This window comes from Rhinatrema bivittatum, chromosome 7, assembly GCF_901001135.1.
Source record: "Rhinatrema bivittatum chromosome 7, aRhiBiv1.1, whole genome shotgun sequence".
NCBI lineage: Eukaryota > Metazoa > Chordata > Amphibia > Gymnophiona > Rhinatrematidae > Rhinatrema > Rhinatrema bivittatum.
In genome coordinates this window covers 11,855,409-11,999,587 of record NC_042621.1, presented here as the reverse complement: position 1 = coordinate 11,999,587, position 144,179 = coordinate 11,855,409, and the positions used below count along the sequence as shown (strand labels likewise).

At 43.9% G+C, this 144,179-nt stretch overlaps 1 long non-coding RNA gene across 1 annotated transcript; it reads right to left on the bottom strand.

The window, feature by feature from the left end:
- Positions 1-36,433: 36,433 nt before the first annotated feature.
- On the bottom strand, positions 36,434-93,320 carry LOC115096114. The gene is made up of 3 exons (XR_003857973.1): positions 93,279-93,320; positions 75,532-75,609; positions 36,434-36,558 (listed from the first exon to the last, which is right to left on the bottom strand). It is a non-coding gene; the product is annotated as an uncharacterized LOC115096114 (long non-coding RNA).
- Positions 93,321-144,179: the final 50,859 nt, after the last annotated feature.

Below are 144,179 nucleotides of genomic sequence, written 5' to 3'. Positions count from 1 at the left end.
TTAAGCTCATCACTTCAGAGTGGGCATCTGGTTTCTTCCAAATCTCTATTTTTAGGAGAGAACCCACTTTATCTACAAAACGTGAATACGTGAAGTCCTCTAGAGGTAGAGTGGTCTGGTGTTTCCTCTGGTAGGTTAGAAGGAATGCCTTTCAAACTACCCTGAGCTCCCCTGGGGACAGTAGCATAGGACTCTCTGATCTTGGGGATAACAGTGAAAGATCCCTAAAAGGTTGAGATGGAGGAAGGAGCTCTTCCCTGTGATATTTGAGAGAGTCAGGTCTTGGTGACTGGGGCATCAACTGTTCCGATAATATGGTCTCCTTTGGATGTATGCGGTACACTAGGGGAAATGTGGCAGGCGCAGCTTGTGAAAATGGAGATGAGAAAAAATTGTGGATAATGTCGGTGATTTGCACCACCATTTGTTGAGAACCTCTGTTAGGAGAATGGTGAATAGAATCTCCTTGTTCTATGCCTTGCTTATTTCATGTATAGACCAGTGTAAGAGGACGGATAGAGAAGATGGTCTGAGGAGTAGGCAACCCGAACTCTTGCTGCCATAAAGTAGGCAGTAACAATGGAACCTGGGTTCATGACGGCAGTTGAAGCACAGTGATGGGACGATAGAAAATACTTGGAATTTTAGGTGGTGGAATAGCCGCCGCTAATATGTCCAGTAGACTGGGAGGATCAAAGGGTGAGATGGGTCCTCGCCAATCTTCATGAACAGGCTCTGGATAAGTGGGCGTGAAAAAGAAATCCATTGATGAGCTTGAGGTTGAAGGAGAATGGGCTGGGGACTGATCCTCCTCTGTAGGAGAAGGATTCGTCTCCTCCTCTTTAAAGAAGAGTTACCAAAGTGGTAATTTCAGGGTCTTGGATTTGTGTTGCGCCATGTGTGCTGTCTTTTGTGCTGCTTGCACAGTTTTATGTACCATGTGTGATGTCTTGTGCATCCTTTGCACCATTTTCTCTGTTGCATGTGTTGTGTGTCGTCTTAAGCGTCGTCGTTGGTGCCGTGTATGTTGTGTTCTGGGCCATGCGCGTCATGTGCACCATTGCTTCCACCTTGCACCATATGTTTAATCTTCAGCATCGTGTGCACTGTCGGTGCCTGATAAGTGGTTCTCTGTGCAGAGCATGCCTTCAGCGCCTTATGCGTCGGCTTTGGCATTGGGGTCAGCTTCAACACATGTGGATTAATTGCCTGATGCATTGTCTTGTGACCTGTGTGTCATGCCCTAAATCGGGAAGCATCCCTGCAGAGGCCAGCCAACGGTCCTGCTGGTGAGGACAGCAAGGCTATGCTAGAAAGGACTGGACAGAGCAAGGAGGCTCCCTTCCCTGTCCTGATGGTGTTGAAGGAGAGGCTGATGACTGTCCGGAGGCTTCTCCTGTTGGATCCTTGCTATTTTTTGCCCTTGCTGCCTCCGTGCCCTGGGGGACATTCTGCCACAGTTGTCTTGGTCATGGTCCGGGCTCAAGCACAAGTAGCAATAGTTGTGGCCGTCTGTTATGGACATTGAATGGCTACAACTACAGTACTTGAACCCGGCAGTTTTCCTCTTGAGACATTATAGCATTGAAAAGTGCTGTTTTGGGGTCGCTGAAGTGAGAAGGAATTGAAAAAGTTGAGAAGGAATGATAAAGAGAAAGATTCCGCATCCAAGCAAAGCGTGGATGAAAAAATACTGAGAGAATTTCTGGAAGGTTCGTTTGCGTGGTAACTACCACGCATGCCCAGCAGGGCAAAAAAGTTTTTGGCTCCGCCTAGTGCCACCCTGATGATGTCACCCATACAGCATGGCTAATTCAGCCTGCTTATTGATGGAAAACTGCTGAGTTAGCTGGCTAAATGGCCTAGGGTGAAACCTGTACACTGTGCAGCTGTTAAAAATAAAATATGGCCTTTCACAATGTGCAGATTTTTTAGCTGAACTATAAAGTAGGGATGTGCAGAGCAAAAGTTTAAGTTCATATGTCCATATGTCCAAAGGGGGTCCCATTTGCGGTCAATATGGACATAAACAGAATTCAATGAGTTGAGTATATGTCCATATGTGCAAATAAAGATTTAAACCCCTCACCCTCCTTAATCCCCCCCCCCCCCCCCAAGACTTACCACAACTCCCTGGTGGTCCAGCGGGATCAGGACGCCATTTCTGACCAACTTTGCAAGGAGCACGTGACGTCGGCGTCACGTCGCAGTGACGCGGCGTCACGTGATTCCCCGCGGGTTCGCACCGGAACATCCTGGCCCCCCCAAGCTGGCCAAAAGTTCCTTTTGGGCCGAACGAGGGTGCCGGAGGGAACTCGCGGGGAATCACGTGACGCCGCGTCACTGCGACGTGGCGCCGACGTCACGTGATTCCCCGCGGGGTCGCTTCCGGGATCCTCGTTCGGCCCAAAAGGAACTTTTGGCCAGCTTGGGGGGGCCTCCTGACACCCCCAAGCTGGCCAAAAGTTCCTTTTGGGCCGAACGAGGATCCCGGAAGCGACCCCGCGGGGAATCACGTGACGTCGGCGTGACGCGGCGTCACGTGATTCCCCGCGAGTTCCCTCCGGCACCCTCGTTCGGCCCAAAAGGAACTTTTGGCCAGCTTGGGGGGGCCTCCTGACCCCCCCAAGCTGGCCAAAAGTTCCTTTTGGGCCGAACGAGCGTTCCGGCGCGAACCTGCGGGGAATCACGTGACGCCGCGTCACTCCGATGTGGCGCCGACGTCACGTGCTCCTCGGAAAGGCTTTCAGAAATGGCGTCCTCACTCCTCGCTGGATCACCAGGGAGTTGTGGTAAGTCTTTGGGGGGGGGGGATTAAGGAAGGTGAGGGGTTTAAATTTTTATTTTGGATCAACAATCGCGATTTCCAACTTATCCAACATAGCTATGTTGAATGTTGGAAATCCGATCGTTTATGTCTTATTACTTTTTTAAGTTAAAAAAAAAAAAAAAGTAGCGTTTTACATTTATGTTCAATACGAATGCACACCCCTACTAAAAAGCGACATTCTTGGGAGGGGCATTTTAGGTTGGAGGAGTAAACTATGCAAGTAAAATTGCAGCTTTCAGAAGTGCATGTTAAGCGAATTTATGAAGAAAAAAGACTCAGGTAATTTCTCTTTGAAACTGCACCAACATTTACGCAGGTACAAAAGCATGCACATACATTGCACCTAGCTGGCTTACCCTTGCTTTATCTGCTATAGTGGGGGGAGTAGGTTTTTCTTATGGATTTTCATTAGGAATATTCCAGCAATGGGAGGTTCCTCAAGGAGTGACAGGTGGGTCTTCCCTCCGAAAGATTGGGTCAGGGAGGAACAGTACAAATGTTGACTCAGTGAGTCACTAGGGAGTAGTCCTTGGGAGATCTTGGAGTTAACTAATTGGGGGGGGGGGGGGAATGAGAAAGAGAGACGTCTTGAAGGGACCCAAGGAGAGCAGATAAGGGGGCTGGGCCCTGCTCTGGGATCTCTTGGTTTTGCAAGAGAGGGAGCTCTCTGTGTGTTTGGTGAAAAGTGAAATAAAGAGGATTCTCACACAGAAACTGGGGAGAATGCTTTTTACCAGTCTGCCTTTTTGGGAAGACACCGGGATCGTAGTGTGTGGAATTGTACTTAAGCAGAATAAGGAATTGTGCTTATACTTTTGTGCCTGTGTGAACTTGAAGAACTGATTCCTGTTTTTATCATTTTTGAACTCTGGACTGTCTTTGGTTTTTGTATCTGCTGAATATTTTATTCAGGAAAAGCAGTTGGAGCACAGTGCTTAGAGTGTGGACGCTCTTTTTTTTTAAGAATGATTCCCTTTAGGGCCCTACAGATTTATGCTGTCCCCATCACAGAATCTTTGTCCCCCAAACCCTGCAATGAGTGTATCAGGGCTCTGCAGAGGCTGGAAATGTGACCCCTTTGTAAGGGGCGGGGGGAGGGGTGTTGTTCCACTATCAATACAGTAATATCTAAGACAGACAAATCTCCTCCCTGAAAATATCAGATTTGGTCACTTTTCAGTATTTTTTTCAGTGTATTACAGAGTCAACGATCTCTAAAAGACAATGCATAATGGTCTCTAATAGGTCTAAAATCAAATGAAAACTCAATTATTTTTACTCCTTGATTTTTGTGAAAGCCAATAGGATGACTGGACGATAATGGAGAGAGATGCTAGCTTTTAGGAGAACAGAAACATTCAATGGGGAGGGACCGTGATCCCTGGCTTGGATTTGGACATGAGCATTTTATGCTCGTTCCTTTGAAAAGAAAGGTTATTTTAAAATATACAAATGAGGCTAGGTAATCTTGAAACAATAAAGGCTTAATTCACAGGGATGATAACTTTCAAACGGGCACACAGACGCACGTATACGCGTGTGCATCGGTGCGTGCCTAGAGATGTGGCAATTTTATAACATGCACGCATGTATGCATGAATGTAATAAAATAACCTAAGCACAGGTACCTGTGCACTTAATTTTAAGCTCCTGCATACCCAGCAGCATAAGTCAGCTTAAGGATGCGCATCTGCTTGTATTTTATAACCGATGCGCATTCAGCCGAGGACCAGTTTCGTCAGTTTGCCCACCAGCTAGCTCATGTCTACAGCTAAGTCCTCCATATCCACCCTCAAGTTCTTTTGTCTGTACTCTCCCCAGTTAACCCAGACTCCTCAAACGTCTCACGGATGCCTGTAACTTGTTTGTTTTTTAATTTACACCTCCTCCATAGCAGAAGTACAGTTATGTGGCGCTGGACCTGGGAGCATGCTCAGGCGTTTAGGTACTTGTGTGCACATCTCTTGGCCTCATCCCAGAATGCCCACGGTCCGCCCACACCCCACCCACATCACCCCCTTTTTTGGCCGATGCCAGGTATTCATGCATCAGCGTTCATCTGCCCGCCTTATAAAATCAGGTGGACACATGCAAGTGCCAGATGCACACCCATCACTCGAGGTTGGCGTGCGTCTAGCTTTTAAAATTCACTTTTCAGGTTTTTCTCCTATTTTGCGGCTCTAGTGAATCAGGTCCTTTAGAGCCTTTCACATTCCCAGACTAAAGAACACTCATCATTTCAGTGGAGAAACCAGATGGAGACAAACATATTTGTGACACCTACAAGTTCAGGATCAATAAAGCTCTTAAAACACAGCCATAAAAAATAAAAAGGGCAACAGGAAAAGAAGGAAACTGAAAAGCCACCCCATATTTATTCTTTTTATCACATCCTTTGTAGATACAGTCATTGTCTGAAAGCGCAAAGCAAAACTAAGTTGTGATGTGTCTCATTTAGTCATTTTAAACTAAATATAGTGTACTTCAAGGCAAGGAAAACAGCAATCGCTAATTAAATGACGGTTAATGAGAGTCACACAGCTTAACAATGCCATAATCTGAATTTTTAACAAAAGTAGCTCTTCATACAGGAGTAGTTGACATTCAGTTAATTGTTCAATTTTCAGTATGCATCAACACAGCAATGACAGATTGTAATGCGATAAACATACAAATTCCAGATGGAATACTCATTTTAGCAAACAAAGTTAAATCACTGAACATGATCTCCTTTCCCCACACATTCCTTATGAAAAGGAGTATGTGTGGCCCCAGTAGATTATTACTTGCTACTGAAATGACTATTGATATCACCCAGGGTTGAATGCCTCAGCCTGCCCTTTAAGAAACACTGGAAAATTCGTTTCAAATGCACCATTCATGCTAAGATGGAATATACGGTAGTTTTTCAACAGTTAAGATGTCTGAACCATTTAAGAGCTGATGATGGAAAACTTGTTTTTCCCACCACTAATCTGCTGTGTTTTGGAGAAATTAATATTCTTCAATATATATTTTTAAAACCTAATTTGTGGTCATACAAAAAGTTACAATTGAATTCAACATCCTTCTTTTAAGTTTAAGCTTATTCAGTAAATGAAATTCTTGATAATGCTTACAGTACGCAGAAGGCCCAGCCAGCAAAATTTAAAGATTGTTTTAAGGTTGGTTTCATTACAATAGTTCTATGATATTCAATTTACATATATAGAACAGATAGTATTGAAAAGATGAAAAAAAATCACAATAAGAACATAAGATTGGGTCAGACCAAAGGATAATGAAGCCCAGTATCCTGTTTTCAACAGTGGCCAATCCAAGTCACAAGTACCTGGCAGGATCCCATAAGGTCAATAGATACCATTCTGATATCACAGGGATAAGCAGTGGATTTCCCCAAGTTTACTTAATAATAGTTATGGACTTTTCTTCCAAGAAATTGTCCAAACCATTTTTAAACCCAGTTGCACTAACAGCTTTCATCACATCCTCTGGCAATGAATTCAGAGTTTAATTGTGCATTGAGTAAAGAAAAAATAACATTTTTTCCTATTTGTCTTAAATGTATCACCTAATAACTTCATTGATTATCCTCTAGTCTTTGTATCTTTTGAAAGAATAAACAACCAATTCATGTTTACCCATGCTGCTCCACTCATTTTACAGACCTCAATCATATCTCCACTCAGCCGTCTCTTCTCCAAGCTAAAGAGTCCTATTTTTATCCTTTCTTCATAGGGAAATTGTTCCATTCCCTTTATCATTTTGGTTGCCCTTCTCTGTACTTCTTCTAATTCTGCTTAGAGATGTGAATCGTGTGCCTGATCGTCTTAACGATCGAAATCGTCTGGCAGGAGAAGAAAATCGTGTTTGGCACGATTTTTTAGTAAAAAAATCGTTTTTTCCGATTAGTGTGCACTAACAGGAAGTTAGCGTGCACTAACCATTGTTAGTGCGCGCTAACAGAAAATGATACAATTTGACACTTTTCAGGTCAGTTAAGGTCAGTTTAGGAATGAATATGTATTCCTATTGGCTGCCCTCTTACTTATTCATGTTACCAAGGTTCCCACTGACAATATATGGGGGATGGGAAATGGAAACGGTTGGTAGCTTGACAAAAAAAGTAATGTGATCAGTCAATGTGACTAGAACTTGTGCCCTATCCCTGATACCGGGAGTGTTGTGATCTTCCTGCATGCAGTGCCGTATTCCTGATACCGGGGGTGTTGTAATCTTCCTGCACTCAGTGCCCTATCCCTGATACCGGGAGTGTTGTGATCTTCCTGCATGCAGTGCTGTATCCCTGATACCGGGAGTGTCGTGATCTTCCTGCATGCAGTGCCCTATCCCTGATACCAGGGGTGTTGTGATCTTCCTGCACTCAGTGCCATATCCCTGATACCGGGAATGTTGTGATCTTCCTGCACACAGTGCCCTAACCCTGATACCGGGAGTGTTGTGATTCATTAGATGTTTCGAAATATTTTATTGGTGTTTGGGAAATTTTGCATATGCTATTCATTAACTGTGAAATATGTATTATTTTTATGAATATGATTTTATTATGATTGTTTTATATTTCTTGATTTGATTATTTAATGTTTTATGAAAAATGGTAATCTGTTTTTCCATTATTGCTTTGCATGTAGAGGCCGGCTTTTTGTGGGTTCCAATTCAGTTCTTCTCAGCACGTTGCTATTTATACTTTCTGATATCTTTATTCTGTATTGGTGAGGGTCTGTCTGTGTTCTGAGGTGAGATATTTTGCTGGCACCTGTATACGGGTCTATAGCAGCCTGATTTCATAATTAGAGATGTGCTTCAGCCGAACCTTTCGGGTCGGCCTTCTTATTGGCCCACCGCAGGAAATTTCATTTTCCCACAGTTTGGGATGATTTTTTTCAGCTGCCCCAAACCCCCCCCCATCCCAACCTTTCAAATTAAATTACCTACAATCCCCGCACCCTCCTGACCCCCAAAAAACTTGCCAAAAATACCTGGTGGTCCAGCGAGAGTCCCGGTAGCGAACTCCCCCTCTCGGGTTGTCGGCTGCCACTAATCAAAATGGTGCCGGTGGCTCTTTGCCCTTATCATGTGACAGGTGCTACCGGTGCCATTGGTCGGCCCCTGTCACATGGTAGGAGCAATGGATAGCCTGCGCCATTTTTTAAGATGGTGCCAACCATCCATTGCTCCTATTATGTGACAGAGGACAGCCAATGGCATCGATAGCCTCTGTCATATGGTAAGGGCAAAGGGCTATGGCACCATTTTGATTATTTATTTATTTATTTACTTATTTACTTATTTAAAGTTTTTATCTACCGACATTCGTGAGAACATCATGCCGGTTTACATCGAAAAATGTTAACAAAAGAGATGAAGTTACATAAAACTAGGTCGGGGAAACAGGGGAGGAAAAGAGAAACTGGCATATCAATATGTCAGTAAGTAGAAAATACAATAACGATAATTCAATAAGTAGTATTTTTAGAGTTTTCAACCAGTAAATGCAACAAACAATAAGTAGATTAGTGGCAGCCGACGGCCCGAGAGGGGGAGATCGCTCCCGGGACTCCTGCTGAACCATCAGGGACTTTCGGCAAGTTTTTTTTTTTTTTGCGGGGGGGGGGGGGGGTTATAGTTAAGTGAATTTGAAGGGTTGGGGGTTTTTTTTAGCTGCCCTTTCTCACCCCCCCCCCAAGGAACAATAAGAAAACCACACAAAATTTTGTGGGTTTTCCTATCGGTACGTCAGGCCCCCGAAACGCAACAAACTAGTAAATATCATCTTTATTTCCTATTTCGTTGCAAACGAATGCACATTCCTAGTCATAATAAGAGTTTTATTGGTGTTCTAAGGCCACATGTAATATATGTAGTGTTACCTTTTCCTACATAAGGTTGTTAGGGTTGTTTTGGAATGGAAGGTTTACTATATTGTAATTATAATTCCATTTATTCATGGCTTTCTGAGGGCCAAGCTCACACCCAATATGCATTACAAAAAGTCTAATTCCATAGGAGTTCCAAGTGTGTTTTTTTAGAGTTTTCTGGTTGGCACAACAGGAGTGCATGAAAATATAATATGCATGTTGTAATTGTCATTTTTGCCTCAGTAGACTGTAATTTTGAATGTTCTTTTTCATGTAAAATGTATTATTAATTTACATGAATATAATTTAATTGTGTGTGTCTGTAAAGGATGTGGGGGGTGTGTTGGGTGGCGTGTGTGCAAGACTGTAAGGTTTGCCCATGGCAGTCCCGCAGTGCGGCCCTTTCACCTCTCTACACAAGCTTCAGACTCCAGCTCCTCGTCGCTGGCGGCTGTGGGCCGCCAGTCCCGACCTCGGACTTCCGCCAGCACCTCCAGCCCTGCTCCACTTCCCGGGACCTTCAGCCAGGATGCTTCTGTAACATACCTCTAGGAACTAGGGCAGAGAAATGTTGAATCATCATTGTGACATGAAAAGACTGACAATAGAGTGCTGTCTCTTTAAGAGCTGAGGGGGGGGGAAAGGAGATTCAAAATTGGATTGTCTGAGCATGTGCGAACAGATCACTGCTCAGCCTGAACAGAGTTCCTGCCCTGCTCTGAACTAATAAATATTATCTGTGCTGATTAAGGTGAGCAGCCCTCTATAATTGTATTCATGTGTAATGTATTTATGTTAGTTAACATTGTTTTGAGATGTATTGAAGTTGTTTTTTACTTTACCTAAAGAGATTTATAAAAATTGGATTGTATTGAGCATGTGCGAACAGATCACTGCTCAGCCTGAACAGAGTTCCTGCCCTGCTCTGAACTAATAAATATTATCTGTGCTGATTAAGGTTCTCTTTTCTGGAACCCTGCTGTGGACGACTTGGGAGTAGTTGAACTGTGCCCTGTCAGGATTTGAAGCTCTTCTTTCGGATAGAGGCTGCTGTATTGTGGATTTGACAGTTGAAGCAAAGAGCAGTACTGACGCCCTCTTCAGCTCTAAATTCAAATGGACACACAGTAGGATACAATCTGGGACTTTGCTTGTTCAGAGACTGCTTAAGGTCGGGTGATATATCACATGCTGATTCTGGTTGAAATACTTAACATGAGTTTATGACAAAGTTGAGTTTTCTCTTGTACTATATACATGTGTTTATATGACAAATGCAGATGCTTAGGAAGTGAACAGATTTATTTCAGTCATTCATTCCAGTAAAGATAAAACTGTTACTCACTAAAGAGCGTGTGGATTCATTTCTGATACTGGGTTGGGAATCAAAGTGCAGGTTTCAGACACAAGGAGTCATAAAGAAAATTGAACTTCAAGGGTTACACTTCCATCCGTTGGGCCTCTCCATGGGTTTCGCGGAGAGACGCCGATGGCAGCGCCGCACCCCTCCCTAGGCACGCATGCGCACACCAATTAAACCTTTAGAGGGCCCACGGCGGGAACCTGGCCGCAGACCCAGATGCTGACGTCAGTTCCCTCAGTGCTTAAATGCTCAGGCCTCGCACTGAAACATTGCCTTTGCAACATGTCTCCTTGGTCTCCTGTTCCAGGTTTCCTCTTACTCGTTGCTTCTCCATGAGCCTTGCTTCGTGTTCCTGTTTCTTCAAGTTCCTGGATCCTGTTCCGTGTTCGTCTCGTCTGTGTGTTGATTGACTTCCTGGTTCTGACCATCGCTATGCCTACCTTGCCTGCCTTCTCCAAGCCTGACCACTGCTACGCCTGACCTTGCCTGCCTTCTCCAAGCCTGACCACTGCTACACCTGACCATGCCTGCCTTTTCTGTGCCTTGACCATTGCTACATCTGACCACACCTGTCTCCTCCGTGCCTTGACCATTGCTACGAATGACTTCGCCTCAGACTTTCTTCAGTCCAGAGTTCCACGTTGCTTGCTACACCTTCCAAGTGCCACCAGCTTCCATTCAAGCTTGACAGTGACGCCTCTGTCCCTATCCTCTGGACACGGACTATTAAGGCTTCGGCCTCCCTTTGCTCAGGCACCTTCAATTCCTTCTTGTTCCTTGGTGCTTGAGTTCCTGTTTCATATCCCGTCCAGGATAGGACCACGCCATCTGCTGGCTGCTGACTCTGGGCTGAACCACCTACTACCTGTACTTAACCTTGAGGCTCACCTAAGTCCTGCTGGCCCCGGCACCTGAAGGATCAACCTGAGGGGAATGTGGGCTGGTATAGGTGAAGCTCCAGTGGCCTCCAGCTTCAGCCCACTCTGCCTGCAGATGGTGGGGACCCATAGGCCCTTGCCTATGGGTTGCATCAAACCCACCTCAGCCCAAGGATCCACCTCCTATGCAACACCTAGGGTACCTATAGGCCCTTCCCTATCCATGGGTTCTGGGGTGGGGAGGGCAATGTCAGTTTTTTAAAATATAGATTTCAAGACGGAGCTGGGCTTTAGATGATGGGTCCGGGATAGACACTGAATGAATCGGGGATGGGGAGGCAGCACAGTACTTTTTCGCTCAGGGAAGCAAAAAAGCTAGCACCAGCCCTGGCACTACCACCACCAGCCAGTGTGCCATTTGCACAGTATACACTCCCAGAGTCCTTTGTTGGCTCCGAGTTCAAATTCCATGATGAAGCTTTTTTGGACTAGCTGGAGGACATCAAGCTAGTCCAAAAGGGATCACATCACCCCCATACTAAAGGACCTACATTGGTTGCCAATATCCTACCGCTCTCAATACAAAACACTCACCATCCTTCACAACTCCCTACACAAACACAATCACATCTGGCTCGATGAAATGCCTCGTTACCGCTCCTCCGATCGCCCCACAAGAACAACCCATACAGGCACCCTCCACATCCCACCCCTCAAAGCAGCGCACTCTACTCACACCAGAGGGAGAGCTTTCTCCGTTGCTGGTCCCACCCTCTGGAACTCCCTCCCCCCCCCCTCTTACGCCAAGAGACATCTTTTCACAACTTCAAGAAAGGAGTCAAGACATGGCTCTTCCGACAGGCCTACCCCGACACAAACCAAACCTAACTTCCCCCCCCTCAGCTCCCCCTGCTCGACCTTTTTCCCCCCCTGCCCCCCTTCTCAACTCCTCCCTACTCGGCCTCCCTCCTTTCACCCTACCCCTCCGCCCGACCTTTCTCTTTTCTCCTCCCCCTCAGCCTCTCCCCTATTCCTTGTCACCTAGCCGACTCTCCACCCTTAGCAGTCCCCCCCCCCGCTACTCCCTTTATATCATCTAAAAACGTATTTCCTTGTGATTCCCAGTGATTACCGACTCTCTACCCCTACGTATCTCTACGTAGTTAAAGAGATCCTTGTATAGTTTAAACCTCTGTACCCCCTCCCCGCCCTACTCACCCTGCCCCTCCACTACCCCTTTTGCTAAACCTTTTGACCCCGTTTCCCTTCTATGCCGCCCATCAATTCCTCCCAACCCCCATCTTATTTCATATTTAAGTGAATACTTTTAAGTAAATGTCTCCCAATACCTCCTTAGTTCTACAATTTGATAGTGACTGTACCTATCATCAACTGTATATAGTTGCATCTATTCATGTTCTCTCACTCCTATCAGTCCAACCTTTGCCCTTCCCCTTAGCCCCCCCCCCTCCCACTCTTCCGTTTTCCTCCCTTCCCACTCCCCTCCCCTGTATTATTTCTCTATTGTTCTATTGTTTTATCTATTTACCATTTTTACTGTTTTATTGTTATATTGTAACTTTCCTCCTTTGAGTTTTTTGTAAACCGGCATGATGTGTTTCACGAATGTCGGTAAATAAAAGTTAATAAATAAATAAAATAAATAAATAAATAAATAAATAAATAAGTGCTGGTTCTTCTGTTCCTAGCTGTGAGTGCTTCCTGGTGGCTGGTGTCTTCTTTATAGAACCACCCTCTGGGCTCTCCATGGTCTCCTCCTCCAGAATTTCCACAGCACCTCCTTGTAGGGTCTCCACAGAACATCCTGCTGGAGTCTTCACTGTACCTCCCTCTGGGGTCCCTGCAGCATCTCCTACTGGGTTCTTCACCATATCTTCCTCTAGGGTCACAATGGTACCTCCCTCTGGGGTCTCAGCTGCAGTAGCTCCATCAGGATTCCCTGCTGTGTCTACCCTAGGCCAATTGGTGCTGCATCCCAAAGGCCATTCTATGCCGCCCCCTTCTGGGCACTTTGGGTTGCTGCTTCCTGGTATGGCAACAAAGCTGCACCGTGAGCTCTCTGTTATTTCCAGCACAGTCATTGCAGGCTCCAGGCCTTGGCACTTCTCCTGCCAGCTTGAGCCGCAGTCAGGTGCGTCCCTCAGCTGCTGGACTCCAACCAAGTACTCTGCAGTAGCTTTCTCAGGATAATTGCCAGTGCTTTGCTCTGATCTCAGGCAACATAAGCTCTTCTTTGTAAGGGTGGCAAGAAGAGCATTGTTTGGTTCTAAGATCTTTTTAACCTTATCCCAGGACATCAGGCTCTGTCTGAAGCTCTCCTGATACTCCCTTTCTCTTTCCCGGAGGATGGCTGCATTCTGGTGCTGCTCTCTCTCTCTCTCTTTTTTCTCTTCAGGGCCTGAGCTTATTAGGGCCAGGTCCTGTGCACACACATGGATTTCTTCAAGAGGGACCCTGCCTTGTTTCAGGCCTATACACAACTGTGGGATATTTTTTCTCTCTCTCTACATTTTTTGTTTTAAAAAAAGAAAAAATAAGTAAAATGAAACCTGCCTCACTGGCTCTTACTATTCTTGGATACCGACCCTCACTTTAGCCAGAGCTTTTCTCTTTAGTCCACAGAAAAGCTAAACTCATTCTTCTCCAGGCCCCACCGACCGCTATCTGCTTTAAAGGCATTTTCACTCATCTTTTTTTTTTTTCTCTGTACTCTGCGGTCCTAGCAGCGCTGCTTGGCTTCAGTGTTCTCTGGGAGCCATACCCTTTTGTCTTCAACTGCTACTGGCAGGCCAGACAACAAACAAACTCTTCCCCTCTTCTTTCTGGAGACTGAGCTTTTCTTTCTACCAGGTTTAAAGAAAAAATACCATGAATTATACCATATGTTGAGGACTGACAGTGCAAAATCCTCTGGATTAGAGCAGTAAACACTCTGGCTCCATCCTTTTCTCTTGCAATTTCACTTTATTAACTTCAGACAGCAAAATAAATTTTACAAAACTGCCTATCTTCTGTACCCACAACTTCCCAGAGTGCTTCAGGAGCTCCTACTCCTGAAGGGATGGGGCCTCTCTATCCTAGCTGGACTTCCACTCTTATTTCCCTCTAGTTGATCTCACCCTTTGAGCTCTCCTACCCTGCAGGGTCCTGCCTATAGATCCTTCTCCCTTTTGGGGATTTAAGGTGGACCAGGCATCTAGCCTGGTCCTGCACAGGTTTATAGGGGAAAACTAGGGGTACTCTCTCACATTCTTTTGTAATCTCCTTCACCTTGTTTAAATTAGATTATTTTTTTATTTCAGTTCTGACTTGAATTGATGCATATTTCTTTTTACGATATATACATTTGAAACAAAAAGATCTATAACAATTTCACCTTTAAGTTGATTAATGCTGATTTTAAGTTGTACTTTCATAATGTCTTCTATACCTACAGTACCTGAATGCAAACCGATGTAATATCTCAGATCAAATGTCGGTATATAAAAAAAAAATAATAATAATAAATAAATAAATAAATATCTTCTTTGTAGTTTCAAAGATTAACAATTTAAGATCTAGAAAATAATCATTATTTGATTTATATTCTTTTTTTCGGCACTTCAGTGCAGATTACAGATTACATTCAGGTCTTGTAAGCATTTCCTTGCCCCCAGAGTTTATTATCTGGGCAGGCACAAGTTGTGTGCACCAGCAGGCTGCCGGCATGCGATCCTCTGACACAGAGGCAATGACCAATCTGTCGGAGGCCTCTGGCCCCGCCCCCACCCCGGACCACCTAGCCCCACCCCTCCCCACCCCTTTTGTAAAGCCCCGGGACTTACACGCGTCCCGGGGCTTTACGCGTGTCGCCGAGCCTTTTTAAAATAGGCCCGGCACGTATAAACCCGGTTACACGTGTAAAATCCGGCCCTAAGTGTTTTTCCCGTTGACAAAGAATGGGAGAATGGGAGAAAAGCCTTAGTAAATCACCCGGCGATGTGATCAAGCCTTTGCCCTTTGACCTAAGGCAATGGAAGGTGTCATCATTTGACAAGGTGAAAAGGAGCAGCAGAAGGATTTGAATGCTGGCTTCTCTAGTTTGAAGCCTACTGCTCTAACCATTAGGTTACTGCTCTACCCTAAGAGAAGAGGATCATTTATTTAAAAAATTCCCATCTTCACAATATAATTTGGGTTCCTTGAGTGACCTCAATCCCTTAGGAATTCATTTCTGCTTTCAATATTCTATCGGAGTTGCACTTTACCCTCTGAATTCATCTTAAATATAAAATTACAATTCAATACAATTATATTAAACACAATATAAAAGACTACTCCAAAAAAACCCCAAAAATAAAACTCACAAAACTAAAATGAAGACGGGGGAGAGGAAATGAGGGAAACAAAACTGTAAACCAGGCCAATCTCATCATCATATCTCCCCTTATATTCCTTAATGAGCCAGTGCCGCAGTGATGTAATGGCTAGGAGGGATAATGAAATGTCTGGAACATCCAATACTGGATTCAGGTTTACTTTTTGTGTGGGTTTTTTTTTTCTTTTTTTTTTTTCCTTTTGTTAATCTTTTGTATATTGTACAATACGCAATAAAAACAAAATTTGAACATGAGAGGTATATCTAATTGCCAATGATACTAGAAATGAGCCTTGAAAAAGGTGCCAAGAGGCTTCTGCCATTTGAAGTCTATGGAAATGTAAATTCTGCATTACATAAGTAAATCATTTTTACATTCATCACACAGAAGATTGCTGCAAACTAACACACCTAGAGCATACCACTACACTAAATGCTGACAGGCATCCATGCTCTCTTCTCCTTCATGCTAAATCCCTGATGAATCCTCTAAAGAGAGCACAGATCATTAAGTGCTTAGTTTCTTTTTTTGTTTCTGTGGGAAATATTACTTAGTACATCTGGCACAGACAGCCCTGGTGCATGAAATTCCTAGTCTAGACATTTCTTTGTGAATCATTCTCCTGCTCCACCCCCACCCTTCCCCCACTCAGTTTACCTTGTTTTCTTTAAAATATTTTTTGCAACATATGCTAATATCTGAAAAGCCTTATGTAGACAAAATGCGAGTTAATTCCAACTGAATTGTTTAATTGGGTTTCATAAATAAATGTTTTAACAAGACAGATTCCCCTCTTTTTTTTTCCAGATGTTGCTCACTGATCTCTCGGCTTAGTGGCACTGTGTGGCAGCCAGATGTTTCTCATTGTATCTGATGGATCTAATTTATTCTCTTTGTCTTTCATTTCCAAGGACATTTGCATTGTGATAACATGTTCCATAGACAAGCACGATATTGCATTACCGCACCCGCCAAAACAATCCTATGATAGAAACATTCTAAAAATAGTATTTTATTAATTAACATTACAACACAGCTGCATGGGATCTAAACTGCAATCCATCTAGAGTTTAAGCCCTCATTCCCTCTTCCACAACACATTTGAGTTTATTTTCAAAGGGGTTACGTGCAAACAAAATTAGCATATATGCTCACAAGTAGCCTGTATTTGCACATATGCTATTTTATCAATTTCAAAAGTGCATGCATATTTTGGGTTTCGCATGCACATTTTCTGGCACAAAAAAGAGGTATTCTAGGGGCAGGGTGAAGAGAAACGTGCAGAAATAATTTTGTAAGAGAATTATTCAAATACATTACCCAACTTATTTGCACATTTTTACATCTAATTGGCTAGCACAAGTGAAATTGGACACATCTACTGTCCGCTGTTTTATGATGGGAGACTTGGGTGGAGGGGGGAGTTCAGGGTTAATTACCAGGAGGGTCTAGGTGAACTGGAGACAGACTGGGTGAAGTGGGGGAGGTATTGGCAAACATGATTTCAATACATGCAAATATTTTAAAATATACTGCCTACATGTATAAATCAGGGTTTTTAAGTGTATATGGGGTTTTTTTGCATATAAAATATACTGTATGCATGTATGCTTATAAAATAGTAGAGAAGGTACTCACTTTCAAGGCATTGCAAATATTTGCACACACTGAAACATACGCATGTACTTTCAGAGCCGAACTAAGCTAAATTTTACAAACTGTGCGGCTCTCCCTGCACGATTTATAAAATACTTGGGTAAATCTCCACAATGCGCTTAGGGGTAAATTTTAAAAAGACTGCGCGGGCGTCCATGCGTGCGCAGTTCCCAGCATGCGAACATGGACGCACCGATTTTATAACATGCGCGCGTCGCCGCGCACATATTATAAAATCCGATACCTGCACACATATGCTCACCCGATTATATATTGGTGCGCGCATGTGCACGCGGGTTCCGATTCGCGCGTGCAAGGGGGTATTTTGTAAAACTGTGCGGCCATGTGATCAAGCCTTTGCCTGATTCCCTCCCAGTCCGCTCCTTTATTGGAGCTCCCTTTTCACCTCTCCACCCTCCCTGCACAGTTTATAAAATACTTGGGTAAATCTCCACAATGCGCTCAGGGGTAAATTTTAAAAAGACTGCGCGGACGTGGCTGGGCTGAGAGCATCTTGAAAATGCGCTCGGCCCGGCCACGCATGTATCTGCCATTATTGGCGTGCGCCGGCGTATTAAAATTCCCCCGTTAGTCCGCAAATGCAGTAATGTGATTAGGTTTGAAAATTATCCTCTTACAGTGTTACCCTCCTATTCTATTCCATTTTTTTTTTAACGAAAACATTACCATAATATATGAAACAATGCAGTTTCTCAGGGATGTGCTTTCTCCACCAATCATTGTCAAAATCAGAGCAGAAGAACAGCCTTCTACTACCATAGATAAGGTTCCTGTATGTACACTGCTACCAATTCAATCTTCTTTCTGTAAATGTGATTTTACTTTTCTGATTTTACTTACGAGTGTTGCCCCGGGATTTGGCAATATCACGTTACCATATGGCTTTTTTTTTTTTCTCCACTGAGATACATTCAAAGGAGACAGAACTTCAGGAACTGTTCAAAACATCTGGTACTTCACATTTCTCTCCCTCCTCCTCGGCTTGTGAAAATCAGCTTTCTGGTAGCCACAGATTTTCTTATGAATGAGTCAGATAAAAGAAAAAGAATTCCCCCCCCCCATACACATACACAAAGCAGTCTGATAATTCGATGATGCACCTCATCTCCAATTTCAAACCCCCTCTCGTCTGCAAAAAAAACCCAATTATTATTGGACAGGCTAATTAATAGCTTTCTGTTCCTAATTAAAAAATAAAAACTCTATAAAATGAGCACTGAGCTTCCACGGGAGTCTGCATGACTAACAGGAAAATTAGAATATCTGAATAATGCTGGCGGACCAAAACATGCCCTCCAGATTAGATTAGCATGACGCGAGCAGCCAGTCAGATGCTCGTTGATCATTTTTTCCTGCAGCATGGTAACAATTTTCGAAATCGCCTCCCTTTACTAGTACAAATATTAAAATAGACAGAAAACACAGTCACGATATCATTATTAAGTAAATGCTGTGCTGAGCATCCTGAACCATTACACCAGTCTTATGGTCCTCATTTTTTATCTTTGCTAGTGGGTAGGAAATGCTTACACTGAACTGACCACTGCCTGCCTCTGACCATTGTCTGGACATCCGCTATGCCTGATTGCAGCCTGCCTACGACCCAGCTTACTATGGACCTCTCCATCCACAGAGACCCCACCTAAGTTCTGTGGGGCCCGGCACCCAAAGGTTCAACCTGAAGGGAATGAGGGCTGGTGTAGGTGAAGGTCCTGACAGATCTCTACGCTGCCTGGGTCCGCCTGCTGATGGTGGGCTCCTGCAGGGAGAGCTAATCCTTCCTCAGCCCAAGAGTCCAGAAAGATCAGAAACTTTTTCAAGAAAAGCCTACCCATGAGGGGATGGGGGTACGGGGGGAGAGAAACCAGGTTCCACTCATAGGGGTAGATTTTAAAAGGGTTACGCTCATAGCGCGTAACCCTTTAAACCCGCCCCCCCCCCCCCCCGGGATGCGCGTAAGTCCCGGGGCTTTCCGGGGGGGGGGCGTTCCGGGGGGCGTGTCAGGGGGGGCATGGTGCTGGCCCGGGGGCGTTTCTGGGGCGTGGCCAAGGCCTCTGAAATGGGTCCTGGGCCGGGGAATCGCGCGCCAGCAGCCCGCTGGCGCGCGCGAGTTATGCCTGCTTCTGGCAGGCGTAACTTTTAAAACACAGGTGGGGGGGGGTAGATAGGGCCGGGGGGGTGGGTTAGGTAGGGGAAGGGAGGGGAAGGGGCGGGGGGGGGGGGGGGGGGAAGAAAAGTTCCCTCCGAGGCCGCTCCAATTTCGGAGCGGCCTCGGAGGGAACGGGCAGCGCGCGCAGGGCTCGGCGCGCGCAAGTTGCACAAATGTGCACCCCCTTGTGCGCGCCTGGTGCGGGCGCACTTTTAGAAAATCTACCCCTTACTTTGTACTTGAGCAGGTCTCAAAGCAAAATAAGCACACACACACACACACACACACACTTTCATGCTGAGAATCAGTACAAAGGCCTTGCGAACCAATGCTCACAGTTTCACAATTGTTCCCTAAAAGAACATTGAAGCCTTTTTTTTCAGTAGATACAATAGCTACCCCATACAATACACAAATACTTTAGTTGAAAAAGAACTCAACAACAACAAAAACCCAACATTTCGGTGACAAATGTAATTGTACAGTACTGATGGAAATAACAATACCTGATCAGTACAAATAAAAACATTTGCCAGGCGTTAAATTCACCCAATTGCTTCTGGCCAGCCCTGGATTGACCATTAAGCAAAATAAGCATGTGGGTAGGACACCAAGGGACGTTGAAAATGTGCATTTTATTTCTGTTGCCCTCTGGATATAAGTAATTTGCTTATATTGCTTACTGCTATTTAGTATTAAATACATAACATTTTTAAAAGATTATATTTCATAAAGTTGTGGGGGTCTGCCCTGGAAGAAAACTGAATCTTTAATCTCCTATTTCACTTTTAGCATGTCTCGTCAGTTAAGCAATGAAAGGGCCGAGAGGGCACCATTGTTAGGCTGTGCTTAGGGCAACAGTCGGCCTTAATCCGGCCCTGTTCTGGCCTGTGAAGGAAAAATGCTAGGCAAAAAAAAAAATAACAAATAGCAAATGACAATTAAGAGACATTTGCAAAAAAATAAAAAGCGTTCTTCCCTGCCCAAGAAGATATTTGAAGGGGTTCCAGTAATACACATTTTCTGTGGAGTCAACAAACCAGCTCACATGCTCACAATCACTGAAAGACAAAATTGCCTTTGCCAGTCCTCAGATCCAAACATACTTTACTTCAGTTTAAGGCTGGCATAAATCCAGTTTAGGCCATTGCTGTCACTGCGGGGCTCCCACCAGCACCAATGGGAGTGATTTTCAAACTTTTTTATGTTTTTACAATAAACAGAAAAGCGAGCAGTCAGGAACCCATTTCATTCTTGCTGTCACAGGACTGCCAACAAACTAACCTGCCTGACTAAAGTTCTGCATGCATAGATTGCTTTTATAAGGCAAAGGCTACTTTTCCCACTGATGATCACAACACTCACCTCTTATAAACCACATTGGCATACCTATATTAGCCTCAGAGGCATTCCTAGAGTATTTGGCACCTGGGGCGGATACTTCTTTGGCAATCCTCCCCCCAAATATATAATATTAAAGTTTCCTAAACATCAATAAAATATTTCAAAACAGCAGACACATCAAATAACACCCAATAATTAAAATTAATAAGGATTTTAAAAATCCCCTGCTCTCCATATCTGTCATCCTAAGATTGTTGCACATAATATGCTCCCTTTCTCTCTCATACACAAATACATGTTTGGTGAGAGACAGAGGGAGCATGTACACACACACACTTTCTCTGTATCTCTCTTGCACTCTAACACACACACACACACACACACACACACACATACGCTTCCTTTCTCTCTCTCTTTCTCTCTCACGCACACATGCAGACAAAAACTGAACTGGAAACCACAAGCCAGATTCTGTATGCAGTGCAACAATGGAAAAGCAGAAAAATCACTATTTCTCAAAACATTGCAATCAAGAAATATAAATCAATCAGAATAGTAAAATCATACTAAATAATATACATTTCAAAACAGCTGATGAATAGAATGATATTCAATAATTAGAAGCTCCTGTACACATTTTAAAAAATTTCCTAAACATTTATAAAATATTTCAAAACAGAAGACATCAAATAACATCCAGTAATTAAAACTAATAAGGATTTTAAAATTTCACCACTCTCCATACCTGTTACCCTGAGATTGTTGTGAACTGGGGGTACACACACACAGAGAGACACAAAATATGCTCCCTCTGTGTCTCACACACATACACGCTTAGGGGTAGATCTTTAAAAAATACGCGATCGTGTACTTTTGTTCGCGCACCAGGCGCGAACAAAAGTATGCTGGATTTTATAAGATACGCGCTTAACCGCGCGTATCTTATAAAATCTGGGGTCGGCGCGCGCAAGGGGGTGCACATTTGTGCAACCTGCGCGCGCCGAGCCCAGCGGCGCTGCCTGTTCCCTCCGAGGCCGCTCTGATTTCGGAGCGGCCTCGGAGGGAACTTTCCTTCCCCTACCTAACCCACCCCCCCGGCCCTATCTAAACCCCCCCCCCCTTTGTCGGCCTCGACCACGCCCCCAGGCCGGCACCACGCCCCCGGGCCCGCCCCCGAAATGCTGCATCGTTTCAGGAACGCCCCCAGACACGCCCCCTCCCGCCCCTTTTCGAAAGCCCCGGGACTTACGCGCATCCCGGGGCTTTACGCGCGCCGGCGGCCTATGCAAAATAGGTGCGCCGGCGCGCGAGGGCCCTGCGCGCGTAAATCCGGAAGGATTTACACGCGCAGGGCTTTTAAAATCCGCCCCTCAGTGAGAGCAGAGGGAGCTTGAGTGTGTGTGTGTGTGTGTGTGTGTGTGTGTGTGTGTGTGTGTGTGTGTGTGTGTGAAAGAGCCAGACACACGTTTCCTCCGTCTCTCTCTCACACATACATGCTTCCTCTTTATCTCTCACGCACAATTCCTCTTACCCCCACACACACACATGCTTCCTCTCTCATCCCCACCCCCAAGCACAGGCACCCTCTCACACATACGCACCGATAGGCACACACACACCCTCATACACACATACACCTTCATACACACCCTCACATATACACTCAAACACACCCACACACTCTCATACAGACACACACATACACATACACACACACACACACCCATACACCCTCATACACTTGCACTTACTCTCACAGGGCGAGTCTCTTATTTCTTCGGCCGCTGGTGGCTACGCTGGGCCTGTTCTTCTGCTGCCGGCTGCATGAGCGTCACCATGCCGGCTCCAGGAAATGCCAGCAGCACCACTGGCCTCTGCCACTGCAGCTCCTTGCTTTTGCTGGCGGGGTTTCCCCCACCACATCACTGGTTCGTGCTATCACAGGACCTTCCTGCCATTGGCAATGGCACCCCTCCCCCTGTTGCCATGGGGGGGGGGGGAAACCACCCCTTGCCCCCCCTTAGTACGCCTCTGATTATTTGTACATCTAATATATGGTATCAGATCCTGATGTCCTAATTTGTGCTGCCATAAAAGGTATGGCTGGCTTACTGTAAGTTTAGTTGAGCAATGCTTGTGTCGTGAAGAAGCAGTGAGATTGATGTCTGCATACATTAGCTTGTGATTTCTGTATAGTAATGCTGTATAGTGCTTTAAGTTGTCATTGTCAGAGATTCATGCTTGCTGAAGTAGCTTTGCTTAATACCATTACAATCATTGTCTTCTGACCTCCCTACTGTCCCATGAATTTGTGCTTTGTATTTGAGAAGACGAGAAAAGTGTGCACTTAGAAAGTGTGTGAAGGCTTTAATGAGTATCAGCAAGAATGGAAAGGAAAGAAGTATAGACTAGGCTAATCAGAGGTGTGCTAAGTGAGGGATGGGGGAGGGGGGGGCAGTCCACCCTGGGTGGCAACAGGGGAGGGGTGTCATTGCCGCTGGCAGGAAGATCCAGTGGTGGCACGGAACAGTGACTGGCAGGGGAAACCCCACCAGCAAAAGCAAGGAGCTGCAGTGGCACAGGCCAGCGACGCTGCCAGCATTTCCTGGAGCTGGCGCAGCTGTGCTCCAGGAGCCAGCGGCAGAAGAACAGGCCCAGGGTTGCTGCCGCCAGCCGAAGAAGGGAGAGACTGGCCCTGTGAGAGTAAGTACCAGTGTATGAGGGGATGTGTGGGTGTGGGTATGAGGGTATGTGGGTATATGAGGTTGTGTGGGAGTGTGTGTGTGTGTGTGTGTGTGTATGAAGGTAGGTGTGAGTGTAGGAGGGTGTGTGGGTGGGTGTGTTTGAGAGTGTGTGTGTATGAGGGTGTGGAGGTGTGCCTGTGGGTGCATATGGTGAGAGGGTGCCTTTGTGCGGGGGTGAGAGGAATCATGTATGAGAGATAAAGAGGAATCGTGTATGTGTGAGAGAGAGAAATGGAGGAAACGTGTGCTTCTGTCTCTTTCACACACAAGCTCCCTCTGTCTCTCACCAAGCGTGTATGTGTGTGTGAGAGACAGAGGGAGCATATTTTGTTTGTGTCTGTGTATGTGTGTGTATCCCCAGTTCACAACAATCTCAGGGTAACAGGTATGGAGAGTGGGGGACTTTTAAAATCCTTATTAGTTTTAATTACTGGATGTTATTTGATGTCTGCGGTTTTGAAATATTTTATCAATGTTTAGGAAATTTTTAAAAATTTGTACAGGAGCTTCTAATTATTGAATATTAATCTATTCATCAGCTATTTTGAAATGTATATTTTTTAGTATGGTTTTACTATTATGATTGATTTATATTTCTTGATTGTATTGTTTTGAGGAATAGTTATTTTCTGCTTTTCCACTGTTGCACTGCATACAGAATCTGGCTTGTGGTTTCCAGTTCAGTTTTTGTCTGCATGTATGCACATGAGAGAGACAGAGATAGTGGAAGTGTGTGTGTGTGTGTGTGTGTGTGTGTTAGGGTATGAGAGAGACACAGAGGAAGTGTGTATGTGAGAGAGGTACAGAGAAAGTGTGTGTGTGTGTTTCTCACATACACACATGTTCTCTCTGTCTCTCATCAAGCATGTATGTGTGTGTATGAGAGAGAGAGAGCATATTGTGTGCCACAATCTTAGGATGACAGATATGGAGAGCAGGGGATTTTTTAAATCCTTATTAATTTTAATTATTGGGTGTTATTTGATGTGTCTGCTGTTTTGAAATATTTTATCGATGTTTAGGAAATTTTAAAATTATATATTTATTTATTTATTTATAACTTTTATATACCGACATTCAAATGAATATCACATCGGTTCACATATAACTGGGGAGCCAAAAAACTAGTTGGGAGAAAAGAAGGATAAAGTTACATTTAACAGGGATTCGTATTGGGGTGGGGTTGCCAAAGAAGTAACCGTCCCAGGTGCCAAATACTCTAGGAATGCCTCTGCAAATAATATAAAACCTACAGTAAAACATACATACATAAATATCAAATGAGACACCCCCCCCCCCCCCCCCCCCGCCGAGTTACTTCCTGAACAACTGAAGTGATAGCAATGAGGGTGTGGGGTAGCTAAGCCTTTCTCCCCTCTTCTGAGCCTGCTGGTACTGGAAACACCGATGGCCCACCCAGGGAAGTCACTGGACAAAATGCACTTTCAGTTTCCCCCTTCCCTTCCAGGTGGGTGCGCTTGAAGACTCACAGACTAACTCACAAAGATGATGGACCGTTGGACCCTCACCCACCCACCCACCCACCCCCTCCGACTTGGCACTCAGAGCGATCATCCTTCTTGCCCACCCAATGCAAGATCCCTAGGTGTGCCCCTCATTCTCTTCCTGCATCTTATTAATTTGTACAGTATTCCTCTCTAGTACCTACAAGTCAGTATAATAGAAAGCTTTCAGATAATTCCACCATTCACAACATGCATTTTTGGCAGGGGAACATTTGCAAATCGTATCGTACATGAGCTCTGTAGACTGCATAGGCCCCTTCGAGACTGCATAGGTTTTTGAAACCATGCAAGTCAACAATGAATAACAATCATCATTGAGTAATGGATACTTCTTGTGCTGCTCCAATAAAAAGTGCCACAACCTGCAAAGAATTCAGTTTTCTCCAGGGCCAACAGTACTTTACATAACTTGCAGTAAATCCCTGGATTCCACTTGCATGACACCCATATCTTTTGCCAGAAGACTCTTCACTATTTATATTTATCATGGTGTGACAGGGGTACTACAGGGCATATAGCATGTTTCCCATTGCACAAGGGATAGATAGAACTTTGCAAAGGCACTGAATGGATTCTGGAATTTTTCAGGGAATTTTTTTTTTATTGTCATCCATTACCTTCCCATTAGTGAATAAACTTCTTCAATCAAAAATAACTGCATGCTGCACCTCTGACCACTCTGACTGAAATTTCCCAGGATGCATTAGCCTCGCCATCCTCTAATATCATTTGGCTTGGACTGCAGGAAGGAGTCACCTGTCTGTTCTGAAACAGAGTGATTACAAAGCACACAGGGAAACCAGGCTCTTTAATCTCTCGGTTGCTCATCTTCTCCCGAGTGGGTGCAAAGCTGATGAACACCCCAGGAGCACAGCACAGCACTTTGATTTCTAAGTTAAAGACCAAGAACAATCTACATAGCTAAAAAAACGTACAGCAGTTTATCTTCAGTTTCCTGGAAGTCACACGCTAAATTGCCATAGCCCCTCACACAAAAGATAACACGTAGTGATGGAAATACCATCAGCTAAGTTCTTATATTATTTTACAATCAAGCTCCTTCGCAAACTGTGGTATCTGATCAGCACCATATTCTGTCAGAGCACTGACATTGCATTTCTAAATAATTTTCAGCATGTCAAACTGAATAGACATGCAGAATCAGAGAGTTAATTATCTTTGACAACTTTGCCAGTTAATTTTCTATTTATATGTACCAAACTAGGGGCTTCTTGCCTCTACTCTTGTCACACAGGATTTATCAATCAAATCAAGGCCTAAAATTGGCTGCCAAAGCATTCTGGCATCCCAAAGAGGGGTTTAGCCATTTGAGATCTTTCTGACTATTTAATGATAGCAGCACTGACATGACACATAATAGGCAATGTTTGTGTGTGTGTGTTTGTTTGCTTTTAAGAACATCTCCTCCTTGAGATAGGAAGAAGCTCTGATTGGTATCTGTCCCATCTCCTTCCCTCATATCTGTGTCTCAGCACAGCTGTCAGGACCCGACTTCAGATGCACAAATTTCACCTCTGTATTTCAGCTGACAAGGCCTGCCAGCATCTACTCTATCACTGTCTCTGCCGTTCCCCCTTCCATTCACTCAGGAACATCAACCAGGCTGAACTGAAGGCTCCCCGATGACAGACATTTTGATGGTGGAGGTTTTGGCTTGGGCTGTCACTGCGCCTCTCTGATAGGCATTCGTGTTTTACATGAACAGCCATATTCTCTCTCCTTTCTCTAACCTCTCTCTCTCTCTTTCTAGCTCTCTTTAGCAGCGCTGAATTTTTACAAGGATACCACAAGGCAGTCACTTGCTTTTTCTGTAACTTTACTCTTTCTAATTCTTGACCAGTCTTAGGCTACCTACTGCCTGTAACAGTGCAGCTCCCTGAATTCCTAGCCAGACTTGCTCACTTGACTGGCAGAAGAGGAGCAAAGAATGAATAAATAAATATATATATATATATTTTATTTTTTTTTTTTATAAATGGCTAGAATTTTCCATTTTACTTTAAGGGGAATTTCATGAGATTTTAGGTTAAGTGAAGCCTGGCTGCTGAAACCAATTTGGCAGCTTCTCCAAGGGAATAATCAAATCGGGAAGAATCTCTTACAGGGTCCAATGTTGCAGCCTTTTCTTTCCAAAAAGGAAAAAGCAGCAGAACCATCATCAACCTTTATGAATTAGAAGATGTCTTTTAAAGGGTGAGTTGCATTATGAACGTGGTGGGCTTTGCAAACACGTATCTAAACCAGCCTGAAATGAAAGTGCCCCTAGCGTTCCCATAATCACACAGTGCTATACATAAAACCATATGTGCTTATAAAGCCACTGCTGCTTAGCAAGATACTTTACTGTACAGGCTTAGGCTGCAAGGAATTAAGGGGGGGGGGAGGGTTTCTAATTAAAATCGCAAATGCACAAATTAGTGAAATCGCTAGGCATTCTCCCAGGGACAATGACCGCTGCCTCCAGCAAGGGATGGAAGCACCTGAGCCGAGAGTCAAACACAAGTCCCGCTGTAGGGCCCTGTACAGCACAGCCACCGACCCTCCCCCCTCCCCCTGTGATATTTTTAGTCTCATGCGCATTTACTTGCACCGACAGATATTTGGGGCTTTTCAGAGCAGTCCTGTGACCCTAAAAAGCAGAGGCTCTCAACGTGTACAGCAAGCAGACCTGATGCTTTGGCTGTCCAAAACGAATGTCCCTCAATCTTTCATGTATAATTGGTCCAAGACCCGAGCTGATTTGCATATTTGGGCAACTCTGAAAACCAGACCTGTCTGTGGCTCTTGAGGAGTGGAATTGAGAATCCCCGTGCGAGAGACAAGACAGAGGGATGGCCATTTTCAAAGGTACCTCTGTGAGGAAAACAGTGTTTTGTATTTCAGTAAAAGTCCTTTACAAAATCGCCCGCCCAATACACAGGTAAATTTATGTGCCGATGTCCCGTTGGCTGATTTGTTACCTAGACTGAGTGGACCTGTTCCCAGGGACGGAGTCAAATGTGTGCATGTAAATTTTCCCGAAAATCTTCCACACACATAATAGTGAGTGTGTAATTGCATGCGGGGAGATTTGGTGCAGTAATTATCAAAGCAAATTTCTACATATCCGTCCACTATGAAATCTAACGTAACCTGCACATGTTTTTTTTCTGCCTGTTTAAATATGATCCCCTTGGGGGGAAGGATTTCCAGCTGGGACACATCCTCCTTCCCCAAACTCTCACTGACCCCTCCCACTTAAATTGGCTCCCTAAGATAAATAGGCTTGCCCACCCCAATCTGCACCGTCACAGGTAACTCAAGGGGTATTCAGCAGACTGCACCGTTTTACCCGCAGTTGTGCATGTCACTCCTGATGCATGTTTTATTTGTGCAAATGTTCTTCCCAATGCAGCAAGGAGATTTTTGCACAAACAATGTGCATGGAAAACTGTGCAGTTTGTTTAGTGCCCTCACGTGGAAATCCCATGCTAATGAAGGCATTAAGTATTACCCTATCAACCTCCCCCGATGCAGAGAGGTGCACTGGCTAAACTCAGGTTTTCTTTACATTGGAAATTTTACTCCTAGTATAGCATCCAGCACTTCTATCAAACTATGGACAGAATTTGTGTATGCAAAGCATTTGTGTATGCAAAGCATGCCTGGAAAGCATGCTTTGCATACACAAAGCATGTTTTCTGTGCATAAATATGATGTATGTGAACAAAATGGGTTTTCTACGTGGAAAGCATTTTTGTGCATATAAATCATATCTTTTGTGCAGTTAAATCACATTTTATGTGTATGAACCATATTTTGTGCATATAAAAGTCTTTTAAGTGCACAAAACATGAAGTCTGTGTGCATAAATCACATCTGAGAGACTCCCCCACTGCCTGAAGTTTAAAATGTGTGTCCAGCCTGTGCTGAGCTCACATTTTAACTTGGGTTTGTGCACACATTTTCCAGTCAGCGCACTTTTGAAACTCCCGATGCATAAGCTGTTGTGTCCGAGGTGGACCCTTGGGCCGAGGTGGGGTTGACGCAACCCATAGGCAAGGACCTACGGGTCCCCACCATCGGCAGGTGGAGTGGGCTGATAGGCTGAGGCAGCTGGAGCTTCACCTATACCAGCCCTCATTTCCCGTGGTTGAGCCTTTGGGTGCTGGGGCCGGTAGGACTTAGGTGGATCTTGAGGTTGGATAACTGAGATGGTTGGTTCAGCCCAGAGACAGCAGACGATGGGTGGTGTAGTCCTACTCTGGACTGGGTAAGGTACTGGAACTCGGGCGCCAATGGAACAGAGGCTGACTGAGGGTGCTCGAGCAAAGGTAGGCCGAAGCCTAATAAGTCCACGTCCAGGGAGTAGGCTAGGAGAGGCATCAATGACAGGCTTGGATCAGGGCCAGCGGCAAAGTGGAAGTTGTGGCAAGCAATGCTGAGATCTCATCACGGAGAAGTCAATAGCGTTAATCAATCGAAGCAATGGTCTGCTCACGGAGAAGTCAATAGCGCTGGCCAATCGAAGCAATGGTGGAGGTCTGGAGATAAGCAGTAGCGTAGTCAGGCGTAGCGGAGATCTGGGTCTGGAGATAGGCAGTAGCATAATCAGGCATGGCAGAGGTCTGGGTCTGGAGATAGGCAGTAGCATAATCAGGCATGGCAGAGGTCTGGGTCTGGAGATAAGCAGTAGCGTAGTCAGGCGTATCGGAGGTCTGGAGATAGGCAGTAGCATATTCAGGCGTAGCGGAGGTCTGGGTCTGGAGATAGGCTGAAGCATAGTCGGGCAAAGCGAAGTAGAAATCCGTGCAGTCAGTCCAAAGTATAGGCAGGGCAGGGACGGAGAGAACAGGAACCAGGAACAACGAGGGTCAGGAGTGAAGAATAGAGACAAATCTCTAGCAGCAACGAGTTCTCGAGTAGCGAGGAGACCTGTTGCAAAGGCATTGCTATGGAGCGAGGCCTGAGCTTAAATACACTGAAGAGTTTGACGTCATCATCTGGGGCCACGGCCAGGTTCCTGCCGCGGGTCCTTCTTAAGGATCAGTGGTGCGCATGAGCCTAGAGAGGGGCCCGGCACGGTTAGTAGCGTCTCTCCACGGGCGATGCGGAGAGGCCCAATGAGCAATGGTATCTCGACCTAAAATGCTAGGGACTATGGCGGAGCTGGAGGCACTGGGGGTGGCCTGAGGTCAGAGCTGGTGGCCTACCGCCGCTAGCGAGGAAGAACCAGAAGCTGGAGTCTGTGTAAGAAGGTGAGGAGACCGCGCCGTGGGTCTGCCGCAGACGGCATGCGTAACATTAACATGCCATTAGCTTATTGCATCAGGAGTTAAACATTTGTTTTTGACCTGCGCATTAAGAAACTGCATTGAATTTTGGTGCATTTTAACCCACGTGAGGGCACTAAACAAACTGCACAGTTTTCCAACTTTATTACATGGGACCCTAACTTTGTATCACAAAAGAAGCTTCTTTTTTTTAAAGGGGTTAATAAACATGTAGATAAGGGTGAACTGGTAGATGAGGTGTATCCGGATTTTCAGAAGGCGTTTGACAAAGTCCCTCATGAGAGGCTTCTAAGGTAACTAAAAAGTCATGGGATAGGAGGCGATGTCCTTTCGTGGATTACAAACTGGCTAAAAGACAGGAAACAGAGAGTAGGATTAAATGGGCAATTTCTCAGTGGAAAAGGGTAAACAGTGGAGTGCCTCAGGGAACTGTACTTGGACCAGTGCTTTTTGATATACATAAATGATCTGGAAAGGAATACGATGAGTGAGGTAATCAAATCTGCAGATGAAACAAAATTATTCAGAGTAGTTAAATCACAAGCAGATTGTGATAAATTGCAGGAGAACTTTGTGAGACTGGAAGATTGGGCATCCAAATGGCAGATGAAATTTAATGTGGACAAGTGCAAGGTGATGCATACAGGGAAAAATAATCCATGCTGTAGTTATATGATGTTAGGTTCCATATTAGGAGCTACCACCCAGGAAAAAGATCTAGGCATCATAGTGGATAATACTTTAAAATTGTCGGCTCAGTGTGCTGCAGCAGTCAAAAGAACAAACAATGTTAGGAATGATTAGGAAGGGAATGGTTAATAAAACGGAAAATGTCATAATGCCTCTGTATTGCTTCATGGTGAGACCAAACCTTGAGTACTGTGTGCAATTCTGGTCGCCGCATCTCAAAAAAGATATAGTTGCGATGGAGAAGGTATAGAGAAGGGCATGGGGATGGAACAGCTCCCTTATGAGGAAAGACTAAAGAGGTTAGAGCTTTTCAGCTTGGAGAAGAGACGGCTGAGAGGGGATATGATAGAGGTGTTTAAAATCATGAAAGATCTAGAATGAGTAAATGTAAATCGATTATTTACTCTCTCGGATAATAGGACTAGGAGACACTCTATGAAGTTAGCAAGAAGCACATTTAAAAGTAATTGGATAAAATTCTTTTTCACTCAACACACAATTAAGCTCTGGAATTTGTTGCCAGAGGATGTGGTTAGTGCAGTTAGTATAGCTGGGTTTAAAAATGGTTTGGATAAGTTCATGGAGAAGTCCATTAACTGCTATTAATTAAGTTGCCTTAGAGAATAGCCACTGCTTTTACTGGCATCAGAAGCATGGGATCTACTTAGTTTTTGGGTACTTGCCAGGTACTTGTAGCCTGGATTGGTCACTGTTGGAAACAGGATGCTGGGCTTGATGGACCCTGGGTCTGACTCAGTATGGCAATTTCTTGTGTTCTTATGGATTCAACTGGTCCAGGCCCATTGTTTTGGACCTGGCCCTGTGTAGGACACAGACGTTCACCATGAATTGCTCCACAAAGCTTTTTCGTCAATCAAATCATTAAAGTGAGCCTCATTTTTTTTATCTATGCTGTAGTCTGAATCAATAAAAACACAATGTCAGTGTATAGTATAATTCAGTATTCAAGCTGTCAGGACTTGCTATAGCCACTGCTATGATGGACTCTACCAATCCCAATGCAACCACTCAAGACTGAGCAATATTAAACCCTTCTTGCTGACAGTCATCTTGATGGAAGGACTCAGCTGAATCTGTGGAGGCAAAATCCTTTTGACAGCATTCATATGGCCAGGCCAATCAAACCTAAAAAGATAATACTGATTTGTTAAGTTACTTTGCTTGTGATAGACATTATAATTAAATTTGGGTTTGATGCTCCATGTTGCTCTGTTTCAGGGATGTCTTGTTTCTCTTTAGCGTCTCACTTTCCTCAGACCGAGACAGTCACTAATCGAGAAGAGAGGTCTTCACTTCCTCCTCTGACATCCCCTTTCCTGGATTCCATGCACCTTCTTCTTGTACAATAAATTATTCACTGGGGTGGAAAGTTGTTTTGATTGATGCAGTGGTTTCTTCTAAGCACAGCCACTATCCCTACAAATTCATTTTTAGCCTGTATAGAGCTCATCCAAATTAATAACTGTCTTTGCACACATGTACGGAACTAGCTGGCGTAAGAATAAAGAATTACAAATCTGATTTTATATATATATATATATATATATGTGTGTGTGTGTGTGTGTGTGTTTATTTCACACTTCTAAATTTACTCAGCTGTCAAAAAAACACTGTGCACTGATCAACAAGCAGAAATGCTTACATTTTACTACTATTGCTGCTCTTATTTATCATTTCGAAAGTGCTACCAGACAAATAGACAGACATAGGCAGCGCTGTGCATATACCTCCAAGACATGGTCCCTTCTCCTTCTCCATGGGTCTTACAAACACACATGACAAATGCGTGTCTGTGGGAAGTGTATTTATTGTAGAGAAGTGCTTAGGATTTAAAAGAAGCTTCAAAAAGGTGAGTTTTGAAATTGGATTTCAACAGGGCCACAGATGATGATATCTTTTTAAGCTCTAGCAGCTACTTCCCTGTGATTCTTCTGAATTTGCGAGAACAGCCGTGTTCAGTACAGTGTAACAGGTTACATCACATGCAATGGGATTTGATAGGTCCGTGGTTACTGTGATTTCATAAATGTTCTCCCACATGCTTACATGAAGCAGTGAGATCATATTTCATCTGCGGCAATTTTTGTGTGCACTCCAAACATGGCGGTTCCTGCTGGTTTTTACAGGAGCTACTAAAAGGGTTTCAGAAATGATGACTCAGCAGTAAAATGTTAATTATAAAACACCAGGGAGTGTTCAGCCAATAAAATTACTGAGCTGGCTAGCATGCCTTCTGCCTGTAATCCTGGTAGTTTCACTAAGTGCACTGGAATGGTAATTGGACTGTTATACTGTGGGGAAATGTTTCCCTGCAGCATTTTTCCAAATTAAAACATCATTATTAAAAAGCATTACAAATTTTACAATTTGCAGATTCTTTTGTAATAAGATAAACCATGCTCTGGGTGTTGTTTTCTTGCTTTGTCGGTCTCACAGTCCTTCATTACACGTGTGCGTGGACACTCGCGGTCTCATGGCAGCACATATCTCTATTTTACAAAATGGTAAGAGGCACCGGGTACGACTCGCAGCATAACTATTTGCACATGCATAGCAATGCTCACCCAGAGCGGAGAGACAAGCCGGGTTGCCCCAGAAGCTGATGCAGGAGCCCAGGCAGGCTGGTGGTGGTGACCAGGGCTGGCAGAATTAGCATGGGGGTGTGGGACCCAGTGTCAGTGAAATCAACGCTGCCAGTAGGAACAGCGCAGAATAGCCAGCATTAGAAAAGCCGGTGGGGATTTCCCAGGCTCCACTAGCTGCAGGAAGAGGAGACCCAAGGTGAGAAGTTTAGTTTAGTTTAGTATATTAGCATTTCTATACCGTTACCTCAGACATGCCTTCACAACAGTTTACAATTGAAATGTTTCGAAAGTACAATAATTATAAAATAGAAAACTGCTAAAAACTACAAAAGGAAAATAAATAAATGAGCTGTTACAGTAAACGTCAAATAAGAACTATTAAGACCATAATAAAATATATACTAAATAAAACAAAATAAAAATAATTCCTTAAAGTTAAGCACTTGATGTTAATCGATAGTCTATGGTTCAGCACCGGTTGCTATCTGGGTTTCATGTTCTGTAAAAAGTCTCATACTCGGCGGAGAAGTGGAGGAGAGGAGAGGATGCGAGGGGGTGGAGGTGAGTTATAGGAGTTACAGAGGAGGGGAGTAAAGGAAGTGGGATAGGAGAGAAAGGATGAGTGGGGAGGGTCAGGGAAGGAGGAGGTGGTGAGTTAGAGAAGAGGGGGCTGGGAAAAGGGAGGGAACACAAGAGGGATAAGAGTTTGAGGAGAACAAGAGCAGAGATCAAGGAGGAAATTCTGCATATCCCAACCCCCCCCCATCCCCCACAACTTACACAGCCCTATACACACACACACACACACACATATCCACACACATATCCACACATTCTCCCTCACACCATAGTCCACATCCATGCACACACCCACATACATAACACAGTCCTCACCCCTATTGCCCACAATCACAAACTCATCCCCCCCTCATCCCCCCCCTCATCCCCCAATCAGCGTCCCGACACCACCACTCCTACCCAACTACACCACTGCTACCACCTCGCCACCACAACACACAAACACAGGAGGAGAGGGATAGGAAGTGGACAGTGCAAGGCGGAAAGTGCCCTCCCCACCCCCCCCCAGCCTCAGTATACTCACTTTCACCCACACATCCCCCCACCCACATCCCCCCTCTGCCCCACACCCCTAAACCACCAACTACACCAGGACTTCCCAAAGTTTTAGCCAGGGTGACCCCATTTTAGCCCATGCAAATGAATATGACCCCAGAGGATGACCAAAACAAATCAGCAGGGCTGCAGACCCCTCCCACATTCCCTCCACTCTCATCCAGCAATCAATCGCCACCTTCTCCGGTCAATCCTGTTTCAACCTCCGCCCCTACAGGGAACCTCCTCTTCCAGCCTCCGACACTCCTGATGCCCTTTTACACGGTACAACCCCTCTCTCTCTCACCCCTCCTGCCCGTTTTGTATCCCCCAGCTGATCCTCTCTCACCCCAGTCCCTTCTCTGTAACACCCAGCCTCATTGCCTCCCCTCCAACCCTTCCAGCTCCTCCCAGCATCTCCCTCCCCACTGATCCAGCCCTCAAGCGCCTCCTGCTTTTGATCCCTCCCTTCAAACATCCCCCAGGCCAGGGTCAGCGGCAACATTTTCACATCTGCTATGGGCCAAAGGTGGATAACAACGTGGGAAGAGAGGGCAGGCTGATGAGAGAGAGGCACCATTTTTCTCTTGGGTAGGTTCAGTGGTGGGTGAGGAGAGAGGAGCCCATGCACACTCAGCCCTCCCCTCCTCTCATAGCTGGTCCCACCCCCGATGGTGATCTGCAAGCGGCAGCAGCGGCAGCATGGGGCTGAGGAGTTAGAACAAGCTCACAGCCCCTGCAGCTGTCCCAATCCCTCCTCATGCAGGGCCTGTGAGTGCCTGCCGACCCCCACGACTAATACTGCTGCTGGCACCTGAAGAGCGCTTCCATTGGAGGCCCCTGTGACCCCAGCTGATGGTTTTGGGACCCCATTTGGGGTCCTGATCCACAGTTTGGGAAGCCCTGGCCTACACCATCTTCACTCCAACACACGCACAACTCTGACAGACACATGCCCCCTACCTACACCACTCCCACCCATCTCTATCACCCCTCCCACTCGCTCAGCCTTCCACACAGGCACCCCCTACCTCCTCTCCCCACACAACCTATTGACCTAACCCCTGCCTTGTCCTTCCCCATCGAGTTTCTCAAAATGTGTACTTTAGGCTGCATTGATAAGGGGGGATATTCAAAGGGGCAATCTAGTCTTATTAATCATTAATAGCATGACTAAAAGCCTTTCAAAATTGTCCACTTCAGGTCTTTTATACGATGCCTAATTTCTTCCTGCCGATTTGGAGTTTGCTGTATTTGAGCCTCAGGGTTTGTTGCTAAGGTCACATGCTTTGATTTTGACTTGCTATTTTTTTTTTTTTTTTTTTTTGGTTATTTACCCGTATACTAGCACCTTCACCTGTACATCTTCATCATGTCCAGTCAGGGGCACAGGCCACAGCTCAACATTTCATGCCCTGCCCAAATCAGAAATGACCTGCCTACTGTGCAAGCACTTATTAGTGTTATCGTTTTGTTTTTTTCTGGCAAATTGCTTTTCATTTACCACCAAAAAAAGACAAAGAAAAATCATTTTATAAATATTTGAAATGGTATCTATCCTTAAGTGACGTGTTTTCTCCCATTTTTTGTAAATAAAATATTGAGATGGTTGCCCAGTTTTGGTAGGAAGCAATGTATTATTATTGGTTTTATATAATTATATATTATTTGTATAGAAATCTTAGGATTAATAAAAAGGACCAATGCATCTGGGAAGTATCTGAAGTGGACAATTTCATTTTGTGAAATACAACCAGGAGGTGAAGGTTGGCCTGGCAATTTTATTTCTTGCAATCAATCTTGTTGAAATTCACAGATGTTATTGAGTAAGTGTTAGATTATTTTAAAGATACTTCAGCTCTTTCAGTGCTTCTGATTGGTAGTGATAGTTTGAGTTAATGATTGAGAAAGTCGGTTCACGGCAGTTTTATAGCACGTTTTAATTTAAAATTAAAACTGTAGCCATCAATGCTTCTCTGTGAATCAAAAGTCTAAAACCAACCACTTCGAGCTGTCAGGGTGAAAGACAGATGATCAGTCAATGCTGCCTGAATGAAACATACATCTCTGCTAGCGGGTCGAGTTCCTGAAAAAAACAAACAATAAAATAGAGGAAATTCAAGCACAAACAGATGAACCAACAGAATTCTTACCCTCACTAAAATAATCAGTAAAAGAAAAATAACAGCAGCAGAAAAAAAAAATCAGATGACTAAGCACCTGCTACTTGATCTTGAAAGAGGAGCCAAATATTTGCAAAATTCAGACACCACAGCTAGCATCAGGAAAGGCACATATGAGAAACAGGCTTGCTCGTGAGATATTTGTGTGCTATTCTGTATACTATAGGATTCCATCACCTCAAAAAAGTATCTTTTCTTGTCGGAGCACTGTACAGCTCCATGTCTGCAGGGAGGGACTGAGCTGGTCCTGCTTTCTTTACCCATCCCTAGGATTGCCAATGATTGATTCTTTCCTGGTTTTACTCTGCTGTCTGCATGGATTTCCCTTTTCTTAGGGAAATCAATAGGAACACCGCAGTTACGAGTCCATGGAGGCAAAACCAGGGCTGTCCTGAAAATCTGGAGCCAGCTTCCATCGCTACCCATTCCATGCTTTCCTTTAAAGAAACCGAAATTATAAGTCAATGCATAGAACACAGAGTAAAACCAAGACCGGCCCAGCCTCTAACTAGCGGCCTGGAGCTATAAAGTAACTCTGCTTGAGAGGACTCTGGAAAGCTGCTAGATCATGGTTGAGGAAAAGGTGGAGAACACGACTATAGCATTCAGAAGTCAAGCAGGGAAGCTGAGGACGGTATCTGAAGCCAAGAAATATGAAGTCTGCCAAAAAAGAAAAACCAAAACACAAGCACAGAATGAGCTCCAAACAAAGGCCAAAGTCAATGAGTTTGTTTTCGGGAAGCAGGCAAGGGCAGTCAGCGAAGGAAACGGGAGAAAAGGAAGAGAAAACTAAGCAGTGATCACAACTGATAGGAACTATAACAGGAATGGTACAAGAGAGAGAGAGGAATAGCAGAGCAGGATCGGTAAAGTCCTGTTGTACCAGCAGGAAGCAAAGATCAAACAGGGAGCTATACCGTAGAGACAATCTTGGCGAACTTGAGCTGGTTCAATCGGCTGAAAGAAGTGGGCTCAAGGCAAACTTGCAGTGCAGTAGTAGTGAGCCTGATGGAAGGCAGCACCAGACAAAGGAATGCAGCACCAGGTAAACATTCACGCTACAGGGTGCTGATTCAAGACCTGCCAAGCCAGAAAAAAAGATATAAGATAGCAAAGCAAAGCCAAACTGCTGTGTGTCTCTGAGAACAGAATCAAGCCTGGCACCCTGTCTCTGACAGTAGCTAGTTTGGTTCACAAGTACTCAGACCACAAAAAGAAGATCAATTTCTTGTAACTCATTGCCAGGGATAACCATAGCTTACCTGGTTAATGATATTGTATGGACTTTTCCTCCAGGAACTCATCCAAACCTCTTTTAAATCCTGCTAATCGCCTTGACCCTATCTTCTGGCAACAGATTCCACAGCTTGACAGTGTGCTGAATGAAAAAGTATTCTCTCTACTATCTGTTTTGAATCTGCTGGTTGTCAGTTTCTTGCAGTGTTATTTGAAAGGGTAAATATTATAATAGTCCTTTATTTACTTGTTCCACCTCACTCGTGATTTCATAGACTTCTAGCATGTCCCCTCTCTCTTTTCCCAGCTGAAGAGCTATAACCTGTGTAGCCTCTCATCATTGGGGAGATGCTCTATCCCCTTTATCATTTTTGTCACCCTCCCCTGCACCTTTTCCTGTTCTGCTCTGTCTTTCTTGAGACGGGGCGACCAGAGCTGCACACAGTGCTCAAGGTGCCGTCGCATCGTGGCTCGATCTAGAAGCAAGATGATATTTTCCGTTTTTATTCTCCATTCCTTTTCAGATCACTCCTAACTTTCTATTTGCTTTTTTGACCACCACCACCACGCACTGAGTTGAGGATTTCAATGTATTGTCCACCAGAAGTCCAAGGTTCTTTCTCCTGGGTGGTGAGTGACTCCTGAAACAGAACCCAGCATTGTATACCTGTGGTTGGGATTATTTTGCCCTATGTGCATCACTATGTACTTTTCCCACAGTAAGTTTCATTTGCCATTCAGTTGTTCAGGCTCCCAATCTCACAAAGTCCTTCGGCAGTTTCTCGCACTCCGCTGCTGCTTTAAAATATGTGAATAATTTTGTGCCATCTTCAGATTTGTTCACCTCACTTGTAATTCCTCTTGCAGATAATTTATACAGCAAAGTCCCAGTGTCAGTCCCTGTGGTACCTAAGTTTTCCTTTCACTTTGTTTATATACTGCAAAACCGGTTCCTATGACCTGCCCGACACAGTGTACAACAACATTCACAACACAAAGCCTGCCCCTTTTTTGCATAGGTAAATGTTTATGCGAAACCAAAACTATGCATGTTGCATGTGCTTTTGATGTTCATAAAGTGGCATGTACATGAGTACAATGTACTTGCACATATAATTGCTAATTTTACACATGTAACTCCTTTGAAAATTCCCCCTAAAGGTTCCATAGAAATGTCACCCATGGTAACAGCAAGGAGTAAAAATCTGTGTGCTTTGTACCTGTGGCAGTTTCCAAAGGGAAAATAGTAGGGAGAAGATTTGTACTTGTGGACATTGCACCTATGCAGAGAGCTTAAAAACATCCCTCCCCATCATGGTGGGACTGGCTATGCAGGAGGAATTTTCAAATATTTTCAAACGCTAGTACTGCCCCCCAGATAGAAATAAAAGACGGAACGATTAAAGAACTTAATGATTTTATTTTCTTAAGTGACAGCTGCTTTATCTCAATCGAAAACTGCTCATATAAGCCTGATCTATACCTTAGTTACGTTCTGTAACTCACCTTGTTAACCAGAAGCAATTACTCTACAAGCTCGGCCTTCCTATGCTGTAATGGGGGAGGAGTAGCCTAGTGGTTAGAGCAGCAGACCATGAACCACTGCTGCTCCTTGTGACCCTGGGCAAGTCACTTCTCCCTCCATTGCCTCAGGCATGCCAAAACCAGGAGATACACACACACAAGTCAGGATTTTAAAACCCGCATGCGCCTTTGCCACTCTGCGCACAAATGTAAAGTTCCAGAGAAGAAGCAGTGCATGGGCATTACTGGATTTTACATTGAAATCTGCACATAAATACTTATGCAGACGCCAGGGTCCCCTGCTGCGCAACTTCAGTTCTGCCGTGGATGACGTGCAAATTATAAAATAAAGATAAAAAGATGGGCGAGGTTTTAAGGATCAGGGCTAACAGGGGAGAAGGAAGGCTAGTAAACTAGGGGGGGTTTGGAAGTCCTATTCCTTATCTGGGCAAACTGGGAATGAAGTGGTAAAACTGGTAATGGCGTCAGTGCATGCGTCCAGATACCCGTTAGAAGTGACATTTGTGCGCATAGGCGCGGGTCCACTTAAAATTGCGCGGGCAGGTGCGTGCGGTCAGGCTATTTTATAACGTACGCGCGCATGTTATACAACGGCCACGTCTCTGGGTGCGGGCCGACGAACACGCAGAAGTGTGCGCCCGCTTCCAAGCTATCGTCTTAGATGGTGAGCCCCCCCTGCGCATTTCCCAGAGGATCAGAAAAGAAGGTGCAATCGACTGAAATGTCAAAGCTGATGCGAGTTACTTTCCACTGAAAATTTTCAACCAGCACAAAAAAAAAAAAAAAAGGACACACAATGCAGGTGCCAAAGTCCATGGAGACTTTTCGCCAGTGGCAGTTTGCCTGGGGAAGGATGGGCGCCCACTTTCCCTTTGAAAATTAGAAAAGAAATTCGCACTCAAGCTTGAAAATGACTCCAAAAAGCAGCAAACACCTTCTTCTTTCACTGGGTGTGTGTGTGGGGGGGGGGGGGGGGGGGGGGAGAATTTGTTTTCTGTGTAATTTTCTGACTGGAAGGTACCGGCAAAACTTAGCCCTTTCATAAGGCACTCCGATCCCTGCCCCCTCCCCCGACCTTGCCTTCATGGCCCCATCTTGTGGAGGGGTGGGGGGGGGGGAGGAGAATGGAGAACTGCGCTGTTGAAGAAGGCAGGGGTGAGGAGCCCTGTGCTAGAAAATATCCCAGGAAAAAAAAAAAAAACCAAACAAAAAACCCAAGATCCTCCCGGAGGCGAGGGCATCCGGAGGAGAGGTGTGCAGTACTGACAGGCCTAAACGTGCCAGGGACCCGCTCATCATCGGTACATAATTATCAACAGGACGCGGCGTCCAACGAGCTCGCCTTAGTGCTCCTTTCTGGGAAACTACAATTTAGGATAACAAGATTTTCATTCTCTCCCTCCTTGAAGCAAATGCCGGCTTCTGTTATCTGAACAAGTCAAGAGGCAGCATTCGGAGTATAAAAATCTGAAAATGTGAGGTGCCAAGAGGAGGCCATCACACTACTTCGGCTCCCTGTAAACACATCTGCAGCAGAAAGCTTGAAAACCACTCTAGTAGTTGTTGCTTGGGATATCCACACTCTTTTCACAGCGTTTCGTGGTTAAAAAAAAAAAAAAAAAGAAGTGATTTAATTCAAGTGGTGCTCTGGGCTTGAAGTTAAGGCAATTCAACGCACAAGGTCGCAAAATGCTTGCCGCCTGGCAAAGTTATCCTCCCACTCAGAGAGCAGCACCCACTTCATGCCGCTGGTGCCCAGGTCGGTGACTGTGTGCCCAGGTTAAAACCTGCCGTCTGCACAGCATCACAATTAAAAGTCACAGCAGGGGGGGATCCTGGAAGGTGTCATCTACAACTGGAAGAATACTGACAGTGCTATGACTTTATCAATAGCATCATCATTAATACGCGAGGAGAAAAGAGTTTCTCTTGCACCATTTTACCTGATTCATGTAAAAAAAAAAAAAAAAGAATTAAAATTTGCCTGGTCCCAGCTTCCTTCTCCCATCTCTCCCATCTCCCTATGCTGCCTCTGGGTTTTATTGCTATTTGCATCTTCTGATTAATTCATTGGACCGGCACGTCCGCAGATTGTTATCGAGGATACACACCGCCGTTCGTAACGCCATGAGAACGGTTCCGTGAAACGTAAAATTCACAACATTATAATTTACGTTCAAACCATAACTACAAACTATACAAGCCTCCTAAACTGCTTAAGCAACTACCTGCTTTTGCTGGCAAAATCCTAATATTTGGAGCCTCTCGTTAATGTATACAATTAAGGAGCTACCACCACATGTTTGAATGATTAAAACCAAAATGATTACAAATGCATACTACACTACAACAATTGCATATTAACAAAGGCTTGGGGCCAATTAATCATTATAACCATCAATAACTAATCTGCATAAAACTATTCTCTTAAAGAGTCTGTGTTTCAGGGTGACAGGGTTGCCTCATCGATTATGTAAATTCCACATCAAGCTTTACAGACGCAGTCAAAAGAAATAAAAAAAAAAAAGGACCCAGCAGCTACGGTTAAGTCTAACTACAGAGAATGAAAATAAAGGAAGGATGCAGAGCTGGTTTACATTTTAAAACAGCAAGACTGTCGATAAGGACCAGTGAAATTAAAAATGTATTAAATATGAGAGCTGGGCTGTGGTTAATATTGATCAGGTAAGTGCTTAGACCCTCATCTGCTTCCTCAAACACACACGAGGTCAACCGCCTCCTTGCTTTGGGGACTTGGCAGCCCCTCTGAAGGGCCGGGCGCGCTAAGAAAAACCGCCGCCGGTGCACCTGGCCTGCCTCCGGCTCCGCCTCCGGCTCTTTCCCTCCAAATCATCATTTTGGAACAGAAAGTGCAGCTTCCCTTGCCACCGCGCAATCAGAACGCTATTAATTAATTTCCTCCTGACAGATTCAAAACGAATTGTGCGGCTGACTTGCATTTATTGTCTACCGTGCATGGGAAATAATCCTCGATCCACTTGTTGGGGGTTACAGGACGAAAGAGTTCAGCTCTAGCAGGAGTAAAATGACCAAGAGTTTTTCGGATTTTTTTTCTGGGATGCTGCCACGAATGCTCCACTTTAGAGAATTTTTGTATCGGGGCAGGTTCCTGAAAAGCAGCCCTCATATGCGATTGCCCGGGTGCTCGCCGGGGCAGTGGGGGTGCTTGGCAGGAGCAAAATGGGGGTGGAACTATTGTTTGAGCAAAAGCCACATTCCTTGCTCAAAGAGAAAAAAATAAATTGTGTGTGCCAATCCATTTCTTTTCATGAATGCCCTGTAGCTAAATCTGAGCTGCCCCTGATTCCCTAGGGACAGCTGTAACATGCTGTCGAGCCATTTATGTGGATTTCAGTCAAATTCTAATTTTAGTGTTCATTAAAAATGGGTTAATCCCAGGCCAATGCATGAATCCCATAGTACACATAATGACTATGAAATATAGGTCAGATGTACTTAAAGACATAGAGATGACAAGTACTGTCATTACAATTATCAAGTCCATTAACACTGGAAACGCTATTGTACATTTTGATTTTTATGAGGGCGTTTCTTCTTTCTATGTTTTTTGTTTGTTTTGCTAATAAAATTTCCAAAAAGCCATTCAAAAGCAAGCCTAGGAGACCATGGAGAACTGGATGTAGATATGAGTCACTGATGCAGCTGCACTACATGCCACCATTTTGTCTCCATTGTGAATGGGAAGCCTAATGATATACCAGTGCCTTGTTTACTATTTTTTGGGGGGGGGTTGTTTTTTTTGTTATCTAGGTGGAAATAAAAAGCATTCAAGAGCTTATCACAGACCACATTATCTGAAAAGAGGAATGGCCAGTATGGCATACTTACTTGTCCCTTAGATTTCTATAAAGGGAATTTTGTTTTTCAAGCTTCCATCACATTTTGTAAACCACGAACCTAATTTATGTAAATTTTCCCATTAGGCATAGAATGTAAAAAAAACTTTTCATAATTCAAGCCCCTTTTTGTCAATATCATTAGCATAATGTAATAGATAATATCTCTTTGAAGTAGTTACTAGTACTTTGGTTTGTGGCTGAACTGAACTCTCTATATTATGATTGCCTTTGCTTTCTTTGCTACTTTGTTAGTATGATATGGACCATAAGGAAATTAAAATTGGATGACAGACAATTTTTCCTTTCCTTTTCTCTCCTTTCAATTCAGCTTTTCTTCTGCCTTTCTTCAATAGCTGCCAGGATGAGCTCTCATTTTCTAACACTTAATTCTACCAAAACTGAAGTTCTCTATTTCCCAAAATCTCCTCATTTCACATCTTCCATCTGGTTTTCTTTTCCATTAAATCAGGATCTCTCTCTGCATCTGACTGTTGCTAAAAGTTTTGATATCTCTAATGATCCATCTCCATTTTCTGTTCCCACATCTCTACCTTATGTTTAAATTAAATTAGAATTTACAACTCGCCTTTCCCAAATATTAATCACAACAAGACAAGGTACAACTTAACAGGAAATAATTATGATACAACATCAGAACATAACCAAACAACAATAAATCTGTTGCACTCACCGGCCAGGGGATGCTGCGACCGGCAACCCTACCTCCGGCCCCGGCGCGCCTCCAGGCCGCGCAATCCTCCTGGCCCTGTCGGGCCGCCCAGGCCGGCCGCACCACTGCCGACGCCGGCGTCACTCTGGCCCCCCCCAGGCGCACGCAATCCCTCGCAGCTCTTAAAGGACCAGTGGCGGGGAAACCTCCCGTGACCTCGCTGATGACATCAGGACAAGGGACTATTTAACCCTTGCCTGAACAACAGGACCTCACCTCGGCAACAGGTCCTATTCTTCAGAGTGAGTGTTGTCTGCTCCTGGTTCCTGCATTCCTGCTCCTGGTTCCTGCGTTCCTGACTCCTGCAATCATGTTTCCTGCTCCCAGTCCTCATCCTTGCTCTTCGCCCCCTCGGACTGCTCTCCTGGCTCTGACCCTGCTTCGTCTCCGGATTCTGCTTGTCTACTGCCTGCCCCGACCATCTGCCTGTCTTCCGACTCTCCTTATTTGCCGCCTGCCCCGACTCTTGAACTGTGCCTAGTTCCTCTCGTCTGCTGCCTGCCCTGACCTCTGGTACATCTGACTTCACTCCGACCTTCTTCCTTCTGGGATTGGTTTCTTTGAGAGAGCCTCGCCTAAGTCCTGCTGGACCCGGTACCCAAGGGCTCAACCTGCGGGGGACGAGGGCTGGTATAGGTGAAGGTCCTGTTGGGTCTTCTCTCCTGAAGCTGCCTCCCAATGATGAGGACCTACAGGGGCCTTCCCCTGGAGATAGTGTCAACCTTGTCTCGGCCAGGGGTCCACCGAACAATAAAATCAACCTTTCCACTATCAACTATGCAATATTTATGAAACGTATTCTCTTGTTTTCGTAGCCTGCTGTCTCCTTCTCCATACTGTGTTCTTTCCTCAGTTGAACTGCTATTACAACATTCTTGTCGATCTGATTCTATTTTGAATACAACTTCTTTAACATTGCTACATGCCTACTTTTCTGCCTTCTGTTACTCCTCTGCTGAGAGCTTGGCATTGCCTGCCTGTTTGGATCTTGTGCCATGTTTAAACTTTGGACTATCACATGTAAAGGCATTCATGGTCTTGTGCCCAACTACCTCTCTTCTCTCCTTTTCCATTACTTGCCATCTCATTCTCGCTCATGTTCACATGCTTTTCTCTTCACTCCTAGGACCAGAGGAATATCTTCTTATTTATGAGTTTTCTTGTTACTCACACTTACTCTCTGGATCAAACTTCCCTCTCATGCCCAAGAGATCACCCCATCTTTCTGCACTCAGGACCAAACTAAAACTCCATCTATTCCAACATGCCTTCCATGACTTATAATTACATGTTTTGTATATGGTGCACTATTCAACATGTTAACGACTCTTTTCATTTTAATTTGAGGCACCTTGGTCAAGCCACCATATAAGTTTTATTAAAAGTGGGACTTCAATTTAATTGTTCATTTGAATCAACTTATTACCAATCTAATGGCACATTTCTGACATATGCATGTATTTAACAGAGAGTGTATTGTGTATATTGATACCATTGATTACTTAATTATTTGCATTTTAACAATTATAGATTACATAGAAACAAAAGTCAGTAAACAGAAACATTAAACATGACAGGAAATAAGGACCATAGGACCCATCAAGTCTGTCCAGTATTCTTCCCTTTCTACAATACACCTGACGAGGTTTCACCAATGACCTTTACAGATGTACCGCCAACTCTTTTTTCCTATTGGTTATTCCTCTCATGCACCCTAGCATTCCTCTGGCCTTGTTGCACTGCTTTGCTTTGCTTTGCATCATCAGATATAATCACCTTAAGGAATCTCCCTTGCTTGGCACATATCAGAAACGTACCCTCCACTCCCTCATACACCACCCCAAATCCATGGTTCTGGACTTTTTTCCACAGAATTGTAGCTGCCAAGCACTCATCCACTCCTCAAGTTTTCTTAGATGGCTCCTATTCTTTCTTTTTCAGGAGGGGCATCCACTCTATTACAGATCTTAATGTCATCTGCAAAAGAAGGCAACCTTTCCTATCAACCCTCTGCAATATTACCCATGAAAATATTGATCAGAATCAACCATTGAATCAACCATAGAACACACTCCACTGATCACCCTTCATTCCACAGACCGAACTGCATTTATTAGCACCCTCTGTTGTCAATTGTTCTGTTAGTTTCCAAACCAGTAAACCACCTTGGAACCCACCCCTAGTTTATTTATGAGTGACCCACATGGGAGAATGTGAAAAGCTTTGCTCTTGGTTCTTTTTACACCGATAGTGGGCCTTTGAGGAGATGGAAGATAAGTTATTAAATGTTGCAGAGTTGAACTACATATGAAAAAAAGGCTAAACTGTCACGAGACAGAATAGACCAAACTGCCACCACCCAGGCTCCCACTCCAGAACTGAGGGAAGTAGCAATCATTCCAAATTTCTATCTTCTTGTTATTTTTGGCCAATTGAGGCAAAAGGAGACAAGCCTGGACAGTTAAGCTCCTTTTACTTGCACGTAAAAATCATTATTCCTAGAAAGATGCTTGTGCAAGGGATTTGCAGAGGAAAAAAAATACACTGCTGGTTAAATAGCTCCACAACTATGCTGTTTCTGGGCACATCCATTCTGTATCCACCAAAGCCTCAGTTAATGACCTTAGTTCACTTCTTGATTTAACTGAATGGAGCAGGTGAGCCGATGTACTGGTCCCCTCTTCTACAGCAGTGTCCACTGCACATCCCTAATCCTGAACACAATGCTTCTGGGTTCCCACCTCCCTCTCTAAGGGCAGATTTCAGTTTTCAGCAAAAATTCTGTGAGGAAGTTTGCAGTCATGGTTTTTGAAATAGTGCATCTGTTCCCCAAATGATTAATTTCCCGCATCTTTTGAAAGGCAAAATATTGAAAAATCCACAGATAAACATAATAAGCAAAAACATACAGTAAACCTCCATGGAGCTTGTGCCCAAAATGTAAGAGCCAGGCTAAATTTCCATCATAATTTGTGCATATCTTTTTACTGTTCTCATTATTTTTTTTCCTTTGGATTTTTTTTCCCCTTCTAGAAGTTGCAAGAAATTGAAGCCTTAAATATTCAAGCAAATGAGATTTAAGGGTCATGTTTTAGACATACTGCCCTTAGGGATCTCAAATAAACCTGCACGTCTTAGCATAGTGAATTAGTGAACGGTGGTTCACATCATCTACAAATGCAGAAAGGGGGAGGGGAGGGAAGAGACCGCAAAATGACTGCCATTCAAAGCAAAGATTATTGCGACGTCTTCGGTGGCAATAGAAAAAAGTTTCAGAACCTCACAACTGGTTTTCATCCACCTCTCTCCTGACCTTGGGAAGCTCGATTCCCTTTGGACCACACACACCAATAGCTGTAGAGCAGGGAGTGTGGCAGGAAATGGATATGGATAGAATAAAATGATTCTGTTGCCCTTTCACACGCTCTCAGTGAGACGCTGAATGTGTTTGAATGTGATCCATCAAGGCATTGATCCCTGGGGGGGGGGGAAGTGGAGATGTGTAAGGAAACTTCAAGTGCTTCCAGATCGGATCTACCTAGAAGAGAACTGTATGCACACACAGGATACCTTGGCAGTCCAGAACAAGTGAAAGAGAGGGGAGAGGGGAGAGGAGATCAGGTGATCACCAGGCATGAGGGGGGATGCGGGAGGGGGAAGGGAGAGAGGAGGGGGTCCAGAGGATATGGCCTGATACAATGGAACTGCTCCTTGGAATGAAGCATCGCTTGAGCCGTTCACAAGACAAGCAGCAGAAAAAACTGGCACGATCAACCTACAGCAGCTAAGAAAACGTGCTACAAATCTATTACTGTCCTGAAAAAAAAAACAAACATGTCATTTTTTTATAATTAGGTTTTCCTTTTTCTGTCAGGAATTTCTGAGCAATAAGAAGGCTCTGCAAATTTTTTCTTTGAGTCATTAAGAGTGAAAGTGAATTCCCGGTGAGCAGTTGCTAAATAAAACAAAATGCCCAGGTGGGCTCCAGTAGAGATGTCTTAAGTTTTACCACTTCCCTCTTTGATCTGGAAGGAAAATGACTTGGCCATTTGGATTTGTATGGCGAAGGCGGCCAGACATGCACATTCAAAAACACTGCGGCATTTTCGTCCGGCTTTCTCAACAGAAACTGATTACGTGGTCCATATCTCACGTACAATTGTGAGAGACTAAAAAGGATGGAAGAGAGTGGATTCTAAAGTAACAAGGAAATGGGAGGTTTTTCAGTTTTATTGTGGTAATGCTTTTAATGCTAGTTTAGGGGGTCATTTTGTAAGCGCATCGCACGCGAAAAGTTCCTTTTCCCGTGCGATAGCTAAATAGGGGCGGAGTCGGGGGTGGCATCGGGACCAGAAGGAGGAGGAGTCGGGGTGGCGTCAGGGCAGACACCGCGGAAACTTCGCTGGCAGCGAAAAGGTAAGACCCCCTTATGGTCGCCAGTAGCGCGCCCGATAGCGCCACCTTTCATGGCGGCGCTATTGGGTGTGAAAGCCGGCAGGGAAAACACCGTGGTGGTGCGATCGCTGCAGGCTTTCGCAGGCCCGCCCCGCATTACCGCTCGATTCACAAACCAAACCATTGCGACGTTAGAAAATCCAGCCCTTAGTGACTGAACTGTTCTATAGAATGTAGAGTTCGGCGGTGGTTGAATGATTGTATGGAATATATATGGATGTGTGTGTTCTGCAACAACAATTCCTGATTACAAGAAAGAAATATCTCCCATATAAATGTGGACAATAATACAGCACGGGGACACTGTAAAGAGAAACCCAGAGTTAGTGCCGCTTTAAGAAAGAAAGGAATTGAGAACTGGAAGCTTCTGGAAGTTGTAGTCTCAACGGGAACAAAGAGTAAGAGGATGCTGACCCCAGAAGAATGTGATAGTAATTGGGAAATACAGATTCATCCTTTTTAGAATCAGAAGCGAGTCTGAGGATGTTTTATTAGACCCAGAACTACTACTCTAGGAGAGAGGGTATCCCTATAGCAGGACTGGACAACCTGTTGAAAGGCCATTCAGAACAGATCATGTTAGCTGAGACCTGACACTCCAGGTGGGGGGATAACCCAGTAAGGAGACAGGAGAGCCTGCTGCTAAGGACTAACTGCAGAACAAGAAACAGAAGGGTGCTTGGTTGCTGCATAGAGTGTATGTCAGCCTGTGTTCAAATGCTTGCTCTATATATATCTGATATTTATTTATTTATTTAAAATCTTTTCTATACCGTCATTTAGTAATGCACCATCACAATTTAAATTTGGTTAAAATCTTTCTAACAGAGTGCCAATACATTTTTCGAGGAGCGGGACTCCGAAGCCCAGTCTGTAGGTGTACTGCGCTGATGCCTCAGGAGCCAGGAACTGTGCTGGTATATGTGAAGAAACAGATTTTAAATTGAAAATAAAGAAGCTGTTTTCTGGAAATCTTTGATCAGGTTGGTGATCCCATGGGTACTTGAATTGGGCCACAGGAAGCATCCCATGACAGTTACACAAAATTATCCACTACTGCACAAACTAATTCTGTGCAATTCCAAACCATTGGAATCCATTCTTTATTTTGGAACAGGTCAAAATGAATACTACTATTCAGTAAAGGAGTTTTCTCCCATTTTGTACCTATGGCAAAAGCTCTTATTAAGAGTAAATTTGTAACAGCAGTATATTACGAATAAAGCAATTCTAAAACATAGTACTAATTTCACAAAGAACAACACTTGAACAATAAATCAACAGCAGGAAAGACATCACCTATCTTCGGGTATGCATCGGGAATAGCAGAGTGCCTGGGACCTTTAATTTATGGAGGTTCCTGTCATTCTTGCAGATTTTCTTCACTCATTACCTTTATTATCACATATGCAATATATTTGTATGTGTCTGTTATATATATATATATATATATAACTTTTATTATGACATATTTTTATGTGTATGTTATTTATCTTTCATGTAACATAACAGTTTAGAGAATATATGCCAAACAACAAAATGATCAAATATAAATTTCATATAGAGACCATCATAAACAGGAATCAACAAGGCATTGTGATTTGGCCTGCAATTGCTTGCAGTTTCAATGACTTCACAAAGTGTTTTCCGCTCCAAACCTTAATCATTGGTCTCAACAGTTCAATTTTTTCAAAACAATTTTCTTTGTAATTAAACCAGTGAGGGCAACTGGTACAATTATGTTAGTTTCTACTGATGTAACATTGGCCAACTCTCTGGGACGACCCCGTGACCGGCCATGCTCACCCTCAGATGCTGCAGCTCACTCCGCGGCAAGGACGCCACCATGTTGTCTCCTCCTTGACCCCCCCCCCCCTTTAGGCACGCGCACACAGAAAGCACTGAATGTCAGGGACTCCGTGGTGGGAAACCAGGAACGTCGTCAGGAGATGACATCAGTGTGGGCTGGGGATTTATACCCGGCACCTCAGCAACAGGTTCTGCATGTAAGGAATTGTGGACCCTTGGCCCGAGGTGGGATTGTTGCTACCTGAAGGGTTAGGCCCCACAGGTCCCCACCATCGGGAGGCGAGGCTGGCCGGGAACAGAGGCGAGCTGGAACCTCACCTGTGCCGACCCTCGATCCCCACAGGTTGAACCCATGGGTGCAGGGGCTGGCAGGACTTAGGAGTGCCCCTGTGTGGCTGGTCCTGGAGAGGGTAGGCGAGTGAGTGCAGAGAGTGTTAGAGAGGTTAGGCACAGTTCGAGACAGGAGCACTTTTGGAAGAAGGAGGAGAGGAGTCCCAGGGAGTGCAAGGCCACTGCAGCTCTGAAGGGAGTAGAGCAGGTCCACGTGGGAGTGGCCTCGAGGAGAGGAGGTGCAGATGTGGAGAAACAAACTAATACGCTGGATAAGAGCTAGAGCGGGGAACCCGCTGTAGCCAGTGCCTGGAGAGTAGCAGTGCAGGGGTACTGCCTGGGGCATGGCAAGCCAGTGACAGGATCTTCTGTAGTAGCAGCGTAGAGGGCTGCTCCAAGGAGCGGGACTCCGAAGCCCAGTCTGTAGGTGTACTACGCTGAGCCCAATCCCGGAGAGAGAAGGCAATATAGCAAAAGTCCTCAAGGAGAAGAACCGTGGGGATTCCCAGGAGCAGCGGGCACTGCCGTTGAAACTCACAAGTAGACTGGCACTGAACCTGGCCCCGAGGAGCTGGAAGCGCCGGCAGAGAGTCCAGGTTAGGTTGCGCTGAGCCAGGACCCACAGAATGGGAAGTGCTGAGAAGGACAGCGGGTAAATCCTGCTGTGTTGGGAAGTAGATTGATGGCACAACCAAAGCTCGGCATGGAGGTAGGGTGTCAGCGGCCTTCTTGGAGAAGACATCAGCAAATGCTGCATATTGAGGCGGAAGGCCGGGAGGCAGAAGTGAGGTATTCAGACAAAACCGGGGAGAAACAGACTCCAGGCAGTTGGAGTCCCCAGCGAGAGAGTTGCAGTGTTGCCCAGTCAAACTGGGGAGCATGCTTTTGTAGCCACGGCAGACCCAAGTCCACCGGGTGTATGGCTTTGTCCAACACATGAAAGGAGAGGGATTCCACATGCAGGGATCCCGTTCGAAGGTGGCGTGGGGTAGTAACATGGGTGACCCATCCGAGCAAGGGTTCTCCGTGAATAGAGGAAAGAAGCAAAGGCACCGGAGTGTGGACGATGGGGATCCGAAGGTGTTCCATGAGTTGCTTCAAAATAAAGTTGCCTCCGGCTCCAGAATCCACCAAGGCCAAGGTATGGAATTCTTGGTTGTCAATTTTGATTGAGACAGGTAGAGTTAGTGGAGGAGATGGAGAAGTCAGACCTAGGAGCAGTCCTCCTGCTGAACCTAGGCCCGAGAGTTTCCCGGATGCATGGGACAGGTGGGTAGAGCTTATCCGAAGTTACCACAGTAAAGGCAAAGGCCCGACCGCTGGCATCGGCGTCATTCTTCGGGTGAGATCTTACCCTGACCCATTTGCATGGGCTCCTCAGCCGTCTCATTTTGGGGAAGTGAGGCCACTCTAGGGGGTGGAGAGCATTGAACTTGGCGCAAGCTTGCTGTAGGCTTGGCTTCTTGGATATTTGGACTTCCTGTGTACGTTCCTGGAGACGCCGATCGATATGACCAGCAAGGTCAATTAGGGAGTCGAGGGATGAAGGCAACTCACAAGCCGCCAACTCGTCTTTAATACGGGGTTTAATCCTTCCAGAAAGATGGCTCGAAGACAATCAAGGTCCCAATGCAGTTCAGAAGCCAGAGTGCGGAACTCTATGACATAGTCAGCTAAGGACTGGGTACCTTGCCAGAGATATAGAAGTGTGGATGCGGAGGCGGAGTGTCTGCCAGGGTCATCAAAGATGGAGCAGAACAAGGCAAGAAACGGGCAGATCTTGGAGGACTGGGTCCGCTCGCTCCCAAAGAGGTCGAAGCCCAGGCCAAGGTCTTGCCATCCAATAGGGAGAGGATGTAAGTGGTTTGGGTAATGACGTCTGAGAAATAGGCCAGTTGCGGGCAAAAATGCATATAACATTGGTTTAGGAATCCCCTGCACAACAGGGGGTTTCCAGAGAATCGAGGAAGTGTTGGTAAAGCAACCGTTGGCCGTATAACCGGCATGGAGGCAGAGGTACTGGGTCTGGAAGATGGCATAGTTACCGCTACGGCGGCATCCAATCAGTTACTTAAATTCTCGTTGCCAAGTTGGTTAGTGGAGGCTATAGGTGAGGCTTAAATATCCCGGGTCAATGATGTCATCAGGCGGGGACGAGCCCGGAGTTCCCGCCATGGTCCCTTTAAAAGCAGGGCAGGTAGCGAGTGTGCATGCCTAGAGAGGCCCAGGATCGGAGCACTGGTCAGCGGCGTCCTGGCCGCCATGTGGAGTGCAGGGAGCCAGGAGAAATGCAGCAGTGGTGACTGGCCATTGTTGTGAGAGCACCAGAGGTAGAGGGCCAGGCAAGACATGAGGTGAGTTGAGCCTGCCGTGGACAGCCACGGCTGGTGGTCATAACACTGCATTATCTGCAGTGCGTGTTGCTCTGCGTTTCAAATTCTTCATCAGGCACGTGGATTCATAATTTAACATACAACGCAATAAATCTTTCACTTCAATATTAAGTCTTAATATGCAAAATCTTGGATTTATATTAACGTGAAAAAATAGAGGAAAAGACCGCAGACCGAGCCGAGCAGCCTGCCTTCATTCCCTCCGAGGCTGCTCCGAAATCGGAGCAGCCTCGGAGGGAACTTTCCTTCCACCTCCCCCCACCTTCCCCTATCTAACCCACCCCCCAGCCCTACCTATATCCCCCTCCTAACCTTTATTGAAAAAGTTACACCTGCCTCCGGGCAGGCGTAACAAGCGCATGCCGGCTCTCCATCCCCCGGCCAAGTGGCTGTTCTGGAGACCTCGGTCCCGCCCCTGGAACGCCGCCAGGCTGGTGCCCCGCCCCCGGAATGCCCATTTTTTAAAGCCCGGGGCCTTACGCGCATCCCGGGGCTTGCACGTGCCGCCGAGCCTATGCAAAATAGGTTCGGCAAGCACAGGGGGAGGCAGGGGTAGGTTTTCGCGGGTTGCGTGCGTATCATATGGATGCACGAGTGAACATACACTGAAATTTTAAATCATGCGCATGTTTACACATGTAAGATTTACAATACATCTAGCTCACATAAGTATGATCCTAATTTGCCGGATGTAGACTGGAGAATCCCATCTGCAGAAACTAAAAATAGTAGAGCGATAGTGGATGCCATGCAAGTATCTTTGTTCAAACAAATGGTGTTGGAACCCACGAGAGAAGGAGCTATACTCGACTTAGTGCTCACTAATGCAGATAATGTCTCAGATGTCCAGGTGGGCGCCCACCTCAGCAGTAGTGATCATCAAACGGTATGGTTTAATATCACTAAAAGAATGGGGAAAAGAACCACAAAGACCCGAGTTTTACAGTTCAAAAACACAGACTTCGAGGAAATGGGGAAGTACCTGGAGGAAGAACTTAAAGGATGGGAGAACGAGAGAGATGTGGATCAACAGTGGACCAATCTAAAAGGAGCAATCACCAAGGCAACTGCTCTATATGTTAGAAATGTAAAGAAAAGCAAAAGAAAATTGAAACCTATCTGGTTCTCAAAGGAGGTGGCTGACAAAATTAAAGCTAAAAGAATAGCATTCAAGAAATATAAAAGATCCCAAAGGAAGGAGCACAAAGAAGAATATTTGTATCAACTGAGGGAGACAAAGAAATTAATCAAGTTGGCAAAAAGTCAAGCAGAAGAGAGGATTGCCAAGGAGATAAAAAATGGTGACAAAACATTTTTCAGATACATCAGCGAAAAGAGAAAGGTCCAAAGTGGTATAGTGAAATTGAAAGGTGGTAAGGATCAATGTGTGGAGAGAGACGAAGAAATGGCAGAAATATTAACGAATACTTCAGCTCTGTGTTCACTAAAGAAGACCCTGGAGAAGGACCATCTCTACACAACAAGAAACTGGAGGGAAGTGGAATGGATGAAAATCCTTTTACAGTAGAAAATGTGTGGGAAGAGCTAAAGAACCTGAAAGTGGACAAAGCCATGGGGCCTGATGGGATTCATCCAAGGATATTGAGGGAGCTCAGAGATGTTCTGGCGGCTCCGCTGTGTGACCTGTTCAATAGTTCCCTAGAAACGGGAGTGGTGCCGAGTGATTGGAGAAGAGCGGTGGTGGTCCCGCTTCACAAGAGTGGGAACAGGGAGGAGGCTGGCAACTACAGACCGGTTAGCCTCACTTCGGTGGTGGGAAAAGTAATGGAGTCACTGCTGAAAGAGAGAATAGTGAACTATCTACAGTCCGGAGAATTGATGGACCAGAGGCAACATGGATTCACCAGGGGGAGATCCTGTCAGACAAATCTGATTAACTTTTTTGACTGGGTAACCAAGGAATTGGATCGAGGAAGAGCGCTTGATATCATATACTTGGATTTCAGCAAAGCTTTTGATACGGTTCCGCACAGGAGACTGGTGAATAAAACGAGAAGCTTAGGAGTGAGGGCCGAGGTGGTGACCTGGATTGCAAATTGGCTGACGGACAGAAGACAATGTGTGATGGTAAATGGAACCTTCTCTGAAGAGAGAGCGGTTTTAAGTGGTGTACCGCAAGGATCGGTGTTGGGACCGGTCCTGTTCAATATCTTTGTGAGCGACATTGCGGACGGGATAGAAGGTAAGGTTTGTCTTTTTGCGGATGACACAAAGATCAGCAACAGAGTGGACACGCCGGAAGGAGTGGAGAGAATGAGACGGGATCTAAGGAAACTGGAAGAGTGGTCGAAGATATGGCAGCTCAGATTCAATGCCAAGAAGTGCAAAGTCATGCATATGGGGAGTGGAAATCCGAATGAACTGTATTCGATGGGGGGGGAAAAGCTGAAGTGCACGGAGCAGGAGAGGGACCTTGGGGTGATAGTGTCTAATGATATGAAGTCTGCGAAACAATGCGACAAGGCGATAGCAAAAGCCAGAAGAATGCTGGGCTGCATAGAGAGAGGAATATCGAGTAAGAAAAGGGAAGTGATTATTCCCTTGTACAGGTCCTTGGTGAGGCCTCACCTGGAGTACTGTGTTCAGTTCTGGAGACCGTATCTACAAAAAGACAAAGACAAGATGGAAGCGGTACAGAGAAGGGCGACCAAGAAGGTGGAGGATCTTCATCGCATGACGTACGAGGAGAGATTGAAGAATCTAAATATGTACACCCTGGAGGAAAGGAGGAGCAGAGGTGATATGATACAGACTTTCAGATACTTGAAAGGTTTTAATGATCCAAAGACAACGACAAACCTGTTCCATAGGAAAAAAATCAGCAGAACCAGGGGTCACGATTTGAAGCTCCAGGGAGGAAGATTCAGAACCAATGTCAGGAAGTATTTCTTCACGGAGAGGGTGGTGGACGCCTGGAATGCCCTTCCGGAGGATGTGGTGAAGACCAGAACTGTGAAGGACTTCAAAGGGGCGTGGGATAAACACTGTGGATCCATAAAGTCAAGAGGCCGCCAATGAAGAGTGGGTGACTCGCCAGAATGACGGCTACTGCCTGGAGACAATACCCTTATTCAATAAACATACACATGCTTACTGTGACTCCAACATCGCTCTAAGCTTCAACAGCAAGAGGAAATGTGGAAAAATGGATTTACACTCACAAAGAGGGGAGTAGCTGGCTTGTTACGGCGGTTACTACCCCAAACCAAATAAGCCTGATGCTTCACCTTCAATGCATATACAGCATAGTTCTCTGCTTCCACGGCAGGGGAGAAGAAAAAAGGGTTCGCACTCACAAAGTGGGGAGTAGCTGGCTTGTTACGGCGGTTACTACCCCAAACCAATTGTGTCCGATACTTCACTTTCGATGCATATCCAGCATGGCTCTCTGCTTCAACGGCATGGGAGAAGACTGATACATCACGCATTTCCAGCATAGCTCCCTGCTTCAACAGCAGGGGAGAAGAAAAACAACCAATAAGGACTGTATAACATAGTCTGGGTAAAACAAATAAGCATGGGTGTAGCTTGCTTATTGCGGCGGTTACTACCCCTACTACCCCTAACTAATCAAGCTAGATATTTCAATGGTGGGGGTGGAAGGGAAATAGAACCAAGAGCTAAGAGAAACAGATAAGTATGAGAGAAAAAAACGTGTGAAGCTTGCTGGACAGACTGGATGGGCCGTTTGGTCTTCTTCTGCCGTCATTTCTATGTTTCTATGTTTCTATGTTTCTATAAATAATGGATGCCCTGCAAGGAGCTTTATTCAAACAAATGGTAATGGAACCCAAAAGAGAAGGGGCTATACTCGATTTAGTGCTCACTAATGGAGATAATGTCTCTGATGTCCAGGTGGGCACCCACCTCAGCACCAGTGATCATCATACAGTATGGTTTAATATCACAAAAAGGATACGGAAAAGAAGCACAAAGACCCAAGTTTTGCAGTTCAAAAACACAGACTTTGATGAAATGGGGAAGTACCTGGAGGAAGAACTAGTAGGCTGGGAGAACAAGAGAGATGTGGAACAACAGTGGACCAAACTAAAAGGAGCAATTACCAAGGCAACTAATCTATATGTTAGAAAAGCAAAAGAAAAATGAAACCTATCTGGTTCTCAAAGGAGGTGGCTGACAAAATAAAGGCTAAAAGAACAGCGTTCAAGAAATATAAAAGATCCCAAAGGGAGGAGCACAAGGAAGAATATCTGGTAGAACTGAGGGAGACTGACAGGTCGATACAGTAAAGTGTGCTCCGTCGGAGCGCACTGTCAGCCTGCTCTGGACGCGTGTTTTCCCTTACCCCTTATTCAGTAAGGGGAGGAAAACACGCGGCCCACCCGCGGCACCTAATAGCGCCCTCAACATGCAAATGCATGTTGATGGTCCTATTAGGTATGCGCGCGGGATCTAGTAAGTAAAGCGTAAAGCCCCTTCCCCCTTTACACTTTCTACATACAAACTCGCCCTCCAATCATACAAGAGCTCCACTTTAAAAACAAAAAGGGACTTCTACGCACATAAGATTCATGACATTATATTCGACTCCAAAGCGCTATTCACATTTGTCTCCAATCTAACTCAGGCCAACCCTCCTGACATACCACCTAACCAAGCTCAAACAAAAGCTGATGAGCTGGCATTCTTCTTCAGTAAGAAAATCACAAACCTGCTAACACAATTAAAGCCTAATACAGGCACACCTGCCAGCAATTACGCACTCCATAATAAAGACATCTCCCTCCAGTCTCTTGAACTCACCACTTCCTCAGAGATCCAAACACTTCTTAAGAAAATGAAACCCTCATCTCATCCACTAGACCAGATCCCATCTAAACTACTACTGCTAATCCCGGACACCATAACCAAAACCCTAGCGGACATCATAAACTGCTCATTCACCCAGGGTTTCTATCCAGACGACCTCAAACTAGCATCCATTAAACCGCTCCTCAAGAAGCCTAACTTGGACCCCAAAGATCCTAACAACTTCCGTCCAATCTCCAATCTGCCTTTCATTGCCAAGGTGATGGAGAAACTAGTTAACACACAACTATCTGAATACATAGAAGAACACAAAATTCTATTCCCTACTCAATTCGGTTTCAGAAAAGCTTCAAGCACAGAATCCCTTCTAATCTCACTGACTGACTACATTATATTGGGCCTCGACAAAGGACAGGCCTTCCTACTGATTTTATTGGATCTATCGGCAGCTTTCGATACTGTTAACCACGCCATATTACTAAAGCAACTGGCGAACATCGGTATTGCAGGATCAGCACTAACATGGTTCAAGACATTCTTAGAAAACAGAGGTTTCAAAGTTAAAATCCACAACAAAGAATCCCCCAGATACCCATCTTCACAAGGAGTTCCTCAGGGTTCCTCTCTCTCACCTTCAACTTATACCTTCTCCCGCTTTGCCAACTGCTAAACAAATTGAACCTAAAACACTTCATATTCGCCGACGATGTCCAGATTGTGATCCCTATCAAAGAATCCATCACTAAAGCTCTAGAACTTTGGGAAAACTGTTTTCAAGAAATTAACGATCTCTTATCCAGCTTAAATCTTATTCTAAACCAATCAAAAAGCGAATTCATGCTAATCTCTCCAGATAATTGCAAAATCACTACAAACCCGCCAGCCAACTTGCAAATCTCAAAAGTAAGAGATTTAGGAGTTTCTATAGACAACCGGCTAAATTTAAAATCGTTTATCAACCAAACAACCAAAGACTGCTTCCACAAACTGCACGTATTAAAAAGAATAAAACCCCTATTTCATTTCCATGATTATAGAACAGTGCTCCAAGCAATAATATTTGCGAAAATTGATTACTGCAACTCTATCCTACTAGGCCTCCCATCATCCCACACTAAACCTCTCCAAATGATACAGAACACGGCAGCAAGAATTCTAACAAACAAAAGGAGAAGAGATCACATTACACCAGTCCTCAAAGACCTTCACTGGTTACCAATCCACTACAGAATAATTCATAAGTCCCTCACCACAATCTACAAAAATATCCATGGACTGGCTCCACTCCATCTACAAATAGCTCTCAAAAAACACTCCTCCAACAGACCCATCAGAGAAGCATATAGAGAATATCTACAAGTACCTCACAACAATACTACCCAGCATATAACATTGAGAGATCGGGCCTTCTCCACAGCAGGTCCCCCACTATGGAACTCAATCCCCTTAGAATTACGACAGGAACCATGTCTTCCAACCTTCAGGAAGAGACTTAAAACATGGCTGTTCATGAAAGCATTTCCGGACCCTTAATGATTCACTTCCATCAAATGCAGCATCTTCTATTAAACTGAAACAGACAATACCAACCAATCACTACAAGGTTTTACTTCTTGTTAAACTTTTTATCTCTCCTCTAACTCTAATCCCAGTTAGAATAACCCCTGTTTTATTGTAACTTTTTCTTCTATGCACTTGTTATACTTTTGTAATGTATACTCTTACGTTTTAGTTATGTACGTTATAATGTATTGCTCACCCCTTGTTTTATGTAAACCGACATGATACGAACTTCCGTGAATGCTGGTATAGAAAAACACAAATAAATAAAAATAAATAAAAAGTAAAATGTGCAGCCAAGCCGCACATTTTACTCTAAGAAATTAGCGCCGACCTTTGGGTCGGCGCTAATTTCTTCCGGCGCCAGGAAAGTGCACAGAAAAGCAGTAAAAACTGCTTTTCTGTGCACCCTCCGACTTACTATCATAGCGATAGTAAGTCGGAGGTCCCCAAAAGTCCCTAGCGCCTCCTTTTGGCCTGGAGCGGCGGCTGTAGGGCCGAAAACCGGACGCTCAATTTTGCCGGCGTCTGGTTTCCGAGCCCGTGGCTGTCAGCGGGCTCGAGAACCGACGCCGGCAAAATTGAGCGTCGGCTGTCAAACCCGCTGACAGCCGCCGCTCCAGGCCAAAAGGAGGCGCTAGGGACGCACTAGTGTCCCTAGCGCCTCCCTAGGCGCTAGGGACACTAGCGCCTAGGGAGTGTCCTAGGCGCTAGGACACTCCCTAGCGCCTAGGACACTCCCTAGGCGCTAGGGAGTTAAATGTTAAATGAAAGAAGAATGTTAAATGAATGTTAAATGAAAGAAGAATGAAAGAATGAAATGAATGAATGAATGAAAGAATGAAATGAATGTTAAATGAATGTTAAATGAAAGAAGAATGAAAGAACACCAATTTCTTCATTCATCCTGTTGTTGTGTTCCACGCCCGCGGCCATCCGCGGGCGCGGCCCCCTACCTCTTCTGCCAACCAGGCCAGAGGCAGCGCGCCGAGCTCGGCACCCCCACGCGGCGACACGGGCCTTTGGGCTGGCCGCCGGGATCGGAGCCGTCCCTGCTCCTCCCTCGCGGCCACTGCTGCTCTCCTCCGCGGCCTGGATCCAAGATGGCTGCCGCCATCCTTAGGCGCGAGGCCGCGCCTCTTCACTAGATTTAAAGGGACCTCGTCCCTTTAATTGCCTGCAGCTGATTCCTATCCACAGGGCCAGAGGAAGTATAAAAGGAGACTTCCTCTGACCATTTCTCAACTTGGCAATGTCTCCTGTGAGAGTTGTTTGAGTCTGCTTGCTTCGGTGAATTCCAGCGTCTTGACTCCTTGTTCCAGTTTCGTCTTGGTATTCCTGGTTCCGGACTTTGGATCGGCTAGCAGTGATTCTCTGGTGTTTGACTTCGGACTGGCGAGTGGTGATTCTCTGGTGTGTGACTTTGGACTAGCAAGAGGTGATCCCTCGGTGTGTGACCTCGGACTGATAAGCGATGACCCTCTGGCACTTGACCTTGGACCTCTTCCTGACTATCGTCTTCAAGGGCCCACCTAAGTCCCAGCGGCCCGGATCCCTACGGGCTCCTCCCGGGGAGACCGCGGGCTTCCAGGGGAGAAGCTCCAGATAGCCCTTGCACTGTACGTCTGTTCCTTGAACTCTCAAAGGTCCACCTAAGTCTCAGCAGTCCGGGTCCCTACAGGCTCCTCCTGGGGGGACCGCGGACTTCCAGTGGCGAAGACACACCTCCGTTCCTTGACGTCACGACTCTTCATCTGCCTTCACAGTCGCATCTGTCTCCAGTGCCGAGGGTCAGTTGGTCACCTCTTCTGTTCCTGCCTCGCCACCCGACGGGAGAACCTATGGATCTTCCTCCAAGGTATACTATCCTTCCGTCGGTCCAAGGGTCCACAAGCCTAACACCTGTTAGGGGGCAACAGTGTTTAAAAGAAAATTCCATCACTTTTCTTAATAATTTAGTATGCAGGTAATGTCCCCTCCTTGTTTAGAAACTGATACATTGCGAATAATCCCCCAACGGAAATCTTCAAAGACATGGTTTTTAGCAAGGCAATGTTTTACAAGAGGTGCTTGTTCTTGTCTAGTTTTTAAGCAGCTTCAGTACTCAGAGGCGAGTTTGAATTATCCGCTTTGTCCTACACACACATATATATATATATATATATATATATATATATATATATATATATATATATATTAAGGGGCAGTCACACTGGATTGCATAAATAATATTCTTCGAATCACATGTACTGTGAATATTCAGATGAATTTGAAATTTAGTGGGATGAACCCATTCACAACCCTGAATGGTGACCGCACAAAGATCACAGTGATGGCGTGGAAAATGTTCCTTGTATGTGTTCTCACATCAACATGTGTAGAAGAAGGAAGCATCGCCTTTGATACATGATCTCTGATGTTTAATCCTCGAGTGTATGTAATCAATGGAAGTTCTCCAAATACTTCATGCAATAATAATACATGCCAGTGACATCTAATACCGGCAGCAAACTTTGCAGATTTATTGGAGAAAGGAATTATACAAATTGTAGATACTTCCTCATTTTTAGTCCAATATGTAAAGAGAGATTGCCTATTCGAATATAACACACGGTGATAGGCTAATTTAAGAACAGCCAAAAGGATAACCCCTTGTCAAAAAAACATTTAGTCAAAACATACACTTGAAGTTTGCAATCTTGAAATGAAGAAAAAATCCTTCAGATTTAAAAAAATTGACTAATGGGTGCTATGAATGATGTAGGGTGAAAGCTCTGATATCTGAGTAGATTATTTCTATCGATGTTCTTACAGAAGACTGTCATAGAGATTTCATCACCAACAGGTTGAATCAAAATAACCAGGAAAAACCAGCGGATGTTGATCATATGCTACAGTAAACTGTAAACATGGATCTAATGAGTTAATCCAAATAAGGAAGTCTAATAATCAGGACAACAATTGGCCTTTCTGATCAGCGGGTTTTCCTTCTGCTGGGAAATTAGTCAGCATGGCTGGATAGAAATCTTTTCACACTTGTCATGGTATTTTGTATTGTTATAACATATTCACATTTTATTTTATAGAAACTGCATGTGTATTAAAGTATGACTTCAATCCCCTGATAAAGAATTCGAAACACAGTCTCTGTGGGGATGTGATGTATCCAGACTCGTTTTTGGCAGTTTTTGTTTTTCAGCATTTTCTATATAAGATAAGTGTTTCTTTACAGCAGATACTAATATAATTATACTACAGTAGTTGCCCTCACTATTTTAATTGCAAAGAAAATTGCAAAGAAAATTGTTTTTGAAAAAATTGAACTGTTTGGACCTAAGATTCAAGTCTGGAACAGAAAACACTTTGTGAATCCAGTGAAACTGCAAGTGATCACAGGCCAAATCACCATGCCTTGTTGATTCACAAAGCTCCTTTTCATGATGGTCTCTATATGACATTTATATTTGATCGTTATGTTGTTTGGTGGTTCCTGTGTTGTGTTTTGGGTTAGATACCATAAATTATTGTCCATAAACCATTATTAAGGTGGAGTAGCAGAAATCCACTTCTTATCCCTGGAATAAGCAGCTTGGAACCCCTCGGGATCCTGCCAAGAACTTGTGACCTGGATTGGCCACTGTTGGAAACAGGATATTGGGCTTGATGAACCTTCGGTGTGACCCAATATGAAAACTCTTAAGTTCTTATGTACTTATATAGCACTATTTCCAGGTTCTTATTAGAAAGCGTGTTAGAGAATATTAATATTTTATTCCACCATACTTTTTCCTGTAACAGGTCATTTGTGGTGCTGATATTTTGATTCCTTCAGTTTGATGCTTCCATGATTGTGTGGGTAACAGGCATGACGGATAGGGGGTGGTGTTGCATTACATAAGGGATTGCTATATATATATGTGCATCTACCCAAATTGAATTAATCTCAACTGGGCAGACTGGATGGATCACTTTGGTTTTTATCTGCTGTCACTCACTCACAATGTTAAATTATGATAAGGAACTAAAGAGAATTATAGGAAATATAATCTCGTAATGAAGTCTTACTCTTTCTTGAAAATATACTAATATGGCACCAAGACATTTGCTGCTAACCAGATATGTCTCCCAAAGGACAGACAGACCATAGGGAAGAAAGGGTTTGCTTTCTACAGGAAAACAAAGATGCCGATCTTTCAAGAAATCCTATGGTAGTTATACTATTTTTAGTAGCTTACATGAAAGAAATCATCAGATCTGAAAGTATTCACTTCATCAAAGAACATTAAAAAGAAAGTAGTACCATTGAGAATGATATATCTAATAGGATTATGAGAGAATTAAGAGACTGATCCACATATCACTTAGGGCACTGTCCCTCTTTGAAGCTCTCCCTGAGATCAATTACCATTTTAATTTAAGCCAGAACCATGACATTGTATTAGAAGCCTTCATCAACACCAGAACTAATAGTTTTTGCTAGCCAGTATAAAAGGTGACACATTTATAAGACTAGTGGATTTCTGCCATGCTAAAGATAAAACATTCCCTTTGAAAAAAAACAGAATATTTTTCCATCAACTTTTGCGACTGAGTTCACGATTAAAGATAATATTACAGCACACGCATTATATAGTGCCTATTATACAATACAAATGCCGACGAGCACAGGCCATTTTATTCTAAGCGGATCAATAACAGGAGAAATATAGAAAGCAATGTTAATAAAATATATTCCAGTGTGTTTAAGCGGGATCCTGTCATAAACTGAACTCCATCCACTATGGGGAATTCTCTTTTCTAGGAAACATTCTCTGAAGTCCCAGTGATCCCTTTTAAGGCAAACAATACCAGCTTCAACAAATTTGTTTGTGGTGAAGAGGATTTACTATAGCAGGATTGGCCAGATATAGAAACAAAGAAAATGATAGATTAAATATAAGGGATCTTACTAGTGACTGTGCTCCTCCCAAGGTAGGACATACTGAAGATGGCAAAGTGCAGTGAGTGGCTTGAAGAACTGGCCAAGGCCTCCCCCGTAGGAGGGGCCTCAGTGCCTCAGTATTGGATTTATATACAGGCCAATTCAGTATTTAAATTAGGTGCGCACGATTCAGTATTTAAATTAGGTGCGCGCGATTCTGTATTTAAATTAGTTGACGTGATAAAAACGGGGAAAAGGAGGTGCTAGAGACACTAGCGCGTCCCTAGCGCCTCCTTTTTGACAGGAGCGGTGGCTGTCAGCGGGTTTGACCGCCGACGCTCAATTTTGCCGGCGTTGGTTCTCGAGCCCGCTGACAGCCACGGGCTCGGAAACCAGACGCCGGCAAAATTGAGCGTCCGGTTTTCGACCTGACAGCCGCGGGCCAAATTCAAATTTTATTTTTTTTTACTTTTTTTACTTTTCGGGACCTCCAACTTATTATCGCTATGATAGTAAGTCGGAGGGTGCACAGAAAAGCAGTTTTTACTGCTTTTCTGTGCACTTTCCTGGTGCCGGAAGAAATTAGCGCCGACCTTTGGGTCGGCGCTAATTTCTGAAAGTAAAATGTGCGGCTTGGCTGCACATTTTATTTTCTGTATCCTACGCGCATACCTAATAGCGCCCTCAACATGCATTTGCATGTTGAGGGCGCTATTAGATGCCACGGGTTGGATGCGCGTTTTCCTCCCCTTACTGAATAAGGGGTAAGGGAAAACGCGCGTCCAATAGCAGGCTAACAGTGCGCTCCGTCGGAGCGCACTGTACTGTATCGGCCTGATAGTAAACAGAAAGAAGATTCTAAGAAAATTAGTAAGGGAGTTTGGCGAAGGAGGACCTAGCCTTCTGTCTCACCACCTGCCGTAGGCTGAGCGTAGTACCAGGCAGATTGGCCCTGTGTTGGTAGCACTATGCTCACTGCTCCTCTGGTAACACTTGGAGTGGAGATTTTCCTAAAGGGAGTAAATCTCCTCACTCCTGCATTTGTCCTCAGGAAGGAACAACAGGTAGGCAGATAAGTACTGAAGGATCAAGAAAGATGAACATAAGAACATAGGAAATTGCCATGCTGGGTCAGACCAAGGGTCCATCAAGCCCAGCATCCTGTTTCCAACAGTGGCCAATCCAGGCTAAAAGAACCTGGCAATTACCCAAACACTAAGAAGATCCCATGCTACTGATGCAATTAATAGCAGTGGCTATTCCCTAAGTAAACTTGATTAATAGCCGTTAATGGACTTCTCCTCCAAGAACTTATCCAAACCTTTTTTGAACCCAGCTACACTAAGTGCACTAACCACATCCTCTGGCAACAAATTCCAGAGCTTTATTGTGCGTTGAGTGAAAAAGAATTTTCTCCGATTAGTCTTAAATGTGCTACTTGCTAACTTCATGGAGTACCCCCTAGTCCTTCTATTATTCAAAAGTGTAATAAACCGAGTCACATCTACTCGTTCAAGACCTGTCATGATCTTAAAGACCTCTATCATATCCCCCCTCAGCCGTCTCTTCTCCAAGCTGAACAGCCCTAACCTCTTCAGCCTTTCCTCATAGGGGAAAGGCAAATTAGCATCAAATGCTCAGCCAGAAGCAGCAGCAGTGACAGCATTGGCCAAGAAAGTCTGCAATAAGAACATAAGATATTCCTTACTGAGTCAGACCAAGGGTCCATAAAGCCCAATATCCTAACTCCAACAGCGGCTAATCCAAGTATAGCATATCTTATGTTCTTATTAACAGCAATTTATGGACTTCTCCTCCAGGAACATATCTCAAAAGTTTTTAAACCCAGTTACACTAGCTGCCTTAATCACATCCTCTGGCAATGAATTCCAGACTTTTATTGTGCATTGAGTAAAAAAGAATTTTCTCTGATTTGTTTTAAATGTGCTACTTACTAATTCCTGGAGTTATTATCTGAAAGAGTAAATAACTGTTTCATGTTTACCCATTCAAGTCCTTTCATGATTTTGTAGACCTCTATGAAATCCCCCTTCAGCCGACTCTCTTCCCCAAGCTGAACAGCCCTAATCTCTTTAGACTTTGCTCATAGGACAGCCATTTCATGCCCTTTATCACTTTGGTCACCCTTCTCTGCACTTTCTCCAATGCAACTATATCTTTTTTGAGATGTGGCGAACAGAATTGCACACAGTATTCAAGGTGCGGGCTAACCACTGAATGATACAGAGGTGTTATAACATCCTCTGTTTTATTTGCCATTCCCTTTCTAATAATTCCTAAATTTCTATTTGTTTTTTTTGAACGCCACAGCACACTGAGCTGACGAGTTCCATGTAATATAAACTAAGATGCCCAGATCATTTTCCTGGGTGATAACTCCTAAAATGGAACCTAACATCACGTAGTTAAAGCATGGGTTATTTTTCCCTCTATGCATCACCTTGCACTTGTCCACATTATATTTCATCTGCCATATGGTTGCCCAGTCTTCCAGTCTCGCAAGGTCCTCCTGCAATTTATCACAATCCGCTTGTGATTTAACTACTCTGAATAATTTTGTGTCATCTGCAAATTTGATCACCTCACTCACTGTACCTCTTTCCAGATCATTTATAAATATATTAAAAAGCACCAGTCCAAGTACGGATCCCTGAGGCACTCCACTATTTACCTTTTTCACTGGGAAAACAGATAATTTAATCCTACTCTCTGTTTTCTGTCTTTTACTAGTTTGCAATCCTCAAAAAGACATCACCTCCTATCCTATGACTTTTTATTTTTTCTTAGAAGCCTCTCATGAAGGACTTTGTCAAACGCCTTCTGACAATCCAAATACATTACATCTACCGGTTCACCTTTATCCACATGCTTATTCAACCCTTCAAAAAAATGTAGCATATTTGTGAGGCAAGACTTCCCTTGGGTAAATCCATGCTGGCTGTGTCCTATTAAATCATGTCTATCTACATATTCTGTGACTTTATTCTTTATAATAATTTCCACGATTTTTCCTAGCAAAGAAGTCAGGCTCACTGGTCTATAGTTTCCCTGATCACCTCTGGAACCCTTTTTATATATCGTGGTTATATTGGCCACCTTCCAGTCTTCAGGTATTATGGATGATTTTAATGATAGGTTACAAATTAATTGTAATAGGTCTGAAATTTCATGTTTTAGTTCTTTCAGAACCCTGGGATGAATACCATCTGGGCCAGGTGATACACTACTCTTTAATTTCAATCTGGCCTACTATTGTTTTGGGTCAGTTCATCTGACTCATCACCCTTGAAAACTGATTCCGGAATGGATATCTCACCAACTTCCTCCTCAGTAAACACCAAAGCAAAGAATTAATTTAGACTTTCTGCAATGGCCTTATCTTCTCCAAGATCCCCTTTAATGTCTCAGTCACCTAACAGTCCAACTGATTCCCTTGCAGGCTTCCTGCTTTGGATATATTTTTAAAAGTTTTTATTATGACTTTTTGCTTCTATGGCCAATTTCTTTTCAAATTCTCTTTTAGCCTGTCTTATCAATGTTTAACATTTAACTTGGCAATGCTTATGCTTTTTCCTATTTTCTTCAGAATGATCCTTCTTCCAGTTTTTGAAGGAAGATCTTTTGGTTAATATAGCCTCTTTCACTTCACCTTTTAACAATACCTGCAATCATTTGGCCTTCCTTACACCTTTCTTAATGCGTGGAATACATCTAAACTATGCTTCTAGGATGGTATTTTTTTTTTTAACAATGTCCATGCTTGTTGTACACTCTTAACCTTCGTAGCTGCACCTTTCAGTTTTTTTCTAATTTTCTCATTTTATCAAAGTTTCCCTTTTGAAAGTTTAGTGCTAGAACCATGGATTTACTTATTGCCCCCCTTCCAATCATTAATTCAAATTTGATCATGTTATGATCTCTTTTGCCAAGCAGCCCCACCATTGTTACATTTTTCACCAAATCCTATACTCCACTGAGAATTAGATCTAAAATTGCTCCCTTTCTCTTCGGTTCTGTTGCTCCATAAAACTCTCTTTTATTCCATCCAGGAACTTTATCTCTCTAGCATGTCCTGATGTTTCACTTACCCAGTCAATATTGGGATAATTGAAATCTCCAATTATTACTGCCCTACCAATTTGGTTAACTTCCCTAATTTCTCTTAGCATTTCACTGTCCGTGTCATCATTTTGGCCAGGTGGACGGTGGTATACTTTATCACTATATTTATCCCCAACACACATGGGATTTCTACCCATAAAGATTCTATTATGCATTATGGGCCCAATGATAAAACAATGCACTGAGAGCAGGCGCTGAGTGTTCAGCGCCCTCTTTCCTAATGCGTCCTCAGGCACCTCTCCTGGGGGCGCCTTGCAATATTTAAATTAGGGGTTGCACTGCCAAGGAGATGCTAGGGACGATTGCATACCTCTAGTGTCTTCTTGGCAGCACGCACCCAGGAGAGGTCAGCTGTCTGTGGGGTAAGAAAACAGACGCTGAATTTATTGGCGTCTGTTTTCCTAACCGGCGCACAGCCATGGATTAGGGAAATGGATGCTGGTTAACTGAGCATTCATTTCCCTAACCTTACCATGGCGCTCTTTTGTGTTGTTTCTTTTTAATCTTTTAAACTTTTCCTTCATCCGACTTAATATCGTGGCAATGTTAAGTCGGAGGATGTATAGAAAAGCAGTATTTTCTACTTTTCTGTACAACTTTTTTGGGGTGCTCAGAAATTAACGGCTGCTCTGCAGCCGTTAATTTCTGAACACAAGAATGTGCAGCTTGGACACACATTTTTTTTGCATGTGGGGTGAATAACTATTAGCCTCATCGACATGCATTTGCATGTGCTGAGCGCTATTAGTTTTGCTGTAAATTGGACGTGCATTGTGGAGGCACTAATCCCCTTTTAGCATAAGGGGCTGTGGATGCACCGACAAAACTCTTGTCCAACCACGGGTTAAACAGTGTGCTCAGTTGAATGCACTGTTTTGCATCGGCATCTTAGTCTCTTGCAGGATCCTTAACCTGTTGTACTCTATGCCATCCCGGACATAAAGTGCCACACCTCCTCCCGACTGCTCCTCTCTGTCATTGCGATATAATTTGTACCCTGATATAGCACTGTCCCATTGGTTATTCTCCTTCCACCATGTCTCTGAGATGCCAATTAAGTCTATGTCATCATTCACTGCTATACACTCTAACTCTCCCATCTTACTTCTTGGACTTCTGGTATTGGCATACAAACATTTCAAAGTGTGCTTTTGTTTGTATTAATAGCTTGCTTTTCAGTTGACAGGGATAATTTGGAATCTTTTAGTTCAGGTGTTTCTTTACTTATAGGCACATGGACTACTTTTGCCTTATTAGTATCCTTCAAAGATACTTCCCTCCGAACCATGTGCTGCTGAGCGACTGTCGACTTTCCCCTTTGTTCTAGTTTAAAAACTGGTTTACCACCTTTTCAAAGGTTAACAACAGCAGCTTGGATCCACCTCAAGGTGGCCTGTCCCTTCGGAAAAGACTCCCCCAACGAAAAGGTTCTCCAGTTTCTTACAAAGCTGAATCTCTCTTCCTTGTACCATCATCTCATCCATGCATTGAGACTCCGGAGCTCTGTCTGCCTTTGGGAACCTGTGCATGGAACAGGAAGTATTTCAATGCTACCCTGGAGGTTCTAGATTTCAGCTTTCTTTCTAAGAGCCTAAATTTGGCTTCCAGAACTTCCCTCCTACATTTTCCTATGTCGTTGATGCCCACATGTACCACGACGGCCAGCTCCTCCCCAGCACTGTAAAATCTTATCTAGGTGGTAGATCTGCCACCTTCGCACCAGGCAGGCATGTTACCAGGCAATCCTCATGCCCACCAGCCACCCAGCTGTCTACATTCCTAATAATCGACTCACCAACTATGATGGTTGACCTAAACCTTCGTAGCCCTGAAGACACATCCTCAGTGTGAGAGGACATTGCATTACCTGGACAGTAGGTCCTTGCTACAGGATCACTTTCTGCTGCACCAGGTTGATGTTGTCCAACCAGGAAACCTTCGTCCTCCAAGGAAGGTCTCTTTGTTGGAGAGCATCAACCTGGGTACACAACAGGAAGTAATCCTGTAGCAAGGAACAGGATGACGTGTCCACCCAGAAGAAAGTGCAGTAGAAACATCTGTCCATGACACATAGCCAGAGGAGGACACAGCTGCCACTGGTGGGTTTGGGACTGTGATAGAGAGCATATGTGTGTGTGTGTGTGTACATGCATATATGTGTAAGGAAACGTGTGTGTTTGTGAGGGAAAAGGCTGTGAGGGAGAATCAGCATTTGAGTGAGAGATTGTGTATATGGGAGAATGAGAGGCATGAGAATGTACATGACCATGTGTGAGTGAGAGAAAGTGTGCTTATGGGAGAGTGCGAGAGTGTATGTTCATGGGCAAGGAGAATGTTCGTATTCCTGCGCACATACGCACAGCCCCAGTAATGCACGACATTCTCGGTGCCTGGAAATCACTGCTTTAAATATACGATACAAAGGAAACCAGACAGAATGCTATGGATGAGACACCCGCTGCTTTTCGGGATCTGAAGACATTTTAAATGTCTACAAAAAGCTCTCTATATCAAGACACTAGGGAGGCCCCACCCTAAGCCACTCTTGTATACATAGACTGCACAAACAAAGCCAGGGTGCTGCCCAAGAGAGACCTCCTCACTAAAATTAGCTTAATTTTTCTAAGCTTTGAGGGGAAACAATTAGCTTTCATGGCTGCAGAGGATCTAGGGAGGGAGCCACCAGGCATTAAGCTAAGCTCTTCTCGCCACATACTGCAATAAATGAAATGTGGGACAATCTAATCCTTTTTTTTTTTGTTTTGTTTTTAGCTGCTTGCCCCCAGACACAATTACCATAGGCTCCATCACAGCTCAGTTCAGCCCCTCACAGCATATCCAATCTCAATCAAAATCAGACCACACACTGCCTTACATTTTATCAGAATCGTTTTGTTTTTTTTTCTTATTGCTAACATATTTACGTGAGGTTTAAGCTTTCTGCAGTGGGTATAAATAAAACACTGAATCACATCTCCAATGTGCTTGCAAATAAATATAACCTAAGTCATTTTTCTCAGTATAATTAAACTGCTAGAAACCTTTCTGATGGGTGGGGGAAATCTATCAAAATAAGGGAACAAAACCGCAGGTAGTTATGAATGAAGGGTTGCAGCGCCTGGATCCAGCACAGGTCCAATAGAGCTGGAAGAAGGAGAAACTGCTCCCCACACAGAAAACCCATTGTGCATATTATGTAGCTAAATCACAACTCTGAACATTCGGACTCTGCAAAATTCAGTGGCAAATAAAAAACAAAAAACAAACCCACACACTCAGAGCACAACTATCAGGACTGGATTTAGGAATAGGCAACATAGGCTTGTGCCTTCGGTACAAATTTTGAAGGCACTGAAAAAATTGGGACTCCCTCTGCCTTCTCTCTGATTTCTGGGGGCAAAATATCCCACCCTGGCTCCATAAATCTGGCCCTGCCATCTATCCCAAGTCATCCTGCATGTTGAAAATAAAAGAAGAACTGCAGGCTGAATACCTCCACATATTCAACCCTGTTAGCCAATTCAGGGGCATCACACAACCAAGGTCCCCATATTTCTCTGTGCACCAGCAATAATTCTGCCCAGAAACGCAACAGCCTTGCTTTTCTTCCCCTGAACTTTGAGGATGCAAGGTTTCCAATTTTTTTTTTTTTTTTTTTGCAGTAATTGTCCCCCGAAAGTACCAGCCAAGGATTCATAGGAAAATCTGACACAGATCCTGTGTTTGTAGCATACAAAAGCTCAGCAGGTACGATTCCTTTGTTCCTATGCTTATACTCCATTGGTCTAAAATGATTTTGTTCTGTTCCTTTTTTTTTTTTTTTTCTTTACTAAACGTGCAGAATTTTAGAAAAGAGGCAGGCAAGGCAAGCCCATGAAATAGATAAAGAAAATATTAAGTCAGTGGGTCTGGGCTCTGCTCCGCAAAGCTCCTATGCTCCAGAGCAGCGCACCACTTGGTGCCATTACAAATGCTTGGCACACTCTTCTCCCTGGCGTTCCAAGCTCTCTTTTCTGGCACGCACAAGCCCTCAGGAGGGAGGAGGCTTTGAATAAATACCAAAACCTCAAACTTATTTTTCTGCAACCCCCTTCAGGAGAGAATTCCAGAGAAATCCCATACCACTAATGTGCACTGCAAAATGAGTCCAAGATCTTCCCTTTAAGGCTGGTGGCTGCTAAAAAAAAAGGGTGCAGCTGTAACATTCTCTTAAAATGTGCTATTTCAATTCGATACAACTACTTAGTAGAGATGTGAATCGTGTGATCAATCGTCTTAACGATCGATTTCGGCTGGGAGGGGGAGGGAATCGGATCGTCGCAGTTTGGGTTTTTTAAAAATCGTGTAAATCGTGTAAATCGAAAACCGGCACACTAAAACATCCCTAAAACCCACCCCGACCCTTTAAAATAAATCCCCCACCCTCCCGAACCCCCCCAAAATGCCTTAAATTACCTGGGGTCCAGAGGAAGGGTCCCGGTGTGATCTTTTACTCTCGGACCTCCGGGTGCGTTGTAGAAATGGCGCCAGCGCTACCTTTGCCTTGTCATATGACAGGTCAAAGGTAGCGCCGGCGCCATTTTGTTCCCCCAATGTCAGGAGCGTAGGAGATCACTCCCGGACCCCCGCTGGACCCCCAGGGACTTTTGGCCAGCTTGGGGGGGCCTCCTGACCCCCACAAGACTTGCCAAAAGTCCAGCGGGGGTCCGGAACGACCTCCTGCAGTCGAATCGTGTTGCCTTACGGCCGGCGCCATTTTGCACAAAATATGAATGAAATGAAAGCACGAGAGTGAAAAAATGTATGCAGTTGAAATTAGCCTTGGCCATTACCGGTACAAAGTTATTTATTTACATAGGGTAGTGATAATGGTAGTGCAAGTTCAGTGGAAACAGGAAGGTCAGTAATATTTTTTCACGTAGTCAACCTTCTATCACACTCACACAAAGCCCTCTCGGCTCCTACGCAGTTCTCCCATACTGTAACCAGACTCCTTTCTTTCCCTTGGTCTCTTCCATCCCTGGTCCCAATTGTCCTCACACCCCTTTTGTTCTTCTTTCCACCTTGGCTGAATATCAACACCCCCCCCCCCCACACACCCCCTTGACTGTCATAATCTTTTCCTATCTCCCCTAACCACGATCACCTCTTCCACTATTCTCAATTGCCATAACCAACCTCCCCACTAGCTTCAATTGCCCCTCTTCTCTCACAATGTTCACCTTCCTCCCACCGCCAATTTCAGGCTCCCATCCTTCCCTCTCCTTTCACCTCCTTCAATGGCATATCTCTACAGCAGGGTCAGGCTTGGCTTTTTAGTTTTGCAGGAGTGTCAGCACTAGCTGCCTCAGACTTTTCGGGCAGGTCTCTCCTGCAGTGTCTGGCTTGCTACCTTGCCCTGGAGTCTGGTAGTATTCTTCCCACCACTCATTCAGCAGCAACACTTGTATCATAGAAAATGCACTGAAGGTTACATTTCCAGTGGTAGAAAAGGTCTTCTGGACTACATTGCCCATAATGCACAGCAAACATTTCATATTAACATCATCTTTTTTTTTTAATTCTCACCACCTGACCGAATGCTTAATTGTGGCCTGTGTCTTGAAAACTATTAACACACCCATAATGTAGACTCTATTTAAAAAAAAAATGTTAAAACCTGTATTTACATTAAAAATGTTTTAAACTACTTGTATTACTACGACTCATCATTTCTATAGCACTGCTAGCTAGTAGCTATACCCAGTGCTGTTCAGATACACAAGAGACAGTCTCTTCTCCATAGAGCTTACAGTCTAGTCAAGACATATATACAGAACATGAGCTCCCCAAAACTAGTATATTGAAAATATGTGGCTGCTTTTCAATTCTTAAAAACCCAGGGGATTTGCATCCTTCTTGCCTTTCGTGACTGCATACGAATAGTTAACACAGCAATTTGGAAGGTGTTTATAAAAAATGCAAATAAAACTTCATGGGCTGTTTTCCTCTGATTTGTTACGGCATGACTTAATTAATATAAGACATGAAATGGCAACAGGCGATAATTCCCATGCATGCTGCACAAACCCAAACAGCTCATCCCTTGCATCGGTTAACTGGCTGATGTGATAGATTAGGATCTGGTACGTAACCCTTATAATAATTAATCTGATGCAATAAACAATTAACTAGCTGGATGGGATTGGCAATAATTGGAGCTATCTGGCTACAATCCTATGTTCCACTGGCTAGAAGGTGGTTTTGAAAACCACTGGGCAGCCTCAATGTTTTTTTTTCTTTTTTAACGTACACTTTTCTTTTTGTTGTTGTTGTCATTAGACTTGCTGGATCATAATCAGTTTATAATTGCAATAATCCCCCTGAAAACGTCTGTTTCTAAAATTAATGGCTGATTTCACAGAGCATTAACCATCTCAGGCAACAGTTCATTAAACACTGGCAACAACCAGTTTCCAGGGGTTACTGCTTAATTCAGCGCTCATGGTGGTTTAGTAGGTGGGGGAGGGGGGGGGGGGAACCAGCTGCATAGCTAAGCAGCCTTTGATACTGCAAATCCGGTTCCAGGTAAATTAAGGCTCAGCCCCGCACACCGCAGGACTGAAAAATCAAGTGATATTTGCTGCGCCAAGCAAAATATCAAGAGGGGCCTCCTTCAGACTAAATGACTCTTGGTTATTTTAAGCATCCTGTGGAGACCATGCTTTCTCTGGCAGTAGATAGCATGTCCACTGTATGGGGATCAGAAACCCTTTTTTGGGTCCTGTAATAAACTCTCAAATAACAACAACAAGAATTCATAGGAGGGGGGAAAAAAAAGCAGCAGCATGGAGTTAAGCTTTGTCCTTGTATCTGACCTAAGTAAGACTTCTCTGGATTGGACTTTACCATGGAAGGAATGGCTATACCTACAACGAAATCTCAAGTGCAAACGACTCGCAGAAAACCCTATCCTGCTTCTGAGTGTGCTACTGATGAGAGCATGTAAACAACAGAACACATTACAAGTTACCGTCCCTGATTCACCTTTGATGACAGCGGTAAAGTGCCAGACTTGAGAACTAAATGAAGATTAGTCTTACCATTGTTGCTCTCGATTAGCCAAATGCAAGATGAAGGTGCACAGACTTTCTGCCGAAATGCATGGTCTCCCTCCAGCCCTGTTTTTGGGGGGAATTCAGAGTGTGAATATTATACTCGGAGGATCACAGCACATATTTTTATTTTAATATATTCATTTGAATCCATTTTTAGTCCACTGGATTGCTGAAAATGCTCCTGGTAGTGTTACAAGCAGCTAAAAAGTTGCCACTTTAGGGATCTATACCAATAACAAAACGAAAAAAAAAGCAATAAAACCAACACTTGATATACATTATCATATGTAAAATCTAATTTAGGCCAGCTCAATACAGCCCACAAACAATCAAAAGAACATAAGATTTGCCATACTGGACAGATCGTAAAAAAAAATCAGCCCATGGGGATTTTTTCAAAATAGGCCCACGGTTTATATGCCCGACACCCTTGTACGCTTGTCTGTGCATCACATGTTTCAACAGCACCCAAAAGCATGCCAAGTTGACTCTTGAAAGGTCCTTCATGTGACTTGGAGCCAAAACATAAGACAAAGGCCACTTTTTTACTAAATAATTAAGAACACCACACCCGGACCAAGGATGAGCAAACTGAACTGCAGTCCCCCTTCCATCCAGTCAACTGGTTGGCCCCATGCCCACCTCAAGTCTGGTTAAGACAGTAAATGTCAGCAGTAAAAGACCCAAATGGTTCATCCAGTCTGCCCAGCAAGTTTTTTTTATTTTTTTTTTAGGGTAATAACTGCTGTCCCATGCGGGTTACCTCTTTTCTTCATTTCCGTCCTTTAGCTACTATGGATCCATGCATCCATCACCTTTTCCATGAAGAAATATTTCCTAACATTGTTCCTATCCCCTCAGAGTTTCATATCATGACCCTTAGTTCTACAGATTTCTTTCCATCGGAAGAGGTTTTAATCTTCTGCATCATTAATGCCTTTCAGGAATTTAAAGCTCTGCATTGCATCTCCCCTCTCCCTCCTCTCCTCCAGGGGATACATATTCAGGTTCTTTTGTCTTTCATATGGCTGTTGATACAGCCCCCCCACTATATTGGTTACCTCTCTGGGCTGCTTTCATCCTGTTTCAATCTCTTTTGTGATACAGTCTCATTTGTATATATATCTCCTAGATTCCTGACCTTTTGTTAAAGTTTCTTGCCAACCAATCAGCTCTTGAACAAGTTGCCTTGTGATGAGGCAACCACACTGTCAACCAGTGGCTCAGACACTTATTCTGCTGTTGTACTGCTGCTCATGTGCTCATTCAGGAAGTAATTTTCAAAGGAGATACACACGTAAATGTAACATACTATCACAGCAATTTTCAAAGCCCATTTATGCACTTATAGTACACTTATATGTCTCAGACCTATTGACCATTTAATGGGATATATTGTAGCAATTTTCAGAAGCCCACTTACACAAGTAAAGTGAATTTACTTGTGTAAAATCCAGTTTTAAGCATGTAAATCCTTTTGAAAAATATCCCCGAGTGCCCTTGCTTGCTGCCAGCCTTTTCCCAGCCTGCAGCACCCCCTCCCCTTCTCAACACTCCCACTTTCCAGGAGACTAACTGGTTCCACAGCCATTTGACCCCTCAGAGCTCAAACCAGCCATCTCAGTCAGAAGCCTCACTAACAATGCACGGGCATTTCCTCCTGGCTCACCCTCCTCCCATTCTATGACTGTAGTTTGCCTATACCTGCTACTCCAGAACCTTCCCATTGACTGAGTGCTAAACAGTTGTGTTTGTGGCATTGTGGACCCTTGGTCACAGTGGAGATGACTCCGCCCATGGGGAGGTGCCCCATGGGGAACCACTGCGATAGGCTGAACTCAGATAGCAGACACAGTATGGATAGAGGCTTTATTGTACTGCTGTAGATAGATGGTGAAAGCAGGAATGTCAGGCACTGATCCACGAAGTGCCAGAACGTTCAACAGGCTCAGAAGTGTAGTCTCACCCAGATGGTCACGATAGGTGGGAGCCTGCATTGCGGGCAACGCCGCGGCTGGTGTGGAGCTGGAGCAACGGATCATAGAGGTACTCACGGAATGAAGGCGTCTTCCTGATGGTAGAATGGTGGGACCGAAAGTCCGTGGTGCAGGATATAATGGCTGGTAGGCCCTCGAGGAGTGAGTACCTGATAGTCCAATATCCTGAAATATAGAGAGAGAGAAAGACCCTCGAGGAGCAGTTGTCTTAGTTAGTGAGGACCCCGAAGGGAGTTGGAAGCGAAAGACCCTCGAGGAGCGGGTGTCTAGAGCTTCTACAGGAGCGAGGCCCTTGGAGTGATAGCGGCGTCTAAGCGGGCAGCTTAGAGCAGTCAGAGTAGCTAAACCGAAGTCCTTGCTAACTTAAGGGGTAGTGGAAGCGGAGGCTTGTTATACCCGGAGGTACTGACGTCGTGAGGTGGGGCCGTCCCCAAGGTTCCCACCATGACGTGTATTTGAGAGTAAGAGATGTGCGCGCTCGCACCCTAGGAGGCCACGGGATTGAGCATGGTATACTAGGACGCCCATGCTAGTTTGGAAATGCCAAGACCCTTGGCACTCGGCACCGGAGGCAGCCATCTTGCCCAAGGAGAGTGAAAGAGGAGAAAAAGAGGTAGGGTAGAGCGGTTGCGGCCGTCTGCGACCGACGGACGCAACAACAGTCTGCTGCTTTTATAGTTATGGTTTTTCAGGCTCTGCTCTGCCTACTTACTCCAGAGTAGGGAAGATCAGAAGTGATCCATGCCACTGGATTCCTCGAATTATAAAAAAGAACATTTTGCCACAGCCAAGACTGCACACATCACTGCTGCAGTAAGACTGAGGATAGCCACTGACACAAAGCTTGAGATGGATTCCTGCTTTCCCACATGGAACCAGTGCAGCCAGGACCAGAGCATGGGTATTAGGCACCCTAGGTAAACCTTACAGTCTTGCACCCCCTACCCTCCCCACTTACAATTAAAAATTATGCATTTATAATTGAATTTACATGAAAAAGGACATTCAAAGTACAGTCTTCTGAAGTAAAACATTACTTATAACAAATATACTATATTTATATGCACTACTGTGGTGCCAATCAAAAACCCCAAAAAAGACATTTGGAACCCATATGGTCTTAGGCCTATTGTTAGATGTGGACTTGGCCCTTGCAAGGTTTTGCATAAACTGAACTGCAACATAGTAAACCTCCCATACCAAAATAGAACTACCAGCCAGCACTCAAAAGAGTAACAACCCCATCTATGAAAATGCAACATCATGAATATTACAGCAGGCCCTAAAACACCAATATGCTGCCAATTAGGAAAACAGAGGAATTTAGGTTGCTACTGATCCCTACACAGAAATTTCACACTAGCTGAATCCCTCACATCAGTTATACATGCAGAACACAGACAGACCCTCACCAAATATAGAATAAACAAACATGCGGATAAAACTGAACTGGAATCCACAACAAGCCAGTTTCTATATGCAGTATAACAATGGAAAAACAAAAATATCACCACGTCTCATAAAACAACCAACAATAAAATCTAGTATAAAATAATCATAATAGAAAAAAACATGCTAATAAAAAGAATACATATTTCAGAACAGTTAATGAATAATAAATGAATAAAATGAATGAATAAAATATCCAATAATTCCAATTTCATATAAAATGTTTTAAAAAATTCCCAAACACCAATATTTCAAAGCAGCAGACACAAACACCCAACAATTAAAACCAATAAAGATCAAAACTTCCCTATTCTTAAATAAAATTAAATAAATAAATACAATACAATACCTCAGAACTTTTGATTCCAAAAACCCTGAGATGGTCGGAACTGAGGGATGTGCACAGACTTTCTACTCTCACTCTCATATACACACAACACATGTACAGTATCTCATATATCCACTGACACACACCTACATGTTCATGACCTAGTAACCATTGAATGACCTCTTTCATATTTCCCTTCAGCTGTCTCTTCTCCAAACAGAAGAGGTTGTTGGGCAAGGGGTATTTATTTATTTATTTAAAAACTTTTTCTTACCGTCGCTAAGTTATATACCATCGCAACGGTTTACAAATAGGCACATAGACTAAGGTTAGTAAATCTAGGATATCGTACATTCTAACAGGTGCCAATAAAGTTCGGTTACAATTTCATAAATAAAATCATTATTTGAGTAATGTTGGTCAAGTCCAGGTATATTATTGAGTTACTATCTCTTTGAGATATTACTTCTTAAATGTAGGATTGAGTAAATTCATTCTCATCTGCATTACCTTGTACTTTCATTCTCTATCCTCCACACTCTTTAGTGAAGACTTTTTTAAAGAGCCATGTTTTTAAATTTTTCTTAAAAGTTTTGAGATTATTCTGTAATCTGAGTTCAGGGGGCATCGTGTTCCATAGTATGGGCCCAGCCAATGATAAAGCCCTTTCTCTCACTTGGGTTAATTTTGCTGACTTTACTGAAGGGATTGTTAGTAGTGCTTTGTTTGCTGAGCGGAGGTTTCTTTGTGGAACGTGTACTCGTAAGGCTGTGTTTAGCCAGTCTGCTTCTTTATCATATATTAGTTTGTGTATGGTACATAAGGCCTTGTATTTTATCCTGTATTCGATGGGTAACCAATGTAAGTCTGCTAGAGTTTCGGTTATATGGTCCCTCCTCTTTTTTCCCATCAGTATTCTGGCTGCAGTATTTTGAAGTATCTGGCGTGGTCTTATCAATGTGCTTGGGAGTCCTAGTAAGAGTGCATTGCAGTAGTCAGTGCTGGAAAAGATAAGTGTTTGCAATACTGTTCTGAAGTGGGTGGGTGTGAGTAATGGTTTCAATCTTCTGAGGACCATAAGTTTTGCATAGCCTTCTCTTACTTTTATAGATATGTGTTGCTTCAGGTTGATTTCTGGGTCCATTATTACTCCCAGATTCCTTACTTTTTCGGCTAGCTCAATTTTTTGGTTATTTCTTAGGGTTATTGGTGTTTGAATGATTTCAGTATGTTTTCTCTCTAGGTGAAGGAATTCAGTTTTGTCAATGTTGATGACCAGTTCCATTTGGTTTAGTAGTTGTTTAATTATGTCTAGGTACATGTTGGCTAGACTTAATGTTTTTTCAATTGTGTCGTCTATTGGTAGAATTAATTGAATGTCGTCTGCATAAATGTAATGTATTATCCCTAGGCCTGCCAGCAGATGACATAAGGGTAGCATATATATGTTAAAGAGGGTAGCAGACAGCGCTGAACCCTGATGTACTCCTGTTTCAAGTTTAAATTTTTCTGATAATGAGTTTTTTATCTGGACTTGAAAGAACCTGTTGTTTAGGTAGGATCTGAACCAGTTTATTGTTTTGTCACATAATCCAATTTCTTCAAGTCTTTTTAGTAGTATTCTGTGGTTTACTGTATCAAAGGCTGCAGATAAGTCGAGCATTATAAGGATGTAATGTTTACTGTTATCAAAACCTCTTAGTATGTTGTCTGTTAGAGAGAGAAGTAATGTCTCAGTGCTGTAGTGTTTTCGGAAGCCGTGTTGTGACGGGTACAGTATATTATTATTGTCTAGGTGTTCAGCTAGCTGTTTCTGTACTGTTTTCTCTATTAATTTTGCTAATAATGGGAGGTTTGAGACTGGGCGGTAGTTAATGAGGATTAGTGGGTCACTGTTTTTCTTTTTGATGATTGGTTTAATGATTGCCCCTTTTAGTGTATCTGGCATTAATCCTTCAGTTAGGGATAGGTTTATGATATTAGTTAGTGTTGGGGTTACTACATTAGTAATCTTTTTTATCTCAGTTGTTGGTATTGTATCGATTTTATGTGGAGCAGGGTTTATATTTTTTATCATTGATTCAACTTCTTGTTCTGATATTTCTATAAATGAGGACCATATGTTAACATTTATTTATTTATTTATTTAAATTTCTTATATACCGGCATTCGCGATGGGAGTCGCATCATGCCGGTTTACAAATAACAAGGTGTGACAACAGAATAAATACTTAATAACTTATATATAAATATATAAATATATAAATATACTTAATAACTATATATAAATATATAAATATACTTAATAATATATATAAATAACTTAATAACTTATAACATCTCTCTTTTGCAATACGATTGCTTGTTTGCTGTTTTTTGGGAGTTTGTTTCTTAGGTTTAATATTTTGTCACTAAAAAATGTAGCTAATTCATTGGTCCTGAAGGGGAATATATGTAGATATGAAAGATGATGCAGCTTTACTTTGATTTTATTTTGTTTTACGTGATGTAAATTATTAGGATTTGTTTTGTCTGTTTTTATTATGCATGTTGATATTGTAAATTCTATGGGGTTGGGGATGCGATTAATAAGAAATAGAAATATTATCTATGATGATACCTAGATCCTTTTCCCGGGTGGTGGCTCCCAATGTGGAACCTTGCATCCCTAGATTCTGCCCAACAGTTATAACTACATATGGTCAAACACATGTACAAAATATCAATTACCATATTATATGCATATTATATTATATTATATTATATTATTATATGCATATTATATTATCATATTATATGCATATCCAGCATATCTCTCTGCTTCAATGGCAGGGGAGAAGAAAAACAACCAATAAGGGCTGTATAACATAGTCTGGGTTAAAACAAATAAGCATGGGTGTAGCTTGCTTATTGCGGCGGTTACTACCCCTACTACCCCCTAACTAATCAAGCTAGATATTTCACTTGGATGCAGCTCCATCACTGCTCTCTACATTAATGGTGGGGGAGGAAGGGAAATAGAACCAAGAGCTAAAAGAAACAGATAAGTATGAGAGAAAAAATGTGTGAAGCTTGCTGGGCAGACTGGATGGGCCGTTTGGTCTTCTTCTGCCATCATTTCTATGTTTCTATGTTTCTATGTTTCTATTATCTAGGCGTAATATGATTCAATCTGTAAAGCAGCTACATCTCACCCCTTATTCACCGAAGAAAAAAGTCAGGATTAACTGTCTTATGGAAGATCAATTAGTCCTCTCAAACCTGGGCTTCTAAGAGCATCGTATTCAACATAGCTGGATCAGCACAGCTCAACGTCCTTTCCCAAGGTTGAGGTCAGGCGTGCTAATTTCTGGTGAGGGATTAGTTAGCACTGAAGCCTGAGATGACTGAAAAGTCAATTTGGGATGTACAGTGTTAAATGGGAGGTCTGACATGCTGGAATAATGCCTCAGTTTTAAAAAACAGGCAGATGATTTTAAACACAATGGGGTAGATTTTATAATATGCGCGCGCAGCCTACATGTGCGTGCGATGTCTGCCTGATTTTATAACATGCACTCGCATGTTATATAAAATCCGGAGTTGGCGCGCAAGGGGGTGCACAATTGTGCACCTTGCGCGCGCTGAGCCCGCTCCGAGCCGCGCTGCCTTCCCCTGTTCCCTACCAGGCCGCTCAGAAATCGGAGCAGCCTCAGAGGGAACTTCCTTACCTCCCCACCCCCCACCCTACCTTCCCTTCCCTTCCTTCCCCCACCCTTTTCCCCTACCTATGATTTCTTTTTTTTATTTCAAAGCTTACTTCAGCCCTGGGGCTGAAGTACGTTGTACGTGCCGGCCAACTGCCGGCACATGATCCCCGGCCCAGCGGCCATGCAGAGGCCTCTGGCCACACCCTCGGACAACCCCTTTTGTAAAGCCCCAGGACTTACACGCGTCCCGGGGCTTTACGTGCGTCGCCAGGCCTTTTGAAAATAGGCCCAGTGCGCGTAAGACTGGGCATGTACGTAAATCCTCTGGATTTACACACGTAACCTTTTGAAAATCCGGCCCAATGTGTGCAATGTTTTTGAAGATGTTAGTATTTTACTATATCCACAAGCACAGTAGAGGAGCAAATGCTGCACTCCAATTATAATATCCAAATAACCAGGGAAATGCAGAAACATAAAATCAGTCCCAAACTTCAAGATTCGTGAAAACAACTCTTTAATTCATTGTAACGGCGAACTCCATTTCTCAGAAGACGCAAAAGTTCATCAACACGGGGGACCGTGTTGATGAACTTGGAGTTTGCCGTTACAATGAATTAAAGAGTTGTTTTCACGAATCTTGAAGTTTGGGACTGATTTTATGTTTCTGCATTTCCCTGGTTATTTGAGTATTTTACTATATACCATCCAGAATGACTGAAAATTGTATAAAGAGAATTATAAATATTTTTAAATAAAATAACTAAATAAATCATGGATAATTGTGGCAAGTCTTATGGATCTGTTGGATCCTTGTCAAAGCACTGTCAAATAACATGTTGAGACTCGTGACTTGAGTAGAAACAGTGAGATGGTGCTGGTCAGTAAATTGAAAAAAAATCTATTTTGCTTTGACCATCTTTCCCGATCCAATGTACCTCAATCTTACTTATATGGAGCTTGAACTATTTTAACTCTAACTAGCTCATAATCTTAGACAAGCTCCGAGTCTTTGTAATTGTAAATCATGGTCAGGTCCCACAAGCAGATATAGCGATACATCATCTGGCTATAAAAAATATTTATTCTGAAATTCTTGGATTAATTGACCTAGTGGCATCAATACAAAAGGTAAACAATAAGAGAGATGACAGACTCTACGATGAAATGGACAATGGGCCAAAAATTATCTATTGTCACAAATTATGTCCACTTTGTTAAAAATAAAGAAAGACAGTCCAATATATTCCTGTGAATGATTTCTTGCTTGCTACTGAATGTGGCAGAATGTGATCAACTCAAGCTACCACATGCCTGTTGTATTTCTGAGAGGTGGATCCTTAGTCCAAGGTAGAGTTGGCACTACCTGAGAGAAAAGACCCTCACAGGTCCCTACCGTCGGAAGGTGAGGCTGTACTGATGTCGGGCCAACTGGAGCTTCACCAATATCGGCCCCGTTCCCCCCGGGTTGAGCCCTTGGGTGCATGGGATCGGCTGTACTTAGGTGGACCTATGTGAAGAAAAGAGAAAGGTCAATGTACAGTCTGGGGTCAGAAGCCTGAAGGAGGTCGAAAGCCAGTCCAGGCATCAGAAGCCAGAAGAATGGTCGGAAGCCGGTCCAGGAGTCAGAAGCCAGACGAATGGTCGTTAGCCGGTCCAGGGGTCAGAAGCCAGATGAATGGTCGGAAGCTAGTCCAGGGGTAAGAAGCCAGAAGATTAATCCAAGGAGGAAAGGAGTGAGAGCTGGGACCGGGCAGGAAGACAGGAGCAGTCCGAGGAAGGCAGGCAGCGGAGCACAGGAAACAGGAACAGGAACTCAGGATCACGAACTCAGGAGCAGACCTTGCCTTAAATAGTAATCAGGAAGGAGGAGTCCCCAGGGAGGGGCCGCGACTATTTCCTGTCGTGGCCTCTTTAAATTCAATGCTCAGCCGCTCGCGCGGCTCTAGGAAGGCCCGGGGAGGAGCCAGCAAGCAGGAGGAGGGAGCAAGCCGAAGGCAAGGGGAGGAGCAAGCTGAAGGCAAGGAGGAGGGAGCAAGCCGAAGGCAAGGGGAGGAGCCAGCAAGCAGGAGGAAGGCAGGCCGAAGAAACGGCCAAGTTCAGCGGTGGCTGGAACTGCCACAAAGAGAGCATCAGGGATGGCTGCCTGCTCCTGCAGGCTCTTCAGGAACGACCCAACAGCGTGGGTGAGTGGTCAGCCCCGGTCGCGGACTGCCGCAGCCAGTGGCCATAACAGTACCCCCTCCTTTAGGCCTCCCCCTGGAAGGCTTGGGTTTTCCCAAGTGATCAGTGTGAAAGCTCTTGATAAGATCCTTATCTGGGATGTTAGTAGCAGGTTCCCAAGAATTCTCTTCAGGCCCGAATCCCTCCCATGCTAGGAGGTATTCCCATTTGCGGCCTCATTTCCGGACATCAAGGATCTCACAGACCTGATATATGGTTGCCTCTGCCCTGGGCTGTGGAACGACAGGGGCCTTCCGAGTAGGCCAAGTGAGGACCAGGGGCTTCAAAAGGGACACATGGAAGGAATTATGGGTTCTCAGCGTGGCAGGTAGACGAAGTTGATAGGTCAAGGGCCCTAGCTGTCGTTATCACCGGGAAGGGACCAATGTAGCGGGGGGCCAGTCTCATCGACGGGACTCTCAGACGGATATGCCTGGTGCTAAGCCACACCTTTTCTCCTGGACGGAACCGAGAAGCCGGTCTTCGATGCTTGTCAGCAAATTTCTTTGCGGTGCGAGCCGCCTTAAGGACCATCTGCAGGGTATGAACCCAGAGCCTTTTCAGTTGTATTGCTGTTAGCTGGGCTGCTGGCGAGGGAACAGACAGTGGCAGAGGCAAGGGTGGCCTGGGTTGTCACCCAAAAACAATTTGAAAGGGTGAGGCCCCGGTCGAGGTACAGGCATGTGAGTTGTGGGAGAACTCAGCCCAGGGGAGAAGTGCTGCCCAGTCATCCTGACGGGTGTTGACATACAAACGTAGAAATTGTTTCAAGGTACGATTCATGCGTTCCGCTTGACCGTTGGCTTGAGGGTGAAACGCAGTGGTAAAATCCAGGGAAATGCGAAACTTCTCACAGAGGTTGAGCCAATATCGGGCCGTGAATTGAAATCCGCGATTGGATGCGATGTGCTGTGGAGGCGGAAGATATGTAACATGAACAGTTAAGCCAGATGCAGAGAAGACAGGACGGAAGGGAGTGGGGTGAAGTGGGCCATTTTTGAAAATCGGTCCACTACTACCCATATCACTGTGTTGCTCTAAGAGGGCGGAAGATCCACAATGAAATCCATGGACATGTGTGTCCATGGCTTCGTGGGAATTGGAAGAGGTTGTAATAGCCCCCAAGTTTTTCCTGCTGGAATCTTGTGCTGAGCACAGGTTGGGCATGAATCGACATACGCTCGTATATCTTTGCGCATCTCGGGCCACCAATAATACTGCTGGAGAAGGATTTGGGTCCGGTCTCATCCTGGATGTCCGGCTAACTGGGAGTCATGAGTCCAGTCTAGGACCTTGCTACAAAGCCTCTTTGGCACCACAGTTTTACCAGGTAGGACGGTGAGTGTAGCAGAGAGGATGATATGAGCCAGATCTATGATATGTTGAATAGGCTCATCCGTGTCCTCAGCAGAGAAAGAGCAGGATAAGGCATCTGCCTTGATGTTTTTACTAGCTGGTTGATAGCGGAGTTCAAAGTCAAAACATGTGAAAAAGAGTGCTCAGCGAGCTTGGCGCGGGTTCAGATGCTGGGCTTACTGGAGATACACCAATTTCTTATAGTCAGTGTAGACTGTTATATGGTGTTGTGCTCCCTCCAGCCATTGTTGCCACTCCTCAAACGCAAGCTTAATGGCTAGGAGCTCCTTGTCACTGATGGAATAATTACATTCTGCAAGAGAGAATTTTCTTGAGAAGTAAGAGCAGGGGTGAGAGCTTCCTGATGTGTCGTTTTGGCTAAGAACAGATCCTATTCCCTCAGCTGAGGCGTCTACCTCCACCGTAAACGGGCATCTGGGATCTGGATGCCAGAGGCAAGGTCTCTGTAAGAAGGACTTCTTGAGAGCCTGAAAGGCTTCTTCAGCCTCCAAAGGCCAGGCTTTGATATTTGCCCCCTTACTAGTTAGAGCAATGAGAGGTGCAGCCAGTTTAGAAAAGTTCTGGATAAAACTACGATAGTAGTTAGCAAAACCAAGGAAGTGCTGGAGTGCACGTAACCTAGGTTGGGGCCACTCTTGGATACATTTCAACTTGGAGGGGTCCATCTGAAAGCCCTGATTTGAAATAATGTACCCCAGAAAGGGTAGTGATTCTTTTTCAAAGATGCACTTTTCTATCTTGGCATAGAGTTGATTCTCTCTAAAGCGTTACAGAACCTGGATGACTTGTTGTCGATGCATCTTTAGGTCACGAGAAAAGATCAGGATGTCTTCTAAGTAGACTACTACGCATGCGTAGAGCAGGTCTCGAAATATTTCAATAATGAGGTGCTGGAAGACAGCAGGAGCGTTGGTCAGTCTGAACGGAATGACGAGATATTCATAATGGCCATCCCTGGTATTTAAAGCCGTCTTTCACTCATCACCCTCTCGAATCCTGATCAGATTGTAGGCTCCTCGCAGATCCAATTTTGAGAACACCCTGGCTCCCTGTAAACAGTCAAAGAGTTCAGCTATCAAAGGCAATGGGTACCGGTCCATGATAGTAATAGCATTCAGCCCACGGAAGTCGATACAAGGATGCAAAGTCCCATCCTTTTTTCCGACGAAGAAAAAGCCGGCCCCGGCTGAGGATGTGGAATGTCGGATAAACCCCTTCTGAAGATTGTCCCGAATATATTTGGACATGGTACGGGTCTCCAGGGTGGACAACGGATAAACTCTTCTATGAGGCGGAGTAGCTCCAGGGACCAGATTAATGGCGCAATCAAATTCTCGATGCAGGGGAATGTATCTGCAGCCCTCTTGGAGAATACATTAGCAAACTGGCTGTATTGAGTAGGCAGGCCCTCCACAAGTGAAGTACAGAGGCAGTTAGAGGGGAAAGTTACTCCCTTAAGGCAGGTTTCATGGCATGCTGGACCCCAGCAGGTAAGCCGTAAAGATATCCAGTCGAACTGCGGGTTGTGGCATTGCAGCCAAGGAATACCAAGTACAACTGGGTAGATGGCTTTCAGGATGACATACAGAGTGATATGTTCCTTATGGTCTGGTGCAATGTGACACTTCAGGGGGACTGTGTGGTACATTATTCTCCCCGGAAGGGGATCTCCATAGATAGAGAGAGTCAAAGGTCTCGGTCATGGACGAGTAGGAATGAGTAGTTGCTCTACCATGTCTTGCAGGATTAAGTTTCCTCCAGGCCCCGAATCCACCAGGGCCAGCGTAGAAAACTCGTGACCTCCGCAAAAAAGGGTCACAGGCAAGGTAAATGGGGGAGCAGGTGAAGTTATGCCTAGGGTCACTCCCCCAGTAAAGCCTAGGCCTTGTAATTTCCCGGATGAATTTGGCAGCAAGCAATGAGATGGCCTGATCCTCCACAGTAGAGACAGAGACCCACCTTATGGCGTCTTTGCCATTCCTCCAGAGAGATAGGTCCTTGACCTAATTGCATCAGTTCGTCGATGGTCTCCACCATGATAGAAGGGTTTCGGGAGGCAGGTGAAGATGATTTTGGAAGAGTAGAAGTTGCCATGCGTCTTCTTGAGCCTTGAAACTCACAGGCCCTCTCCTGCAGATGGCGGTCGATCCTGGAGGCCAGCTCAATGAGAGAGTCAAGTGAAGATGGAAGTTCCCGAGCTGCCAGCTCATCCTTAATCTTAGCCGACAGCCCTTCAAGGAATATAGTCCGGAGACAGCTCTCCTCCCAATGGAGTTCCGATGCTAAGGTTCTGAACTCAATTGTGTAGTCCGTGAGAGAATGTCCTCCTTGACGGAGATGCAGGAGATTGGACCCGGCTGCTACCTGTCTCCCCGGATCCTCAAACACAGTCCAGAACAGCTCCAAGAAGCAAGGAAGATCTTCCATAGCAGAGAGGCCAAGGCCAGGTCCTTACCTTCCAACAAGAACAGGATGTAGGTAGTTTTTGTTGTGCTGTCCAGAAAGAGGGAAGACATGGTAGAGCAACTACTCATTCCTACTCGTCCATGCCCGAGACCTTTGACTCTCTCCTCCATCCATGGAGATCCCCTTCCGGGGAGAATAACGCACCCCCTGAAGTGTCACATACTGCACTGATTAAGGAAGCCCTGGCAACAGGCAGGGTTTGCCGGAATAACATGGAGGTGGTGGTAGCGGAATTACCAGTCAAGTGGATTCCGGCATCACAGGAGCAGTCGGTGCTGGTGGAGGGGTTACATGAGCCTGGACCACTGAATCCAAACGGTCTTTGAGTCACTCCATCGTGGATGCCAAGGACGCTAGGGCCTGCTGTGGCTCCAGAATCCTCTGACCCAGACCTAGAATGGCTTGCAGGGCTGACGCCTCCGCCGAATCCATGGCCTTGGAATGGGATCAACTCAAGCTACCACATGCCTGTTGTATTTCTGAGAGGTGGATCCTTAGTCCGAGGTAGAGTTTATTTATTTATTTATTTATTTTTAATTTTTATATACCGGAATTCCTGTATACAATACAAATCAGTCCGGTTTACATGGAATGAAAAGATAGCCCTGGTCTGGGAAGTCAGATCAGGGTTTTTTTACAAAGAACATTGAACAATAACATATAATCCATTCATAATACAAAGAACATTGAACAATAACAATAAATCCTTAAATATTTTCGTAATTTAATTAAAATTAGGCCAATGGCATGTTGAACTTAAATTAAATGTAAGGTAAATTGAAATTTAATTTTGCTTAAAATTGCATATTATTAACTGTAACACAGAATATTCCCAAGTTCAATCAGGATGCGGCGCTTAGTTACATTCTGGAGATTGGAACGCTTGCCTGAAGAGCCAGGTTTTTAACTTTTTTTTGAACTCTGGTAGACTGGGTTCGAGGCGTAGGTCAGGGGGGAGAGCGTTCCAATGGTGTGGTCCTGCAGTTGAGAGTGCTCTTTTTCTTAGTAATGATGTTGGATTTAGTGCCAAGAAGAGCAGGGTCATGCATCTGGGGTGTGGTAATCCTTAAGAGCTGTATGTGATGGGGGGTGAGAGACTAATGTGTACGGACTGGTAGAGGGTCCTTGGGGTAATAGTGTCTGGCGACCTGAAGGCATAAAGCAATGTGATAATTCCATTGGACAGGTCCTTGGTGAGGCCTCACCTAGAGTACTGTGTTTAGTTCTGGAGATCGTATCTCAAAAAGGATAGAGACAGGACAGAGGCGGTCCAGAGAAGGGCGACCAAAATGGTGTGGGATTTGTTACAGAAGACTTATGAAGAGAAGCTGAAGGATCTAAATATGTTTACCCTGGAAGAGAGGGGGGAGATATGATACAGACCTGTAGGTACCTTAAGGTTTTAATAATGTGTGATCTTCAAACCTTTTCCATTGGGAAGCAAACAGTAGAACTAGGAGTCACAAAATGAAACTTCAGTGGGGAATGACTCAGAACCAATTTCAGGAAATATTTCTTCACAGAGAGTGGATATCTGGAATGCCCTTCCCGAAGAAGTGATGAGGATGAAAACAGTAAACAAATGAAAAAAGGCATGGGATAAACATTGTGGATTCCTAGAGCTGGAAGTGAAGAAAAGGGTAACCTGCATGGAGCGGCAGCTACGACCCCTAACAGAAAGCATGAGGACTACTACCCTTAACCAATTAGTTTTCATGATTTTGCACAACTGCAACATTGCTCTCCACTGACAGCAGGGGGAAAAAAAGGGGGAACTGGATTCAGACGACAGTCAAGGCTGGGCCCTGACTTTTACAGTCTGGAGTACAGATATGCAGACATTAGGGAAAAAGCGCAGGACTGCTTCTACAGCCAAGTCCAAAAGCAAAGCACGTTTAATCAGCATTGTCTGAATTATCAAGAAGGTTGCACACCCTGTAAAAATGTTGCTAGCAGTAATTTTGTTATGGGATTGACAGTTGCTTGTTTTTTATTTTTAATGTTACTACCCTTAACATAAGGTCTGGGGGTAACCTGTACAGAGTAGCAGTTACTTCCCTTAAGATAAACATAGGAGTGTAATCTGGGCAATTTTCCGGGTTACCATTAAGCCCTGGGAATAGACCTAGTAGTGCAGTTAGAAAAATAATTAGGGGGAGGATCCATTCTGTGTCTGCCCTCCCAGTGGCGAGATTGTAATGGATATCCCCTGCAGGAAATTTTTTAGCAGAGCTCAGCAAAGGACAATCTGAGAGAGAGAGGTTGGAGATTTTTTTCTGTTAATTTTGGGCCTACCTGGTGCCTTGGGGAACCTCTGAGACCCCTCCAGGGCAGGTTAGGGCTCCACTGCTGTTCTCTCCACATGAGCTGCAGAGTGATTGCTCAGGGACTGTGTTGGATTTTTGGACTTTTGGTTAGAAGGAGCCTTGCCTGAAGGCCTGGGCCTTTCCGAGACTCAGAGACTGGGGAACCCTGACTTGAAGATACCCAGGTTTAGGGAAGACCTGCTCATCTGAGGTGGTGACCTGTTGCAGAGGATTTCCAAAGTTTACTCATTTGGGAGACAAAGTTATTTTTCCAAGAACAGGGAGGAAATATTTTTCTGCCCTTTTTCCTACCCATTGGTGGACCTGAAGTTCCATCCTGGATCCCTGCCACCAGGGATCCTCCTTCAGAGAAGATACTTCTAATAAAATCATCTAACATAAGGGAAGGCACCCACCCGGCGTCTTCGGTCAAGTCTGGAGAGATAGAAACATTAACCTGCTGTGCCAAGCTAGCTGTTTGCAATAAAGTATTGTTTTTGGACACTTAATCCATTCTCCTGGCATCTCATTTGGTACCCAGCACACAGCACCAAGTAGGAAGATTCACCCAACACAGGGGATCAGAGCAGGAACTTGACTACCCCACACAGGGACCTGAGAGGACTCCGTTCTTCCTTCAGTCAAAAGAATCCGCACCTTGGGAAGTAAGAGAGACAGAAGAACTACCCAAGATCCCTGCCCCAAAGAATTATAAATTCTTTTATGGCCTCACCCATGCAGGAAACACAGGCCGGGTTGGGGTTACAGTTACTAACAGAAGAAACTGGCTATGCAGACTGCATGGCCCATTTGGTCTTTTTCTGCCGTCGTTGCTATGTTTTTAAAACATTCAAACTGAATTTGCCTCTTCTTTTGGCAGTGGTAAATTTGGAGCTAAAAGAGGGCTAGGCAGATGCAATTTACTGTACTAAATGGCCTGTCTGCTTGACGCGCCTTGGTTGCAAAATTAAAATCAACATACACTGGTGTAGGGTACGTAATTAGGTTGCAAATTGCCAGCCCTTCACAAAACAACCTTTTAAACCTGATGCTAACAGTTTCAGCGGCAGGTTGTAAAAGGACGCTTAGTATTTTGACCTGGCGTTTATCCTTTAGCCGCCAGGGCAAAACTCAAATATAAATGAGCCCCTTGGGCTTTGGGTCACCAGCTAATAAGGACCCGTGTTTCTGGTGCGTTTAGTGCCAAGACTATGAATTCAGAAATGTTAAAGCAAACCTGTCCACAACAACAACAAGTGATACTCTTGAACGGGCCTTAATAAATGATCCACTGGAAAGTTTAACACCCAGCTCCCCCTCCCTTTGGCTCCACTTGTGATATTTAACTGGCGGCATGGTACATTATCTAACAATAATGACTACTGCCAGACATGATGCGAGTTCAGTTTCACAGTCGAGTAAGACCCTTAACAGGCATGAAATAAACTGCACTCCAGTTTTAAGAGGATAAAATGACTGTGTGATTGCAGTGCTGTATTTAAGGATTGTAATGCAGGACAAGGATTTCATTTTCTGCCTTTCCCCGGTTTCTTTTCCATGTACCTGAGCTGCAGAGGAACCTCTGGCTCACACCTGGAGGGCTCAAGCACTAAGAGAATGTCATTCGCCAGGGCAAAAAAAAGAAAAAATAACTCCAACATCTTTAGTAATGCTGCAGCATCAGTTATCTAGCACTTCTAAACCAGCCTGCCTGACCTCCTGACAACAGGGGAAATCAAACATTTCCACCGCAGCGGAAGAACTTATCCAATTCTGTTTTATGCCATGCTCCACTTCAGGCCCCAAGGAACTCCTTTTTCATTTTACCGCTGCCCTTTTCTCTTCACCCTGACCTGCCTCCACATTCCCCAGTTACTCAGCCTTTATCTTCACGTACAAAGGGCAGGAGCCTGCTGTTTCTTGTTCCAGTCGTGAAGAGTTATCCCTGCAAGGAGATCTTCCACCACTGAATACATAGTGTAACCTGACAGTCATCTCCTCCCTGAAACATCAACAAGCACACGTTACATATTAAACAGCTTAAAACACAGAATATCCACAAGCAGCGGAAGAGACTAATGGGTCAAATTCTTCAAAAGCCTGGCAATTGGGGCTCTGACAGTGTGCAATGTCTGGAGGGCACATAGCATTATTGTAATGCTTTTTAACTTTCAGTAAAAATGAAAAAAAAAAAAAAGGTTAGGGAAGTGTATTCTAGACACATAACACAAATTAAGCATGGTTCTCCCTCCCTCCCACATCTATTTATTTATGGGATTGCTAAAGCCCACTTTTCCAACAATTGATCAAAGGGGAGAACACAGTTAAATACTTATCCATTCAACAAAAAATATGAAAACACAAAAAAATCCCCCAACCCTAAACCAGAAGTCTCCAGTTCTTTCATCAGCTAGCATGTGCATCTGTCTCTCTATCCAATTCCATATGTATGTACACACGATATACGTGTGTGGACAGATGGATGGACTGGCTGGGTGCTGTAGCAGAGTAACAGTTAGCAGAAGAAGACCAAATGGTCCATCCAGTCTGCCCAGCAAGCTGCATGTGGTGGCAACTGCAACTCCATGCAGACCATCCCCAAGCCCTCTGTCAAGGGCAGCAACTGCCGCTCTTTATAGATTACCCCCATTCTTCTAGGGTAGCACCAGCTGTACCATGCAGGTTACCCCCAAGTCTTATGTTAACAGTAGTAACTGCTGCTCTATGCAAATTTCTCTAAGCCTTATGTTAAGGGTAGTTGCCACTCCATGCCGGTTACCCCAAACCTTATGTTAACAGTTTTATATATTTATTTATTTGTTTGTTTGCTTATTTTAAAGTCTTTTTTACTCACTCACCCCTCCATGTTCGGGGTGGGGTACAGTGATAGCATTCATAAAAACAATTATAACAAATAAAACAATAAAACGATGAAACCAAACAAAATCAATACTGAGGTTGAGCAAAACAGAAAAGCTACATTGAAAAGATGGGTTACGAGAGCCTTTTTAAATAGTTTAGAATCACTAGTGAGGCATATGGATAGAAGAAGAGAGATCCAAAGAGCAGGGCCGCAGACTGAGAAGAGCACTCATGGGTTGAGGCCAAATGTGCTGCTTTTGCAGGGGGATAGTCAAGTAGAAATTAGCTTGAGGCTCAAAGGGTACGGGAAGGAGTGTGGATACACAAAATTAAAGGTGATCCAAGGTGATTTGACATTATGAAGCAGGTTATGAATTAAGGTGGCAAGTTTATGATATATGAGGAAATGGGTAACCAGTGCACATTTTTTGACAGGTGTGATATGATAGTGAAAGGGGGTTATGGTAAGTAGATGAGTGGCAGAATTTTGGATAATTTGAAGAGCATGAAGGACATTCTAAGGGAGACCAGCACAGAGGGAATTACAATAATCTATGAAATTACAATAATCTATGGAAATTGTAAAACTGCGAAAATTGTCAGGCAATAGCAGACGTTTAAGATGTTTCAATATTTTTAACTTAAAGAATGCGTTCTTAACAACGGATTTAATGTGAGGTGCCATGGGAAAGGTGGCATTTAAGGTGATGCCCAATTATGTACTGAGGAGGAAATTGGAATGGTGTCTCCCAAAATTTGGGTAGATATGGGGATGGTAAATGGAAGGCGACAACCTAAAACCAAAATGATGGTTTTCTTCATATTCAAAGATAGCCAATTGGAGGCAAGCATACATCAAATGAATTGAAAACAAATGATAGCAAAATGGATAGTAGCAGCCCAAAAAGATAGAAGGAAAGAACTGTATATCATCCGCATACAGCTTGTAGAAAACACATAGTTTCCCAAGAATACGACAGAGGGGAGTCAGGTAAAGATTAAAGAGAGCAGCGCAGAGAGGAGATCAAAACCATGAAACTGTTAAATCCATAATAACATTTCTGCTAGCGGCATTTTTATGGGGTGACCAACCTTCTTGATAATTCAAACACTGCTACTTGAAAATGCTTTCCTTTTCGACTTGGCCATAGAAACAGACCTGTGCTACATAATGCTTTTTCCCAAATGTCTGTGTATCCCGGACCGTAAAAGTCAGGGCCCAGCCTTGGCTGTCTTTTGAATCCAATTCCCCCGCCATCAAAGTAGAGAGCTATGTTACAGCTGCATCAAAAGTATCAAGGCTAAATGCAACAGTGTCTCATAAATAATTGCTTTATGCCACAACCTAGCCATGAATTTCTGGCCTCAATTATGTGGGCACTCCAAGCCTTGTGTTAACACTAGTAACTGCTGCGTTACCTCCAATCTGAAATGTTGCACCTAAATAATATAGGTTACTCTATTCCTTCATTTCCATCCTCTCTCCTCCAGGAATCCGCATGTTGCGCTGGAGGTGGACCCTTGGCCTGGTGCAGGATTGGTACGGCCCTTCGGTCCGACCCGGAGAGCACCTGCCACCAGGAGGCGGAGCCCAGGAAGAGACAGAGGTTAGCTGGAGCTTCACCAATAGCAACCTGGGGTTCCCTCAGGTTGAGCCATTGGTTACCCGGGCTGCCTAGTCTTAGGTGGGCCTCGCAGGGTCTCCTAGAGAGGAAGTGCAGAGGAGTGCCCACCACAAACAAGGGTGCGTAGTCGAGGGGATAGTCAAGTAGACAGTCTGAATGGATAGCGAGGATCAAGGCCAGAGTAACAGTTCAGAATGGTCAGCCAAAGCAGGGGTCAGTACCTATACTCAATCCGGAAGTAGTCAGGTCAGGCAGGGGTCAAGTTCCAGGCAGCAATCAGTAGTCAGTGTTCAGGCAGAGTTCGGTTCCAGGCAGCGATCAGGAGTGGTCAGAGAACAGGCAGAGGTAAGGTCCAGGCAGCAATCAAGAATAGTCAGGAGCAAGAAATGATCAGCACCATGAGATCAGTCTGAAGGGTACTACCAGGGATGGAGAGATGAAGGAACAGGAGATGCTGGAACAGGAGACGCTGGAAGGCAAACTAGACACACCGGAGTGTACGACCCGATTGCAAAGGCGAGATAGTGGTGTCAGACCACCTCCTTTAATTCAGCCATCAATCAGGGTGCGCTGTGGAGGTGGGATCCGCCCCTGGCCCTTCAAGAGGCCGGGTAGTCCACACGCGCACCTAGGGACAGGGCCGATGCCACAGAGGGTGCCGAGCCCCGCCAGGAGGCCTGGACAGGAGCCTGAGCGTGGGGGAGCTGGGGACGCCGCGAACTGGCTGCAGCTGCAGCGTGACAGAGCCCGGAGCTCGTGGACAGACGGGAAAGGTGAGCAGGCCCGGCCACGGAGCGAACGCGGCCGGGAAGCGCAACACCGCAGTGTTTATCCCATGCCCTTTTGAATTCCATTATAGTTCAGCCTCTCCTCATAGGTCTTCCAATATAAACCTCAAACCATTCTGGTTGCCTTTCTCTGGACTACCACCATCCTGACTGTTGCAGATCTAAGTATCATCCACAAAAAGACAAACTTTTCCCTCTAACCCCTCTGCAATGTCACTCACAAAGACAATGAACAGAACTGGTCTCAAAACTGATCTCCAGAGACTCCACTTAACATTTCTCTCGCTTCAGAATAGGTTCCATTTACCATTACCCACTGTCTCCTGTCAAGCATCCAATTTGTAATCCATTCCACCATGTTGGTACCCACTCTTAGGCTTTATTTATGAGCCTCCTCTGTGGGACCTTATCAAAAGCTTTCCTAAAATCCAAATAAACCACATCAAGTGCTCTTCCTTGATCTAATTCTTTAGTCACTCAATCAAAAAAATCATCAATCAGATTTGTTTAACAGGACCTTCCTCTGGTCCAACCATGTTGTCTCAGGTCAAGCAATCCCCCAGACTATAGCTAGTTCACTATCCTGTCTTTCAGCAGAGTCTCCATTAATTTTCCCACCACTGAGGTTCAGCTAACCAGTCTGTAGTTTACAGTTTCCTCCCTGCTTCCACCTTTGTAAATCATGACCACTGTTGTTCTTCTCCAATTTTGTGACACTACTCCTGTTTGCAGGGATCTGTTGAACAGATCTTTCAGTGGACCTGCCAGCACATCTCTGAGCTCCCTTAGTATCCAAGAACATATATTTAGAATGTAGAGCTTGCAATGTGTGGTAGGTTATAACATAATTTAAAAAAAAAAAAAGTGTGCTTGGGGGCTGAGAAGTATCTAAATGAAATTAACATTCCCATGTTCATTTTTTTTTTTTATCTAGCTTAAAAGGTCCATCACAAATGAGGGGTTGACATGGCTTCTGAATATGCAGATAGAGGCCCCGACTAGGGATTCGCACCCCAAAAAAATGTCATCTCGGTTTGTTTGTTTGTTTCTTTCTTTCTTTTTGTCTTCATTTTTTATTTTGTTTCATTTAGTTGAAATAAACAAAGGTGAAAGAAAAAAAATATAAAAGAAAAACAAAAAACAAAAGACATTCCCCCCTAACCCCCCTCTCTCCTCCATCTCCCTTGGCACCACCACAATAAAAATACATCACTTTGGGCCTTCGCCATTCCCCCACCCTCCCCGTAGATCGTAGCTTACCCCATCCATGGAGTCATAGCAGTATAAATAGGGCAATAGTAATCCCCAGTGGTTCCTGCCCTGCCAGGTCCTGGTTTCAAGATGGCACTGGCCAGCCCTGAATCCACTGCCATTCTGGTATTTGGCCATAAAACAAAATGCTGCTGACCTCAGGTCCAGCTGGTGTTGTTTTGCAACCAAGACCCAGTGGGCCAGGAGCTATTGCCTGCAGGAAGGAAGGAAAGTGGGAGATTAACTTAAAAAATGATGATGGCTTTTAAGGGGGGGGGGGGGTTTTGCTGACTTTCCGATATGAAAGGCAAAAATAAAAAAGAACTTCCATGATATTTTTTAATCCCATTTTGTTTTCAAATGAAATGAAACTTTTTTTTTTTTGTAGCATTTTTCATTTTGTTTGAAAATAAATGCGCACCCCCTGCTTGAGTCTCACCCATCTCCTCAGGTAGACCCACTCTCGAGTATCACATTCCCCTCTGCTGCTCCCTGCTAGCCACACTGCCGAGACCACTTAGCTCCACTTCATCCCAGGCTCCCCACCACCTGCACCTGTCAGCTCAGGAAGTTCCACGTCTTCCCCGCCAGCCTGACCGGTAAGTTGAGTCAGTGTGGCTCCTTATTGGACTGAAGGGGCCTAGGCTGCCCACCAGGAACTCTGCTGCCACGCCAATGTATCTTGCACTAATGGACACTACATGCAAGATACAGTTGTTGCTCTGCTCTGGTTTATCTCCTGCATATAGCATGGTGCACAACAGCGAAACAGACAAACCAAACCCAAACAAATCCACTGCCTTCTATTTACAGTGGGATGGGATAAATATCACAATATCATTTCAGTGTATAACAGCAGAAAAGAATTTATTACAAATGGCATATTTTCTTTTTGAAACTACCTGCAGCAGTATGATAGCAGCAATAAGCATTAGTGGAGCAACAGAACCAGCCAGAACAATGAAACCCAACATCATCTCAGGCTGCTGTTTACGTCCAAACCTGGACATTTGGCAAACCAGCTACAAAGCATATGGATTTGAAGGAGTTCCATAACCTCGACCAGTTGCCAGATATGACCCAGGAAAGTCTCATTTCACTCAAACCAAGCCATGTGATCAGCCTTTCTTCCAAACCCCCATACCCACCACTACTCTTCTGCTACCCCGATACACAGCCTTGATCCTATAAAAGGTGCATCCATGGAGTCATGTGATTGTGCTCAGCAAGACATGTCTGTCTCAGCTCTGGACGCCGCGCCGCTTTTTTCAGCTTACCCTTGCATAACAAAAATTTCTAAGTCGGAAAAGAAGCTACAGAAGGAAGCACATGTCAGTCGTGACATTTATGCATAAATCCCCGATGACAATGCCGGTCCAGGGCACGAGGAAGGACAAAGACAAGGAATAGGGCCATGGCCCAGAGGACAAAATGGCGCTGGCACCGCCAGCGATTAAAGAAAGTACCACGGACAACCTTCCTAACGAACAACTTCTGGCAGAGATTAAAGAAATTGTATGCTCAGCCCTCGATGAGAAACGGGGCAGCATTGGGACACAGTTAGAGGAAATTAAAGTAGCACCAACTGATCTGGGGCCCCGGATGGACCAGGCGGAGGGAGAAATATCAGTTCTTGAAGACGACTCCTTGAACCTCACCACTAAACTTTACGCCCTGGAGAAAATGGTAGGGGAACACGCTTCAAAGCTTGACAACCTTGAGAACTGCTCTAGACAGTCGAACCTTCATTTTATTGATTTCCCCAAAGTTATAGACAATCTCAGACTGGGGGGACCTTCTGGAAACATGACTTCCCAAGGTCCTAAATCTTCCAGAATTGAAAGGTAACCTCTCCATCGAAAGAGCACACCGCCTAGGCACTAAGAGGGCCACAGAGACGAGGCCGTTGATAGTGATAACCAAAATTTTAAATTTCACCCATAAGGTCAAGATTATGCAGGCCTCTCAGAAACACCTGGAATTATCCTATCAATTGTCTCACATCCATATACTACAGGATTAATCAGCCAAAACCGCTGCTCTTCGGAAGACATTTTCACCAGCCTGCTCTCTTTTATTCCAAAAACAAATTATATTTTCTCTTGGATTCTCAGTGAGGCTGCGCGACTGGCATGAAGGCCAAACCAGAACATTTGAAACTCCAGGGGGAGGTGCAGGAGTTCGCAGCAGGTTTGCCAAGCTAATACCCAGGGGAACAGCTGGTTTTCTTTTTCCACAAAGACAATTCCATCACAGGCCTTAAGTAAAGAGTTGCTGGCCTTCAATCATTATTATTTAAAAGTTATGCATGATGAAACCAGATTGACAAGGCGTCACCATTAACTATGGATCTCCCTGGATTCCACCGGTTGGGTGTGAGATAGTAACATACCAAATTCACCTGAAGTATACTACATCTCTCAAGCTTCCAGGAATGACTTTTCCTCGCAGAGACCTTTACCATAACGCAGACACGCAGCGTGGTATCCACTTGCATACTCCCCATGACTCCGGCCCCCCAAGACTGCGGGGGAGATATAGTTATGGAGGTCACTCAGGGGAAAAGGGAAGGGGAAGGGAAGGGTTACAGGGTTGTTGGTATGGGGTGATGGATATGTACAGTGGGAGATATCGGAACTCTGGGACAGTACACTATCCTCTGATTTTGTTGTACACCTGAGGAAAAATGATGCATTGCTGTGCGTACATGATAAGCCCCTGGGAGGGGGGGGGGGATATCTGGGGTTATGATGCTCAGTGGGGCTTGGCTGGGGGCTCCGCTGTTGAAACACAAAACTCTGGTCATAGTTTTTTCATATCATTAGCTACAATATGTCAGGGACTAAGATTTATTCTTGGAATGTAAACGGTCTCAATTCTCCAATTAAAAGGAAAAAAAATGTACAGCACCTGCGGAGAAGTGGGGCCTCTACAGCATGTATTCAAGAGACCCATTTGTTAGATTTGGAAAGTTCTAAATTACGTAGAGACTGGGTAGGTGCCTGCCACTTCTCCGCAGCAGTGGGACGCAAGGCAGGGGTAGCCATCCTTATTCACAAAAGTCTTAAGTTTAAAGTCATACAAACATTGACAGATCCGGATGGCCGTTTTATTTTCATCAAGGGAACACTCCACGACTGGGAAATATCTATATGTAATGTATATGCACCAAATGAATATTCGCATGCATTTTTTCTTAAACTCTATAACCTGTTGGTGCTCCATTCACAGGGTCATTATTTGTAATGGGAGATTTCAATTGGGCAATTGATCCATCAATTGATAAATGCCCGGCAGAGCACAGGGGGAAGTTCCTTAAGATAAAATGTCCTAATTTTCTATGCTGATGGATATGTGGAGAGTACTCCACCTGGAAGAGAGAAATTACACCCACATTTCCAGAGCCCATGCTACAATATCTCATATAGATTATATCCTGGCATCAAAAGCATCCTTTTTCCGCATCAAAAAAGCAGACAGGACAGCAGGTTATATCAGACCATGCCCCGATTTGGCTGGAATTCTTTCCCATTGCACAAAAGGAACAGACCCAATCTTGGAGATTCCCTAGTTTCTTGAGCTCTGACCCCAAATTCCATAGGTTTTTAAAGGACAGATGGGAGGAATTTCTTTCGCACAATCATGTACATATGAACACACCACAACTTCTCTGGAAAACTGGTAAAGCAGTTATGCATGGAGAAATTATTGCTTTCTTAAGCAAAAGAAAGAAACGTCTAAATAATAAGATCCTGCAGCTAGAATCTCAGGTCCGCTCGGCTAAAAATCTCTTAATTCAAACCCCCTCCTCAGAGAATAAAAGCATGTTTTTGTCGATGCTGGAAAGCCTGAATTCTTTACTACATACCCGAGCCCAATAATCCTTGCAGATTTCAGAATACAATTTCTACAAGTTCGGTAACAAGGTGGGTAAATTCCTCGCCAATTCTGTCCAGGGAGCTAGAGGGAAGATGGTGATAACCAGAATGACTTAATCGATGGGAGAGGTGGTATCTTTTAGAGTAGAGATATGTGAGGTATTTAAAAAATTTTATGACTCCCTCTACACCGACAATGCTTGAGGAAGACCAGTTTTTTAGAGATCTCCCTCTTCCTAGGCTCTCCAAGGCACAAGCCACATTTCTAAATAGGCCAATCCAAGTGTTAGAGGTCTCAAACGTTATCTCAGGGACCAAATCGGGCAAGTCACCAGGTCCGGATGGGATGTCGTATGATTTTTACAAAATCCTAAAATCTGATTTGTAGGAGCATCTTACAAACTTCTTCAGAAGTGCCCTCACTGAGGATGCCTTTCCAGCCGATCTGAACACAGTCCATATTATTATCCTTGCCAAACTGGGGAAAGACCCTCAAAACCACGCATCATATAGGCCGATATCACTTTTAAATTGTGACTGTAAGATTCTAGCAAAGGTCCTTGCCAATAGAATGAGTATGGTCCTCCCATCAATTATCTCCTCGCACCAAATGGGGTTCATCAAGTGTAGATCTGCCAGTTCCCATATTATTAAACTCCTCGCTGCAATGTCTTTTTGTCAAACTAGCCAAAAACAAGCACTAGCAATTGGATTTGACTCTGAAAAAGCGTTCGACAGAGTATCTTGGCCCTACCTGTTTTCTTTTTTGCAAAGATTTGGATTCCAGGGAACATCTTGCAATATATTGCCCTTTTATATAAAAACCCGACCTCTTTCATCCTTGCCAATGGTTCCAAATCCTCAGCAGTGAGCATTAAAAGAGGGGTTCGGCAAGGATGTCCCCTCTCGATCCTCTGCTATGTAAAATAGCCATGGCACCGGATATACCCGGCTTCTCCCAAGAGCCCACGGAATTCAAAGTCTTGCTCCTGCATTCAGCCCTTCTGGCACCAAATCTGTACTAAGGCACAAGGGATTCTGGGGAAAGATATACCAGAAGATCCGAACACATGGCTTTTCGGATGGAGCACCCAGGATGATATGGAACGGAATGGTTATAACCAACTTTTAATTTTAAAATGGGCCTAATGGGGAAGAAAGTCATTTTGTGTCAATGATTACAGCACACCTCACCTTTAGTAGAACACTGGCTCCAAAAAATGATTTGATTGTTCACGTTTGAGTTTCTCTCCGCAAAATCAAGGAAAACCTAAACAGCATTGGGATCTAGCGCTTATACCAACATGAGGGGGGAGGGTGACTCCCTGGGTGGGAGCAAGAATAAAAGGGGATAAAATGTGAGATTTCGACTTCAATTACCATTCCAAGTGCATGTTCATAATCACAGGTTTCAAATTTAATTAGCCCCTTTTCTGTGTACTCTGTTTGGTTTAAGATTAAGGTCATGCACCACCAAAGTTGAAGCTAGTATGGTTTATGTTATGACGCTTTATTGTTCCTTGTTCTTTGTTGGATATGCTTCTACATTTGACATGTCATTGTATTTGTTGTGAAATCTCCAATAAACATGATGGAAATAAATAAATAGATAGATAGATAGATAGATAGATAAAGGTCCATCCATGACACCTATGAATTTTGTGTGTAAATCAATAACTAGTGATGTTGTAGGAGTGATTCTCTACCACTAGTACAGACCTAGCCAGTCTCAATTTCAGGACACAAACAATGAATATGCATGAGATAAACCTGCATGCAATCGAAGCAGGGCATGCAAATGTATCTCACACATATTGATTGTGGGTATCCTGAAAACCAGACTGACTGGGTTTGTCCCTAGAACTGAATGAACTCATTGAAAGCACTTATATTCCACCTACAGAAGGCTAACTGCACCAAGCAGATAGCAGAGGAGTAGCCTAGTGATTTGACTGTAGCAAGCAGAAGCCAGGGTTCAAATCCCACTGCCGCTCCTTGTGACATTGCACCCCCATTGCTTCAGGTGCAAACTCAGAGTGTGAGCCCTATATTATCCACTTTGAAGTACTGAAAGTGAATGTAATCTGCTTTGAAGTACTGAAAGGCAGAATATAAATCAGATAAATAAAAAAATACATTGACATTGCATAACAGAAACACCAACATATTATAAAGCTACAATGTTCATTATTTAGTTCACGATAGTGTTAATCCCCCCTAAAAATTAAGAAAAAGCTTGCAAAAACAAAACGGACTTAAGTTTCTTTCAAAACTAACTATAATCAGTTATAAAGCAGAATTCCTCAGAAAGGGTATTCCACATACCAGGTCTTATGACAGAAAAGGCCTGAGTGTATGGTTTGCACATGCACATGTTTCACAGATGAAACATCAAGCAACTACTTTCCCGCAGAGCGAAGGCTCTGCAGAGAAGAATATGGGGAAGGCAGATTAGCAAGATCCTATCTAATAGCCTTAAAGATTAAACAACTGATCTTAAACTGTATTCTGTATTTAACAGGCAGCCAGTGCAATGCTTTTAACATTTATTTATTTTATTTATTCAACTTTATATACCGGCTTTCAAATACATATCAAGTCGGTTTACAAACATGGAATATGCAGTAGCAAATTCAAAATAAAATAAAGTAAACAGCTTATCTAAATTTTACATTCTTTCAATAACATTGATTTAAAAATTATATTAAAAATAAAACAATAAAACAATAAAAACATTAAAAAAAAAAATAATAATAATACTTATACATTTAAAATAAATCTATAGTAAATGAACCCGTCCACCAACGTTCCCTTAAGTAAGATTACCCAAATTCTCCCCTTACTCTAATCCTCATTTCAGTGTTATACATAGTACCTCAATTTCTTCTGCTGAGATATCCTAATAGCAGATCAATTAATTTGACTAAATGCCTGCTGAAATAACCAGGTCTTTATCTGCTTCTTAAAGCTATTGATGTTATCTTCTAGACGAATATCAACTGGGAGTGAATTCCATAACTTGGGACCCGCCAAGGAGAGTGATCTCTCTCTCACTGAACCCAGATGCGCTAGTTTGGGAGATGGAATTGTTAGTAATGCTTGCCCCAGTGATCTCAAGTTCTGAGCTGGCACATGTATACGTAGGGAAGCATTCAACCATTCGGAATTGGAACCATAAATGGCTTTATGGATTAGTGTAAAACACTTATATTGAATACGATATTGTACGGGAAGCCAATGTAGCTTCATCAATACGGGAGAGACATGATCGCATCTATAGGGGGTTACATGCTGCTAAAGAGCCTAACTTTCAAGCCGATCCACAGTACAGCATTTGCATGCTTAAGTGGATGTATGGACAGAGCCGGTGCAACCCACTGTGTAAACTGTGCATTTGCACAGGGCAGTAGCTCCTAGGGGGCAGCGACTGGGGCACCCGCAGCCAAAATGAAACAAAGGCTGCAGGGCCGCCTGGCGCACTCCACCCCACCAGCGGCCGAAGTAAAGGAAAGGTTGGCAGACTGCCTGCGGCATAGGAGCTGCTAAAGGAGGCTTGGCAGCTCAGATTTAGTTATTGGATTGGGCAGAGGTAACCCAAACCTCTGCACGATCTGATGCATCAACACCGAGATCTCCCGCACCAGTGGCAACAGCATTTGAAAGAGGTCATGTCCTGCTGCCACGGGGCCAGTCTCGTGAGAAGAACTGCAAGATTGCTGCTCTTCCCGCGAGATTGGCCCCATGGCAGCAGGAGATGACATCATTCAAATGCTGCTGCTCCTCCTGTTGCCGGTTTGCGTGAGAGAGTTGATGCACCGGATCGGGCAGGGGTTTGGGTTACTTCTGCTCAATCGTAACTAAAAATGAGCTGGCAAGCCTCTTTTAGTGGCTTCTATTGTACTAGGGTGTGGGAAGAGGAAGAGCCTGGGGAGGGCTAAGAAGCTGGAATTGACTGGGTGAGAAGGTGGGGGAAGGCCATAGGGAGCCAGCAGGAAGAAAGTGGGGAAAGCATAGGAAGGGGTGAGAAGGGGGGGGGGGAAACATCTATAGAGGAAGGGAGATGGGATGAAGGCGAAAGTTTAGATAGTGACTCACTAAGGGGGAGAAGAATCTCTAGAGGGACAGGGATGGGAGAAGAACTGAAGTAGTGTGAGAAGGGAATATCTACAGGGAGGGAGGGAAGGGGATGAAAAGTAGGAGAAAGAGCAAGAAAGTGAGGGGAAAGGGGAGGAAGAGCTGAGGTAGTGAGGGAAAGGGATGAGAAGTGAGGGAAAGAGCTGAGGTGGTGAGGGTGCGGGTTATCCGGTAGCCCTTATCCCGTTCACTGGTAGCCTAAGCAGAGAAGAGACTGTGGGCTGCCAGCGGACCCATCTCACCAGCAGCCAGTGGAATGAAGGCCACCTTATCCCAATCCGATGGAGGCCAAAGTGGTGAGCCCAAGGCTGCCGGGGGAGCAAGTGGAAGAAAAGAAGGTGAAGCCCCCATGTTTAAGAGAACATGTGTGTGTATGTTTGAGAAGGAGCACATATGTTTTTATGTATGAGAAAGGGAGTGTGTGTATGTGTGTGTGTATGTGTGTGAGACAGAAGAAAAATGTGAGAGAGGTAGCATGAATGTGTGGAAGTGTGTGAGTTAGAAAGAGCATCTGACTGTGTGTGAATGTATGTTTGAGAGGGAGCCTGTGTATATGTGTGTGTGTGTGAACATGGGAGAAAGAAACTGATTGCATCTGAGAGAGGAAGCATGAGTGTGTGAGCATGAGTATGTATGGAGAAAGTTTGTGTGCTCTCCCTCCTCTACTAATCCACAATAATCTCAAGGTGACTGGAAACCACGTATGAAGAGCAGGATATTTTATTTTTATCCTTATTAGTCTTAATTATTGGGTGTTATTTGATATCTGCTCTTTTGAAATATATTACTGGTGTTTGGGAAATAAAAAAACAAAACAATGTATATGTCTTGAAATATTTATTTTCATTATTAATATGGTTTTACTATTATGATTGTTTTATATTTTTTGATTTTATCGTTTTATGACAAATGGTGATGTTTTTGTTGTTGCACTGTATACAGAGTGTGTCTTGTTGCAGTTTCTGGTTGTTTTTGATTGCAAATTTTTATTTCTACTTTATGGTCTCTTTTTATTCTGTGATGGACTTTTTATTTAGTGATGGACTGTCTGTGTCCTGCAAGTGTGAGCAAAGTAAGGTATTCTGCTAGCATGTAGCTTCTGTGTAGGGATATATAGCAGCCTGGCTTGTTCTGTTTTCCTAATAAGAGGTGTATTGGTATTTTAGCAGCTGGTTTATATTTGCAGTGTTACTTTTTCATAGGTAAGATTGTTATTGTTTGTGCTGGCAGTTAGTGCTGATTTCGTATGGGAATATTTGATTTTCTGATGGTCAAGCCCACATCCAAAATACATTACAATAGGCCTAATATCATATGGGTATTTTTGCAGGGTTTTCTGGTTGGCACCAGAGCAATGCATGTAAATATAACATACAGGTTGTTTTAAGTGATATTTTTACCTCATAATGTTCTTTTAAATATAAAATCTGTTATTATAAATGCATAATTTTTAATTATGCATGTGTGTGTGGGTGGGCCTTTAAAGTTCGCTTATGACATATAATACCTTTGACTGGCCATGGGTTCCAGAGAAGAAGGGGTAAGAACATAAGAACATAAGAAACTGCCATGCTGGGAGAAACCAAGGGTCCATCAAGCCCAGCATCCTGTTTCCGACAGAGGCCAAACCAGGCCACAAGAACCTGGAAATTACCCAAACACTAAGAAGATCCCATGCTACTGATGCAATTAATAGCAGTGGCTATGCCCTAAGTAAACTCGATTAATAGCCATTAATGGACTTCTCCTCCAAGAACTTATCCAAACCTTTTTCGAACCCAGCTACACTAACTGCACTAACCACATCCTCTGGCAACAAATTCCAGAGCTTAATTGTGCGTTGAATGACCTGGGCAGGGAGGAATGTTGGATTTTAAAGTTTAGATTACTGGAGGGAGATGAACTGGAGGCTGGGGGGGGGGGGGGGGGGGGAGGCAGCTAGCACCGGCCCTGTGTATGGAGATTAATGCTAGTATTTAATAAACTGTGCAGCCACACAGTTTTCCATTCTGCAAGTGCGTACGTATATTTCAACATGCACAAATATTTCCAATGCAAGAAAATGCATACTTTCTCTACTCATTTTACAAACACACGCGAATATATTTTACATGCAAAATAATTGACACTGTGAAAATAAACACCCAGAATCAAATGTGGAGGTAGCTATATTTTAAAGTATGCGCGAGTACTTGACCAGTTTGCCAATACCACCACCACCAGTTTTCCCAGTCCTTCCCCAGTTCACCGTGACCATCTAGCATTTTTGAATCCTCACCACTTTACCCAGTCCTCCCAACCAAAAACTGCGGATAACAGAAGTCTGATTTAATTTGAGCCAGTCAATTAGCAAGTATAAAAGTGAAGGAACACATTTGATAATGTATACGTGTATATCTTTTTACAAAATAGGAACTTCCGCACGTACTTCTTAACCCTGCCTCAATACGCCTTTGTCCCTGGTAAAATGTATGCACGAAACCGAAAATACACATGTACTCTGGACATTTATAAAACAGCATGTGTGTGCATGCAAGCAATTTAAACATGTATATGCTATTTTTATGCATGCAACCCCTTTGAAATTCACTCCTTAGGTTTTAGTAATTTTGCATCTGAATCACCTAAAAAAAAACCATGTACAACAACCAGTGTATAAACACACTGAAGCAACATATGACTTAGAATACAGTAAATCATTTCTTTCCGAAAATGAATGGGGTTCTAAATACCAATTGATAGTTAAAAAGAGTACTTACTTAGGTTTATTAAGTACATAGCACATTAATCTATTTGGCATACAATTAATTCAAAATTACATGAGCACTAAATGTGTAATTAAATCTGCAAGGAATGTTTAGGCATTTAGGTGGCATTTATAAAGGAAGCTGTGCTAAGTTTATTAACCAGCAATTTACTGCTAAAATACTGGCACTTCATGAATCTGATGACTGAAAGACCAACTTATTTTATCTATATCGTTACAGGTCAATTGAGGGTCTCAACAAATCTATCAAGTAAACTAAGTAATATACAAGTGTTAGTCATTAAAATAAATAATAGTTATCCAAACTAAAGCAGTTTGGTATCTTACAACCTCAACAAGTACTGAAGGGAAACACCGACCAACCCAGCAGGAATGTGCCTTCCTTACTAGACACTGGTCATTTTACAAATGTGTTTTGCACACTGTTTGCATTTATTATGTAAAAAAGGGACTGCCCCTGCTATTTTCAATAATGAACGCTTCCTGTACCGTGGCAAAATGATAGTAAGGTGGATAATCTGTACACCATGTATTACTTCCAATGGAACACAAGACAGCACAATTTTTCCTCTATAGGAAAGGTAATTTTCCAAAAGGATGTCGACAGGTAAAGTAATGCTTTACACGCAGAAATGGCCCTGTAGAAAACTGCACAACCGTTCTACGCATAAGCATGGAACACAGGGACGCTTATGCGCGGGAGAGGCGTTCCAGAGGGCGCACTCTGGACTTATGCACATTTGTTTTCACTTTAAAGAGTACATGCATATCAATTCTCTTGGCAGAACTACATGCACCAAATGGCAGGTGAATTGACGGCATGCAATTTTCCCGGGATAATGTTCAACGGAAGTCCGCTTTGACAATTGGTGAAACTTGTTCGCATGTTTGTCAGCTCATCCATGCATGTTACAAAATTACCCTCATAGTATCTTTCATCCAAATATATTCCAAATGCTTTGCATCATATACAATACGCATACAAGATAAAGTAAAATAAAATACATTGATAGGTTTGACGAGATCAGACTAAACACCACATTAATGGGAAAAGAAAACATCTGAGTGTTAGGGAGACCCTACAGTCCCTTAACTGGTAAGTGGGAAGGTAGCAGGTGTAAAACACATTCTATGAATTGACTATATTATAGCAGATTAAAATATTCTCTTAACTCTCATGACTGCTATTATCAGTGCAGATATCGCGTATGCATACTTTCATTTTGCTACCTGTGATGCTTTTCATAAGTAGCAGACATTATCAGCAAGCTGAAACGGCAGATGAAAGACATTGGTACCTTGTGCGGTCCACCTTGGGTTCTCATGATGTTTTACTTTTAATTAATACTGTCTAGTATTATCGAGTATACTTGTCTGAGGCTCTGATCGCTCTTGGTATGGTAGTAAAGGAGAAGTCATACCACTGTTCCATCTGCCTCCGCCTGTAACCTCCGTGCACATATGAATGGGTTTATCAACACAAATGTATTCATGAACAGCCACAGAAAAGGATTTACTGTGATATGCCAGAAGGCTTTTGACTTACGATAAGGACTGTGTCACTGGACCGATTTCTGGTATTCTTTTGTTTGGGGTTGATTAATCTCAAAACTGCAAAGTAAAGAGGGCGGTTGTACAGCTCAGGCAGAACACCCTACAGATAATATGCTCCTATTGTTTCATGCGTGTTCACTGTATTAAGGGGATTTAGTTCATTTTAAAGCAAAAATGGTCCAATGTAAATCCTTCTTTCTACAGCTTACAAGAAGTGATAGCCACAGAAATAAAATGTGCCACAGGAAAAAACCATCTAGGGCTCTTTTGGCTGTATTGAGAAACTGTAATCTTATTAGCTTGTGATGCCCTTTACAGGACCAACACCACAGATGCCGTAGTGTATGGGTTTTTGAGACTGCACCAACCTTTCACACACCTCAAAAAGGGACCTCTGTGGTAGTGAAAACTCATGTACAATCACTTCTGTTGTCTAAAACTATTACAACCTAGAATGACCTGGGTGTAGAAAAATGAATAATATAAAAATGCAAAACAATCATAACTATATTAGCTGTGCACATACACACTCCCAGGTTTAAGATTACTATAGCAATGAACAAATATTGAAAATACATCACAGCTTAAAGAATGTGTGAAAATCTAGTCTCGATAGTGTGTGGGGAAATAGCCTAGCAAGCTACCTTTTCTATTAGTACCATCTTTTTTTTTTTTTTTCATATTTTCTCTTCCTCTGTGTGTTTCTCTTTTTCTGTCATCTGTCTGTTCTCAACCTTATCACAACATGTTGTGACAAGAAATTTTGGCCACGCACGACACTCTTTGCAATGTGAATTACTATTAGTAGTTAGTTATCCACTGCTGTAGTCACCTTAAATATTTTACGGTGCACAACATCCATCTCAGTGGCTACGCCGCCTTATTCTATTCGGCATTACACGCACAAACAGAAGCTCAAAGCCCCAGCTAAGTAATGCGGGCCTTTGCAAGCTGAAAACTCCCCGGCTCAAAACAAACACGATTCTATCTCTTTAAAGCGGGAGGCTTTATAACCACAAACATGTATGTTTTTCATAAAGCTCTGGAAATTGCTTGGGGGCTCCAGGGACAGTGGCAAGTGAAAGATCTGCTACCTGGAGAATAGAAGTCTACAACTCCTGAGGTACAATGTGCTGTTTGTAACAATTATAATAATACACCTGTACTACCATTGTCAACGTGCAGTAGCCACATGGGGTCTCATTAGTACTGTATTAGGACTGCATAGGGAAACAGATAATGGCCCATAATGAAAAATGCCAAATTTTCTATATAATAAAAATGAACTTGATTAATGAAAATCACTTTCAGGGAAAGAGTTACAACATTGTAAGAAGTAAAAAATGATGTATTAATCCGCCACTCTTACAGATGGTCCCAACCTCCTGACAACTGCTATTCATTTGAGATGCTATTAGCATGCATAATTATGCTAATTAAGTTGTAATTAAGCACCAATTCTTCAGAGAGCTTTTTTTTTTATTTTTTTGCTCTATCATTTAATCCAACTCGGCTTCCCAGAGTGCTCAAAGCTGTATATTTTCCATGAAAGGGGTTCCCAAGTTTCTCAGCAAAGGGTTTTTTTTTTGTTTTGTTTTGTTTTTTTTGCCGGGGAGCTGTGGAGAAGGCATTTCATTTTTGTTTTGGTTAAGTCTTTACAAAAAGTGACTTGCAGCCTCACTAAACTGCAGAAAGGAACCAAAAGAGAAACGATTAAAGGACAAGGTCAGTCACTAGTATGTTTTCTGTTCTTATAAGATTCACATGACGTTTTCGGTCCTGACAATATTCTAGAACGTAGCTGAAGAAATATTGCAATTTCCTGGGAAATCCCTTAAAACAGCCTTGATGCCTTGCTGAATGCTTTCTTGGCCACCCTTACAGGCCTATTTAATTTTTATTTGTTCAGCATGCCAACATATGCATCCTGAGGGGCGTCTCTATGCACTGGTCTATGGGGCCCAGACCCCAGTTCAGTTGGCCGATACCCTGAATTCCACTGTCCTTACAGTCCTGCTTTCCATCCTACCCCCCTTTTTTAAAGACAGAGAGGCTCGCGGGCCATAAGCAAAGCATCGCATGTTGTGCCGAATTTTTCTGATGCCTGGATGCCATGAAAGCTTCCAAAGGGAAGAAAAGAAATGAGATCATATTAATAGCATATTTGTCTAGTTACCACAAACTGAAACACAGGGAAAGATAAAAGTAATCTCCCTAAGTTCAGACAGAGTCTCTCCAGTAAAAAGGATTTGAATTTGCGTCCCAGGGATTTCTTCTTGGCGGGTAGCCCAATGATGTACCACCTGATTACGTATTCTACTTCTAAGCCTTCCAAATTATTCTGCCCGGTTTTCTTCCCATTCAGGATTGTGAAAGAGCCTGACTTCAAAGAAAAAGGAGGCAGCAAGGGAAAACAAACTGTACAATGGGAAATATTTATAATAACTTTAATTGTTTCTGATTTTTTTTTTTTTTTAATAAATGGTATTGTTTCCCGGTTGTGCTGCTCACTCAGATCAGAAGAGTTATTCAAAAGTCAGATCTGCGACATTAGCAGTTTTGGGGGGGGATATATTAGTTGATCATAAAGATCAGACTTTGTCATGGTTTTTAATTGCTGAAGAGATAGCAATGTTTTAACTTCTCCGCCCATCACTAGCAGACTACATAAAATTGCCCTCCTGAACATCATAATTCCTCAGGAACAAATTACTAAATAATTTAATTCATTATAACAGAGTACACTGTAACACCACAACCCCCGCCACCGCCCAGCAAGGAGCCGTATGTGGGACAACTGCATCCAGTTGTTCTCACAGGAAATCCTGACATGACCACCGTCAAGTCAGCCAACTATTCATCACCAGGCTGAACCCCCAATCGGCTGGGCTACCTGCCACAGACACAGGTGGGAATTATACCTGTGACCCCCAAAGATGCAGCCAGGATCTCCAATGAAAAATAACTTCAAAGGCCTCCTGAAACTTGTTCAAAAACAAGTCCAAACCAATAAAGACCAGGTGGACCCTGTCCACCCAGAACAAACTCTGAATCAAGTCCCATGACAACTCATGTCTAATATGATGACACCCCCCCCCCCCCCCCCCCATTGAAGCCAGCCTGGAACCAATCTGTTGATTGGCCTTAGTTCAGCTGCGGCGCCAGATTTTCCTGTCCTTCTCAGCAGGCCTTGGAATTATATTGGACCAGCAAATTATGGCAGCAGGTAACAAAACCAAAATAGACATCAAATCCTTTCTAACCATACTGATGAATTTGCGGCCAGACATCCTATCCCAATCATTACCCCCCGAGATGTATAATCACCACTTGTGGATGTCTGAAACAAACTAGCCCACGATGCAGACAAGGAATCAACTCATCCCATAGCAGCCTCTATGCCCCAACCAAAGAACAGTTATCCCACGCCACCCCAAGTCCAGCTGTGTCCATAAGGGCGCCCACACGCATGCTTATAAGCCCACACGATGTACAATGGCCCACTATCCATGCAATTTGCCCCCAGCATGCAGGACCTGCAAAGAGAAAACAATTAGTAACAATGAACACATTATAAAGCCCCAGGACACACATACCCCACATAGTCATCAGACTTCCATCACCCAATCCTCCGAATTACACCATCTGACAAGCCCAAGGAGGCCGCAGATGTAGCAGTCCCGATTCGAAATAAATGAGTCCCGAACCGACCAATGTCCAAACTGAGTGCAAACAAGCCCTATCGCAACACCATCTCGAACTGGTACTTGTCAAAGGCTGCAAGTCAAAATGAACCAGAAATTGAGATCGACCCAATGGCCAAATTCACCTAAAGGCAATGGAATTAGCCACTGGACAGGTCCGCAAACCCAGAACAGCTCTAAGGACCACCGAAGCACCCCTACCACTCTGATCAGTTTTTGACTTGGGAAAATAGATAATAATGGGGTTACTGCACAAGGTAACATGTTGGGCTAACAGACCTGAGGACTCTGTTCCTTTTGTCACCTTGGCAACAAGTTAACTAATTCGAGACCACCAAAAAAAGCAAGCACAAAAGTTAAACGGAACAGACAGCATTCATATTACGAATCACAAATACTGGACAACACATCCCATAACCTAAGTAACATCGTGCATAATAGGTAGCCCTCTGTCCGACTCCCACACCATGTCCCGGCGACCAACCAAGCAGCAAGCGATGGACCAAGACTCTATCCATAGGGAAACCCCAATCAGGAACCCGTATAAAGAAGGAAAACCCCAATAAATGTCTGGAAACTGCGACCTTCATAACCCTGTCAGCCTTCACTTTTTCAATAAACCACAACAGGCAAACATCAGGGACAGGACCCCACCACCAATCCAAGGTTGCAAGAAAAGACACCACCTTGTCAGCTCCTTTCACATAACTGTTCCAAGTGGCTGGGCCTAGGGATGTCTGAAGCAGCTTCCATGCCTCTGGGAACCAAAGTTCCAAAGGAATGGAGGTATTGGTGCTCCGCACAGATCCACCTCCAGAGCAAGCTTCCAAAATAAGGCCCATTTGCAATGAGAAAGAGAATCAGCCAAAGCATTAGATACCCTAGCCACATGACGAGCCCAAACAGTCACCTTTAACCCCATGCAATAAAGGACAAATTCCCGCAACTAATCAGAAACTATGATATAGAGATGCCAGATCATGGAAAAATCTGATCGTTAAGATATGTGAATTGGAATCGTTTCCGATTCCAATTCACATCGCTAATTTTTTTTTTTAGGGAGGCCCGCGCCACTAAAAAAAAAAAACCCACCCGACCCTTTAAATCGACCCCACCCTCCCGACCCCCCCAAAACCTTTTAAAATTACCTGGTGGTCCAGGGGGGCCTCGGGGGGCCTCGGGGAGAAATCCAGGGGGGCCTCGGGGAGAGGAGAGATCCAGGAGGGCCTCGGGGAGAGATTTCCCGTTCCCAGGCATCAGCTGTTCTAAAAAAAAAATGGCGCCGATGCCCCTTTGCCCTTACCATGTGACAGGGTATCCGTGCCATTGGCCGGCCCCTGTCACATGGTAGGAGCACTGGATGGCCGGCGCCATCTTTAAAGATGGCGCCGGCCATCTTTACTCATCAACCCCTATTATAATAGGGGCTGATGAGTAAAGATGGCGCCATGTACTAAAGCACACCAGGTTCTAAAGAGACCAATGTACTAAAGCATTCCAAGTACTAAAGAGCCTCACGTACTAAAGTATTCCAGGTTTTAAAGAGCCCCATGTACTAAAGCACTTCTTTTACTAAAGAGTCCCATGGACTAAAATGCCACATTTACTAAAGCACTCCACGTACTAAAGTCAAGTGCCCCATGTACTAAACAGCCCCATTTATTAAAGCAATCCAGGTACTGAAGAGTCACATGTACTAAAGCACTTATTTATTTATTTTATTTATTTATCTGGTTTTTATATACCGTCATTTAGAAAACATTCCATCACAACGGTTTACAAGGTAATAAATTAAAAATAATAAAAGGAATAAAATAATCACATATAATCAGTAACAATAAGTCATAAAATTCATAAAAATAATAGGAGCTTCTAGTATAAAAGACAGAAAACCATAAAATAATCATAAATACAATAATAAGGAACTTAATAAAATGAATGGAACAAAAAAAAAATTAAAATTGATTGTCCTGATCAACTATTCTGGTCTTACTGGTTTTCTTCATGCTCGTTATATGCCCTGTGAAAGGGCCACGTTTTGAGATCCCTTTACATTTTTTTCATATTTTGCTGAAAACTTAGTAGTTCTGGTAGCTCATTCCAAATTTTAGGTCCAGCTATAGAAATTGCTCTATTTCTCACTTGTGTTAAGTGTGCTGATTGCACTGTTAGAATATTAAGCAGGACCTTATTACTTGATCGCAAATTCCTTTGTGGTGTGTGAAGTCTAATAGTGGCATTAAGCCATTCTGTTGCTTTCCCATATAAAATTTTGTGAATGATACATAGAGTTTTATACTCTATGGGGGTCATTTTCAAAGGAGTTACGCATGTAAATGTGACATATTATCGTAGCAATTTTCAAAAGCTATTTACTCGAGTAAAGTGCACTTACTTGAGTAAATCCTATGGACAATTCAATGGCATATATTGTAGCAATTTTGAAAAGCCCACTTACTTGAGTAAAGTGTATTTACTCGAGCAAAAACCAGTTTTGCTCGAGTAAATGCTTTTTAAAATCTACCCCTATGCGTTGGTTTATAGGTAGCCAGTATAAATTAGAACGGGCGTAATGTGATCGTATTTTCGTGTGTTTGAAAGGGCCCTTGTTGCCGCATTCTGCAAAACTTGCAGGGGGCGAATAGTGGCTTAAGGGAGACCTAAAAGTAAAGCATTGCAACAATCGATATTAGAGAATAATAGCAATTGGAGTATTGTTCTAAAATTATATTCATCCAGCAGAGGTTTTAATCGCTTTAGCATGTGCAATTTGTTATATCCTTCTTTCACTTTATTAGTAATGTGTTTTTTTAACGTCAGTTCGGAGTCAATGATAACTCCTAAATCCTGTGCGCTATTATTTATTTTATTTATTTATTTAGAGTTTTTATATACCGGCAATCATGAAAACATATCTTGCTGGTTTACATCGAACAGGAGTGCATTATAAACAAAAAAAACTAGAACTGTGGTGTCCGAAAGTACAGTTACATTTAACAAGGGTAGCCGAACTTGGAGAAGGAAGAAGAGAGGAGAGAAAAGAGATGGTTAAACAATATACAATTTAAATATAGTATACAGAATAAATGTTATTATTTACTTGAAGCTTGGTTATATTATCTTCCAGAATGATATTTAGAGGTTCAATGTGTCCAGCTCTCCTGTCTAGTATTATAATCTCGGTTTTCTCCATGTACTAAAGCACTCCATGTGAGATGGCTTCTAGAGAACTGTGTGCAATTCTGGTCACCACCTCTCAAAAAAGAAATAGTTGCACTTGAGAAGGTACAAAGAAGGGCGACCAAAATGATAAAGGAATGGAACAGCTCCCCTATGAGGAAATACTAAAGAGGTTAAGGCTGTTCAGCTTGGAGAAGAGACGGCTGAGGGGGGATATGATAGAGGTGTTTAAAATCATGAGAGAACTAGGTAAATGTGAATAGGTAATTTACTCTTTCAGATAATGCATGGACTAGGGAACACTCCATGAATTTAGCAGTAATATATTTAAAACAAATCAGAGAGGATTATTTTTTACTCAATGCACAATTAAGCTCTAGAATTTGTTGCCAGAGAGTGTGGTTAGGGCAGTTAGTGTAGCTGGGTTTTATAAAGGTTTAGATAAGTTCCTGGAGGAAAAGTCTATAAAATGCTATTATCAAGTTGATTTAGGGAATAGCCACTGCTATTACTTGCATTAGTATTCACTATACATCAACCAACCTCTTACCTTCAATAATAATTCTCCAACTCACACCAATACAAGGGAACACTTGTGCTATGGTGTTGCTTATGTATGGTGGCTATATTGAAGGACAACCAATTGATGGGTGTCCTTTTCTTTCGCCCCGTCTATTATTCTTTATTATCCAAGTTTTGTGAAACCATTTTTCTTTCAATTTTTCTTCTTCTTAAACTATTTTCCTAAAAAAACCCTTATCTCCCCGTTTTCTGAGGCGACCCGCTGCTTATGTGTAAATACTTATCAAGGCATCCGTCTCAACTTCTTCTCACGGGTTCGCGTCTGCTTGCCCGACATGGGCCATGTTTCGGCACGTTCGTGCCTGCTTCAGGGGCTACGGGAGGGGTAGTGCTGTGTCCTAACCAGGTACACAGTGGCTGTTATGTCTCCAATTTTGTGATGACCATATTTCTGCCCGTGGACGACGCCTACCTTCCGTGGGCAGAAATATGGTCATCACAAAATTGGAGACATAACAGCCACTGTGTACCTGGTTAGGACACAGCACTACCCCTCCCGTAGCCCCTGAAGCAGGCACGAACGTGCCGAAACATGGCCCATGTCGGGCAAGCAGACGCGAACCCATGAGAAGAAGTTGAGACGGATGCCTTGATAAGTATTTACACATAAGCAGCGGGTCGCCTCAGAAAACGGGGGAGATAAGGGGTTTTTTTAGGAAAATAGTTTAAGAAGAAGAAAATTGAAAGAAAAATGGTTTCACAAAACTTGGATAATAAAGAATAATAGACGGGGCGAAAGAAAAGGACACCCATCAATTGGTTGTCCTTCAATAGAGCCACCGTACATAAGCAACACCATAGCACAAGTGTTCCCTTGTATTGGTGTGAGTTGGAGAATTACTTGCATTAGTAGCATGGGATCTATTTAATGTTTGGGATTCTGCCAAGTACTTGTAACCTATATTGGCCACTGTTGGAAACAGAATTCTGGGCTTGATGGACCCTCGGTCTCACCCATTATGGCAACTTCTTATGTTCTTACAGTGCCAGTGGAAGGGTGTCCAGCCTCCTTAGGCAATAATGTTGTCATGTCATCATGTGATCTCTCTATCTCTCTCTCTCTCTTGGCACATGCAAACAGGCCCCAACTCCTCAAAGAGCATATCCAAAAATGAAAAACGCCAGCCCCTGCGCTGCTTCTCCTCTCATTCATCCTTTCAAAAATGTCGCCCTTACCGGTTACTCTGCTGCCCTGTCCACTTCTTATACCCTAGGCCACAGCCTACCCCACCTAATGCTTCTGCCAGCCCTGTTTTCTTATGAACACATTGTTCCATGAAGCTCTTTCAGAGCTCGGTTTTTAATAATGGAATACACTGTTCCACGTAGGTCTTTCATGACTCGGTTTTTAATAATGGAATACACTGTTCCACGTAGGTCTTTCAGGGCTCGGTTTTTAATAATGGAATACACTGTTTCATGTAGGTCTTTTCGTTTTTTAATTATGGAATACACTGTTCCATGTAGGTCTTTCATGACTCGGTTATTAATAATGGAATACACTGTTCCACGTAGGTCTTTTCGGTTTTTAATAATGGAATACACTGTTCCACGTAGGTCTTTCATGACTCGGTTTTTAATAATGGAGTACACTGTTTCATGTAGGTCTTTTCGGTTTTAATAATGGAATACACTGTTCCACGTAGGTCTTTCATGACTCGGTTTTTAATAATGGAATACACTGTTCCACATAGGTCTTTCAGGACTCGGTTTTTAATAATAAGAACATAAGAACATGCTATAATGGGTCAGACGAAGGGTCCATCAAGCCCAGCATCCTGTTTCCAACAGTGAGCAATCCAGGCTATAAGTACCTGGCAGGTATCCAAAAACGAAGTCTATCCCATGCTACTGATGCTAGTAATAGCAGTGGCTCGGTTTTTAATAATGAAATACACTGTTCCACATAGGTCTTTTCGGTTTTTAATAATGGAATACACTGTTCTATGATGGTCCATCAGGGCTTGATTTTTCAGAGGGCTTTATGCAAATAAATTGAGCTTTGAAAAATCAACCCATGGGTTGTGTGGCTAAAATTACACATGAAACCTGTTTTCACACACATACCCACAGTAGGAAGTGATGTTACCTGGGGCAAAATTGGGGGCGGGGAAATGATTTACACACATACGTTTCAATTTTACAAAGTATGTTTATCCGGCTAACTTTAGGACTGCTCTATGACACAACCAGAGTTACCTGAATGTGTTATCTGGGTAACTCTGAATATCAGACTTACTCAAATAACTAATCCAGTTTACTTAATTACACCTCAGAACAACCAAAAAATGTCCCTATGTTAGTCAGATAAATGGTGAAAATATTAAACAGTAAGCATTTGCCTGGATAACACAAGTTATCTGGCTAAATGCCATTGAATATAAACCTCCTATATATCCTAATGAGCTGTAATGTTGGTATAGAGAAGGAGTGATATGGCGATACGGCCATATCACATGCAATAAGCCTCTATCGCATGCGAAATGGGCCTTTTCGCATGCAACAGAATGCAAATTAAGGGGAGGGGAAGAGTCAGGGAAGGGAAGGGTGAAGTCGGCGGTGTCTGTGCTGCCGGCGATAATGTTACTAACATTATCGTCAGCAGTAGCGCACTGAATAGCACCACCTTTTACAGTGGCGCTGTTATAATATCAAGGTGTCTGGTGGATTCTCAGGGGCAACAGTGATGTTATCCCCTACGGGGAGGAGCCCCATAGGGAGACTGATGCACCAGGCTAGACTCAATAGCACAGACCCAGAGATAGTTTCTTTTTTTGTAAAGCTAGGATGACCACCAGAGGTGGCAGAAGAGAGCAGGTTAGCTGGTAGCAGTCTGTAATCCTTGGCGAGGGAGACCCATCCCACAATGGTGGTGTAAGGCCCCAATGCAGATGTCCAATAAGGCACTGTAGGAGAGACAGACTGGCAGATGTTAAACACACTCCCGTAGCTGAGTAGAGAGAATCCCAATGAGCAGTAGAGAGGATAGGTGTTAGCAGTCAGTGGTCCTCGGCAGAGGAGACCCGTTCCACAATGGTGGTGTAGGGCCCGATGCAGAGAGGTGTCGAGGAACTGATGAGAGACAGACTGGGAGAAGTTGTACTCACTCTCTGTAGCTGATAGATGGATTTCCAGCAGGTTGAAGAATGGAGCAGGTACCAGGATAGACACAGAGGCCCTCAAGGAGCGAGTACCTGTAAGAGGATAGGCACCTGTAAATAAGCAGAGGGCCCCCGAGGAGCGGGTACCCAGGTTAGAGAACCCCGAAGGGTGAAGATAGCTTCCAGTGGATAGAAGCGGTAGAGTAGCTTCAGAGTGGGGCATACCGATCCTTGCTAACTCGGTGAGAGTCAGCAAATGGGCAACCTTAAATATGCGGAAGCAGTGACGTCACTCGAGGGGGACGCCCCCGAGGTTGGCGCCAACACTGCAACAAAGGTAGGGATGTGCACGCGCGTGTGCCTTAGGAGGCCTCGGGTCAAGATGGCCGAACGCCGCACCAGAGCCGCTCCGGGGAAGCCGGAGGGTGCGACAAGGAGACGCCATGGATGCCATTCTCCTGAGGCTGGTGGAGAAAGCTGAGAGAAAGGTGAGGCATATCGGGTGAAGTCATCTGAGCCTGACAGACGCAACAGGCGCTATTCGGTGCGAAAGCCGCAGCCAGCGCACCGCCGTGGTGCAAAGGCTACTGGCTTATGCAGGCCTGCCTCCCCTTCACCCCCCCCCCCCCCATTTTTGCAGGATTCATCATTCTGCGAGGAATGATGAATCCAGGCCTAGGCTATTTAACGTGCCATTAGAAGGTCTGGTTTTCTGGATGCCCATAAGAAATATGCATAAGGTAAATTTGTATGCATTGACTCCATTGTTTGAAAAAATATCTCATGCAGATGTCCTGAAAACCAGATCAGTTTGTGGCATTCCAAGACCAGAATCACCTACTTCTGGTTTAGAGGCACCTGAGGTGGTTCCCATTCTCATGCAGTTTCTAGGCTATAGTTCATCTCAAGCAACCATTTTGTCTGCCCTATCAAAATCCCACATCAGCAGAAAAACCCAGTTTAGTTAGTTTTAGCGTTTCGTCACCTACTACATGAAATGTCTGACTGTTTGAACAAGTTTTATTTTCCAGGCATCTTGTGGTTGTAGATTTCCTGTGAAATGCAACATTTTTTTTCGAACATGAAAATTATTAACTGGGTTGGAAGGATGCATTGCCTCTTCCCCTTAACTAGTATAAACTAAACCAGATTTTGTCCATACCTCATACCCTGTCATTCATCATAATTCAGTTCAGTGAAGTAACATTACATAATGCAGAAATGTGACAAAGGAAGTCAATCAAATATAGCAGGGAAAAATCCTTTAATTAAAACTGCAGTAACTTCATTACACCACAGGCCACGGTGGCTACCAAAGGTCAAAGTATGCCACTGTCATCTGACCTGGAATTAACTTATTCTGTCAAGTTAAAACAATGTTTGGCAGAAAATAAAAACTACTTGTCTCCCAGTCAGTTCCTAGAGGAAGGATGTTTGCAAAGGGTTTCCACCACAGTTAATGGATAAACCAAACAATGTTTGCTCAATATTATATCAGCTCTGCTTCACACAGCTGTAAATTAATTTAATGAACTAGCTGTGCTCTGTGGAAGTGAGAATGCCTCTGAAGTGAGGTCGACATCCCGATCACAGTACAAAGACGACTTCAGTTCAGAACAATAAAACTCATGCTAACGTGCAAATCTGCACATTGTGAAAAGAGCCAAGCAAGAAACCATGGCCTGACTCAAGATATTTCATCCATAAGGGAAACAAATAAAGAATATTTCACTCAAAATATCAAAATTTTAATATGAGCTGTATATATGTGGGTGTGTTTGTGTTTTAATCCTGCTTTTTGGCAAAACCAAACAAAAATATGATGGTAATTTTAAAATAGACATGCAAACACACATATATATGTGTATATGGTCACGCAGCTAGATACGCAGCAATTTTATATTATGTACACATGTAACACCCCCTTGACCACTTTTGTGAAGCATTCCTGGATCCGGGATCAACCTGGATGCAGCCCCCCCCCCCCCCCCCCCAGGGCAGACACTCAGTCCTCATGTTCTTGGCACCTGATGCTTCCACCTGGGGAAGAAGGTGTTAATGGGAGACAAATGGGACTGTGAAAAAGGCTGGAAATATGTACAGATATATACAAGTTTATTGGACTATATAAGTATATACATTTCTACATGACTGACTATGTACATCGCTAATACAATGTAAAACAGCACACTTAGTTATTGTGGTTAATAGTCTCAGGCCATACAACTATTTACATTTCTACAAGTTAGGAAGAACATTTAATATTTGGAAATTTGGGTTTGTTGGCACACACAGTATACCACCATATAGAATAGAAGGGCCCTCTTGAGTTCCCACTTAATCAAGTGTTATTATCCTCCCCTTTTTTCCCAATTCCTATCCATGTGAAAAGATGCAACTGGGCTGGTGGGCAGTGTTGGCCTGGGGGGTCCATTGTATCTAAACCGCTGCCATCTCCTTGGTGTGCTTCTGCTCCACTGAAAGGTCCATGCCAACACTGGGGTCCACACCCGCCTGGGGGACCTGACCACCTCCTGGAATGCCACTGGGATCACACCTTCCTGGGGAATCCAAATGAGCTTCTGGACCTGCTGCTGGGGCCCACGTCCTCCTGGGGGACCTTGATCTTCCACTTGGGTCCATACCCATCTAGGGGACCATTTGATCTGCCACTGGGGTCCATACCCTCCTGGGGGACTGCTCGATCTACTGCTGGTATCCACACCCTCCTGGAGGACTGCTCATTCTACTGCTTGGGTCCATGCCCTTCTGAGGCACCACTCGATTTGCTGCTGGGGTCCCCTTGCTCAAGGGGGACTCAGGGCAATCTCCTGATTTGCCACTGGGGTCCCCTTCCTCCTCCACCTCCAGATCTGCTACTGTCCTTTGGTTCCTCTCCCTTGGTAGGATGGCTTTTCCTGGCTTGGGTTTACAGCTCCACTAGGCGCATGGCTTGTAGAGCATTCAGAAATTCAGTCCCTCCGCAGTCTCAGCTTTTGGTGATTTTAGCTCCACTAAGCTCATGGCTAGTCATTCGCTGTTACCTAGCCTGGATGGGTCACCTTCTCTCAGCCAAAAAGCCAAAACCCATGCAGGACCATTGAACAATAAATGTGTACACATTCTTCCATCCTGCCTGGCCTTTTCTCTGATGTCTGAGAACTGGGTACCCAAGGGTCTAACTCCTCTTGTTAGTCAGGGTGAGAATCTGTTTGCTTCCTAGGACTGTTTTTCAATACATTTCTCTCATAAATCCCTCTCTCATTCAGAATTCTCCAGTGTAGTACTTTTCCAGTCATAGTTCTGTTGAATTGAAGTTATATTTCACTGCAAGTTACTAGCGGTAGTCCAGGGAGCTGTGACATGCAAATCCCCTAGCTGAGTCTCTGACTCATCTATTCAATGGTTATTTAAGCACCTTCACAGTAAAGGATCTGGCAGCCTTTTCAATCTCATTCTGGGTATCCTGGGCTGGCGGCTCATGTAACATAGCTGCACTGTCCTCTTTTTTTTTGCTCTGCTGCAGATCACTTAAATGGTAGCATGCTCTTTACCCTTTCTTCCTTGGGAGGGGGGGGGGGGTCCACATCCATATGCAAGCACATATCCTAATTTTAAGCTTGTATGCGTACAGTGTAGCAGCATAAGTCGCCTTTGGGACACGCAAGTGAGGGAATTTTATAATAGATATGTGTCCAGGCCATGACCAGTTTCACCAGTTTGTCCACCAGTTTGCTCAGTCTAGAGCTACGTCCTCCAAATCCCCCTGGTTGTTTAGCCTGCACATCCTTCAGTTAACACAGACCCCTCAAACACTTTAGAGATGCCTGGAAATAGTTTTAAGACTTACACTTCATCCTTATCAGAAATAACTTTGAGCTGAAATATATCTGGGTGTGTGCCCAGGCATGTAGCTACTAACGTGCACATCTCTTAGCCCTACCCACACCAGCCCATCATTCCACCCTTTTTTTCCCTGATGTGAGATATTTGCACGTTGGTACTTCTGTATGCATGTGGGCAGTGTTATGCTTTGGTAAGGATGTGAACCCTGGGCCGAGATGAGAGATGTCTCCGCCCACAGGGAAGAGCCATGTGGGCTTCACCGTCAGTAGGTGTGGTCTCAGTGGTGTAGGACACAACTATATGATAGAGACTTTATTATGAAGGAAAGAAAAGCAGAGCCCACGGAGCGGGAGAAGCAAATAAGAACAGTTCTGAGCAGTGGGGTATACCCAGGGGGATACTGGTAATGTGAAGATCCAGTAGTGGCCCGTAGAGCAGGGTACGCCAGGAAGTCCCTTCAGACGAGTAGAGATTACCTCAGATGTGCAGATACAGTAGTGGCCCACAAAGTGGGGTACACCGAGGATGACTGTACTGAATATTTATTTATTTAGTTGTTTGTTTGTTTATTTATTTAATTCTTTTTTATACCGACATTCATGACAAGTCATATCACATCGGTTTACATCAAACATTGGAGAAGTACATTGAACAGGGGGTAATAACTTGGCTGGTAACAAGGGTAAAGACCCTGGTGAGACAACCTTGAGCAGATGATGCTTATGATGATGCTTATGATGTAGTCTGAGGTGCAGGAACCCAGAAGTGGATCTTGTAGTTGGTACAGCAATACCCTGCAGCACAGGATATACTGGAACAGCTTGTACTGAAGAGGAACGGTAGTGGCCCAAGGCACAGGATACACCACAGAGAAGCTTCAGCAAAGCTAGTATCGTTGAAGTCTGTAGTAAGGTACTCACAAGCGGTAGTTCCAGGAGTGTGGCCCGAGAAGCAGGTCAGGTAGTAGTCCAAGGCTGGAAGGCCCTCCGAGGAGCGGATAGCCAGGAACGCGGAAAGGCCCCCGAGGAGTGGGTACCCAGAGCGTCCACACGCCAGGAGAAGAGTCTGGAACTGGAAGTCCAAGAATGGAGTGGATTCAGCAATGAGGGAACTCCTTGCTAACTTGCAGTATCAAAGGGCCGGTCAGCTTAAGTACAGTAGCGAGTTGACATAATTGAGAGGGGATGCCCCCAAGGTTCCCGCCATGACGTGTATAAAAGAGGTCCCGCCTTAGGTGATTCTGGAGTCAAGATGGCGGTCAGCAGCACCCACGCCATCTCGAGGACGCTGAGATGGCATGGGCAATTTCGGTGCAGGGAAAAAGGAGGTGAGCATGAGAAGTCACAGCCGTCTGCGACCGACAGACATAACAGGCAGCTTATAAAATTGAGTGGACACAAGCATGTGCCAGATGTGTGCCCTTGTGCACGCGACTTAGGTGATTCGAGAGTCAAGATGGCGGTCGGCAGGTCTACGCCATCTCGAGGACGCACGCATGTTATAAAATCAGGCATACATGTGTGCACGCCGGGTAACACGCGCACATGTATGCCCATGCGCAAGTCTTAAAATCTACCCCAAAGTATTTTTGGCCTGAAAAGGCCTTGAAGGTTCAATTCAGAATGCTCAGCGCCTTAGTTCTGAGTTGCTGGCAGAGCGGAGATATCCAGCAGGAATGGAAACAGTGACTGTAAATAGACTATATTTTTCCTTCTTTTGTAAATCCCTGTAAGCGTTCTACTCCAGGAATAAATGAAAAACATTAGGAACAACAGCAAACTGTGTGGAGCCCCTTGGTACAGAAACTGCATTTCCTGCCATTGAGGGTTTATTTCAACATCTGTAAGACCTCTTAAATGGAACTCACACCCCCTTCATCCCTGTAAGAGGGATGGCTACACTAAGCATGGTTTTTGGTAGACAGCATTTGTTCAAAAAAAAAATCTGTATCTCCTTTTTCTGTTTTTTTTCCTTTTTAATGGTGCTTGTGAGTGATCCCAATAGAGATGCAATTGCAGGAAATGGATATGTAATGTTCCTGTAGGAATACAGCTCCGTGCATGAAACTATAGTGATGTCACTGCTTGAAAGTGACTCCGTATATGGAAGAGGTGTGCATTGAAAAGTGTTTTATTTATTTTATTTAAAGACTTTTCTATGCCGATATTAGTGGGGACATCATATCGGTTTACAGCAGAACTACAGTATGGAAATTACAATGAACAGGTATCAGGGGAGGGAGGGTTATTTTCTTTGTTTCATGTTTTATACTTTAAAATGAATTAAAAACAAAACAACAAGAAAAGAAAACTGTGGGTCCAAGTGCCATCTCACTCCTGAGCACAGTGCCAAGACTGGATGTCCAGCATTGTCCAGTCACTACTGCCCTGCTTGGTTACAAAATGGCCGTGAGCCTCATATCGCCCAGCAGACATTTTGAAAACCAGCTGAGGCAGGGCTGGAGAAATTGGCGATTCCTCCTGCCCATTGAAGACTTGCAGATGGGGTAAGAAGTGGCATGGAGGGGTCCTGGGGAGCTGCAAGGGATGGCACTGAGCTGGGAGAAAAGGCTTTTTTTGTTGCTAGCAGGATTACACTTCAATATTTTTAGCATAAAATGAAAAACAAATGAAAATTTGTATTTTAAGCACATAAGAACATAAGATGTGCCATAGTGGGTCAAATCAAGGGTCCATCAAGCCCAGCATCCTGTCTCCAACAGTGGTCAATCCAAGTCACAAGTACCTAGCAAGTGCCCAAACATTAAAACAGATCCCATGCTACTAATGTCGGCAACAAGCAGTGGCTATTCCCTATTGATTAATAATAGTTTATGGATTTCTCTTCCCGGAACTTATCCAAACCTTTTTTAAACCTGGCTATATTAACTCCCTAAACCACATCCTCCGGCAAAGAATTCCAAAGCTTAATCATGCGTTGAGTGAATAGAATTTTCTCCTATTTGTTTTAAATGCTAACTTCATGGAGTCCCCGAAACAGTAAATAAGGGGAGCTATTCCATGCCCTTTATCATTTTGGTCACCCTTCTCTGCACTTTCTCCAGTGCAATTATATCTTTTTTGAGATTTGGCTGCCAGAATTGCATTATGACATCTTCCGTTTTATTTGCCATTCTCTTCCTAATAATTCCTAACATTCTGTTTGCTTTTTGATCGCCACAGCACACTAAGCTGACGATTTCAATGTAATCTTTGGTTTCACTGTAAAAAAAAAGCAAAACAAAATGAAACATGAAATTGTGTTAGCATGTTCTGTTTCATTTAGAACAAATATACATTTCTAATATAGAACTACAGTGATGTCACTGCAGAAAAGCAATTCCGCATATGGAATTACATTGATTTTATTGTGGGAAAGCAGCTCTTTAGGTTGTGTAGGGGTGACTGCAGGAACAGAGGGAGGACTGTGCCTGGTGTGGTGGAGGGATGGGGAGGGTGAGGAGTGAAAGGGTGAAGATGTGATGGAGAGATTTCATTCACCAGAAAAGGTCCTCACTTTCCATGTATTCCCACCTACCCTGCCCTCCCAGGACAAATTATTCACCCCTGACAAGTAAGTCCTAGAGAAATTTTCAAATTCCAAAAACAGAATCAAATCTAAGTAATGTAATACTCTGAATCTAGCCCAGCACTGCTCCTTAAAACTATGCTCCATTCAAAATAACTCCTAATTAACAAAGGATAAAACTTGGTGGTTTTGCACAGCATTTTGAAAATAAAACCATTTCTATCATGCATCAAGACATAGTGCCAAGAAAGGGACGTGGTGCGCACATAAATTTTGCATGCTTTCCACTTAAAAAGGCTAAGAGGATAATTTCAACTGTGCATGGCAGCATATATCCATAATATATCGGGCTTGGTAGTGTGTCCATCAGTGCTCGCGCATGTTCCCCAGCCCGCCGATAGATGGTGCTATAATATATCGGGCTTGGTAGTGTGTCCATCAGTGCTCGCGCATGTTCCCCAGCCCGCCGATAGATGGCGCTATAATATATTGGGCTTGGTAGTGTGTCCATCAGTGCTCGTGCATGTTCCCCAGCCCGCTGATAGATGGCGCTATAATATATTGGGCTTGGTAGTGTGTCCATCAGTGCTCGCGCATGTTCCCCAGCCCGCCGATAGATGGCACTATAATATATTGGGCTTGGTAGTGTGTCCATCAGTGCTCGTGCATGTTCCCCAGCCCGCCGATAGATGGCGCTATAATATATTGGGCTTGGTAGTGTGTCCATCAGTGCTCGTGCATGTTCCCCAGCCCGCCGATAGATGGCGCTATAATATATTGGGCTTGGTAGTGTGTCCATCAGTGCTCGTGCATGTTCCCCAGCCCGCTGATAGATGGCGCTATAATATATTGGGCTTGGTAGTGTGTCCATCAGTGCTCGCGCATGTTCCCCAGCCCGCCGATAGATGGCACTATAATATATTGGGCTTGGTAGTGTGTCCATCAGTGCTCGCGCATGTTCCCCAGCCCGCTGATAGATGGCGCTATAATATATTGGGCTTGGTAGTGTGTCCATCAGTGCTCGTGCATGTTCCCCAGCCCGCTGATAGATGGCGCTATAATATATTGGGCTTGGTAGTGTGTCCATCAGTGCTCGCGTATGTTCCCCAGCCCGCCGATAGATGGCGCAGACAGCTCCCTGGCCACCTTGGAGGCTCAAACACGCCGCACAGCGGCCATGTCACAACACCAGCTACCAGAGGTACTCCTGGGGGAATTCAGCGCTACTGCGGAATGCAGATTTTGTGCAGAATTCCTCCTTCCCGCAGATTTCCTCCCTCAACTCGCCGATTTCCTCCCTCGCCGGAAGACTATTCAAAACCGGAAGGACAGCGGCCATCGCGGGACAGGCAGAAAATAGCAGAGGAGACCCCGTCATGCCGAGAACGGAGCGCGTCCTGCGGCACACGCTCCGTTCGCAGCAAAAATGAAGGCCCAGCGCGCCGTTCACGGTGAAAAGGGAAGGCCCCCATGTGCCACTATCAGCGCACCCGGGCCTTCATCTTCGCCGCGAACGGCGCAGTCCCACGTCATGCCGGTGAGAGAGAATGTGTGTCAGGGAGGGGAGGGTGAGAGAGAGCAGGAGGGTGTGAGAGAGAGCATGGGGGGCGGGATTCCAGTGAGAGGGAATGTCTGTTTGAGAGAGGGGGGTGACAGACAGCATGGTTGATAAGAGGGGCGAGGGGAGGGTGTGGGAGAGAGCATGGGAGGTAAGAGAGGGTGGGTGGGAGGATGCTTGAGTGTGGATTTCAGAGAGAGGTAGCCTATATGAGGGGAGGGTGATGCTGATGGAAGAGAATGTGTGTCTGAGAGTGGAGAGGGGGTGTGGGGGAGGCGAGAAACAGCTTGGTAAATAAACTTTGCAAGCCCTGGCTTTAGCAAATGTGCCTCCATGTCCCTTGCCCTGGGTGAAAACAATTTCGTTTTTGCTTTTCAGCTAACGCTTCCATACAAGAGCAGATGTCCCAATAAAAAGGCTCGCCGCCCGGGCGTAGAACAGGTACAGTTGCTAGTGCAGATATATGGCTGTCAGCAGATATATGCAAGTATTTTACAAGCATGTATAATATACACGTGTTTTATAATATACACGTGTCTCTACCCTGCAGCATAGGTGCGGGTATATGCTTACGAGCACGCACATACGTGCAATACATTGAAACCATGTATATCAATGCATTGAATGCGTCTACTTTTCCTGCCAATTTTAGAAATTTTATACGTAAAAGTAAAGTAGGACTTACTCATATAAGTCTCAATTTGTGTGCATGTCAGTCAATTTTAAAACTTACGCACATAAATGAAATCAGCCAGTTTACCAGTTATTCCAGCAGTTCACCCAGTCCTTCTCCAGTTCATGAAGACCTTCCTGGATCTGCAACCTGAATTCCCCTCAGTTCACCCAGACCTCCCACCCAGTCAGCACTATACAATAAACACGTTTAATATCACCTACACCAGCAGATGTAAAAATGCAGCAATAAACTGGTGAATATGCGCATGAGTCTTGTAAAATAGCAACTTATGCGCATGTGTTGACCCCGCCCCCAGACTCCCCTAGACCAACCTTGTTTTATGCACGGATATGCATGCACAAAAGTGAAAATCCGCATGTATTCTACAGAAACAATAAAAATAATGGAACTATGAATCTGTCTTTCAATATGTAGATCCTCAACCAATATTGTTTTTTGATCTAATCCTATTGTAACCTACTTTAAATTTATTGTAATCCACTTTGAGGCCATTCATGGTGAAAAGTGGAATTTCAAGTGGATTGCCAATGAATAAACAATAAAATAAATAATATATTTTGACTTTTATAAAGTTTAGAATAAGTAAGTAGAGGCAATGTGCACACATATATGCTAATTTTTACTCCTGTATTGTTTTAAAAATTCACCCCTAAATTTCTAGAAATGGACGAAAACAATCTAGATCTACAATGGTGACCTAAAAACCCATTCTCCGAGTACTGAGCACTAAGAGACGTGATCCGAGACTGCATTGAAACAAACAACACCAAAATGTCAGGCAACTTTAAGACAGACTCTCCAAAAGTTTTTTGTATTTTCCAAGATATATTTTTAGGCTATTTTCAATCCAAAAGCCATGATCCAAGAGTAAAACACAGACAGTGGTCGGGCTATGGATGTTAAATGACAATATTTTAGCCCCTGATAATTTTGCTTGTTTGGACAGGAATTTGCACAGGTCCATCTGCGTATGAGTGTACCTGGGACGGAGAGAGGGCAGTGGGCACAATACATGCAGATCTTTGTGGCAGTTAACTTCAGCTCATCTTTTGCAAATTATTGACAGCTCTGAAGCATCGCTTTAAAACAATGGTTGAATTCTTTGATAATCCATGTAAGACATTAGTTAATAATCTTCAATAATCAGTGTATTTAGAGGTCACCAAGGGACATTATGGGGGGGGGGGAGAGAAAGGGCCCCCCATATTTTGATGTAATCATTAAGTAGGTTAAAGTAAAATGAGAACAAAAGCCTTAAAAAATGGTCCAAATATTCACCACAACTAGTTGCTCTTTAGAGAAAACAAAACCTTACCCTACCTAATGGGCCTTGAAATCTTGAGCAAACAAATTCAGAGTCCAAACAGGAGGCAAACAGAGGGCAGCAGGGTGAGAGGATCATTAAACAAACAAATTGGATTAGATAACCTCAGATTGCATTAGCAGAAAACAAGGAGCATGCAGCACAGGCCTCTCTGCTCCAGGATTCCTGCAGCAGAGGTTGAGCTAGAGCTTCATTGGGAGTTCCTAAATAAGGTCCGCATGACATCAGTGGTGTCTCCTTTTGCCAACAGCACTGAAAACTGACAGTACGTTTACAAAATAAAATGACTGGCATCTTGAAAAGGCTATGATGTACCAGACGGCCCAAGCCAAGTTCTTTCTTACATATGTTTAAATTCCCTGCCTGCCAGCACTGGCTCCTGTCTCACAGCAAAACAGTTACGTAAGCATTTCAACCAATGACCTGTTAATTGCTCTTAGACAAAAACCGAAACTGTAATGGCTAGCCTAGATAAAGCCCATAAAGGGGAAGTCTACTGCCCTTTAACGTGGGCAACTTGGGTTTAAAATCTGGGCTCCAAGATCTGCTGGGTGCATCTTTTGGTCACTCCCCTTTGCACTCGGTCAAGAAGTTTTAATTTATCCTGGAAGAAGGTAGGCCTTCCCTTTTAATTTTGACACCGCCTTGGACAGCACGCTCCACAGTAGTAGGCCTGGTACAGTCATTCCTTTCCACGAGACTCCGTCACAGTTCCCTGCGCCAGAAAGAGTCAATAAATTCATTGCATTATTTTTTTAATCTGCTGCCTATGATTTGCTGACATAGGTGTCCTGGGAAAGAAGTATATATATATATATGCGGTTATTTTAGAACTAATCTTTCGTTTTCATGAAGCGAAAGGTGTTTCTTAATGGTTCATCTGTACACAGCGCTAACAGGAAAGTGATGATAGGACAGGAGAAGACATAAAAAAATTAGCATTAAGAGTGACAAGATGAAACCTTTTTAACATATCATCCCTGGAGCAGGCTGTAATCATGTGCATGACTTCGAACCTCTAAAATAACACTCATGGAAGGCTGCAATTATCACTTTCTTACCTATGGAATATGTTTTAAGTGCTTACTTTTATTTATTTATTTAATGGATTTTATTTATTTTTTTTTTTAACCAGTACAGCTTAAATTGTCCCTCAGAAAAATATGTTCGAGAAGGCTGATGCCGCAAGTTCAGGGGAGGCAGCAAGAGAGGGCATTAAGTTTAACGTCCTTTCGAGGGGACCTGCTTAATTAAAAATTGGCCTTCGTTACGTGAGGTTGCATGATAAAATATTGTTCCAGGGTAGAAGATGGGGGGGGGGGGGTTGGGTGGGAGGAGGGAGGATACTTTTCCCGACTGCGACAGCACTGCCAAAATCCAATTAGAGATTCATCTAGAATTATATATCAATATTATTGTGTGTCAAGCGGCCTCAATGTATCAAGCCTAAGTGGAATTTTAACTGTCGAAATCCGTCTGTCTAAACAACATAATAAAGGAACACAAATCAAAAGGCCAGTTACGCTAATAAGAAAGATGTTTATTTATTGTAATATACTGTTCATTCCATTAATGTGTATAGCAGGAGAGAAAACAGAGCCAGGTATATCAGTCAGGTTTTGTGATACACGGCTGAGCAGAGCCATTTCATCACAAATGTGCAACGATAGGCTCGTCTGTTTCATTTTGTTTTCTTCTTCTGTGATTAAAAACCAATAAGAGCAATGAGTACAGTCATTCCAGACACATTTAGAGCGGCAGAGGATATCCAGAGCTGCAGTGTGCTTAGCACAGAATTCTGCCGGCTCTTTCTCCTGCATAATGGAAACCGGGAGTAAAGCCACTGAATGCAAGCCTACTTTATAAAAAGTGATAAATCAATTGCAATATCATGGTATGGTTTCAAAGTCTGGAGGAGGTCTTTTTTTTTTTTTTTTCCTGGAAATAATAAATAATAACTAGTTAAAGCCAAATTTCTGCTAGCATACTCCACTGCAAATTTATCCTGTATTTAAACAGGGTGCACATATTAACAGGAAAATGTTTGCAGATATTTTACTGTTAGTGCTATGGATTTATTATGTAAGAAGTCATCAGAAGTAATGGATAATTTGCAATTAGACATATCATGCACTTCATTTAGCAATAATTAAATCACCATAAATATTCACAAGGGCCTCGCGTGCTAAATATTTTTTCCATGGACACAAAAAATGGAAGGAAACCATTAGTACATGGGATCCTTGCGGGTCAAACATAACAAGCCACAGTAAAACTAGTCATTGAGAAGATTTTTTTTTTTAACGCATGCATTAATGGCCGCTTTTCATGCAGTATCTACTAAACAACGAGATGCAAACGGGTGAAGCATTAACCGGCTGCCACAGATACCGTAACTCAATGCGAGCTAACTGGCTACTGCGCATTAATTAACGAAAGGTTTGGCAGTGGCTCGTGCTCTGTGTATTGCTCTCCACTTCCTTGCTGACACATATTTAGGGCTGCCTTGTGCTGCCTTCACCACCATCCCTTTATGTCAGTGCTATGAGGTCAGTAGAGCACTGGACTCAGCAGTGGTAATTGGTTTTTCATGGAAAGAAGAGGTGGTTAAAGTTATTTTTGTGACTGCTTCATTGCTTCTCTTTTCTTCTTTCCTCTTCTCCTTCTCTTTTGTCTTTATTTGAAAGTGAAAGTGTGCGTGAAAGTTCCTGTTTCTCCTCTTGGTGTTTTGTCCAACTACTTCTGTTTTGACGTTTTCCTAAGTGGGGTGGCTGAGAGTGGCTGCTGAGAGGACAGAGAGTGGCAGAGGAGAGTGGCAGTGTGAAATGAGTGTCCATGGAGCATATGAGATTAGGCTAGAGATGGCCAGGACAGCAAGCCAAGGTAGGAGCGCTAGTGGGGAGCAGGCAGGAAGGAGCAGGGAATATAGCAGTAGCGGGAATGGGGAGATGGGCCCAGTAAGCAACAGCTGTAGAGAAGTCCAGGGTGGGTGCAGACAGCAGAGAAAGTGTGGGGAAGGGCCAAGGCCAGAAGAGGGGAATGAAAGGAGAGCAGCAGGAAGTGGGAGGAAGCAACATTGCAGGAGGGAGCAGCACACGATCCAGACAGAAGTGACAACAGAGGCGCTGCACCCAGCTCCCAGTTATATTCCTAATGGATTTGGGCAGCCTGCTTCCTAATGGATGAAAACAAGGTTCTTACTGAAGCAGTCATGAGGAATTACAGAGGTCTGTAGAGCAGAAAATCCCCCACAAAAAGTAAGGCCTTTCTGATATGTAATCCTAAAAGTAATTAGCGTTCAACAGCGTGAAAGCTGCGCCAGATCTCCAATCCTCTCTCCCTTCCCGAACTCGATTAAAAAATGAAAAATGCCACAGATCTCCAAATCCCCCCCCCCCCTCATTCCAGCCCCTGACCCCAACACCCCAGTGGCCCTCCAGATCCACCACCTCTTTGGGATCTGAACTTACAATTCCAGAGAGTCCCAGTATAACCATCAGAAGGGATGCGAGAGTCTTTCTGCCGGCACTGTGGCTCTCGCCACTGAATGGCACTTCCTACAAGTGCTTTTCTGCATCCCTGTATCAACCAGCCTGATGTACCCCTTTAAGTCTTCCCAACAAGTGGCACGATAGGTTAAATGCAACAAGTCTAATGTTACACTTGACCAGCCTCACTCACCCCCGGATGCCGCCAGCCTCCTTTGTGGAAGAAACACAACTACCATCAGCGCTGCTGAAGCAGCGCAGAACACTGTCACACTGCTCCTCCCCTGAGCTCCTCTAGGCGCACATGCGCCCATCACTCCAACATACGGAGGACCCATGGCAGGCACTCAGCCTCGGCCCCTTCTGATAACACCAGCTCCAGGATATTTAAAGGCACCTCTTCAGGACAGCTTGCCTCGGCAACAGTTCCTCCTGCCTTGCAGTGTGTGTTGCTCCTTCCCATGCTCATCTTGCTATTTACATGCTTCATTTGTTCCCGTCAGTGTGCCTGCTGTTTGCCTCACCTGGTTGTTCCCTTGCCTTGCCCTCCGTACCTTGTCCTGCCCTCACCTAGTCCTGGTCCTCGTTGCCTTGTCTTGTCTGTCCTGTTCTGTCTCGTTTCTCAGTGTCTCTCATCTCTGTTTGTCCTGTCTTGGCTTGCCTTCTCTATTCTGATCCTTGCTTGGATTCTGACTGCCGTCTTCTTGTTGCCTGCCCTGACCATAAGCCTGGACCTGGATTCCATCTACTAACTGCCTGCCCTGACCCATGGTCAAGACCCTGACTCTGCTTTCTTGCTGCCTGCCTTGACCCTTAAACTGAACGTGACGAAACTCCGCACACTACCAGCCCTGACTACTATTGCTACCCTTACTCTCCCTATCTGCCCCTTGAGTGACTCCGGACTAAGCCCTGCTGGCCCCTGGAACCAAAAGGCTCAACCCGAGGGGAACGGAGCTGGTACAGGTGAAGTTTCAGCTCTTGCCCAGCAAGGCTGATGAATGCCTGGATTGCTCTTCCAGAGGAGGTGGTGAAGTCAAAAACGGTAAAAGATTTCAAAGGCACATGGGATAAACACTGAAGATCCCTAAAAGCTAGAGGATGGAAATGAAGAAATAAGTGCATGGGGTAACTTGCTGGAGTGGTGGTTCCTACCCTTAACCAATAAGCCTTCATACTGTTGATGCAACTCCATTATTGATCTCTGCTTTAATGGTAGGGGGAAAGAGGAAAAGGGGAATTAGTTTCAGACAGCAACCAACAAGACATTGAATTTTATAGTCTGGGAAAACAAATAAGCATGGGGGTAACTTGCTATTGTGGCTGTACTACCCTTAACCAATAAGCTTTAGAATTGTGATGCAACTCCAACATTGCTCTCTGCTTCAACAGCAAGAAGTAACAGGGAATTGGACTCAGACAGCAACCAACAAGGGTCCTGACTTTGACGGTTTGGGAAACTAAGTATAGGGCTAACTTATATGGCGTGGCAGATGCCACCCCCTGAGGCTACCATTATGGAAGAAACCTGTATGGCACGGCTGATGCTACCATAAGCTTGCTGGGCAGACTGGATGGACCATTTAGTTCTTTTCTGCAGTCATTTCTATGTTTCTATCTAAGGGTGTATCCACCAGCTGTTGGCATGGGCCTAGTGGGTTCGCCTCAAGGCTCACCAACTGTAACACCCAGGAAGCTGGCATCAGGAACAAGATTCTTACCTAAACCCTCTGAAAGAAAACTCTAGGAAATAGCTGCATCCAAAAGTGTCATTTGCCTACACATCTGTTAATACAGCAAGTCTGAATTTGGCGTTTTAGTTCAAACATTAGAATATCTAAAGCACTTCTGTGCCAAGGCAGTAGACTATTTAAAACAAAAAAGAGCTTTCTTTGTACATTAGAGAATAAATCTTCAGCCAGTCACGGTGCTTGGTGATTATCAAACTTCCTTTGACTATAGTTCAAGTAAACATCATCTCATAAGAGAGTTCACTGATAGCCTCATGTTTCAAAGAACACTGATACATTATTACAGTAAGCAGGAGCCTTTCTAAGAATTGTTTTAACATGCAGTATCACAGCTGGAAGGAACCCAAGTGTATGTGCTTTCAGAATTAACTCTCACCGTTACAGCAGAGTTTATGATCAATGCCAATAAAGGGGACAGGATTCAATATGCTCCATCCACAGCACAACCCCTTATTGGAAGTCCTGCATGGGTTTCTGGGACATTTAAGGCAGATGCTGGGAAAATAGTTTGGTATGATCCTGCACCTGTTGTAATTGATTGTTATCTGGGCACCATTGTGGCAGGTAGAGATGTGCATACGTTTATCATGATTTAGGCAATTTCGATGAAATTTGGAGTCTCCCCCAAGACTTGCCAAAAGTCCCTGGTGGTTCAGCAGGGGTCCTGGAGCAATCTCTTGCACTCGGGTCATTGGCTGCCAGTATTCAAAATGGCGCCAATAGCCTTTGCCCTTACTATGTGACAGGGGCTACTGGTGCCATTGGTCGGCCCCTGTCACATGGTAGGAGCACAAGATGGCGCTGGCCATCCATTGCTCCTACCATGTGACAGGGGCCGACCAATGGCACTGGCAGCCCCTGTGACATCGTAAGGGCAAAGGGCATCGGCGCCATTTTGATTCGTGGTAGGCCCGACGGCCTGAGAGGGAGACATCGCTCACGGGACCCCGCTGGACCACCAGGGTTTTTAGTAAGTCTTGGGGAGGGATCGGGATGGTGGGGGGGTTGTAAGAAAGTATAATTGAAGGGTTGGGGTGGTTTTTTTCCCGATTCCTTTTTTTTTTTCGATTCGTTTTCCAACTCGTTTTCCCGATCTATGCCGACAAAAAACGATCCGCGGAAAAATGAAAATTTTAATGAAGCGCCCGAACCGAAATCTGACCCGATACGAAAAAACGAAGCTCATCCCTACTGGCAGGGGCAGATGGTCCTTGAATCCCACTTTGCATAAGGATACTTTGCTTGCAGAAAATATCCAAAAAGATTTGCAGGAATGTTTCAACCTTAATGAAGCCAATGGGTTGGTAAAACGTATTTGGGACATGATGAAAGCAGTAATTAGAGGTAAATGTGTTTCCCTTCGAAGCTTTTGACTTGTGAATCGAGGCTAATTTAAGGAGAGAATTGAGGGAATTAAAAATCAGATTAAGATGGGGCAATTCACAACAGTCAGAAATAAATTAACCTAAGTCTGTGAATGACTGAGGTATCATTTGGATAAAAAGGTGGTTTGCTGTTTATTGAGAACAAAGCATAGATATTATGCTAAAGAGAATAAAGTGGATAAGTTACTAGCCTACAGGTTAAAAAAGGAGGAATTAGATCATATAGTAAAACTTCTCAAAATAGATTCTTCTGGGTTGATCTCTGCAAAGCAAGATGTTTTATGCCTTTGCAGAATTTTATAAGGCATTATATATTTCTGACATAGATTTCTTGGGAGTGAAGTTTGAAGAATTTTTAGAGGGGGTTCCCTTGATGACACAGAGTGTAGCAGGTAGGGAAGCAATGGAGGCAATAATTACTGGACAGGAAGTAAAATGGGCTATTAAGTCCTTGATTTCAGGAAAGACTTTGGAAGATGATGGCTTCATTATGACCTTCTATAAGTGTTATGTGCCTATATTAGCCCTTATATTGGCAGACATCTTTAATGATGGTGGGTATGCAACTGCTGGAGACCATACGGAGTGCAACTATTGTGATATTTCCTAAAGAGGGGAAGGATTCAATGTTGTGTGCCTCTTACAGGCCTATTTCATTACTCAATAATAATATTATGATCTTGGCAAAGTTGCTAGCAAATAGGCTTCAACATGTGATGCCCCAACTAATACACCCTAATCACATAGGGGTAGATTTTACGCCTTTTGTTCGTGCACCAGGCGCAAACAAGAGTACGTGGGATTTTAATAGACACGTGCGTAGCCGCACATATCCATTAAAATCCGGGGTCGGGGCACGCAAGGCTGCCCATAATCGGCAGCCTACGCATGCCGAGCCGCGCAACCTGCCTCCGTTCCCTCCTGCCTCCCCCCACCTTCCCCTCCCTTCCCCTACCTAACCCACCCCCCAGCCCTATCTAAACCCCCCCCCCCCCCCCCACCTCTTGTTGTACAAGTTACGCCGGCGCGCGATTCCCAGGTCAGGGAGCTGTTTCAGAGGCCTCGGCTATGCCCCCGAAATGCCCCCGGGCCGGAACCATGCCTGCGGCCCTGCCCCAAATGACGTGCCGTCGCGACACGCCCCCGACACGCCCCCCCCCCCAGGAAAGCCCCGGGACTTACGCAGGTCCTGAGGCTTGTGTGCGCTGCTGAGCCTACTCAACATAGGCTCGGCGCACGCAGGGGGTACTTCAGCCAGGTTTTCGGGGGAGTATGCGCGTATCTTACGCGCGTACCCCTTTGAAAATCTGGCCCATAAGATTTATAATAGATAAGGGACTGATAATGTCAGAAGGACTATTAATTTTGTCTATATGGCAAAGAACCAGCCCATAGATACACATTTTTTTTTGGTTCTAGATGCAGATAAAGCTTTTGACCGCATTGGATGGAATTATTCATCCTATATATTAGCTAAGTTTGTGTTTGGAGATCACTTCATAACATGGGTTAAATGTATGTATTCCTATCAAGAGGCACAAGTGCAAGTCAATGGTCATATTTCCTAGCCCTTTACTTGAGGGAAAGGCACAAGGCAGGGCTGCCTGCTTTCTCCACTTCTTTTTGCCTTGGTTCTTGAGCCTTTAACTACCAAAATTAGAGCACATAAAGGTATATAAGAGTTTAGTACCAATACAGGATTTGAATATAAAATAGCCTTATTTGAGGATGACATCTGCTATATGTTTGTGATCTCTCCTCTTCATTACGCTTGAGTGTTTTGGGAAATTTTGGAGTTATAAGGTTAATGCCTCCTAAATGGAAATTTTGGAGTTGACCATTAGGAAAGAGGTTAAGGATGGTACAATCAAACATTTCCCCTTTAAATGGTCGGTAAATTGTATTAAGTATTTGGGAGTTAATGTTTCCAGCAATATGGAAAGTTTATACTCCCTTAATTTTGTAACTCTTTTGAACACGTTAAAGGAGGACTTCGTATTGTGGTCTCCATACATAATACTATGGAGTAGCATCTATTAAAATAAATGTTCTGCCAAGAGTACTTTATCTTTGGGAGATGCTTCATTTTTACATTCCAGATAAGTTCTTTATTGTATTGAATTTAATGATTATATGGCAAGGGAAGAAGCCAAGAATATCCCGTAAAGTGATATCAATGCCCAAAGACCTGTGGGGATTAGGTCTCCTGGATTTTATGCTTTATTGCCATGTTATATATATAAAGCTCATAATAGCTTGGAATACTTGCCCCGAGAAAAAAAGGACTGGGCGACTGATCAGGGATGGATACTATCTCCTTGGGTATCGTTAAAGAGGTTTTCAGATTGTTGATGGCAGCACCCCTTAATCAATCCTATTTTGGACACTTGGGGGCAGATTTTAAAACCTGCGCATGGGCGCAGATTTGTTCGCGCAACCCGGTGCGAACAAATCTACGCCCGATTTTATAACATGCACACGCAGCCGCACGCATGTTATAAAATCCAGGGTCGGCGCGCGCAAGGGGGTGCACAATTGTGCAACTTGCGCGCGCCAAGCCGCGCAGCCTGCCTCCATTCCCTCCGAGGCCGCTCTGAAATCGGAGCGGCCTCGGAGGGAACTTTCCTTCCGCCCTCCACACCTTCCCCTCCCTTCCCCTCCCTTCCCCTACCTAACCTGCCCCCCAGCCCTATCTAAACCACCCCATACCTTTGTTGAAGAAGTTACGCGCACCGGCCGACGACCGGCCCGCGATCCCGGGCACAGCGGCAAATGGCCACTGTGCCTGGAGGCTCAGGCCATGCCCCCTCCCCACCCCCTCCCCGCCCAGGACCTCCCACACCCCGCCCCCTTTTTTGCAAGCCCTGGGGCATACTCGCATCCCGGGGCTTGTGCGCGCCGCCGAACCTATGCAAGATAGGCTCTGCACACGCAGGGGCAGCTTGGGGCAGCTTTTTGGGGGTTACGCGCATATCTTACTCGCATAACCCTTTGAAAATCTACCCCTTGGAGTAAGGTGCTTATTATCAAATATCTTCAATATGCCCCATTGTCTCCACTCTGGAATAATCCTGAGCAATTTAGCAGACACATCTTTCTTAAATGGGAAAAACTAAAGTTTGACGGTGTTGGTCAAATGTATAATAATGGGGACGTTTTTTTCAATTCATCAGCTACAAAGGTTAAGAGAAACTGATAGACTGCCGGTGTTCCAGTATTTACAGCTTAAAAGTTTTCTGCCAAAAGCGTCCATTAGAAACTGTGGCAGTATAGATTTGAAAAAACTGGAACAGTTAGTTCCTAGCAAAGTAAAGGCTTCATTTATTTCTATGCTATATGACCTCCTATTATCGCAAGAAAAGGATGCAATTAAGACAATAAAGGTGTTTAGGGTAAGAAGATAAATGATTCTACTTGGGGGAAAAGTTTTCTTCAAATTAAAAAAGGAAATTCCTTGTGTGTCAGTACACAGGAAAATGGGTATCAAATCCTGTATCAGTGGTATTCTAATCTACATCAGATAAGTTAAAGAGAATGGGTCTGATGAATCAGAATAGGTTGTAGGGGATAAGGTACCTTTTTTTTCATATTTGGTGGACATGCCCAAGAATACAAATATAGTGGTCTGAGATTCTCTCTTGGATATATCACTGATGCTTTGGTTATACTCTTGGGTGAGCTCAGCTGCAGACGACTTAAAAAAAGGGGGTATTGGTCTGGAAAATCATTTATTAGTCACTGCCAGGTAGAATGTCACTTGTCACTGGAGGTCAGTTTCCACTTCTTCTTTAGTTGGGTGGTTGCGCCTGCTTATACAATGGAATTCATAACCTATCAGCTATAGGATTTATATCCTTATATGCCCAAGCTATGGGAACCATTTCATTCCAAAATAATGCCTCTATTGCTAGCTATGGTTTAATTGGGCTATGTAATGGGGGGATATTTTGGTATCATATATTCACTGAGTGTATGCACAGTTATAACAACTTATCTTTTGGAGTATCTGCCTTGTAATTCACATATTCCAGAGCTCATCTTTGCATAGGGATGTTAATTGCATATCACTTTAATAGAAATGGTGCAATCTGTTCATTTTGTTGTTGTTACTTTTGGTCAGATTTATATTTTTGAGTCTTGTATTGATTATATTGATTAAACTGTTTTCCAAACGGAGATGTAAAGCATTTTATTCAATAAAAAAAAAAAAAAGTTTAAAAAAAGAATTCCCACAAAGGAATACAGGCATAATGCATTTGAGTTTCATAAACAGTTAAATAAATGACTTTGAAACAATATGCACTGGATGAAAAATTAGACAAAGTTTGTTTTGGGAGAAGAGACAAATGTCTGATGTTCGCTTTTCTGCAGAGGATTAAAATAAAAACCTTTAGTCTGCAAGGTCTGTAAACAGGACACAGCATATGCCTTTGGGAGAAAGTCAGTGAAAACCCTGTCAGCAGGAAAAGCCAAGATCTGGGGCAGCAGGATCTTGGCTTACCAGAGACATGAGCAGATTAGGCAGAGCCATAGCCGGGCAATTTGTCACCTCTGGCCAAGTGAAAAATTACGCCCTCACCCATTACACAACATTCGACACCATGAGTTGGAAGACCCTACTAAATGTTTGTACAGCAATGCCCAAGGACAGTGCAAGGGCAAAACTCAGAGCCTTGCACCCCTTACCCCATCATGGCCTCCCCACATACAATAAAATATTATGCATTTACAATAACAGGTTTTACATGAAAAAAGGATATTAAAGTAGTTTGATTTGATTGTTTTCTTGCATAAAAAATCAAGGCAATGTAAAATAAAATTATTTACACAACATAATACATCGGTAATAAAGTCAACAATATTATTTATTTATTTATTTTGAATTCTTATATACCGACATTCCTGTAAAGTATACAGATCATACCGGTTTACAGTGTAACAGAACTGTCGCGAGTGGCGATTACATAGAACATAAAAAGTTAGAACATCGGAACACTTTGTACATAAAATATTAGAGCATCAGAACATTGGGAACGTTTGGAGAATGCAAGGAACAAATGGAAACCTTATAAACTGAATGCGAGATAACTATAAGACATTAATGCCGTAATATTGTAAAAGACTTAAGACTTGAAGCTTGGTAATATATTATATACTATTCTGAGGTAAAAATATCCCTTACAATATGTATATTATATTTACATTTATTCCTGTGGAGCTAACCAGAAAACACTGCAAGAAAGCAAAAGACACCTGGAACCCATATGGTATTAGGCCTATTATAACACACCTAGGGCATGGGCTTGGCAGTCAGAGAGCCACAAGAAAACAGAATTACAATACAATAAACTTTCTATGTCAAACCAGCACCAATTGCCAGCATTCAAACACCAACAACCCTACCTATCAAAAGGCAGCATTGCAATATTACACCCCTTCTTAAAAAAACAGAACAAGTCTAGCTGCTGTAGATCCTTACATCCTAGTGAAATATCTCACCTTGGTCAGACATGCACACCATAAACAGAACCTCAAATACAGAACAGACCATAAAGTATAAATACAAATGTGCAGATAAAGCTGAACTAAAAACTGCAACAAGTCAAATTCTGTATGCAGTGCAACAATGGAAAAACAGAAACATTACCATTCCTCATAAAACAATAAAATTAGTAAAACCATACCAATAAAAAGAATAATTCAAAACAGCTAATCAATAACATCCAATAATTTAAAATTCATACAAAATTTTCTAAACAGCAATAAAATATTTCAAAGCAGACATAAAATAACAC